Here is a 131,108-nt window from a genome sequence, read left to right as displayed (position 1 = left end):
GTTACCGGTTTCGAATTGTTATGATTCATCTTCAGACGGTTCATGCTTTCATTACGACGTTTTTTTCATAGATTAATTATCCTAAAATATAAATAATACATAATTATAAGCACTCCACACAGATGGTTGCGTTATGGATTTTCATTGGATGTGACTTACGTGAAATGTCGGTTTGGAGTGTTTGTTTTCATTACATTCGTCCAACAGATGTGAATACATTAATGGTTAGCTCTATCCACAACATTATTTATGTGATCGTTCCAATTTAGGTTATTTGTAACTGTAATCCCTAAGTATTTAGTTGAATTTACAGCCTTCAGATTTGTGTGACTTATCGCGTAATCGAAATTTAGCGGATTTCATGTGAATAACATCACACTTTTCTTTATCCACGGTCAATTTCCACTTTTCGCACCATACAGATATCTTATCTAAATCATTTTGCGATTTGTTTTGATCATATAATGACTTTACAAGACGGTAAATGACAGCATCATCTGCAAACAATCTCACACGGCAACTAAGATTGTCTCCTATGTCGTTAATATAGATCAGGAACAACAGAGGGCCTATAACACTTCCCTGGGGAACGCCGGATACTACACTCCTGGAAATGGAAAAAAGAACACATTGACACCGGTGTGTCAGACCCACCATACTTGCTCCGGACACTGCGAGAGGGCTGTACAAGCAATGATCACACGCACGGCACAGCGGACACACCAGGAACCGCGGTGTTGGCCGTCGAATGGCGCTAGCTGCGCAGCATTTGTGCACCGCCGCCGTCAGAGTCAGCCAGTTTGCCGTGGCATACGGAGCTCCATCGCAGTCTTTAACACTGGTAGCATGCGGCGACAGCGTGGACGTGAACCGTATGTGCAGTTGACGGACTTTGAGCGAGGGCGTATAGTGGGCATGCGGGAGGCCGGGTGGACGTACCGCCGAATTGCTCAATACGTGGGGCGTGAGGTCTCCACAGTACATCGATGTTGTCGCCAGTGGTCGGCGGAAGGTGCACGTACCCGTCGACCTGGGACCGGACCGCAGCGACGCACGGATGCACGCCAAGACCGTAGGATCCTACGCAGTGCCGTAGGGGACCGCACCGCCACTTCCCAGCAAATTAGGGACACTGTTGCTCCTGGGGTATCGGCGAGGACCATTCGCAACCGTCTCCATGAAGCTGGGCTACGGTCCCGCACACCGTTAGGCCGTCTTCCGCTCACGCCCCAACATCGTGCAGCCCGCCTCCAGTGGTGTCGCGACAGGCGTGAATGGAGGGACGAATGGAGACGTTTCGACTTCAGCGATGAGAGTCGCTTCTGCCTTGGTGCCAATGATGGTCGTTTGCGTGTTTGGCGCCGTGCAGGTGAGCGCCACAATCAGGACTGCATACGACCGAGGCACACAGGGCCAACACCCGGCATCATGGTGTGGGGAGCGATCTCCTACACTGGCCGTACACCACTGGTGATCGTCGAGGGGACACTGAATAGTGCACGGTACATCCAAACCGTCATAGAACCCATCGTTCTACCATTCCTAGACCGGCAAGGGAATTTGCTGTTCCAACAGGACAATGCACGTCCGCATGTATCCCGTGCCACCCAACGTGCTCTAGAAGGTGTAAGTCAACTACCCTGGCCAGCAAGATCTCCGGATCTGTCCCCCATTGAGCATGTTTGGGACTGGATGAAGCGTCGTCTCACGCGGTCTGCACGTCCAGCACGAACGCTGGTCCAACTGAGGCGCCAGGTGGAAATGGCATGGCAAGCCGTTCCACAGGACTACATCCAGCATCTCTACGATCGTCTCCATGGGAGAATAGCAGCCTGCATTGCTGCGAAAGGTGGATATACACTGTACTAGTGCCGACATTGTGCATGCTCTGTTGCCTGTGTCTATGTGCCTGTGGTTCTGTCAGTGTGATCATGTGATGTATCTGACCCCAGGAATGTGTCAATAAAGTTTCCCCTTCCTGGGACAATGAATTCACGGTGTTCTTATTTCAATTTCCAGGAGTGTATTCCTTTTTTACTCGATGACTTTCCGTCTATTACTAAGAACTGTGACCTTTCTTTCAGGAAAGCATAAATTCAGTCCCACAACTGAGGCGATATTCCATAGTCAAGCAGTTTGGTTAGAAGAGGCTTTTGAGGAACGGTGTCGAAAGGCTTCTGGAAATCTAAAAATGTGGAATCAGTTTGACATACCCTGTCGATAGCAATCATTACTTCATGAGTATAAAGAGCTACTTGTGTTTCGCAAGAACGATGTTTTCTGAAATCGTGCTTACTACGTGTCAATAAATCGTTTTCTTCGAGGTACCTCATAACGTTCGAATACAGTATATGTTCCAAAACCCTGCTGCAAATCGACGATAGTGATATGGGCCTGTAATTCAACGGATTATCCTACTTCCCTGTTTGGGTATTGGTGTGACTTGAGGAATTTTCCAATCTTTAGGTGCGGATCTTTCTTTGAGCGAGAGGTTGTATATACAGGGTGTTTCAAAAATGACCGGTATATTTGAAACGGCAATAAAAACTAAACGAGCAGCGATAGAAATACACCGTTCGTTGCAATATGCTTGGGACAACAGTACATTTTCAGGCAGACAAACTTTCGAAATTACAGTAGTTACAATTTTCAACAACAGATGGCGCTGCGGTCTGGGAAACTCTATAGTACGATATTTTCCACATATCCACCATGCGTAGCAATAATATGGCGTAGTCTCTGAATGAAATTACCCGAAACCTTTGACAACGTGTCTGGCGGAATGGCTTCACATGCAGATGAGATGTACTGCTTCAGCTGTTCAATTGTTTCTGGATTCTGGCGGTACACCTGGTCTTTCAAGTGTCCCCACAGAAAGACGTCACAGGGGTTCATGTCTGGCGAATAGGGAGGCCAATCCACGCCGCCTCCTGTATGTTTCGGATAGCCCAAAGCAATCACACGATCATCGAAATATTCATTCAGGAAATTAAAGACGTCGGCCGTGCGATGTGGCCGGGCACCATCTTGCATAAACCACGAGGTGTTCGCAGTGTCGTCTAAGGCAGTTTGTACCGCCACAAATTCACGAAGAATGTCCAGATAGCGTGATGCAGTAATCGTTTCGGACCTGAAAAATGGGCCAATGATTCCTTTGGAAGACATGGCGGCCCAGACCAGTACTTTTTGAGGATGCAGGGACGATGGGACTGCAACATGGGGCTTTTCGGTTCCCCATATGCGCCAGTTCTGTTTATTGACGAAGCCGTCCAGGTAAAAATAAGCTTCGTCAGTAAACCAAATGCTGCCCACATGCATATCGCCGTCATCAATCCTGTGCACTATATCGTTAGCGAATGTCTCTCGTGCAGCAATGGTAGCGGCGCTGAGGGGTTGCCGCGTTTGAATTTTGTATGGATAGAGGTGTAAACTCTGGCGCATGAGACGATACGTGGACGTTGGCGTCATTTGGACTGCAGCTGCAACACGGCGAACGGAAACCCGAGGCCGCTGTTGGATCACCTGCTGCACTAGCTGCGCGTTGCCCTCTGTGGTTGCCGTACGCGGTCGCCCTACCTTTCCAGCACGTTCATCCGTCACGTTCCTAGTCCGTTGAAATTTTGCAAACAGATCCTTTATTGTATCGCTTTTCGGTCCTTTGGTTACATTAAACCCCCGTTGAAAACTTCGTCTTGTTGCAACAACACTGTGTTCTAGGCGGTTGAATTCCAACACCAGAAAAATCCTCTGTTCTAAGGAATAAACCATGTTGTCTACAGCACACTTGCACGTTGTGAACAGCACACGCTTACAGCAGAAAGACGACGTACAGAATGGCGCACCCACAGACTGCGTTGTCTTCTATATCTTTCACATCACTTGCAGCGCCATCTGTTGTTGAAAATTGTAACTACTGTAATTTCGAAAGTTTGTCCGCCTAAAAATGTACTGTTGTCCCAAGCATATTGCAACAAACGGTGTATTTCTATCGCTGCTCGTTTAGTTTTTATTGCCGTTTCAAATATACCGGTCATTTTTGAAACACCCTGTAACTGCTAAATATGGAGCTATTGTATCAGCATACTCTGAAAGGAACCTGACTGGTATACAATCTGGACCGGAATCCTTGCTTTTATTAAGTTACACTCCTGGAAATTGAAATAAGAACACCGTGAATTCATTGTCCCAGGAAGGGGAAACTTTATTGACACATTCCTGGGGTCAGATACATCACATGATCACACTGACAGAACCACAGGCACATAGACACAGGCAACAGAGCATGCACAATGTCGGCACTAGTACAGTGTATATCCACCTTTCGCAGCAATGCAGGCTGCTATTCTCCCATGGAGACGATCGTAGAGATGCTGGATGTAGTCCTGTGGAACGGCTTGCCATTCCATTTCCACCTGGCGCCTCGGTTGGACCAGCGTTCGTGCTGGACGTGCAGACCGCGTGAGACGACGCTTCATCCAGTCCTAAACATGCTCAATGGGGGACAGATCCGGAGATCTTGCTGGCCAGGGTAGTTGACTTACACCTTCTAGAGCACGTTGGGTGGCACGGGATACATGCGGACGTGCATTGTCCTGTTGGAACAGCAAGTTCCCTTGCCGGTCTAGGAATGGTAGAACGATGGGTTCGATGACGGTTTGGATGTACCGTGCACTATTCAGTGTCCCCTCGACGATCACCAGTGGTGTACGGCCAGTGTAGGAGATCGCTCCCCACACCATGATGCCGGGTGTTGGCCCTGTGTGCCTCGGTCGTATGCAGTCCTGATTGTGGCGCTCACCTGCACGGCGCCAAACACGCATACGACCATCATTGGCACCAAGGCAGAAGCGACTCTCATCGCTGAAGACGACACGTCTCCATTCGTCCCTCCATTCACGCCTGTCGCGACACCACTGGAGGTGGGCTGCACGATGTTGGGGCGTGAGCCGAAGACGGCCTAACGGTGTGCGGGACCGTAGCCCAGCTTCATGGAGACGGTTGCGAATGGTCCTCGCCGATACCCCAGGAGCAACAGTGTCCCTAATTTGCTGGGAAGTGGCGGTGCGGTCCCCTACGGCACTGCGTAGGATCCTACGGTCTTGGCGTGCATCCGTGCGTCGCTGCGGTCCGGTCCCAGGTCGACGGGCACGTGCACCTTCCGCCGACCACTGGCGACAACATCGATGTACTGTGGAGACCTCACGCCCCACGTGTTGAGCAATTCGGCGGTACGTCCACCCGGCCTCCCGCATGCCCACTATACGCCCTCGCTCAAAGTCCGTCAACTGCACATACGGTTCACGTCCACGCTGTCGCCGCATGCTACCAGTGTTAAAGACTGCGATGGAGCTCCGTATGCCACGGCAAACTGGCTGACACTGACGGCGGCGGTGCACAAATGCTGCGCAGCTAGCGCCATTCGACGGCCAACACCGCTGTTCCTGGTGTGTCCGCTGTGCCGTGCGTGTGATCATTGCTTGTACAGCCCTCTCGCAGTGTCCGGAGCAAGTATGGTGGGTCTGACACACCGGTGTCAATGTGTTCTTTTTTCCATTTCCAGGAGTGTATTTAAGCTGCTTTGCGACACCAAGGATATCTATTTCAGTGTTTATCATCTTGGCAGTTGTTCTTGATTGGAATTCTGGAATATTTACTTCATCTTCTTTGCTGAAGGAGTTTCGGAAAATCGTGCTTAATAACTCTGCTTTAGTGGCACTGTCATCAATGACTTCCCCGTTGTTATCGCGCAGTGAAAGTATTGATTGCGTCTTGCCACTGGTGTGCTTTATGTACCCCCAGAATGTTATTGGGTTTTCTCCCAGATTTCGAGACAGAGTTTCGTTGTGGAAATTATTAGAAGCATCTCGCATTGAAGTACGCGCTATATTTCGAACTTCTGCAAAACTTTAATAGTCTTGGGAATTTTGCGTTCTTTTAAATTTGGCATGTTTTTTTCGCTGCTTCTGCAACAGCGATCCGACCCGTTTTGTGTACCGTGGGGGATCAGTAACATCACTTATTAATTTATGTTGTATATATCTCTCAATTGCTGTCGATACTATCTCTTTTAAATCATTCCACAACTTTTCTACGCTTACATGATCAGATCGGAAGGAGTGCAGACTGTTTCTTAAAAAGGCGTTAAGAGAACTTTTATCAGCTTTTTTAAATAGATGTACTTCGCGTTTCTTTTTGATGGTTGTAGGAGTTACGGTATTCAGCCTAGCAGCTACTGCTTTGTGGTTGCTAAGCCCTGTATTCGTCACGATACTCACTATTTGTCCAGGATTATTTTTTGCTAAGAGGTCAAGTATGCTTTCGCAACCAGTTACGCTTCGAGTGGGCCCATGAATTAATTGTTCAAAATAATTTTCTTAGAAACTATTCAGTACAGTTTCGAATGACGTTTTATGCCTGCCGCCGGTTTTAAACGTATAATTTTTCCGGCATATCGAGGGTAGACTAACGTCACAACCGACTTTAATTGTAAGAGTGGGGTACCTATTTGAGATGAGATTCAAGATTTTTTGAACTGTTCAGCAACTATATTTTCTGAGTTGGGTGGTCGGTAAAACGACCCAATTAATAGTTTAGTCCGATTGTCAAGTATAACATCTCCCATACTATTTCGCAGCAACTATCTACTTCAATTTCTCTATAAGGCAAACTACTTCTTACAGCAATAAATACTCCACCACCAATCGTACTTCATCTATCCTTTCTCAACACTGTTAGAGCATTAGAAAAATTTTTTGCTGAACTTATTTCCGGCTTTAGCTAGTTTCTGTACCTATAACTATTTGAGCTTCAGTGCTGTCTATTAGGGCTTGTAGCTCTGGTTCTTTCCCAACACAGCTACGACAAATTACAGCTACAATACCGATCGTTTCTGCAACTAACTTGCTGTGTTTTACCTGCCCCCTTTTAGACGGACGCCCTTTCTGTGGTTTCCTGAGGCCCTATAACCTAAAAAACCGCCCATTCCCTTCCACACAACCCCCGCTACGCGTGTAGTCGCTTCCTGTGTCTCGTGGACTCAAAAAAAAAAAAAAAAGTTCAAATGGCTCTGAGCACTATGGAACTTAACAGCTGAGGTCATCAGTCCCCTAGAACTTAGAACTGCTTAAACCTAACCTAACCTAAGGACATCACACACATCCATGCTCGAGGCAGGATTCGAACCTGCGACCGTAGCGGTCGCGCGGTTCCAGACTGAAGCGCCTAGAACCGCTCGGGCACTATGGCTGGCCTGTCTAGTGGACTCCAGAACTATTAAGCAGAACCCGGAAACCCACCACCCGATGGCACAAGTCAAGGAATCTGCAGCCTACACGGTCACAGAACTGCCTGAGCCTCTGATTCAGACCCTCCACTCGTCATTGCACCAAAGGACCACAGTCGGTTCTATCGACGATGCTGCAGATGGTGAGCTCCGCTTTAACCTCGCCAGCAAGACTGGAAGTCTTTACCAATTCCGCTAGCCGCCCAAAACCACAGTGGATCTCCTCCGATTCAAAGCGACTTACATAATTAGTACCGACATGAGCCACCACCTGCAGTTGGTTGCACCCTGTACTCTTCATGGCATCCGCAAGCAGCCTTTCCACATCCAGAATGACTCCCCCCAGTATGCACTTGGAATGCACACTGGCTTCCTTCCCCTCCTTGGCAGTCATGTTCCTAAAGGGTCCCATTACGCACCTAACGTTGGAGCCCCTAACTACCGGCAACCCTACCATCTGTGAATGTCCGGACCTTCCGGGCCCAGAAGCTTCTTCTGGAACAGGGTGGGCGACTGCATCCGGCTCAGAGACATCGTCAGCCACAGATAACGCCCGAAACCTGTTCATCAAACGAACCCAGGAGGTCCTATGATCGCCCTCTGAAAGCTTTTCGCTGCCTATAGTCTGTCGGTAAACTGAAGAGCGAGCGAGCGAGTCCCCACTCTGCCAACCCAGCTACGTCACAAGGCGCTTCTACAGGCTGTTTCACAACGTAGTACCGGCCCTGCCGCGGCGCGTGCTTTAAATCTGTGGCGACGCCTTGTACAGATACGTCTCGGCTGCGTTCATTTTTAGACAAATGCATTAAGACCATAAGGAATACAAAAAACGGTAGCTTCTTCCGAAACACAACATTATAGAGTAAATAATATTAAGATAAGAATGGAAGTCAGGATTATACTACAAACATAGAACCGAATTCCTGTTTATGTGAATATATTGTATGTTCCTCTATTGTTATTCGTAAAACGAACCCCATATAATGCAATCAATCTGTAGAATTTAAGACTTGTTCTTACTTTGTGTTTCTACTAAAAGGTAGAAGTTTTTATTGAAGGACTTGCAACACGAAGAGTGTTTAAAAGGTAAGCAGAAATTTATAATTTTGAGTATTGTATTAGTCTTATTTGCACTACTTTCTTGTCACTGTCTTCGTAAACATGTCTCAAAATTATGTACACAATGTTATGCATATTGGGTATTTACTCTGTTGTCAGCTGTCAAAAAGGTTACATGTGTTTTTGTAGCATCAAGGATTATTTTTTATAGGAATGGAATGAAGTGTATGAAATTTTTAGAAATGTTAAATATTGCTTTTGATGAGTCTGTATATGAGTGAACCAAGGGCACACAAGTGGTATAAACATTTCAAAGTAGGCCTTAAAGGACAGCAATTTTACAAGCATGGATGAGATTAAAAATGCACAGTTAAGAGACTTATAAACTAACCCGAAGAAACAGTTCCTAAATAATTCTTGGCGCTCAGTCCGGAACCGCGCGACTGCTACGGTCGCAGGCTCGAATCCTGCCTCGGGCATGGATGTGTGTGATGTCCTTAGTTAGGTTTAAGTAGTTCTAAGTTCTAGGGGACTGATGACCATAGCTGTTAAGTCCCATAGTGCTCAGAGCCATTTGAACCTAAATAATTTCGGGAACTGGAAAAAGCACTGGCGCAAGTGTATAGTATGTAATGGGGAATATTTTGAAGATGATAACATTGCTGTAGATTAACAAATAAAGTTCTTACCAAAAAATAAAAATTAATCTGTGAACGCACCTCGTATGTCAAGCTTTCTGCTTAGAAGTCCAGAATCGATGTACATGTTTTGAAGAAAATTTCAACAGTGTTTAGAAAAGCTATTGAGCACGTATTTCAAGCAATATGTCTCAGAAGCAGGTGAATAGTGACCGAGATAGAGATTTAGTGTCCCATAAGCATCAAAGGTGTTACGTGATTTTGAAACGGTCTATAACGATCGTTTTCCACCCAAGATTATTAGTTTTCCTTCATGGCGATTCCATTAAACTATGCGGCTTATTTTCGCGTGCGTTCCTTATGCGTCCTATTGGATGATGCTGACGTGTGCATAAATTGCAGCCCTTTGGTTGGGACTGGTAATATTAGCCAACAGTTCTTTTTGGATCGCCTCTTTAATACGCGCTGTAATAACATTAGAGACGACCGAACGCTCGTTATTCCGCAAATACCTCCTCTTCCTCGTATTCCGCACATTTTCTTGCAATGCTAGACGATTATCCATCACTTCCGGATATCGAAGTATATCATTAAGTATACAGAGTTAACTGACCGACACTGGAAACTAAGATCCCACGAACAGAAACGACGTTTATTACTGCACGCCGATCTACACCGCTAGACCGATAACGGGCAATACATTTTGGGTGTCCCTGTAGGCCGGTGGCAGCGTTCTTCCGGGAAACGCCGCTTCCCCCACCAAAAGCGCTGCTCGCTCTTGAGTTTACAGACAGACTATACCAGATTTTGTAATGATCTCCCACTTAACAACAGGTTAGGGGTCAACCTCAGTGCAGGCCGTACCCGAGGTGCCACAGCAGTGGACGAAATGGGGGACACGTGGGATGTGCTCGACGTCTCTTGCATCCACGTGTCTGACCTCCCGCAGTGATGCCCCTTGGCAGCAGCCTCAAGCTGTGTGACGGAAGCCAACACAGCCTGGAGCTGTGAGCGAAGGGTCGCCATCTCAGCTCACATCTGTACACAGCAATCACAGTTCCTATCCATTACTGCAGTCACTACCGTTTGAAGCTCTTAAAAATATACAACAAATGAATGGTGTACTCGGCTTATTAGCAGCAGGAACTCGAAGTGCTCTCTCACTAAAAGTCTAAACGACACTGAGCTACACTAATCAAAACAAACAAAAGCCTGCACGATGCATGAGTCGATAGCAATGGTAGTACTGTACACTACAGTGTTATTAAAATAAAAGTTTGTGTCTCGTAAGCACTCAAACACGCAAGAAATTACAAAAGTAATTTGGTAATTACAAAGGTATCTGTAAATAAATCGGTCGCTCCTGCTTGAAGCTCGTAAAAATATACAACAAACGAAAGGTGTACTCGCCTTCTTAGCAGCAGGAACACGAGGTGCTCTGTCACTGATGGTCTATCCGATTTGGAAATCGGCAGAAGATTGTAATGTACAATGCTGCTCTCAATGCACCCTTTGTTGGTCATCTACTGTGAACAATAGACTTGTCTGCGAAGGTTAGCATCTTCCCCCACATCTCTGTTCTAAGGCTAACAGCAACATATATTTCGACAGATGCACCTGGCGTTGGGCATGCCAGACTATCACTCTGTCTCAGAATGAAAAAGGGCGTTTTTCTAAAGATAGCACTTGCCAGCAAGTAGAGGATGTTTTCAGAAAAGGGCTTCTCCCTGTTTCACAGAAAATTTTTCCTCCCACAGCAACTGCCTGCACCAAGCCTGCTTGAAGAAGAAAAAGAAGGCGAGATTAGTGTCCTCACAGCACAGCTATAAGCTGACTAACATGTATTTCGAAGGGTGCAGCTGATATCAGTAATATCAAGCTATCTGTTTCCTTCAGAATGAACAAAGAGTGTTTTTGTAAAGCTAGCAGCTGCGTCCATTATTCCAGCCACTTGCCAGCAAACAAAGGATGGTTGTCTCAGACTCCCCCTCCGCCCGCCTCCCCCCCTCCCCCCCCCCCCCCCCCCCACACACACACACACAGATGCGATATTTTCCTCGAACACCTGCACCAAGCATGTAAGTTGATGGTATGGCACTCTGAGTTTCTATTCGTCCTCTGTAAAATAGTTGGTGGAGTCTGAAGCTATATAATGCCCAACCCCCTCCACAATCATCATCAGTCTTTGACAGTTCCTAGTTGTGTAAGTGTGATTCCTGCAACATGAAATGGTCAATCAGCAGTGATGCCAGCGGTACCGGTGGTGGGAAACGGCCAAATTTGGGTAAAAAAAATGGTTCAAATGGCTCTGAGCACTATGGGACTTAACATCTATGGTCATCAGTCCCCTAGAACTTAGAACTACTTAAACCTAACTAACCTAAGGACAGCACACAACACCCAGTCATCACGAGGCAGAGAAAATCCCTGACCCCGCCGGGAATAATTTGGGTCAGTTGCCATGTAAGTTCAAATGGTTCAAATGGCTCTGAGCACTATGGAACTTAACATCTGAGGTCATCAGTCTCCTAGAACTTAGAACTACTTAAACCTAACTAACCTAAGGACATGACACACATCCATGCTCGAGGCAGGATTCGAACCTGCGACCATAGCGGTCGCGCGGTTCCAGACTGAAGCGCCTAGAACCGCTCGGCCACACCGACCGGCTGCCATGTAAGTGTTTATAAAAAAAAATATCGGTTCAGTTTGCGACTGTTATAAAATATCGCAGCACAGTATTCAAATTTTTCGAGATTGTGATACATTTTCGTAACAAGTGGCTATAAAAGTTCTTTTTCCTTACTGTTGCAGCATTCATTCGCGAAAAGTTGGCAAAATTAGAACGCCAGCTGGAAGCCGAAAGTCTCCAGCAAGCGGAGGAGGTTGTGTTACCATCATGTACATACATCTCAAAATTCTGTGCATGATACACTATGTGATCAAAAGTATTCGAACACCCCAAGAACATACGTTTTTCACATCAGGTGCATTGTGCTGCCATCTACTGCCAGGTACTCCATATCAGCGACCTCAGTAGTCATTAGACATCGTGACAGAGCAGAATGGGGTGCTCTGCAGAACTCACGGACTGTGAATGTGGTCATGTGATTGGGTGTCACTTTTGTCATACATCTGTATGCGAGATTTCCACACTCCTAAACATCCCTAGGTCCACTGTTTCCGATATGATAGTGAAGTGGAAACGTGAAGGGACACGCACAGCACAAAAGCGTACAGGCCAACCTCCTCTGATGACTGACAGAGACCGCCGACAGTTGAAGAGGGTCTTAATGTGTAATAGGCAGACACCTATCCAGACCATCACATAGAAACTCCAATCTTCAACAGGTACCACTGCAAGTACTATGACAGTTAGGCGGCAGGTGAGAAAAATTGGATTTCATGACCAAGCAGCTACTCCTAAGTCACACATCACGCCGTTAAATGCCAAACGACGCCTCGCTTGGTGTAAGGAGCGTAATCATTGGACGATTGAACAGTGGAAAACCGTTGTGTGGAGTGGCGAATCACAGTACACAATGTGTCCTTCCTATGGAAGGGTGTGGGTATGGCGAATGCCTAGTGAACGTCATCTGCCAGCGTGTGTAGTGTCAACAGTAAAATTCGGAGGTGGTGGTGTTATGGTGTGGTCGTGTTTTTCATGGAGGGGGCTTGCACCTTTTGTTGTTTTGCGTGGCACTATCACAGCACAGGCCTACATTGATGTTTTAAGCACCCTCTTGCTTCCCACTGTTGAAGAGAAATTCGGGGATGGCAATTGTATCTTTCAACACGATCGAGCAACTGTTCATAATGCACGGCCTGTGGCGGAGTGGTTACACAACAATAACATCGCTGTAATGGACTGGCATGCACAGAGTCCTGGCCTGAATCCCACAAATCACCTTTGGGATGTTTTGGAACGCCGACTTCGTGCCAGGCCTCACCGACCTACATCAATACCTCTGCTCAGTGCAGTGAAGAATGGGCTGCCATTCCCTAAGAAACCTTCCAGAACCTGATTGAACGTATGCCTGCGAGAGTGGAAGCCGTCATCAAGGCTAAGAGTGGGCCAATACCATAATGAATTCCAGCATTATCTATGGAGGGTGCCAAGAAATTGTAAGTCATTTTCAGCCAGATGTCCGGTTACTTTTGATCACACAGTGTAGTTTACATGCCCAGAAAGCATCTCTTAAAGCATTCAGATCGTAACAAGTGCTCATAACATTTCTATTGTTGTTCTAGCATTAGAGCAGCAGCAGCTGGAGGCTGAAAGTCGCCAGTAAGCGGAAGAGCTTGTGCTACCATAACGTAAGTACATCTCCAAATTCTGTGTGATAGTTTACACGTTCAGAAAACAGCTTTTGATGCATTCAGATCGTAACAAGTGTTTATAAAACTTTTGTTCTCGCTGTTGCTGCATTAGAGCAGCAGCTGATGGTCATTGAGCTGCTGCTCTAGCATTGAATGCAGCAAGAACGTAAGTACAGTTGTAATGTATTGCCGTTATACTTGTTTTTCATTGTATACAGTTGTGCGAGGCACATGTTACTCATTGTTGTAGAAGTTGATACAGATCAAGGGAAAAATAAGATTCTAGTAGGGGTATGCGTCGAGAATAACGACCAGGAGTCATTACTTCCATCTGGTACGAACTTTTAATTTATTTATTTAATTTTTTCGTAGATATGTACAAACAATATCTCGCTGTAGTGAAATTCAGTACAAATTTTTTGTTGTTTTCGTTGTTTCTTATAATGAATATCTTGTTGTAGACGACTTCCGTGAGATGGATCAATGGCTCCACAACAACAATTGCGGCGAGGGTGGAATGTCTGAGATGGAGCATGAGATGGTGGCTGCTAAAAGGCAGTGCAATCTCTCCCTTCTGGAACAGGGGATGGAGATATTTGACAGGGTGGCAGAAGTACCAGAAAGATCGACTGAACTACTCAATCCTGCAAATGGTTCAAATGGCTCTGAGCACTATGGGACTTAACATCTGTGGTCATCAGTCCCCTAGAACTTAGAACTACTTAAACCTAACTAACCTAAGGACATCACACACATCCATGCCCGAGGCAGGTTTCGAACCTGCGACCGTAGCAGTCGCGCGGTTCCGGACTGCAGCGCCTAGAACCGCTAGACCACCGCGGCCGGCCTCAATCCTGCAAAAAGGTGCAGAGTGCAAAAGGTGATTATAATGTGACCATCATCGTTGAAGCACATAATTATTATTCTGGAATGCTGATATACTTAATTGTTGTATTTTCACAACATATATTTAAAAAATCTTGAGCATTGTGCTTAATTTTTTTCCGTTATTCGTATGTTACAGAGGTGCCACCAATACTGCCATGACAACACCATGCTGTGGTTCATGCACCTAGAGCGGTGGTTGTGGGGGCAGGTGTCAAACATGCACCCGAGTGGTGTGCCCCACCGTGCAAAGTATCGCTCGATGCTGCACGAGGCGGCCGCAGCTGGTGCAGTGCCAGCTCCCAAATCACAGCATACCCTCTGGCGCTCGTGGGTGGTTCAGTCAGAGCAACGATCCCCCACCCCCCAGGCTGGCGATAGTGAAGGATCCAGTATGCAGGAGCATCAAGAAGCCCCCTCGCCACAGCCTGGGTGTTCCCACAAGAGGTCGCCACCACCGCCTCCTCCTACACAAGCTCCGGCTGCTCACCCTCGTTGGCAACGAAAGGTACTGGTGCTTTAGCGCATACCCCTTCCTCCTAAGGGCGCCTCATCCCCAGCGCCCTCATTCGCGGTTGTCCTGTAGTTGTAATATTAATGATAATAAACCTGCGCCTAGTGGTAGTGCTCTATCCCGTCCTGATAGTGAAGAACATAACATTAGCAGCATCATGATCCCTGTAGAATACTCGCCAGTTTCTAGGGCATTTGAGAGGTGTACCTCCTTTACTAGAGTTGAGCATCCGTCCGGGGGGTATCCCGACCCAGTTAGGTTTCTAGAAGCGTGCCTCTTGGTGCTGGAGGCAGAGCTCCTCAAAGCCCTAGATGATCCGGGATATAACGCATTAAATGTAACGCAGTACTCTGCTGCGAGTTGACTCACTCACCCATACGGGCAGGGTGCTCCTGAGGAGAAAACCCTGCACTACATCTGGGGCGATAATGGCCTTATATCTCAGAGTACATCAATCGCCGAGTGGTATTGCGGATCCACCTTGGGTGCTATACTGGCCTGGTTCTCTGAGATGGAAGTAAGAGGGTCAGCTACAGCACTCAGCCAAATTCATGTCTAAGATCTATCAAATGGAGGATCAAACTACCTGAGGATATTAAGAACAAGCAGGCCTGTATTAACGTTCAAAACGGAAAGGATAGCACTTGTTTTGCATGGTCAATCCTGTCTTGCAAAAACAATTACACAAAAGATCTGCAGCGTTGATGTTATAATTTTGATGGTATTAAATTCCCCCTAAAGATTCAGGACAGACCAAAACTTGAGGCACAAAATCCTGGAATATCGGTTCATGTTTATGGACTGAAGAAGAAGCAGAAAAGCAAGGAAGATGAGCAGAACAAGCATACTATTGGTGAACCACTCCATTTTTCGAAATATGCAGGTGAGTGTGATCTTAATGTTAACATGCTGCTCTTCTCTGAAGGTGATAACCAGCATTATGTATGGATAAAAGACATGTTCCGCCTCCGTTGCAGCCAATTGTCGAAACATAAAGAAAAGAAACACATTTGCTTCAGGTGCCTAATAACGTTTCAGAAGAAATATATTTAAAAAAGGCGTCTCACGAACTGTGAATTGAAGGAACCGATACGTATTGTTATGGCGACAGAAGAATACAAGTTCATTAAATTCAAGAATGCTCATCACCAGGAACAATGTCTGTTTGTTGTGTACATAGGCTTCGAATGTCTCCTTGCCCTATCACCCGCTGTGAAGGGAACTTTTAGCCTCGCATACCACCTTCATGCAAAAACAAATACCGTATGCAGCGGTGTACCAATTTACATGTTCATATGATTTAAGTCTTAACAGCTGTGAATCTTATGTTGGGGATAATACTGCCGTTTGGCTGCTCACTGAGCTTAAAAAACTCTCATGAGATGTTGATAGGCTTTACAGCACCAACATCCCCATGATCGAATTGGAGGAGGATAAAAAATTATACGATGATGCAGTTAACTGTCATATTTGTGGACTGCCGTTAGATAGAAAAGCTGAAACTCCCAATAGAGATCATTGTCATTCTGTGGGGAAGTTCCGCGGTGCAGCTCACAACGGATTCAATTTGAAGTATCAGTTACCATGGCACATACACGTTTTCTTCAACATTTTAAGTGGGTGTGATGCTCCCTTTCTAGTTGAACAATTGGTTGGTTTCGGTTGAGAGAGCAATCAGGTCAGTGGCCTGGCTGAGAGTTTAGAGAAGTATATTTCATTCTCCAAATGAATGACACCAAAAATTACATGGCTTCCTTGACATGCTACATTTTATGCAGGCACCAGTTGACAATCTCGTTGAAACTCTACCTTTGGAGGATGTACATATCACCCAATTTGCATACCCCGATGAGGAAAAGTTTCAGCTTGTGACTAGAAAAGGAGTTTTCCGTTACGGGTTTCTGGATAGTAAACTTCATGAAACCAGGTTACACGACATATCTGTATTTATCAATACTCTCACAGGCGATGCCGTAACTAGTGGAGATTATGAGCATAATGTGAATGTCTTGTGGGAATTCAACATTCCAAATTTGGGTGAATAAGCAAGACTATACATGGACTCCAACCTATGATAGTTTGTGGATATTTTTGAAAAGTTCTGGAGTGTATGCATGGCCATGCACTCTCTGGACCCCACCTTTTATTACACGGCACCAGGGTTGTCCTGAGACGCAATGCTCAAGAGAACGAGGTGCAACATCGAACTTTTGGCTTATGCTGATATGCTTCCTTTTTTTGAGCGTGGGATCTGTGGAGGACTTTTCCAGTGTGTCCATATATATGCCAAGGCAAATGATCCACATATGGGTGTGAGGTTCGATGCATCCCTCAATTCAGGTTACAGCATATATTTGAATGCGAATAACTTATACGGGCAAACCATGATGCAGCCACTGCCGGTTGGTGAGTTTCAACAGGTGCCTGAAAACGAATTAGGGGATTAGGTGGAAAAATATTTTGTCTAGTGGCTGATTCTGATGTAGGGTAGTGTAAGAGAAACTATACCTCTGCAATGGCTGTAAACAGCATTGAAATGTAAAGTAAAAAAACTTTTTCAACCGGTACCATTACTTTTAAAACCAAGAACTGTAAATAAAAAAATTCCAAACAGTAACAAAAACTGTAAATTTAAAGTAGTAGAGTATTGTAAAAACAACAAGATTTGTGGATGTAAAGCTGTATTACTACTGTATTTATGTCTGAATAAAAAATTGTTATTCGCTGCCATGTATCTTTGTTGTTATTTCACAAATCCCTACAAATGTGTATAAAGGCTGTGCAAGATGCACAAGATATTAGTTTAAAGCATGATAGAGGTGACGTTTAAGATGGAGGAAAACAAAATATACGTAATGATTGCATGGGATTGCGTCTATCCTGCTGCACATGTAAATTTTTGGGAACAAGTGGTGCGTGATCATATCCACTTCCAAAGACATGTAGCAAACATCACTGAAATTATATCTCCTGTGTTTGAATAAAACCACAGACATAGTATCTGGTTAAAACTGCACACTTTCAAAGCGGGAACAGGGCTGAAAAAAGAACACAGAGCTTGTGAGGTAAAAATTCATTTATTTCTCATCCAACTTAAAAGTTTACATTTTCATAAGCAGATACAGTACCACTATTTTCACACATATTCTTCTTCCTGAGTAGATGGAGAGCAGGACACCTGTAGAATTCCAGGTCGTGATAGCAGCAAACTTGAAGATTCGACACATCCATGAGATCTTCTCCTTCCCCTTCACACAGATGGTGGTATCCATGTGGTCGAATAATCGAAGCGATGTCATCGTATCTTTATAAGGTATGCCAGGATCATCCCAGTGAATTCCATGGTAGAAATGTCTTTACTATTTTGCACTCTTCCGTGTTTTAGCGCATTTCACATCCTTGAAAGATCTCAGTGATACAATGTTTGCTGAGAATGTCTCTGCTAGTCCGGCATCTTATGTGTACGCTGCGAATGTAATATTTTTTAAAATGAACTGCCTATGCTCATCGTCATAGAAACCCTCAACGCCTGCAGTGACGTTCACACCTGTTCATTTATACAGCTCATTGCACAACACCAGTGAGTGGACAATAGTTGGTCACACAGTCATGTACAACTAGAGCATATGCGGCAGCGTGTTCTAGGATATTTGTCGAAGACTCAAATTCACTTCGCACATCTATAGGTCCAGATTTAATTATCTCATTCTGTTTCGAGCTGTCTATTACGACGATCGGTGATAGCTATTAATTTCCGTCGACTGAGTAGACGCCCTCCTCCTTCTTCTTCAGCATAGTACGAGTAAGAAGCACGAAACTTCACGTACATTTCATGTGTTAGTCTGTATACGTTTTCGTCCCACTGCAGGTGCAAATTGTCATATGGATAGAATTCTGAATTCAGCTACACTCTGGCGTTAGTTAACTTGCAGTTGTCGAATACGGTGGAATCATTTGCTACATTCCCTCTTCTGTCCGTCTGAAACGCAAATATGATGAATCTAGGAGTCTCTAGATGCGAAGAGGTTTTAACAGCCCATGTTTGCCTGCTTGCAGTCGGCAGCACTGGGTACTCGGAAATCTCCCACGAGCGAAATGTTAGTGATAGAAACGTATTGGAATTCAAGACTTTTAAAAGCTTCAAACGCACCTCTTCTGATACACTGATGTGAGACATTTTCCATATTACCTTGCTAACTGTGATTATATCCTCCTCTTGAGCTCCTGGAATGTATGAGTTATTATCCATCGCTCTCCATATCGGAGTGAGTTCCTTTTTAGCATTCATAATAATCTGCTTCATGTCCTCAAAGTAGCACATAAGCATTTTTAGAGGTATGCATGCAGCAAATCACTTGTACTCTGCAACTGTTCTATCCATCGGATCGTCTATGAACCATCCCACATTTTCTAAACCATTCAGATCCGTGGGTGATGCAGAGACGTATGTTTTAAGGGTTGATGTTATGCCGACATTGCATGTATGGTCGAACTCAGACCCACTGAGTTGATAGCGCAGCTATTGAAACAGGAATGCTAAAGCGTTACGTGTAAGTTGGATCCCATTGTATTGCTGCAGTCGGTTTTCTTGAATGACCCCTCCAAATATATGAAACTCTTGCGTGGAAGAGTTAGCGCATCTCGGTGCTGGATGACAATCCCAATTTCATCATTCTTGTTAAATGTGGTTGAAGCGTAAGGTTTATTCTAGAAGTATTCCTGACGCATAATTCGCTCATCGTACTCTACTGGAGTGATTATATTGAGTGAGGACGTCATTGCGAGGTTTCAAGCCAACTGATTTAAGAAATTCGCAGTTTGCACGTGTCATCACTTTGCAGTTCGGCAGTGAAGTGATATGCTATCGATTCTGTGCACTGGTTTTATACAGTATGCCCATCCTGCCTTAGATGTAATCATACAAAGATTTCCTCACCACGAAAGTCAACAAATTGATTATTCTGATCCATAATACGCTACTCCAAACAGTCCAATGTCTGAAATGTAACTGGAAGGTATATTGCATTGGTAGGACTCTCTACAATCTTGTGCCCTGTTGTAACTGAGGGGAAGAATCCGTAAATAATATGAATCAGACTGTCGTTGATATAGGGTCGTTGCAATGTTACACTAGACTCGGATAGAGCTGACGGGCAGTATGTCCACAATCCGATCTGACTTGTAAAATTTACTAGGACCCTTCTTCAAAACCTGCCCCTTTGCGAAACCCAGTGGGCGTCCTGTTGAACCTTTCTGGTTAAAGTCGATCGTTACATTTACAGTCTTTATTTCAGATTTAAGTCTACTAATGTTTACAATAGCTCGATACCTTTTCCAGACTGCTTTAAGACTTTGTTTAAATCATCAGTATCGTACACACCATGTTCTGCTTCCACAATGTCTTTTTCACCATTAATATCCAGAAGCGGTTTGTTCATTGAACCCTGTGCCAGGCACTTTATTGTGAATAGCAAAGTAATCACGTAGTAATCACGTAGTTGTTAAAGTCAAAATGTACGACACTGCATCTGAGCCACAATTGACGAAGGAATGTGTAAAGCTCCTCCTTATATATTCTGCTTCTTCTTGTTCTTCTCTGTAAGCGTAAAGAGAAATATGATGCATAGATGTCCGCACGGGTGTGTCGCGATAGCGCCGAAAATTGCAGAACACACGTCTTCTGCGAGTGAAGTATCGTTGTAATTCTCCTGGCGGTTGCAGGTCACCAAACGAGTCGAAATAGTACACGGTATGGGCATTTTTCATAACATATGACACCGAGTGGGAGCCGGGATCTCAAGCAGCATCTAAATTCACGGTGTCACATTTACCAGTTTTCCACATAGTCTTCGGTAATATATCCCGCATAAACACACCACGGAATCTTGGATGTTGAATTTTTTTCTAACAAACTTAAGAAGATCAGTATTTGTGAGTGGACGATCTGGTAGGACTGCTAATAGGCTTTTTTTTTAAATTTTTGAGTAGACCAAGCCCTTTCCTGTACGGTTTCAAGTATAGTCCTTCTCTGATGGCCGCGGCTTCCATCATGCGGTTATGTCTTCTTGCCTCTTCTAACTACGCTTGGGAATTTTGCGCGTTCTTGACTGTTCTGGCAATGGCCGCTGCACTACCAGCGAGGGATTCTACCGCCGAGAGTGCGGAGAGGGCTTGGATGAGGAACGGAAGAAAACCACAAGACGTCTTGGGTATTTCTATAACTCGAGGTGCTTTAACCGATCCTCTTCTTCTTCCCGCACATTTCTAGTTCAGAGCGTTTTTAGCTGCATACATCGCTGTCAGGACACAGTTCTACAAACAGTTCTACTTCCCGCCCTTGTCCTTCTTCTTCTTGTTTAGTGCACAACGTGCAGCATTTGTAACTCGTTTGAAATTCATCACTCCTAAACCCAACATAGTATTTTCCACGCATAATTTTATCAACTACAAATGCTGCAGTGAGGTGACCTATACCAATATTCTTTCTTCTGTGTATCGCTTTAGCCTTATCAGGTAAAATCCCATTTGCAATGTGACGACTTGGGATATCTTTATTTGCAGTATATGTAATGTCGTGTTCCATACATGCTTCGTCGAACAGATTAACCTCTTAATCACCTCGCGCCAAGCGTTTCTGAAGCTTTGTTCCAGGTCCACAGTAGTTATATCCCGGAATGTGTAATTCCATTGGCAGTTTGTCTCGAATATCACCACCTCCTCTAATGCGTCTCCTAGCAAGCATGTTATGCTGCTGTGTCGGTTGTGCTCTATGCACCCCATTATATAGCAAATAATCAGCATCAACCCAACTGTTTTGTGCTGCAGGAAAACCAAGCCATTTGACTAGTGCTCTATTTCCACCATGTCTTATGACTCTCTACACGAGAAACACATCTGGTTCCGAGTTCTGCATTTCCTCGGTGTAGAAGAAACCTGGAATTTCTTCGCCTTTACTATCCTTCAAGATGTAAGTCCTAAGATTTGTTCTTTGTACTTTGGAAACTGTAAATATATCAGTTGACCAGTTCGGTAGGTGTGGTTTCCCAAATGCTATCTTGTGTTTTGAGATACGTACCAAATCACCTACATTAAATTTCTGTTTGCGTGGATCCAGCATTTAAATGCGATACTACGCCGTATCCATGAGTCCATTATCACGAACATCGCCTGTTCTCATTTTTATTGTGCTATGTTTGGTTCGATTATACTGAGCAATTATTTCTGGGAGGATATCTGTCCATTTGTATGTACCGTGAAGATTAAAACGCATCCAAATTTGACCTTTTATTGTTCTGTTCAGACTTTCCATGATGCTCACCTTCACGTGGGTGTATGTTGAGTAGTGTTGTATACCATACCGCTGCATCACGCCTTGAAATACCTACTGTAAAACTCTCCACCGTGATCGGTTTGGAGGTTGTCCGGGCATCGATTGGTTCCTGTCTGCAGCAAACGCTCAAACACATCCGGGCACTTCTTCCCGTTTTTGTTTTAACAGACAATCCGCAGGAAACTTTATAGTATGTATCAATAACCATTAAAATGTATCTGAATCCATTATTCTCATGTGAATATTCTCTCATATCTACGAGATCAGCTTGCCATAAGCCATCCAAGGCTTTAATCATAACATGCCTAAGAGGGTATTTTTTGCGTGCTGGTTTGTGCAGTTCTCGAACTACTGTCTCCATACTTATTCGACGATAATTATCTCTGTAAGCTCCGAGATTACTGAAACAACCATATTCGAATGAGCTGTATTACCCGCAGCAGCTGAAGCCATGAGCAGCCGTAGTCGATCTAGCAGCTCGTTGGGGCCGTCATAATATACAGGGTGAAAAGTATTTAAACCGACAAACTCTGGGAGGTTGCAGGGGACATCAGAACAAATACTTTTCCCTAATGTCATTTTTTCCTATGAGGAGTATTTACACCGGTAGAGGAAGATTTCTCTGGCGGCAAACTAATTAAACCAACAGACACTTTTCATTTTTTTATGACTAAGAGACAACACATTAACACAACCCAATTTCAATTACAGTAGATTTTCAAAAATTCCTCCATTGACACGTAAACAAAGGTTACACCTTCGGATCTTGTTCTGTCTGACACGGGCAAAAACCCCAGGAGTATCCTAAATTGTTCCTGCTGCTGCTGCTACTATCCGGGCAAACAGATCCTCTTGTGATGCAACAGGAGTTACGTAAACAAGGTTGCGCGTCTCCCCCACACAAAAAAGTCCAGATGGGACATATCTGGGGATCAAGCAGGCCATGGTACAGGACCGTCTCTTTCAGTCCACGTTCCTGGGAACCGTCGGTCGAGGAACCGACGCACACGACAGTTCAAATGTGCCGGCGCCCCGACATGTTGGAACAACATGCGTTGTACTGTAGCGAGCGGGACGCCTTCCAGCAAATCTGGCAATGTTCTGGCGAGAAAATTGTAATAGTGCCGGCCATTTAATGGCCTAGGTAGCAGATACGGCCCAATTAAACAATCCCCAACAACACCGATCCACACATTAACGAAGAACCGCACTTGATGAGCGCTAGTAACTGTGGCATGTGGATTAGCCTCACTCCAAACATGCAAATTGTGCATGTTGAAGACTCCATCGCGCCAGAACGTTGCTTCATCGGTAAACAACACAGAGGATGGAAATGTAGGATGCATTTCACACTGTTCCAGGTACCACTGCGAAAACTGTGCTCTGCGTGGATAATCAACTGGTTCCAGGTTGTGGACACGATCTAAGTGAGATGGACGTTAACAATTGCTCTCGAAGGACTTCTTCTGATTCGTCCCCATGTTACGTGCAATTGCACGAGTGCTGATTGAAGGATCCCGCTCCACATGCTGCAAGACAGCTTCCTCAAATTGCACTGTTCTTACCGTGCGACGGCGTCCCTGTTCAGGTAATCTGCTAAACGACCCGGTCTCACGCAGACGTTGGTACACAGCAGCAAAGGTCGTATGATGCGGGATACGGCGATTAGGATATTGTTGTTGACAAACCCGCTGTGCAGCTCGTCCGTTGTGGTGCGCTACGTAGTACGCACCAACCATATCAGTGTACTCTTCCAGGTGTATCGCTCCATTAGTAAACAGAGACAATGCACTAGTACACTGGTCGATAGCAGTTGCCTACAACTGAAAAGCATAATACGCCCTCAAACAACTGAAGATCGTAAAACGGCCTCTAACAACTGAAGAGCGTAACACGGCCTCCACCGGTTTAAATAATCCTCATAGGAAGAAATGACATTGGGGAAAAATATTTGTTTTGATGTCCCCTACAACCTCCCAGAGTTTGTCGGTTTAAATACTTTTCACCCTATATACACTCCGGCATTCGATTGTTCACTGCTTTATGCTCAATGTTAACGCCATCGGCGCTGCTACTGTTGTTGTTTTCACCAGCATGTATCGGTTTTATAATGGTTTTATGTTTCTTGTTGTTCACGCTTTTTGCGATCTTATATAAGTCAGTCAAATATAGTATTTCACAGTACATTTCCCTATCATTAGCTGAATAATTTATGGGTTTTTCGTGGGTCTTAGGAAAATAAGACTCATTAAGGCAGCTGCCTATCACCAATCTATATTGTGTCATCAGTGACATTTATAGGCTGTGTACGCAGCATGTACGGTCTTCCCATGCTGACACCAAATGTCCTATCTATCTGGCCAGGGATGTGACGGATAATAAATTCATCAATGGCAACACCAACGTTATCGTGTGGTTTTGTTTTTTGCTGAGAGCTGCCTGAGAGATTCAGTAACGTGCTTAAAGGTCTCTCTTAGTGTTTGCTGTTGATCCATATGCCCTAACATTAGCAACCGTAATTTCTCTCTAACAGCTTTCCGTGCTTGAATGACTTTCTGCTTCGTTGAAATTTCGGTCTATACTAATCAGACGTCTCTGCAGCGTGAGCATTTATGTATCCGCTCTTTCTCCTCTTATTATGCGCCTGGTCCCCCTTCCCAACAACAAGGGCCTCTACATCTAGTTTTTTCACCCCTCAATAGCCTCGACTTTTTCGGTTAAGTCGGATACTTTCTTACCGACTTCATTAACTAACTCATTTAATTCGTCGATCATTCTCAGAAGAGTCTGGTAATAAGTCTCCAGCTCCCTGAGCATACCTCTAACTTTATGCGCGATGACCTGAATTTTCTCATCCATGTACAAGCGAATCTTCTGTCTCTGTACGCCCATTCTCTCGGGTTGAGAGCTAGACACGCGCGCGAATTTGTCCGTGGTGCCGCGTATACTGATGTACTCACCTCTCTTACCGGGTTATATAGACAGAAACTCCTGGAAGTTTCGCGAGTACCTACCATCATTCAGTTTTCTTGCTTTATCAATAACGAGAAACCCGTATTGGAAATGATTCCAGCAATCGGCACATTTCGTTACAAAACCATTGAACGACATACAGTTCCTACATGTGCTTGGTAAATGTTGTCTTCTTGCACAACGTCACAGGTCCAGTCGCTTACAACAAAGTCTTGATGCTTCACCCACCCTGCCATGGTACCTACTACGTCAGCTAATGGTGTGCAATGGGTTTTTATAGAATATAATAAATACTACGAGCTTCCATGATACCGACTGTGTCAGATACTGGCGTGCAATGGGCTTTTATGGAGAATTTAATTATGCGACATAATTTTCTGCTGTTGCATGTTTGCAGTGAAAATACTGGTGGCACTAACTTTAGTACTTGCAATACAATAGGAGGTAAGAAATTAAAAACACATACATCGTTACATGCATTTTTATTCAGTAATCACACACAGGAAGCACTACATCAACTGGTTCTTTCTTTATCTGGACGCCAGTAAAGAACATAGAAAATAAAGCCTTCTTGCAAGCACAGAACTCAGCATGTATTTCTCTGAAACTTACTGGCAGTACATTAGTTTTCGACGGCATCATACTGACCCATTACATGCGCACTGCTCATACTTAGATATTCTGCAATGTCTCTAAATACAGCTTTAATACAAGGCAGCCATCTGTTCAGTCTTTTCAAAACAATGGATAGGACCATTGGTAGATCGAAAAAGTTTTTAACTGTGGAGTGCTGTAGATAAATGAATGCGTCACCTGATTTCACATGAAGTGCAGAGTCATTGTACACTGTTGTAATCGACAGAGCAGCACAGTTAATGTCCGGATGAGGATGGCTCGGACGATAAGATACTCTGCGGCCAACTGCTGCTTGATGTGCGCTTTTGCATGAGACTGTTCATCCCATTCCAACTCCATATACCGCACTTTAACACTTCTACCTTCATTCTTGACCTCTATCACAATACGCCACTCTCTGTCTGCGGCTGCTTTTATACCAATATGTAAACGTTTCGAAACACTAGTGGTTAAATTATACACAGAGTAGTAGTGCATAGGGTTTAACTGGTAACTTCTCATCCACTACATCCACACTTTGTCCATGCAGTATCACTAGAATATTCTGCGAAGGGGTGTATGACGGAGACCAGTACCGACCTCTGTCATGCTGATTAGGACCGCCGCTGCACTTCAGCGAGTCAGTGGGTGGCTTGGCGTCTCCAACCGACAATAACAGCTGATTGCCCTGCTCCATCACGCTGACCAGGTGCGCAACACTATCCCAGGATGCTGCTATGCTATGATGAGCATCCGCTGATGAGCAATGATGAAAAACGCTTATAAGCAATGATATAAACACAAAGACTCATCTTCCTCACGCGGAGTGAACACAGAAATTAAGCAGGGGGTACTTGCTCTTCCACAGCTTCGTCTTATTCTGTTGCTGCTGCGGCTGGGCGACGCTGGATGATCTAGACTGGTGCTCCACGCTGACTGACTGACTGCAACTGAGGCTGCAGAGCTTCTGGGCCCGCCTTATATCCCTGTTGCGATTGGATGCTTTAGCATTGCCTACTGGCAATTTCAAGCGCCTGTGGTGGTATAATTGTGTTAGGGGAGTGCAGCTGGGTTCGAGTTACGGAAAGGGCACCGCCATTTTTAATTTCCAGCCAATTCTCGGGCGGGGGGCAGGATGGGACGTCAGCACAGTCCTGGAGCAAAGAAATTCCAACCAAAATTCAAAATTCTCGCAAAAATTCGAAATTTCCACCAATAGGATAGGTTAGGAGAGGGTGGGGCTAGGTGGGGGCGGAGGGGACTGCGGCCCACGTGCAGGCTGAGAAGAACATATGACGTCATTCAGGGGTGAGGGTGGGCGTGGTTGGGGGGGTGGAAATTAATTGATCAATTTAATTAAATTGCATATCAATTTGATATAAAATTGCGCTCATATCACCTTCTCCCTACTACTGACTGATGTGCAGCACGTAGACACTCTTAATAGAAAACAGTGCAGTGTTCACAAGCTTTCGATCTCTGGTTCTTTTTCTAGCAGAAAGTACAAACATTCACGTAGACACTCAGACGCACGCTACCGCAGCGACCCTTATTATTGGTTACCGATTTTTGAGAGCGGCTGCCTGGGGTGATGGATGTGGAGCGGGGTAGGAAAGGATGCACAAGGCGTGGAAAGGATAGCGGGTAATGTGAGGCAGGAGGGGGAAAGACTGATGGTTCAGCAGCTGTTCAACAAGACGAAAGGGGTTCTGATCGGGTAGTGCATAAAAGAGATGTAGAAAGATAGATGGGGGAAGAGAGTAGGGAGGAGATGCAGAGGAAGCCTGGGAGGAAAGAGAGAAGGGGAGAGGGGTATTGCCATGTGTATAATCTGAACTCATGGCAACGACAGCCTTTTCTCTTTCCTCCATCACATCAGCACCTGCTCCCAAATTCGCTTTATCTGGTCCTTCTCAACTCATCTGCCCAGGCAACTGTTCTCAGTTATTGATAATCAATAATCAGTGTCGCCGTGGCCGCCGTAGTGTGCGTTTGAGTGCTTGTGATATTGTGTGCATGGATATGTGTACATTCTACCAAAAAATGAGTCAGACCTGGAGAGTTTGCGAGCACTGTTTTCTGATACAAGTGTCTATGCATCCTCCACCAGTCTGTTATAGATGAGTCGTTGCCTTTCTCTTATTACTGCATGAAAGTATGTGCTGAGTGTCTACTTTTGAGGTATTACTTCGAATCAGATACTGTTAATATTTTTTTGTCCAATTTTCAATTTGCAAATCACTTTTATTTCAGGTCTTGTACGGCACTGCACTGCCGCTTATAAAAAAAATAAAAAAAACCAGACACACACAGCTTTCAAGGTTTAGATCTGAAAAATCATATGGATCCCAACGATTTATATTTGCAACAGTTTCCTGAATTTTATTGGTGTCTTAGCGTTGATAATATGGACAGGAGATCTGAGGGTTTTTTTTTTTTTTTTTTTTTTGGTTAAGAATGGTAACCAGAACCAAACTGTCATTTCTGCGGGTGGTTTGCCTTTGCTTAATCGTATACACATTAAAGAAATTTTCAGAATTGTTTTAAATAAGGCGGGTAGATTTCTCATCAGACTACAACTGCATCGCCATGCACACGTTTGTTGTATGTTAGCAAAGGACATTCGTAAAGTTCGTATGGCTACCGAAACACGGCTTGTAGTGCGCATATATTGCTCTTGCTCATCCTCTGTGACGCTTGAAGGGGGACACATCTTAGAGGAAGGTTCGCATGGACTTCATTAATGAATACTTTCACTAAGGGTCGAATTGCCGGCCTACATGAAGAGCACTCGAGACACAAAGCAACGTATGGCTATACAAATGCGCCGGCCAGAGTGGCCGAGCGGTTCTAGGCGCTACAGTCTGGAACCGCGCGACCGCTAGGGTCGCAGGTTCGAATCCTGCCTTGGGCATGGATATGTGTGATGTCCTTAGGTTAGTTCGGTTTAAGTAGTTCTAAGTTCTAGGGGACTGATGACCTCAGAAGTTAAGTCCCATAGTGCTCAGAGCCATTTCAACCATTTATACAAATGCTCCTAATGAACTGCTCTGAAAGCAGTCGAAGAGGGTAGGTACACACAGTCGAAGGGAAAAATGTGGAAGACTGAAACACCTCAGGGCCAGAGGGGACGTTAGGACCAGCTGAGTCACAATGGACTGTCATCATCGTTCTCACACAAACACAGAGTGATGGGATTCGTAATAAACCGTCCAATAGAAATATACCGATTCTGAAGGTACTATGACGAAAGATTACAACATCTTTCACGATTATTTTCAGTAACAGACCAATAACGAAATACAGTAATTGTGTCACATTCAAAGCTGAAGCCATAAAATCCTCTTCTGACTCAATGGGGATCACCAGTTAGTCACTCTATCCCAGCATCCCGATTTGTATCAAGTGCTTACTTTACTACCAAACAACGCACCGTTCAGAGACCGATGACAATGTATAGTGTTCGACTGAGTGCAATTCAAGGTAATTCCCGGTGTATTAAAAGCGTCCCAAAACTGATAAAATCTTGAAGCAGGTCCGTTTTGCCCGCTAGACGTATGTTTCAGCGAATAATGCCAGACTTCACATTATATCTCTATGCAGACTCTACTTGGAAATTATTTAGATGTGCCTTCTTTTCGCTACATTACATTCTGGAACTGTTTAACAATTACACCCACCAGCGATAATTACACAGGATGCTGTCTGAATCTTGTACGTGTTCATATCGCTACACACGGCGATCTTCTGATGGAATGAAGGATATAATACCTCTCAGTGAGAACGATTTCGTAACTTGTAAGTTACAATGAATATTGCATACATCTCATTCTAATTGTAATCGTTTCATGGGATGTTAACACTCGTACGTTCATTCTCAATTTTACTGTATTAGGAAGCGTCTTCTAAACACCTGAAATAGTAAGGACAATACCGGTTTCCAGAGAGATGGTGGTATTCGCAGCGCTAGAGAGAAATTATGTTTGTTTCTTTTTCGTTTCCAGTTGTGTAGATTGTAAATGACCAAGGACAACATTACTGGCAATGCACACAGGTGCCTCCAATAGTCTGCGCTAGTATATCCAAGTGTTCACACTTAGAGGCTCTGTGATCACTTACACTTTTGGTAAGAGACTTCATGTACATATGAAACGCAAATGTTTAAAACAAAGGAGATTTTGTACGTTGTTGTTGTTGTGGTCTTCAGTCCAGAGACTGGTTTGATGCAGCTCTTCATTCTACTCTATCCTGTGCAAGCTTCTTCATTTCCCAGTATCTACTGCAACCTACATCCTTCTGAATCTGCTTAGTGTATTCATCTCTTGGTCTCCCTCTAAGATTTTTACTCTCCACGCTGCCCCCCCCCCCCCCAATACTAAACTGGTGATCCCTTGCTGCCTCAGAATATGTCCTACCAACTGATCCCTTCTTCTAGTAAAGTTGTGCCACAAATTTCTCTTCTCCCCAATTCTGTTCAATACCTCATCGTTAGTTATGTGATCTACCCATCTAATCTTCAGCATTCTTCTGTAACACCACATTTCGAAAGCTTCTATTCTCTTCTTGTCTAAACTATTTATCGTTCTCGTTTCACTTCCATACATGGCTACATTCCATACAAATACTTTCAGAAACGACTTCTGACACTTAAATCTATACTCGATGTTCATAAATTTCTCTTCTTCAGAGACGTTTTCCTTGCCATTGCCAGTCTTTATATCCTCTCTACTTCGACCATTATTAGTTATTTTGCTCCCCATATAGCAAAACTCATTTACTACTTTAAGCATCTCATTTCCTAATCTAATTCCCTCAGCACCATCCGATTCAATTCGACTACATTCCATTATCCTCGTTTTGCTTTTGTTGATGTTCATCTTACATCCTCCTTTCAAGACACTGTCCATTCCGTTCAGCTGCTCTTCCAGGTCCTTTGGTGTCTCTGACAGAATTACAATGTCATCGGCGAACCTCAAAGTTTTTATTTCTTCTCTAAGGATTTTAATTCCTACTCCGAATTTTTCTTTTGTTTCCTTTATTGCTTGCTCAATATACAGATTGAATAACATCGAGGATAGGTTACAACACTGTCTCACTCCCTTCCTAACCACTGCTTCCCTTTCATGTCCCTCGACTCTTATAACTGCCATCTGTTTTCTGTACAAATTGTAAATAGACTTTCGCTCCCTGTTTTTTACCCCTGCCACCTTCAGAATTTGAAAGAGAGTACTGGTAGTCCTGTCAACATTGTCAAAAGCTTTCTCTAAGTCTGCAAATGCTAGAAACGTAGGTTTGCCTTTCCTTAACCTATTTTCTAAGATACGTCGTAGGGTCAGTATCGCCTCACGTGTTCCAATATTTCTACGGAATCCAAACTGATCTTCCCTGAGGTCGGCTTCTACCAGTTTTTCCATTCGTCTGCAAAGAATTCGCGTTAGTATTTTGCAGCCGTGGCTTATTAAACTGATAGTTCGGTAATTTTCACATCTGTCAACACCTGCTTTCTTTGGGATTGTAATTATTATATTCTTCTTGAAGTCTGAGGGTATTTCGCCTGTGTAATATATCTTGCTCACCAGATGGTAGAGTATTGTCAGGGCAGGCTCTCCCACGGCTATCTATAGTTCTATTGGAATGTTGTCTACTCCCGGGGCCTTGTCTCGACTTAGGTCTTTCAGTACTCTGTCAAAATCTTCACGGAGTATCATATCTCCCATTTAATTTTGATCTACATCCTCTTCCATTTCCGTAATATTGTCCTCAAGAACATCTCCCGGAACTGGGTTTCCATCTGAACTCTTGATATTCATGCAAGTGGTTTTCTTTTCTCCAAAGGTCTCTTTAATTTTCCTGTAGGCAATATCTATCTTACCCCTAGTGTGATATGCCTCTACATCCTTCCATTTGTCCTCTAGCCATCCCTGCTTAGCCATTTTGCACTTCCTGTCGATCTAATTTTTGAGACGTTTGTATTCCTTTTTGCCTGCTTGATTTACTGCATTTTTGTATTTTCTCCTTTCATCAATTAACTTCAATATCTCTTCTGTTACCCAAGGATTTCTGTTAGCCCTCGTCTTTTCACCTACTTTATCCTCTGCTGCCCTCACTATTTCATCTCTCAAAGCTACCCATTCTTCTTCTATTGTATTTCTTTCCTCCCTTCTTGTCAATCGTTCCTTAATGCTCTCCCTGAAACTCTCTACAACCTTTGGTTTTGTCAGTTTATCCAGGTCCCATCTCCTTAAATTCCCACGTTTTGTAAGTTATGTTACACGAACTAACACTGCACAAGCTACCATATGCACCACATCATATTTGGATCACTTGGGCGGCTTCAGAAACAAGCCGTTGAATTACCTAAGGAACGTTTCTGCTATATCGTTCAGGAACTTTTCCGATGTAGTCTTGTCTCCACCTAACAAATAAGGGAAAAGGTAAATGGACATAAATCAGCATTGTAAGGATTACTTTCACCCACTTACAGTGGAGTAATTATCACACAACAACTAAAATATGAAGTGATATCGAAGAGAGCGTCCGTCCTGGGCACACATACTCATAATCGTGGATAGATAAACTTTCAGAGAATCTGAACGTCTCTGCACAAGCCCTTCTTGAAGATTTACGTCCGTCAGACTGTTTTACCTTTTATTTTTATTTTTTCTCAGCCACAGGATTTACGATTCCTGTAACGTTCTCGTCATTTTCCCTCAAATACTGAAATATGTTTACGTCTTGACGCCAATGTTTCCTTCCCATATATATTGTGTGCGGCACTATTTTTATGCTCGTTTTGCCTGTTACAACCCTAAATTAAAATGAACTGTCTTCTTTTCGAACGTTTTAATCATCTCGTCAACTACGTCGTATGTCCCAACATTCATTGTTCGTCTGAGACCCAGGAACCATAATAGATATGTTTTCTTTCTGTTTATAGAGTGTACGTTTAGTCATGTTTAGTGATAACTCAGAAGGTTGAAGACAACAACTGGCTCCGGAAGGCACAGAAGTTCTTCGTGACTGACGAAACAGCTCATTTTATCAAGGAAGGAATGCCTCCCTGACCGCTTTTCGATCGCAGTGACGGTGTTGTCTAGGCAGGCAGCGATGATTTCGTGGTCATAGGGTCTCATATGACTCAGTTGTTTGCACTTTGGATTTAATTTTCATCTGTCTTAACCTGTTGTCTGAAAAACAGCAACATATGCTAGCGAATTATAGTTTCTTACAAAGTTGTCTTCTAGTTGTAATTCTTCCTCTTCATCAGTAAAGTCATATTTGCGATACAACTAGTCATTTCTGACCAATGACATACATGAGGACTGTGACGCCATAATTCCCCGCGTACTTAGAAAGTAGTCACTGAAATGAAAGCTAGGGACAATTTTCGTTGGTCGCTCTACTTTGTTATAAAAATTTCGTGCTATAAGGGCGCGACACAGCGAAAATATGAAAACGGTAACGTACTCTAATCGAAATATTAACTATTATTTTTTTAGATGTGACACAAAACAACACGTAACACTAAGGAAATGGTATAGGCCCTATTGTCACGGATAAAATAATGTAATGTTTATTTTAATGGTAGCAGGAGAAGAGGAAAAATGAAACCTATTAAATGGACCACTCGTTATGACTAAATACCAATGTTCTCACATAAAGTTAATAGGTAATTCCGTAAATGAGATACACTAATGCTACTGTATACCTGAAAACCGCTTGCGACACCTTCAGTCTAAAAAAGAGTAAAATCAATGATTCAGCAATCACTTTGTCACTTTCATTTAAAGAGAAAAAGTGCGGATGACAAATGATTACGATCTAGTGTTTAATCCATCTTGTTATGGACAATTACTTAAATACACTCTAAGGCAAAACAATAAAAATAAAACGACGCACCACGATGGAACTATCCGAATGCTACGGAAATCGATAGATGTGATGCACATGTACAGAAAAACAGATGTTTACAATTTTGGAAAAACTGTATGATTTATTTAAGAGAAGGAGTTTCACAAATTGAGCCACTCCATAGCGGGCTGATCCACCATTGACCCTTATGCAAGCAGTTATTCGGCTTGGAATTGATTGATATAATTGTTGGCTGTGCTCCTGAGGAATATCATGCCAAATTCTGACCAATTGGTGCATTAGATCGTCAGAATCCCATGGTGGTTGGAGGGATCTCCCCATAATGCTCCAAACTTTCTCAGTTGGGGAGAGATCCGACAACATTGTTGGCCAAGGTAGGGTACGACAAATACGAAGACAAGCAGTAGAAACTCTTGTCACATGAGAGCAGGCATTGCCGTGCTGAGATGTAAGCACAGAATGGCTTGTCATGAAATGCAACAAAACAGGGCACACAACATTGTCGACGTACAGCTGTGCTGTAAGGATACCGCGGATGGCAACCAAAGGGACCGACTGTGAAAAGAACCTTTGTTGTCGGGCCATATAGCAGGCGACACTCATGTTAGCATCCTACTGCTCTCCGAAGTGTGTCCAGACACATCTTAGGCCTGGAATCTTACTGACTGGAGTAGAACTGGTTTAGTGATGGTCTCGCTTCAAATGGAGCCCCGATGACCAGCGAAGACGTGTCTGGAAGCGCCCCCCCCCACCCCCCCCCCCCCACCCCGCCCCCTGATATACCGGGCTTGCATTTCACCAAGAAAATGCCCCCCGCACACAGTGAGAGTTTTTGCTACTTGTCTTCATGCTTGCTGAACCCTACCTCGGCAGCAACGTCGCTGAATGCTCCCCAACTGAGGACAACTGGAGCATTATGGGCGGGGCCCTCCAACCATCTCGCAATCTTGTTGGTCTAACGCGACAATTTGGCATAATTTGGCACGATATCCCTCAGGAGAACATCCATCTACTCTATAGTCAATTGTAAGCCGATAAACTGTTTGTATAAGCGCCAGAGGTGGACCAACGTGTTATTGACTTGCACAATTTATGAAACTCCTTCACCTGAAGAAATCACCCGCTTTTTCCAATTTTTTTTTAAAGAATGTTGTAAGGTGTCAGGCAAATCCAACACCTTCCATGAAAACCCTGACATGACAAGCAAATCCAGTAGTATGTCACATAGCTCCGAATAAATCGTGACATTAAATTAACCAAAGTAATACGAGTAACGAGTGAGCAAATGGAATACCACAGACTAACACAAGAATGCCTAAATGCATGTCATACCTTCCCACCGTGGGACAGACGCAGTTCCGAGGGGAGAAACGAGAACAGAAGCCGAGAGCAGAACCGTGTTAAGCTGGAAGGCCCTACGATAAGGGACGGACGGACACCCACGTCGCCAGCTAACCGCTAGAACCACACCACCCGCAAGTTTTAGCGTGAGATTTTTTCGCGTCTCTGTTACGTCAGGACGACCCCCCAGCCAATGTTAAAAGCTAGAGCCCTCCAGAAGAACAGTATAGATCTTACGATAACGCTAAAAGGACCACACCAGCTGCAAGTTTTAGCGAGAGACTTTTTCGCGTCTCTGTTACGTTGCAAACTTTAAAAACATTGCCCCACCACAAAAAGTATAACGTTTCTCATTGGATAGACAGAATTTTTGTAGGCGGAGCTTAAGGTTAACATTGAGACCCTGGTTGGTCAGATGAAAACACAGCCAGATAGTTTTTTTGAACCAACTTCGGTAAATTGTACTAAGGAGAAGTTAGAAGGGAGTTGCTTCCGAGACGGAGAGGTAAGCGGAGCTGTGGTGTCCGTCGCCCCCTGACGAACACCGACAAGGTAATGAACGCACGCGATGCCGCATAACAGCGCATAAAGCTTCACTCAGAACTGCAGAAGTCTCATCTGTTACATCCCCTTTTTGCGTAATACTAGTGTCGATCGTCAATTAAAGCTCATGCTGTTCACATTTGCCACTTGAAGTAAAAATCTGAAACGCGATGATTTTTCTGTTATGTAGTTATTGAGAAGCCGTATCAGCCACTGTAATTTACGACAAGTTAGATAAGTAATTAAAGATAATTGAGGGTCACTGTAGACCATTTTGATAGTTTGCTCTTTGGGGAAACTTAATTTAAACATAGATTGTAGATGTGATATGGCATAGGTCATCCTTCGATCCATTGTAGAACTTGGAAACACATTCAGGGAATATTCGTTCACATTTTTGTTGAACGCAGTTGGTTTTTACCATCCTGTATTAAAACATTTCCTTTTATCAATAGTGCAATTTATAAGCAATGTTTTGTGAGTAGAATAAAATTTCCAATGGTAAACTTAACTGCTTTTTCGACGTTATTTTACCAGCTAATTAAAAATAGGAAAGCCTTGAACCCCTTCCACTAAATTTAGTTAGTATTAAGATTCTTTTACAGGGAGTGCAGTGGAGCTGACGCTGAAATCATTAAGTATTTGGTTATATCATCGCTAGTCTCACTGAACTCTTCTGAATTCTACATGTCATGTGTGGTCTGGCGTCTCCTTACCAGCAACAGGTCGCAGGTTCAAACTAGTCAATTCCCTAAAAAACACGCTCAGAGCGTCGTTGCGCGGAAGTGGTAGGGAGATACGATATAGAACAAACAGACACCACGCAGAATGTTAGAATGTACTCCGCCGCAAAATTCGTCGATTTCGACTCAACATTAAAAATTTAAGTTTCTCTCTTTCTTCATTAACGTATGAATGGCTGCCAATGAAGAAATGAATGTGGGATGTGAACTACTATGCAATCTGTCTGTCATGACTGATATACTTGCAAGCAGTTTACACATAATACGAGGCGTTCAGTTCGATAGCGGTATAGGTTTCGAGTCGGTGTTGCACACATTTGTCTTGCTTGACAGTATCTGCGAGAGAGATCAGTGTGACCTAGTGTAGAGTTCTGTTTTCGTTTCTGGCATTAGTACAAAATCAGCAGCATACTGTTAAGTTCGGACTTCAAACACTGCTACACTGCATGTGTTTATTTCCGTTACTGAGCTCGCTTTCATCTCATCGGGCAGTGAGATGTGTATTGATAATAGTCGATTTTGTAGGTACAACCAACAACGAACTGTAACAAATGACGAGATGGCAGGTCACCGGAGCCATTGGTTAAAGCTAAAAGCAGGTTTCAAATACGTAAAAAAATATAGTTGGGATGAGGTATAATTGCCGAGACTTCCAGAGATTCGAAAGGTATATCACCAAGAAATTATGTAAACACAGTTTAGCTGAGATGAAATACCAGTAAACATGTGAAATTGTCGTATTATTTCATGCTGCTCTTTAAGTGTTCTGCACTTCTCCATAGGTGGTTTCACAACCATTTCTTTCTATATTGCACTTGTGCTAACGATGACTGCATGATTTCTAAAATTTTCTCAGCGTGGTTGACTGATAGTATGTTATTGGATTTCTGTACAAATGACTCCACTTTGCTCGCAATATTTCGAGAGCTTAAAATCTTCTTAAAGTGGACGCACTAGGTGTATTCACACCCGTGTCACTAGAAGTTTCTAACGACAGCTCTTCTCCGTATACGGTTACGTCTTTTGATAACAGTTCCATAGGGCCACGACGTTTCTCTTCCTTTCAGACTTCCTAATTTGTGTTCTCAGAGCGTATCTATTACACTTTCATGTAGGTTTATTGACATGTTACTATCCTAGTAGACTGTCTTTAAATTCGTTTGATAAATATTGTCATGCCTATTTGATTATGTCACCAAACCAGTGGATGTGTACTCTAGAACAGAGTAGATGTGGGAACTGTTGTCTTTGACGGCACATGATCTCATTTTCCGTCTTTTTATTTCAAGAACTTGTATTGCAAATACTTTAACGAACCTTTATATCATGACACATGAATCCAAACTCCAACAAAGATTGCAAAAGCCTCACACTCTCATAGTGAGCTGCTCTACGTTCACATGTGATCTGTCTACTCACCTGGCTGGGTGGCTGACATCATATGTGGACCCCAGCAGCCTGAAACCTTACGTTCTCGTGCAAACCTGTAATGGACGCAGCTGTACTAACGCACGCTCACGTGAGTCGCTAGACCATCACATCCCTCCTGGTGGTGGGCTACAGCATACTGAGAAGCATAGAGTAAGAAGTGTCTTTCGCCCGCCCAATAATTGGGGAGCGTTCCAGGTGATCAGAGCCCACGCAAGGTCGAGTATATAGGATTCCATATCAGTACAGTAAGAACAGTGCGCCCCATCGAAGATCAGTGCTGAGCACACCAGGGTGGCACTCGACTAGCGTACCTGAAATCCATGGTCGCAGAGTACTGTTTGTCCAAACCTCATGCAGTGGAATACGAATATACCAAGAGTTTAGCACAAACTTCGGGATACTGGGACAGCATCATTAGAGAGGTCATCCTAATATGTACGAGGGCAGTTCAATAAGTAATGCAACACATTTTTTTTCTGAAACAGGGGTTGTTTTATTCAGCATTGAAATACACCAGGTTATTCCTCAATCTTTTAGCTACACAACACTATTTTTCAACGTAATCTCCATTCAATGCTACGACCTTACGCCACCTTGAAATGAGGGCCTGTATGCCTGCACGGTACCATTCCACTGGTCGATGTCGGAGCCAACGTCGTACTGCATCAATAACTTCTTCATCATCCGCGTAGTGCCTCCCACGGATTGCGTCCTTCATTGGGCCAAACATATGGAAATCCGACGGTGCGAGATCGGGGCTGTAGGGTGCATGAGGAATAACAGTCCACTGAAGTTTTGTGAGCTCCTCTCGGGTGCGAAGACTTGTGTGAGGTCTTGCGTTGTCATGAAGAAGGAGAAGTTCGTTCAGATTTTTGTGCCTACGAACACGCTGAAGTCGTTTCTTCAATTTCTGAAGAGTAGCACAATACACTTCAGAGTTGATCGTTTGACCATGGGGAAGGACATCGAACAGAATAACCCCTTCAGCGTCCCAGAAGACTGTAACCATGACTTTACCGGCCGAGGGTATGGCTTTAAACTTTTTCTTGGTAGGGGAGTGGGTGTGGCGCCACTCCATTGATTGCCGTTTTGTTTCAGGTTCGAAGTGATGAACCCATGTTTCATCGCCTGTAACAATCTTTGACAAGAAATTGTCACCCTCAGCTACATAACGAGCAAGCAATTCCGCACAGATGGTTCTCCTTTGCTCTTTATGGTGTTCGGTTAGACAACGAGGGACCCAGCGGGAACAAACCTTTGAATATCCCAACTGGTGAACAATTGTGACAGCACTACCAACAGAGATGTCAAGTTGAGCACTGAGTTGTTTGATGGTGATCCGTCGATCATCTCGAACGAGTGTGTTCGCACGCTCCGCCATTGCAGGAGTCACAGCTGTGCACGGCCGGCCCGCACGCGGGAGATCAGTCAGTCTTGCTTGACCTTGCGGCGATGATGACACACGCTTTGCCCAACGACTCACCGTGCTTTTGTCCACTGCCAGATCACCGTAGACATTCTGCAAGCGCCTATGAATATCTGAGATGCCCTGGTTTTCCGCCAAAAGAAACTCGATCACTGCCCGTTGTTTGCAACGCACATCCGTTACAGACGCCATTTTAACAGCTCCGTACAGGGCTGCCACCTGTCTGAAGTCAATGAAACTATACGAGACGAAGCGGGAATGTTTGAAAATATTCCACAAGAAATTTCCGGTTTTTTCAACCAAAATTGGCCGAGAAAAAAAATGTGTTGCATTACTTATTGAACTGCCCTCGTACCATCAACGGGAACTGCAGATATATCTCAGCAAGGCTAGGGAACTAGTACTGGGTTTAGTTAAGAAGACTCCCAGCAAGCACTACGTTCTGGCGGCTGTGGCGGATGGATCAACTAGACCCCCAGTACCGCAACCGGGGCACCCTGCCGGGTGGCGGCAATCGCAGATGCTGACGATGTCATTTCCTTCGCCGCCATCACGTGTCCTCAGGCACAGACTGCACATAAAATGGTTCGGGGTGGAGAGGAGATATAAGTCGGCCGTGCCCTCTCTGGTTAATTCGTCAGGCCACCAGACGATGGCGAGATGTCTGATCACCGAAATATTGTGTCTGTTGGGTACTATAAACCAGCTGTACACCGCGGACTGTTCAGTCATCAAATACGCTGAGGGAAACTGGAAAATCACATCACATACGTTTATGAGGAGGAGGTGTATCGCAGCATGAAGAAATTTGACAAGCTGGGACACCGAAAATGCTGTTTGCTGAGTGACCTTACATTTCTGAAAAGATGCCGTGCCGAGCATGTTATCCTGAACTCTGCAAAGATGGCGCATCACATCGATTAAGCGGCTCCCAGGAGAGTCAAGAAGAGCCCAGCCTTGCATTGGTACACGTTACCCACCAGAGCCGGAGAACAACCCTCAGAAACTATGTAAACTACGTTTATAAGTGGCCTATCATTTTAATTCTTGGGCCAGGGACTGGATTGATAGTATTACCTGGGTGGCAGCCGAGTCTGCACATAGGAACGCTACAGAAAGTGAAACATCACAATTTTTGCTCCTCATTGACAATCCATTACTGTCATCAATCTGCCTGACATGCAGCTGAGGGGCGATGCGATTTCAATTCTGGAGATGGGGATTAACTTTGCTCCTCCCCCCCCCCCCCCCTATTTTTATACTGGTCACAGACATCATCAGTACAGAATGCGATTTTCACTCTGCAGCGGAGTGTGCGCTGATATGAAAATTCCTGGCAGATTAAAAATGTGTGCCGCACCGAGATTCGAACTCGGGACCTTTGCCTTTCGCGTACAAGTGCTCTATCAACTGAACTACCCAAGTACGACTCACACCCCGTCCTCACAGCTTTACTTCTGCAGTAGTAAACTTTACAGAATCTCTCCTGCGAACCTTGCAGAACTAGCACTCCTGCCAGGAAGTTTCATATCAGCGCACACTCCGCTGCAGAGTGAAAATCTCATTTTAGAAACATCCCCCAGGCTGTGGCTAAGCTATATCTCCGTAATATCCTTTCTTTCAGGAGTGCTAGTTCTGCAAGGTTCGCAGGAGAGCTTCTGTAAAGTCTGGAAGGTAAGAGACGATATACTGGCAGAAGTACAGCTGTGAGGACGGGGTGTGAGTCGTGCTTGGGTAGCTCAGTTGGTAGAGCAGTTGCCCGCGAAAGGCAAAGGTCCCGAGTTCGAGTCTCGGTGAGGCACACTCTTTTAATCTGCCAGGAAGTTTCGTCATCAGTACAGTTTAACAGGTCGCTCCGCAACTACCACCTGAAGCAGCCGAAGAAGTACTTCGAAAAACCTGTCGTGCTTTGACGAGAATTGAGCGTAACAAGTCAGACATTACCAGCAGAAAAAGGGCGCCACTCAGCACCTGAGAGAGTGCTCTGAGATTGCTGCATTATCTGCTGACAGAGGCGACGATACCTTTGTTCTCACCCACAAGGACAAAACCCAGAAGATACAGAGCCTGCTAGACAACGACTCCTATAGGAAGATCAATGTTGCCTCTCCAAGAAGGTGAAGATTAAGATCAGGTGCTTCCCAAGGTCTCTAATTTACCAGAGGTAGTCATCAAGAAATTGTTATCACTAGGACTTGTACCACCAAGACTGTATGGGTTCCCTGAGTTGCACAAAGGTGGAGTACCGTTGCGCCCCATTGTCAGCAACATAAGGGCTCCTACACATTTGCTGGCAAAATACATAAAAGACCTACTGAGCCGTTAAATGGGGAAATGCCCGCTTCACCGTCGCAGTTCTGTGGCATTTGTGAAGCGCCTCAAAAACTTCGGTTTCAAAGATTCAGATATTCTGGTGAGCTTTGGTGTCGTTTCGCTTTCCATCTGGATGCCTTCACGGAAGTCACCTAAATTCATTGGTCAGAGATTTTATGGGCAGACAACCGACCTTTTCAGGCACATCCTGAACTCCACATACTTTCTGTTTGATGGAGAACAGTATGAAGAAACGGAGGGAATCGCAATGGGCAGCCCACTCTCGGCTGTTATCGCGAATTTGTATACGGAATACTTCGAGAAAGAAGCCCTAAAGTCATCTAAATGAAAACCGACTTGCTTTTTCCGTTATGGGGACGACTCGTTCGTCGTCTGGCACCATGGAAAGGACAAACTCCATGACTTCCTCGCACGTCTGAACTCGATTCATCTCAAAATCACTATGGAGATCGAGGCAGAAGGAAGACTACCATCCCTGGACATCATGGTCAAGCATGGCATGATGACAACCTAGGCCGCGGTGTGTACCGGAAGAAAACGCACACTGACCTGTGCTTGAGTGCAAACAGCTGTCGCCGCCCTGTGGGGAGGAATAGGGTACTAAAAACTCTAGTACACAAGGCACACACCACCTCAGATGCAGCGAGTCATCCCTGGGAACTGCAACGCCTAAGAACTGTGTTCTGTACTCGGAATGGCAGATTAGGCGCGCTGCTCACCCCTCCGCTACAGTACAACCTGTGGAGATGGACGAAGTCATCGAGAAACTGGAAGCGATTGCCTTTTTACCGTACACCGGCGCGTATCGGGAAAAATGAGCCGCTTAGTGAAAAAGCACCAAGTAGGAACTGTCTTTTGCCCGCCTAATATTGGACAGGGATTATTGGGAACTTGTAAGGACGACCTCGATTTACACAAAGACCGGGGTATACCAAAGTGGCAACACATGTCCTGACGGAAAAAAAATCGCAACACCAAAAAGTAATTAACGTGGAGTAATGCGTTTGTCTAGGTAACATATTTAAGTGCTTAACATTGCAAGTTACAGATTAATGTAGGCGCAAGATAAGCCATTGCAAATGTGAACTGCTGGTAGATTAGTAAGAATGGAAACGTGCATGCATTGTGTTGCACAGGTGCTGCATGTCAATTTGTGGTACGGAGTTCCACGCCTGTTGCATCTGGCCGATCAATACAGGGACAGTTAATGCTGTTCATGAATGACACCGGAGTTGTCATCGAATTACGTCCCTTTATGTGCTCGATTGGAGACAAATCTAGTGATCGAGTAGGCCAAGGCTTGTCGAAACTCTGTACAGCGTGTTGTGTTACAACAGTGGGCGAGCATTATCCTGTTGGAAAACACCCCCTGGAATACTGTTCATGATTGGCAGCGCAACAGGTCGAATTACCAGACTGACGAACAAATTTGCAATCAGGGTGCGTAGGATAACCACGAGAGTGCTCCTTCTGCCAAACGAAATCGCAAAATCGCACCCCAGACCATAGCTCCAGGTGTAAGTCCACAGACAGGTTGGTTGTATAGACTGAACTAGCGTCCTTTTAACCACCACATGGCCATCACTGCCACCGAGGCAGAACCAGTTTCCATTAGAAAACACGACAGATCTCCTCCCAGCCGTCCAGAGAGCTCTCGCTTAACACCACTGAAGTCGCAAAAATGGCGGAGTTTGGGGTCAGTGGAACGCACACTACAGGGCGTCTAGCTCGGAGCTGTCTTTGAAGTAACCGATTTGTAACAGTTCATTGTGTCACTGTGGTACCAACTGCTGCTCAGGTTGCTGCTGCAGATGCAGTACGATGCGCCAGAGCCATACGCCAAACACAATGGTCTTCCCTCTTGGTAGTGCCACGTGGACATCCGGAACCTGATCTTCGATCGTACATTCTCGTGACCACCGCTGCCAGCAGTCACGCACAGTGGCTACATTCCTGCCAAATCTTTCTGCAATTTCGCAGAAGGAACGTCCAGTTTCTCGTAGCCCTATTACATGATCTCGTTCAAATCAGTGAGGTGCTGATAACCCCAGCTTTGTTGCCTTCAACACATTCTTGACTGACATCAACTCATCACGTCCATCCTCAACGGTAACTAACGCTCACGACCATTACAGGGCGTGCTTAAAGAAAAAAAAATGAAATGGCGTTTGGCATCGTTTGTCGGGAGGCCCCTATTCGGGGAAATTCGGCCGCGCCAAGTGCAAGTCTTATTTCATTCGACACCACATTGGGGGACTTGCGCGCAGGTATTGAGGAGGGAATCGTGATGAGGACAACACAACACAAAGTCCCCGAGCTGAGAAAATCTCCGACCTGGCCAGAAATCGAACCCGGGCCCCCTTGCATGGGAGGCGAGCACTTTACCATCCAGCTAAGCACGCGGACTTAAAGCAAATCTGGTTTGTATGGACTCAGTGGCACTACTAGCGCCACTCTTATGCGGCTGGCGCGAAATTTGAATTGACATAATCCTTCAGATGTAGAAACACGACTACCAACCTTCCTTTATGTCGCACAACCCCTTCTTGGTGGTGAGATTTTTTGCCGTCGGTTTTATTACAAAGGTTTGTTCTAGAAAAAATTAAAAGCTCTATCACACTTATATTTCTCTTTTTGAAACTAACAGCAGTTGCTCAATTTTCCATTTTTATTTTTGGCAGAAATATATACCAATTTAACATTTATTAGTAATGCTAATTAATGTTGTTGTTTTTAATACAGATTCTGTAGTGAATATGCTTACAAGGATCAACATTTTTTAGAAAGCTAACTGAGGAAACCTAATTTATGTTATCTTCTTCCACTGAGTCTTGAATGACACTCTGTTGCTGTATTCATTGCTTTAGAAAACAGTCTTTCGGAAGGACCAGAGAAAACTTCTGTTGCAACATATTGACGAGCCACTCTGCACAGTTCCGGATACACTGACTCATTGCAGAGGAGATGATTTGCGATTGATTACAGATTGGTGCTTCTGTATCCCGCCTGTTAGGTGGCGCGTGGATCTGCTCCTGTAAACTGAAGGGTAGGCCAAATGTAGGAAGCTAGGAGGAGCAGGTGAGGTAGAACACTTGGTACTGCAATTAAAAGTGGTTTTACTATGTACTTAACTTTGGCTGAGATGAGCACGTAGGTGCGAAGCCGTACACCAAGTTACAAGTAGAGGCTCGCCCACTATGAGATAGAAACAATGTTGCTTCGTCGTCTGCTCGGCATCGAAGAACTTGCACCTACGCCGTGGGACCGTAGCTATCGATACCACAGGCGCAATTGAGTCGAACTGCAGAGACTAAATCCTAGGTATTTACTTTTTCTACGATAGACGTCTGCTCCTGCTGTATTGAAACTAATGTCTCATGAAATCTCCACAAATCATAGTGTGCTGGAGTCGGTTAAGTACACTTGTCATTCTTCGATTTCAGCTACTTTCGGTGTCTACTTCTTTTGAACAATGGCATTTAACGTGCTAATAACTGTACTTATTGCCAGGGGATCTTTAGAATACAGCCGCTTGAAACAAGGATCTATAATCGTGCACATTACCTACAAATGGTTCAAATGGGTCTGAGCACTACAGGACTTAACATCTGAAGTCATCAGTCCCCCAGAACTTGTAACTACTTAAGCCTAACTAACCTAAGGACATCACACACATCCATGCCCAAGGCAGGATACCAACCTGCGACCGTAGCGGTCGCGCGGTTCCAGGCTGAAGTGCCTAGAACCTGTAATCAATCGCAAATCATCTCCTACAATTGGGTCTTCTCAACCTTCTGAAAGCGTCTTTGGTAGCCCGTTATCATTCTGGTGTCGCAGTATTTGTGTCCATTAACTTTCTTGAAAACAAATAAACAAATCGTATTACTTTCTTTCCTGTTACGTAATTTCCACCACTGATTTCTTCGGATACTTAGTGTAAAGGCTGCAAAAGTATGATGACTTACCGAATCAAGCTGTAGACACAAGTCAACAGTCAATAGTATCTAAAACAAGAAAGTAAAAATTGAAATAATTAATCGTAAGTATAACTGATTATGTAAAATTAACTTCCGTGAAAGAAATGTGATACATCCATAACAGATTAACAAAATAATTACTATTAATCGAGTAATTGCAATTACTCGCCCGTGTATGATCGCAGAAATATATGAACCAACAGTACACCAGAGAAAGCTATTCCCAGGTAGACAGGGCACTCTGAAGAGAAAATGGCTAGTATACGAAGATGCAGAGAAAGGAGAAGTTAATACGTCATCATTAGAGTCACATTTCAAGACTTGCATCTTCGTAGGCGATGAGATTCACAGCGAGTCGAGGGAAGTTGTCGAACACGTGACTAAACTGAGAGGTGAGAGGAAATAGGCCAGAAATAGGAGCTCACGTTGGTTTCCAGACGCCTACATCAGATGTTTAGGGAGCAAGAAATCCCCAGGTCCTGACAACGTCCGTGTCCCATACCTAATGCACCGAGCTCATTCCAGTATCACTTATCCTACCACTATTTCTAACCGGTGGCTTTCCTTAAACTACTTCCCAACCACTTGGAAAACTGACCGTGCTATAACCATACCAAAACCTAATAACACCATTCTTTCCCAAAGCTACAGACTCATTTGACTCCTGTCCTTTCTTGGGAAAGTGCTGTAGTGTCTAACCTATAGAGCACTCGCCCCGTTCCTCAAAGACAACTACATTATCACCCCTGAGCAATCTGGTTTCCATCCAGAATACAGCACAATCATTCAGTCCCTACATTTGGTGGAACGTGTATGCAGAACGAGAGACAGGAAACATAGCACAGGAGCAGTCTTCGTTGGCATCGAGACAGCATTTGATAAAGTTTGGACGCAGGGTGCAATTGCCACTCTGCAATGGAAAGACTAGCACAGGACAGCGATTACCGGCGGGCCGCATCAAACCAGTCAGGAGACTCATGACTCAATAAAAAAATAAAAAAATAAAAAAAATTGTTGCGGCAAATATAGTGAGGTGACGAACGTCATGAGATAACAATATGCACATGTAATGATGAAGGTAAATCACGTACACAATGTATGAAAGGGAAGTGCATTGACGAAGCTGTCATTTGTACTCCCGTCTCATGGCCGCACGATGGGATTACTAGATGTTCAGCGCAGCATGGTAGCTGGTGCTAAACCCATGGGATATTCCATTTCTTATATCGTTAGTGAATTCAGTATTCCGAGATCCACAGAGTCATGAATGTGCTGAAAATATAAAATTTCAAGCATTACCCCTGACTACAGACGACGCAGTGGCCGATGGCCTTCACTTAACGAGAAAGAGCAACAGTGTTACTGTAGATTTCGAGTCTCGGTCCGGCACACAGTTTTAATCTGACAGGAAGTTTCATATCAGCGCACACTCCGCTGTAGAGTGAAAATTTCACTCTGGAAATGGCTGTGTTCGGCTACTTGGAGACCATTTGCAGCCATTCACGGATTTCATGTTCGCAAAGAACTACGGAATTTTTATGGATGACAATGCACTACATCGGAACATTCTGTACAAAATATTCTATCAAATGATTTAGCCACCCAGATCACCGAACTCGAGTCCCTTCAAACATTTATGGGAGATAATCAAGAGGTCAGTCAGTGCACAAAATCCTGCACCGGCAACACTTCCACAATTATGAATGGCTATAGAGGCAGCATGGATCGATATTTCTGGAGGGGACTTCCAACAACTTGTTGAGTCCATTCCTCATTGAGCTGCTGCACTAAGCCAGGCAGTTGAGGTAAAACCTGATATTAGGAACTATCCCACGATTTTCGTCACCTTAATGTATGCTAGGATGATCAGGAATGCTATGGCTGGGGTCTCGCAGGGCTCGGTTCTGGGACCCATTGTACATCGTACACCAAGGATGTGCACATACTGGTAGGTGGTAAAATCGCACTGAATGGTGATTACACAGCAGTTTACAGGTCCAGCTGCAACCTCAGTTTCGTTATTAGGAAACTGCAACAACAACTGGACCCGATTGCCAATCGGTGTAGTGTTTGGAAGATCAAAATAAATGCAGATAAAGGCATCACAGTCATGTCCTCTAGGAAATTAACACTACCATATCGTCATACTTCTGTGGCCAGTAGTGGAATGACTCGATCATCTGTCTCAGCATTCAGCTGGATAGACGATGCACTTTTCCAAAGTAAACAAATAAGGCTGCTGCACTAAGCAAGGCAGTTGAGGTAAAACCTGATATTAGGAACTATCCCACGATTTTCGTCACCTTAATGTATGCTAGGATGATCAGGAATGCTATTGCTGGGGTCTCGCATGGCTCGGTTCTGGGACCCATTGTACATCGTACACCAAGGATGTGCACATACTGGTAGGTGGTAAAATCGCTCTGAATGGTGAATACACAGCAGTTTACAGGTCCAGCTGCAACCTCAGTTTCGTTATTAGGAAACTGCAACAACAACTGGACCCGATTGCCAATCGGTGTAGTGTTTGGAAGATCAAAATAAATGCAGATAAAGGCATCACAGTCATGTCCTCTAGGAAATTAACACTACCATATCGTCATACTTCTGTGGCCAGTAGTGGAATGACTCGATCATCTGTCTCAGCATTCAGCTGGATAGACGATGCACTTTTCCAAAGTAAACAAATAAGGCTAACAACTAGGACGAAGTTACGGCTCTACAAGTATGACATACTCCCAACAGTACTGTATAAATCAGAGGTGTGGTGCATGGCAGAAATTACTCACCTCAAAAACCTGCAGTCTCTACAGAGCAGGATTATTAATTCCATAGCTGAAGCTATCCAGTACCCACCAAACATGTGTATTATGGACTTTTGAAGCAAACCATCTATCTACACTTACATAAAAGGAAGCCAGAAAATCTCTGTGAAAAGGCTTCCACTTTGACCCTCGTACACATGCATCTGTTAGATGTACATTACAATGCCACTTCCCATACAAGGCCTTTCTTGACACTCAATAGACAATTTTGGCAATAACATATGACAGATGATAGTCATACATAAATACAGTCATTCAGATCGATGAAAGCAGCCATCTTCAATCATAATTGAAGCCGAGCTGGAAGCCAGATGGACATATCTCCCTCTTGTTTCTAGGAGTATACAGTAAGATAAGATGCTGGCACAGGGTCAGTTCATCAGTACATCTGACAATGGTGTCATGTCTGATTGCCAAAATATTGTGCTCATTGTGCACTATGAACCATTAGTGTACTCATAGACTGTTCCAAGAGAAACTGAAGAATCACATAACAAAAAGTAGCTTACAAAATACATTTTGTTCAACTTTAGCTATGCCACTCGCAATAAAAACTGTAAAGCGTGAAAGTAATGCCATAGATACATTAATATGATCAGAAGTGAAGTTTTATAAACAAACAAAGTTTTGTAGATGACATCACAGTTCAATAAGACTTTTGTATGTTTATCCCCTCTTTCTCCACATAGAGAAGAATGAATGTGGCATTTTCTTAACTATAATGGTGTTTTTTTTCTATTTACTATTCTTACCATAACTTTTAGTTTCAATGAAACATTACAGGAATGGGAATAATTTACTAGTGAATATTTTCGAGTGTCATTCCACAATTCATTCAGTACTGTAGATTTAATCAAGGGATATAATTTCAGATGGTTGAATCAATAAGTGGGGTCATATTTGTATTAATAACATAATGGTGTACTTTGCATGTACTATTGCAATATACTTACTATTTAGATATCAAAGTAATCTACCTTTAAAATACTAAGTAGATAACTACCACTTTTTTGAGGTACAATAATTTTTGCTTATTTCTTCTTAAATTTAGTTTTTGGAGAAAGTCACGTTTTTGAACTCACCAGATCAGTTATATCAAAACTGGTAGTTTCCCACCTCTTGGAAAAATTCCTGTGGACACCCATGATAGATAGAAAGATGCTGAATGAAATGTTTACTTTCAAAAGGGAAACACAGAAAACCTTGAGAGACTGCAATTTATCAAATGGTCTCTCACAAAATCCAAAGAAAATCGCATTGTCTTATATAAAGATGGCTGGTAGCGCCAAAATTAATGCCCATTCTCTTGAGGATGAAACAGGAACTGAAACTGAGGGTAGCAAAGCAAAAGCAGAAACTCTGAAATCCTTTTCCGAATGTTCTTCTACTAAACTGCCCCAGTTTACTTCTCATACCTCTGCAAAGATGAGCGATATAGATATTAGTGTCAGTGACTTGGAGAAATAGCTAAAACTGCTCAAATGAAACATGACTCCTGAGTCCAATGGAGTCCATGTCAGATTCTATACAGAATTCGTGACTCATCAGCTCCCATTTCATAGATCCCTTCAACAAAAACAGTGTGAAGTGATTTGAAAACAACACAGGTTACATCCATCGACAAGAGAGCTAGCAGATGTGATCCATAAAACTATTGTTCAGTATTACTGACATTCATTTGTAGTAGAATTCTAAAGCATATTATGAGCACAAACCTAATTAGGTATCTTAGAGAGAATGACCCCCTCAATGCCAACCAGCATAGATTCAGAAAGCATTAATGAAGTCAAACCCAACTATCATTTTCCTCACATGGCATCCTACAAGCAGTGGATAAAGGAAGCCAGATGGATGAAATGTTCCCTGATTGCCAAAACATTTGACTTGGTACAACACAAACACTAATTAACAGAATTAAGATTACATGGGGTGACTGGATTCAGGATTACTTGGTAGGGAGAATGCAACATGTTATCTTGAATGGAGAGTCTTCAGCAAAAGTAAAAATACCTTCAGACATGCCCCAGGCAAGTTTTTTGGGATGCTTGTTGTTCATGTTGTAAGTTAATGACATTGTAAACAATATTAATAGTACTGTGATCTGAAACTTTTTGCAGAACAAGCAGTTATTTGCAAAGAAGTATTTTATGAAAAAAGCTGCACAAAATACAGTCAGTTAGGGATAAGATTTCAAAGTTTTACTGAGATTGGTGACTTCCTTTAAATGTAGAGTAGTGTAAAACTGTGCACTTCAAAAAACACAGAAGAAGAGTATCCAATAACTAAGACATTAGTAAAGAACAACTGAAATCAATTAACTCATAAAAATACCTGGGTGTAGCAATTTGTAGTGATATGAAGAGGAATGATCACATTGGCTCAGTCGTAGGTAAGGCACATAGCAGATTTCAATTAATTGACAAGATACTGGGAAAACTGGTCTGTAGCCATATATGGAGGTGAAACATAGATGATAAACAGTTACAACAACAAGAGAATAGAAGCTTTTGAAATGTAGTGCTAAAGACTGCTGAAGATTAAATGAGTAGATCACATAACTAATGAGGAAGTACTGAATAGAATTGAGGGAGAAAAGAAATTTGTGCCACTACCTGATTATAGGAATGGATTGGTTGATAGGATATATTGAAAGACATTGGAGCAAAGTGTGTGTGGAGGGGGGGGGTGAAAATCATAGAGGGAAAGAAAAGATGAAAACAGTAAGCAGATTCAGAATTATGTAAGTTGCAGTAGTTATTCAAAGACGAAGAGGCTTGGACATGATAGAGCACTATGAAGAACCCCATCAAACCAGTCTTCAAACTGGAGACTACAACAAACAGAACTGGGAAAATGCAGTCTACAAAAAAATGCTTACAAGTCAATTGTGCATCCCATCTTCGAAAGTTGATCAAATGCAGATGACTAATAGGGGATATTTGATGTATACAAAGAAGTGACATACAAATGGCAATATATCTGCTTGAACCACCTAAGAATGTCACAGAAATAACAACAATCAGAGTTGGCAAGCATTCTATATAGACAGCAATTATCCTACAAAAGCCTACATACAAAATTTTGAGAATCAATATCAAGAGAAGAATCTAGAGATATTATTTATTCCCCTACATATCATTCCTGTAAAGACCATGATGACAAGATTAGAGAAATTACAGCATGCACAGGGGCATTTAAGCAGTTATTTCCATCCGATGACCCAAATCTGACTGGAATGGGAAGAAATCCTAATATGTTTTACCGCACTAAGTATCGTCTGCTGTGTGATTCAAGGTAGTTTACATAGTATGTAGATAATGAACCATTTAATTCAGAAGAGACATCCTCTTTTCTTCCAGTGTCATCTCACATACTGTAGCATATAAGGAGAGAAAGTTTTTTTTTATTTTTTTTTGCTTGCAAAATTATACATTTATTGAACTGTTCACACTGACAGATCCACATCCATTTCATTACAGAAATAATTATGAAAACTAGCATGTATTTAACAACTGTAACATACATCATACCACATGGTAACTAATTTGTGTTGTATATCTGGAAGAGATCAGCTAAGCACAAAGTGAGTTGTAAGTAGTATCGCATCCAGATGTACAAGCTGAGCAGCTTGTGCCTTTGCTGTAGACCGGCTGGCCGCCATAGTTTCCAGATGGGCCATAGTTACAGACATAATACTGATAATTCCAGTCACTTCTCCTAATAGCAGTGTAGCCACACCCAACATAATGTGTATTACCCCACACTACTTGGCTGTAGTGGCCATAATTGGTACCAAATCTGCAAGTAAATAGAACAGGATATTATTATACCAAATAGATGGAAGTATGTAAACATATGATGTGTAAAACACACACACACACACACACACAGAGAGAGAGAGAGAGAGAGAGAGAGAGAGAGAGAGAGAGGATGTTTCTATAGATCTTGGCGCAAATATAGTTCCTGCTGTGTCCATGTGTGAAACTACTGCACAGCTAATATTGCTCCTGTAAAGAAATATGCAGATGTTTCCTCCACGTTTTTGTTTAAGTGTTATAATAATAGCCTTATCCTATAAACAGTAAATATAACATCATTGAAAAAGCGATTCCTGGTCAAGTTACACTATCCAAATTACCATTTACTCTATCAAAAGGTAATTTCACTTGAGAAAACTTCAAAACTGTTGGCCAGTACTTACCTTCAAAAAGTGCATTTCAAGGTACAACAAGCTATTGTTTCTTTTAAAACTATTCATTGCTTTTTTTAGAAAGAAGAGGTTGGATAGAAGGGCATGAGATACATATTACAAGATAAGAGGGACTCGCCTGACAGTAGGTATATAATGTTTTTTACTGAAGTGTGTATAATATTTCATTGTCTTGTATTGTCTATTAAAATGTTGTAAGTAGCAAAAAAAGGGGTGAAACACTGAGTGCATTACAAGTATTCATCACATCATGAACAGCAAGTGAGAAAACAATGCAGCACTCAAAGTGAGGCCATCTAGTCTTCTGCACTGCTGTCAAGTGATTAAATATTTCATTCACCCTCACAAACTGAGAATATCCTCTACAACTGTAGTTTGTTTGCTTGTTTCGCTGTAGGGTGCAAAAACAACTAGGGTCATACATGCCCATGTCAGAACCGCAGATCTGAAGATGAAAAAGGAGTTCAAAATGACTACACATTAAGCCCAGTTGATGGAAGGAAAGAGAGTTAAAAACATAGACTTGGGGAAAGGTCCATAAAATATTCCATAGAGACAGCAGAGGTGCTGCACTAAAGATTAAATGTCCTTCACCATATTGCTACAACGGATAAAAAGTAAAACATGGTCGACAGCCCAGATGTCGTTCGTTAAAAGGCCAATAACTCAGACGGCAGACATAAATGAGAATGTAAGTGGTTAAAAAAAGGGCATTCCATCAGGAAATGGCGAACTGTCAACAGCTGAGGACAGTGAGCACAAAGTGGTGGGGGGTCACCACTTAACAAATGGCGATGGCTATAAAACAATGCCCAATATGCAAGCGGGCTAAAATGATCTCTTCATGGTGAGAGGGCCAAGAGAAGGTCGACGGAGCCACTGGGAGAGGTTCAATTCCCCAAAGCTTGTTTCCTTGAAGGGAAGACCAGCGGTGATGCCAGAGTGACACCACCTGCTGACAGGGGGCAACTCAGAGATCATCTGAGGGAATAGAAGAACTAGTGACAGAGGTTCAAGAATTGCAGCTGTGACAGCAACGTCAGTGGCCTCATTGCCCATCAGACCAGCGTGACCAGGGATCCACATAAATATCACAGTGGTTCCATCAAGAGTGAGCAAGTGAAAGCTTTCTTGGATCCACTGCATTAAGGGATGGACAGTGTACAGTACACAGAGGCTCTAAAGGGCACTGAGAGAGTCAGAGTAAATGGCACAGTTTAAAATCCTGTGTCACCGGATGTACTGTATGGCCTGATACAGAGCGAAGAGCTCTGCTTTAAGTACTGAGCAGTGTTCTGGAATCTGATACTAAAAGCATCAGTGCCAATGACAAAGGCACGCCCAACTCCATGGTTAGTCTGCGAGCCATCAGTGTACACAGAAACACTATCAAAAAGTTCCATGTGAAGGTCGAGAAACTTACAGTAATAGAGTGGATCTCAAGTAGTGTCCTTAGGAACTTAGTGAAGTCCAATGTGAACATAGGCTGGTGCACGAAGCCAAGGTGGTGAGGGTTCAACCCTTTGGGAAAGTGTAAATTAACGTGAAGTTAAACCCATGGAATAGTAGCCAAAAATGAACTCCAGGAGGTAACAGAGAGAATGGACACGCCCCATACTGGCAATCAAAGGTGGCATCAAAGAAGGAGGCATAGGATGGGTGGCCAGGCATGGCAGACAAATGGCATGCATATCTGCTGAGGAGAAAATCATGGCGGTGTGACAGCATTAGTTCGGCAGCTTCTGCTTACAGACTCTCAACCACGCTAGTGTAAAACACACCAGTGGCCAAACGGATGGCATGATGGTGGATTGTACTGAGGTGGGGTAAGATGGACAGATGTCCAGATGCATAAACGGAGCACTCATAGTCAAAGGACCAGTACAAATGGAAGAGGGTGGACCAATCTACTCACTAGGAAGTACCGCTGAGGACATCTAGGACATTGAGGGGCTGGGTGCAGTGGACAGTCAGGTAAGACATGTAGGAAGACCAAGAAAGTTTTCTATCGCGAATGAGCCCTAGTAATTTTGTAGTTTCAACAAATGAAAGATTAACAGGCCCAAGATTAAAAATGGTGGAAGAAACCAATTGCGCCACCGGAAATTCATACAAATGGTTTGGTCAGTGGAAAAGCAAAGGCCATTACTGATGCTCCATGAGCAAAGATGATCGAGACAATGCTGCAGACGCCACTCAAGGAGACAAGTCCGTGGAGGACTGCAAAAGATGGCAAAATCGTCAACGAAAGGGGAGCCGGAGATGCCTGGTGGGAGACAGGCCATAATTGGGTTAATGGTGATAGCAGAGGATGACATTCAGGACAGAACCCCGAGGCATACTGTTTTCCTGGATAAAGGTGTCCAATAAGGCAGAACCCAGACGTACCTTGAAAACTCAGTCTTTTAAAAATTCCTGAAGGACATGGAGCACACAGCCTTGGGAGCCCCATGTGTAGAGAGTACAGAGGATATCAGGCCTCCAGCAAGTGTTGTAGGCTTCCTCCAAATCCAAAAACATGGGCACAGTCTGGTATTTCCACAGAAGACCATTCATGACACGGGTTGACAAAGTGACAAGATGGTTAACTGCAGAACAGCGTGTTCAAAATCCACATTGTGCAGTGGTTAGTAAATTGCAAGACTTGAACCACCATACTAGCCTTGTATGAATCATGTGTTCCATTACCTTTCACACACAGCTGGTGAGAGAAATGGGGCAGTAGCTACAAGGAAGGTGTTTGTCCTCACTGGGCTTAGGTATGGGTATGACAGTGGTGTCACGCCAGCGTCTGGTAAATGTGCCCTCTGCCCAAATGCGATAGCACATATGAAAGAGAAAGTGTTTGTCCATGTCAGCAAAATCTGAATGTGAACACTGTCTGACCCTGAGGCGGAGGCTCAGGATGAAGTGAGAGCATGATCTGGTCCCTCATAGTAAAGGTGGCATTGTAGCACTCACGATTCTGAGGAGAGAAAGTTATCACCCAAGTCTCCTCCACTCATTTGCGATGGAAAAAGCCTGGGTGATAATGGGAGGAGCTCAAAATCTCCACAACATAGCGGCCCAAGGTGTTGAAGATAGCAATAGGGTCCACGATGACATCACCTGCTATGGTCAGGCTGGAAATTGGGGAATTGACCTCTGCCGCAGAGAGCCATCGAAGGTTAGCCCACATGCTGGAAGAGAGAGTGGAACTGTTAAAAGAACGAGTAAATGAAATCCAGCTAGTTCTCTTGCTATCCCAAAGAACACCATGACACTGCACATGCAACTGTTTATAATGAATGCAGGTTGCCATCGTATGATGATGGTTAAAATGCAGAAAGCACATTTCCATGTGTGCATTATGTCACATCATACCTTAGTCCACCAAGCGACCAGGACACGGTGGAGCAAAGATGAAGTGCAAGGAATGGAACATTCTGCAGAAGTAGGGATAATATTGATAATGTGGTCTACCTGGTCGTCACAATTGGGAAATGTCATTTGTTGAAGGTTACCAGGGAGGTGTAAACCTTCCAGTCGACCTTGGAAACCTGCGTTTTAGGTGTGCACATAGGAGGGTAGGAGTCAGTAAACGAACAGCACATGGGAAATGGTCATTCAAGTACGTGTCAGAGAGAATGAACCACTCGAGACAATGGACAAGCTGGGCAGTGCATAAGGAGAGGTCCCAATGTGAACAGGCGTGGGTGGAGTCTGAAAGGAATGTGGGTGCTCCTCTGTTAAGGCAGATGAGGTTAAGTTAATTGAGAAGGTCAGCCTAGAGGGCTCCTCTTGGACAGGTTGTGGAAGAACCCCTAATGGGATGGTGTGCATTAAAGTCACCGAGCAGCAGAAAGGGGTGAGGGAGTTGCGTAATCAGCTAGAGGAAGCCTGCCCTGGTGACACCTAATGACAGAGGGATGTGAACGGTACAAAAGAAAAAGGTGAAGTGAGGAAGGAAATTGCAGACTGCTACAGCTTGAAGTTGGGTAGTCAGGGAGATGGGTTGACTATGAACATCATCCTGGATGAGCAGCATGACTCTCCCATGAGATGGAATGTCATCCTCAGAAGGAAGATCAAAGCAGACTGGAAAGAAATGCGAGAGATCACAGCTGCCGTGACGACGCAACTTTGTTTCCTAGAGGCAGAGAACATGTAGATGCTGTGATTCCAAGAGCAGCTGTAGTTCTTCTTTTTTGGATTTAAGACCACAAATGTTCCTTTGGAGGAAAGTCATGATGAGGAAAGGGGAAGAGGCAAAAAATGAAGGAGTGTCACCTCAGCAGCTGCAGAACACCATCCTCCGAAGACTCACTGCTTCTGGTAGCACAGAAGGTGGAGGATCCTGCTCTCTGAGATCTCCAAAGGCATCAGCATTCTGCCTCTGTCAATCTGCAGAGTCCAAGACAGAAAAATGGTTGGTGGTGCGCACTGGCGACATGGAGGTTGTCCAGGTGAGGGTATCACATGGCGACACCAATGAAGAACATCTCTGAGTCAATGAAGGAGAACACCATTTGCCTCTATTTGATTTCTTGGAGCCTTTGCAGGTGGCAGATGACAGTTCAGATGTTTGTTGGCTGGAGGGACATAAGAAGCCATTGCGGGCATATTCCTTCTGACCTTTCCGGCCAACTGGTGGTGTAGCAGGTAACTTTGCCCCATGAGGCTAAAGTTGGTGGCTTGTTGATCAGCTGGAGGAGGAGACTGGCTCTGAGCACTATGGGGCTTAACATCTGAGGTCATCAGTCCCCTAGAACTTAGAACTACTTAAACCAAACTAACCTAAGGACATCACGCACATCCATGCCTGAGGCAGGATTCGAACCTGCGACCATAGTGGTCGCGCGGTTCCACAGACTGAAGCGCCTAGAAGCACTCGGCCACACCAGCCAGCAAGGAGGAGGAGACAGGGATGCTTTGAGATCGCATGTCTGCGTGGCTATGTCCTTCATGGAGCGAAATGCAGCAAGAACAGTACTGTAAGTGTCAGATGGTAAAATGCAGGGTTTTGGACTAGCCAACAGCCTTCAAGCAACAGGGCAAGGCACCTTTTTCTTCATCTGGATCTCCTGGATGGCCTGCTCTGGTTTCAGGTAGAGGCTGCATGGTCGCCATTTCAATTGATGCAGTGGGAAGAAAGAGGCAGACAGTCACCCAGCATTCCTACAACAGGTTACACATTTGGGCAGATGCCAACAGGACATTCAACTGTGATTGTAATGATGACACTGGTAGCAGTGCATCGGGTTCAGAATGTACATTTGGACTGTGATAATTTCATAGCCTGCTTTAATCTTGGAAAGAAGCGCTACTTTCTCTACTGAGAACGTCAGGAAAAGAGTATGTGTGGGCACTAAGGATGCATCTAGCTTTTTCACCACCCAATGGATTGCAGTGATGCCATGATAAGAGACATACATTTGGATTTCTGCTCAGTCAGACCCAACGATCAGACTAGTGTAAATAACACCATGTGAAGAATTCAGCACATGATGGTCCTCAACACGAACAAGATAACTGTGGAGGAGCAAAGCTGCAAGCAGTTGTTGTACTTGAAAATCAGAGGTAATCTCCCAAAGTAAAGTGCCATTGCGCAAACGAGAGCAGGATTTCACAGGGCCTGCAACTGTATCAACACCTTTTGCGAATAGCAAATAGATTTACCCCTCTGCAAACGACTAAATGTCTTCAGTACATGAAACCATGAGGAACCATGGTGCAACTGGGAGGGTCTTTGAATCGTTAGCCTCATTTCGTTTCCATTTAGTAGACGGTAGATGTAGACTGCAAAGAAGAGGATTGGCTCATTGTGAGAGAATCCACCATGATTGTCAGCACCTCCAATGGTGCACTCCTTCCAACTGGGGGTCCTCTCAGAGGGGGACACTTGGCTTTACCGAGCGAGGTGGCGCAGTGGTTAGACACTGGACTCGCATTCGGGAGGACGATGGTTCAATCCCGCGTCCGGCCATCCTAATTTAGATTTTTCGTGATTTCCCTAAATCGCTCCAGGCAAATGCCGGGATGGTTCCTTTGTAAGGGCATGGCCGACTTCCTTCCACATCCTTCCCTAACCGGATGAGACCGATGACCTCGCTGTTTGGTCTCTTCCCCAAAAACAACCAACCAACACTTGGCTTAGGTGATTGTTCATACCTCAGGTCACACCATCCAAACACCTGACAGAGGGATCAATTGGCAATTTTGGAAGGTAACAGCTCAGCAGTCACCCCTTCCTGGGCCTGGCCTGTACCGGGGGGGGAGGGGGGAGGAGGGGGTGGTACATGAAAACCCTACTTGTTGACCTGGGGCTGGTAATTATGCATTACCCAGTCACCTGTTCCATGTCATACATGCGGACCGACCTTCAGGAGCACACAGGGAGTAAGAAGAAAAGGAGGAACCTCAAACACTGAAGTGGAGGAAGACTAGGAGAAGGGGAGCGAAGAAAGAGAAGAGGAATAGAAAACAGTGGAGACACTGTTTTGACATCAGGCTACTGAAAATGCTGAATACATACCCAAAAACATCCCAGACAGGTTCCCCAAGGGAGGGGAAAAAAGAATAGCAAGAGGATAGACATGCAGCAAGGAAGGGAAATGATCCTGCAAAGACTGAGACCCCGTGGTAGCCAATCATGAACCTGTCGAAGAGTGGTGGGCCCCCTGGGGGGTCTATAAGGGTGGCATATGAAAGAAAGTTAAACTGCATTCCCAGGGTTCTCTCTCTGGAGCAATCTGCTTCTTTGGCTGTTGAGGAAGTCTGATGACAAAAAACATGCAGCTAAATTTTTAATAGTTAACTACAATCCGAAAACTGATAATCTACATCAGTTTTGACCATATTTGATGTTCCGTACCACAACTAAATTTTCAACAATGTTTTTATGGTGCCAGACTTACACTTTCTTCAGAAATTCCTCCACAGCAAATTATCCCCTACCCTGCAGTATGCTGTATATGTGTAAAACTACCGCAAAAAATTCAAAAGAAAATTTAAAACATATTGTATTAACCACTTCTACAAACTATATGTTTGTATGGAATAAAGACCAAAGATTTCTGTTATTTACAAGACAAATATTCTCACGAAAAATAGATAACTATTTCTTTTTTTAGGAATATCCATGTACTCATGTAAATATTAAGCAATAAATAGGATGCAAATAGCAACTCTCTTTTGTACTTAGCAGTTTCTTTGATAATTTTACTATGTTACATTCATCCTGTGTGTATATGATGTAAAGCAGTGTTATGAGACATTATAGTTAATACAGTGTAGAGAATTAGATTGTAGCTGCTGTTTTTCTGTGTTAATAATTTCCTTCACTTGTTAGAGAATCACCTCCATAGTGGTATCTATGGAACATACTAAATCAGTGAAGTAATGAACAATAGTTTCTGATAACTTGTTTCTTTGAAGCAAATAAATCTATGAATACATTCAGTTCTCAATCATAATTTTATCCCAGATTTTGTTAAGTTTATGTCTGTACTATAGACAATACTCCATTTTATGCAATGGGTTTGTTACTACAATATAATTTACTTTTCATTCTTTATTAACATTGCCTCATGTTGCCTTGTTCCAGATCAATAATACTCTGATTCAAAAAATGCTGCGTAGTTGGATATAAAAATAAATTACTGAATGAAGACAATACAAGACTAACAAATTGAGAATGAATGCATACTGGAGAAGTTGGAAATTTTTGGGAAGGTCTTAGGGGACTAAAAATGCATACTTTGACAAGGATCTCCAATAAGGACTCCTGTCAAACAGAATAACAAAAAAATTCTGTGAATAGTGTAGCAACTGGTAAACAAACAGAAATTCACATTTTCTAGCTTTCAGACTGAGAGATTCATCCTCTCTCTAAACAAAGGGTTCAAGTGGGCAAGACTATTCAGAAATTAAGTTTAAATTTCGCCAAGATTGCTTATAATCCAGCTTAAGGAACAGACAGCAGGACAAAATGGATCATATCAATCGTTAAATATTAATAAATTCCTGCCACAGTTGCATATATGGTCACTTAAAACAGATACCATCAGCTCTGTAGCTCATATGTACAGTTTAATAGTAATGGGCAGGAGTCTCACAAGATACAAACTACATCTACATCTTCATTTACATCTGCATATTACTCCATAAGTCACCACACCACATGTGGAGGTGGGTACCTCATACCAATACTAGCCATTCTTTTTCCTGTTCCACTCAAGAATTGAGTGAGGGAAAAATGACTGTTATATGCCTCCATATGATTATCTTCTCCTCACAGTCCTTATGCAAAATGTACATTGGTGGCAGTAAAATCATTCGGCAGTCAGACACCAATGTCAGTTCTCTAAATTTTCTCAGTACTGTTTTGTGGAAAGAACATTTTCTTCTCTCCAGAGATCCCTATTTGAGACCATAAAGCATCTTTGTAATACTCGCATGTACATCGAATCTACCAGAAACAAATCTGTCGCCATACCTACAAATTACTTCAATGTCTACGTTTAATCTGACCTAGGGGGGGGGGAGATCCCAAACACTCAATCAGTATTCAAGAATGGGTTGCACTAACGTTCTTTAAGTGGTCTTTCATACATTAACTACAGTTTCCTAAAATTCTCCTAATAAGCCTTAGCTGAAACTTCATCTTCCCTACTACTGACCTTATGTGGTCATTTTATTTCTTACTGCTCTGCATTGTTAAGCCTAGATATTTAATTGATGTGGCTCTATCAAGCAGCACACCACTAATACTGTATTTGAGCTTTAGAGGACTCTTCTTTTTTTCCAACTGTATTAATTTACATTTCCCTACAGCAAGCTGCCATTATTCATACAAAATACAAATTCCATATGTCTTCCTGCATCCTCCTACAGTCTGTCAACAGTGACACTTCCTCATACACCACAGTGTCATCAGCAAAGTGTAGCAGCCTGCTGCTCACCCTGTCCATCAGATTATTTATATACATAAAGAACAAGAGAGGTCTTACACAGTGGAGCAGTGTCTGAATGCTTAAATATTTGTAGCCTTCTTTTTCGTGGTGCCTGTCAGTGACTCATTGCCTTCCCTTTGTGGTGAACAGCAGTCTGGTCTTTCCATGTTGTTATTCCATCATGGACCTTTCATTATTTGTGTTTATGTCTTCCTTCACTTGTTAGTTGATGACCACCATGATGAGAGCTATGGAGCGAAGTGAATAAGTGAACTAATAAACAATATTTCTCTCTAACTTGTTTTTAAGCAAGTAAATCTGTGAATACACTCAGCTCTAAATCAGAATTCTCTCTCAACTTTTCTAAAGTTCAGAATTTTACTTTTTTAGTCTTTGTGAACATCACTTAATATTCCATTGTCACTTAACTATGACTCTTTGATTAAAACAATCCTGGGCAGTCAGGCATACAAATAAATAATTGAATGAAAACGATACAAAACTTACATGTGTGTGTAATGGGACAGAGAACTCCAATAAGAACTAGAATCAGAATATTTAAAAAAAGTTCTATGAATTGTGTAGTAGCTGCCAAACAAACAGAAATTCACACAGTCTGGTTTTCAGAATGAGAGGTTCTTATCTATTTCAAGAAGTGGTTTAGCTGAATAAGACTATTTAGAATTTGAGTTTCAGTTACATCCAGATCACTTATAAACCAGTTTTAGAATGAGACAGCAGGACAAAATGATAGATATCAGTTACTAAATTTTAAGAAATTCTGCCCCAGTTGTCAATATGGCCTTCTGGAACAAATACCATCAATTCTGTAGCTCATACGTACAATTTTACAGTAATGGGCAGGAGTGTCACAAGACACAAATGAAATTTATGGCTACACATGTTACTTCACAAGCCACCATATAGTGCATGGTGGAGGGTAGCTTGTACCACTGCAAGTCATTCCCTTTCCTGTTCCACTTGTAAATGGAGCAAGGCCAAAACGAATGTCTATATGCCTCTGTATGAACCTTAATTTCTCTTTTATAGTCCTTATGCAAAATGTACATTGCCAGCAGCAGAATCATTCTACAGTCAGCCCCAAAGGCTGGATCTCTAAATATTGTCAACAGTGAGTCATGAAAAGAATGTCATCTTTCTTCCATCTGAGATCACAAAGCACCTCTGAAATACTGATCAAACCTACCAGTAACAAATTTAGCAGCACAACTTTGAATTGCTTTGATGTGTTCCTTTAATCTGGCTTTGTGAGGATCCGAAATATTCAAGCAGCACCCAGGAATGGATTGCACTACTTGTTCTGTATGCGATCTCCTGTGTAGATGAACAACAGTTGCCTAAAACTCTCCCAACTAAGCTGATCATTTGCCTGCCCTAATAATGACCTTACATGCTCATTCCATTTCATATTGCTGTTACTCCTAGATATTTAGTCAAAGTGACTGTGCCAGGAGTGCCTCACTAATACTGTATTTGAACATTACAGGAATGTTTTTTCATCTGTATTTCTACATTTGCACTGGGTGAGAGATTCACTATAAATGCAAGCTAAGTAAGAGGCCAATGATGTGCTCCCCATGAAATCAAACACGGATTCCATCCACAAATTTCTCACTTGCTTCTCAACACCAGGGATGCTTATCTCTATGTCCTCCACACAGTACTCTGTGTGATGGTCAAATGATTGGATGTCTGTATGAGGGTCCTACGTGACTCATTTTTTTAAATGAGAAATTTACAACTTCAGATTTCGTTTTGCTGCTTTCTACTGCCACACCATATTTGTTGAGGACTGACTGAACAGAAGCCTTAGAGCCACTTAGTGGTTTTGGAGAGGACCAGAATTTTCTTGCGTTCTTGGCAAGATGTTTCACATAGGTATGATACTGGAAGTTGTATGCTTCGTGCATCATTCTTTCTATAGGCATTCACTCTTCAACAGAGAATGTGACCATCTCTGTTTTCTCAGCATTTTCTGAATTCTGTTATGAAAGCACAGGTGGTCTTTTTCATCGTTAATACACTTACTCATAATTTACTTCTCCAGATCATGATTTACAAACAATTTAAACTTTGCCCATAATCCCTCTGCATCCTTTACACAGCAACTAAATGATGTCCACTTATTGTCTAAGTAGGATACTAACAACTGCTTATCTGCCCTTTCGAGCAAAAAAGCTCTCCTAGCTTTCTTGAGGGATTTATTAACCTTAGAAACCATTGCCACTATGATAACATTTTGATCACTAATCCCTGTCTCTACACAGACACTGTTGATAAGGTCAGTCAGGTCTGTCCATAGCTCCAGGTCTAAAATATTTCCATTGTATGGGGCTTGTCTAACTACCTGCTTAAGATAGTTTTTGGAAAATACATTCAGTACTATGTCACAAGACTGTCTGTCTATAGCACTAGCAATGAACCCATAGATGTCCCAGGCTATAATTTGTAGGTTAAAGTTGCATCCAGCCACTATTGCATAATTAGGGTACTTCTGTGTTACTGAGAGCAAACTTTTTAAAAATGTTTCTGCAACTGTTACAGCAGAATGAGGTGGCCAGTAAAAGAATTGGATTATTAACTAGAATTCACCTAGACTTGTTAGTTTTGTACATATTACTTTGCAGACAGACTCAATTTGAGTCATTTTTGACAAAATATTTAAATTGGATAGACAAAAAATTTACTCAGCAAGCAGTGGCACAACATGCATATAAGAGAGGGTTGTAATTAGGCAAGCTTTTGGAGCCTAGTGGCTCCTTCTTTAGGCAGAACGGTTGAAGGGAAAGGAAGAGGGGTGAAGGAAATGGACTGGAGAGGTCTAGGCAAAGGGGTGGATTTCAGGAAAGTCACCCAGAACTACGGGTCAGGGGAGGCTTACTGCACAGGATGAGAAGGAAAGACTGATTGTTGGGAACTGCATTGGATGAGACTTAAAAACCTGAGAGCTTAAAGGTGGATGATAGGGTAATATGCAAGACAGAGATTACTGCTTAAACATCGTGCATGAGTTAATAAGACTGAAAAGCTAGGTTCATTGTATATAACAGAGGTGGAAAGGGTGTTAGTGAAAAATTGATGGGTAAGACAATTAAAGATGTAGAAAACTAAAATGGGGTGAAGAAAAGAGTAGTTACTGTGAAGAAATGGTGAGACAGAAGACATTAACGTAAATGAAGGACAGGTGGGTGGTGAGAACCAAGGACATGTTGTAGCACTAGTTCTCACCTGCAGAATTCTGAGAAACTGGTGTCTGGGGAAAGAATCCAGATGGTGCGTGTGGTAAGGCAGGCACTGAGGTCCCAATTGTCACGTTGTAGAGCATGCTCTGCATCAGGACATTGCATGTTGCCAGTACACATCCTCTGCCTATGCTCATTCATCCTAATTGATAATTTGGTGGTAGTCATGCCGATGTAAAAGGCTGAATGGTGTTTACATAACAGCTGGTATATGACACGGGTTGTTTCACAGGTGGCTCTGCCTTTGATAGTGTATGCTTTGCCAATTACAGGGCTGACCGATTAATACATTCCAGACCAGGATAATACTGAGTCGCCAGTGGTGTGCTCTGAAGCCGTTTTTTGGAGGGATCAGAATTACCAAGATTGGATGTGATGGCCCTGAATATTTGCTTTTGAGCTAGGCTGCTGGGATAATTACGCACAGTGAGGCTGAGGTGAGAATGGTGGTGTATTGCTGTAAAGAATCTGCATTCAAACAAATATCTTTGCCTCAAATGCCAAGGCTGTATGGCGGGGAATGTTTGACGTGGAAAGAATGGCAACTATCAAAATGTGCTGTTTGTTGGTAGGTTTAATGTGGACGGAAGTGTGTAGCTGGCCTTTGGTGAGGATGGGGTCAACATCCTTGATAGACACAATATTTTTGTCCATTGCAATGAATATCCCACTCTCCTATGGAGTCTAACCCATCTTTTCAATATACATTCCACACTTTGTGTTTTGAGCTTCACTAAACTCATGGTTCTGAGTACAAATTGAGCTTGACAACTTTCCTGGATTGTCATAGCTCAGTCACTGCAAAAAGTGAATGTGATAAACATTTAGAATTAGATATTTAGACATCCTTGATAGGAACAATAATTCAAAATGAATATGAAACATAAGGTTAAGAGATTCCATGTATGTTAATGAGGCAAAAAGTAGACATAACTTTGAAGAAAAAGGAATAGAATTATGCTAATCAGGATATGAATCCATGCTGCTTTTAGTCTTCTGACCTCAGTGTGTAAATGATCTTCTAGGAAATACATATATCAAACATGCTTTATCAATGTATATATTATACCAGTGTGGATTAACACACTTACACATAATTGTCGACATTATTTTTGTTGAAGTGTTTAACTTCATTATACCAAGACTGCACAGTATTATTCCACTGAGCTCCTTGTAGTGTTCCTGTAGTCCACGACTGATATGCATTTTGGCCTACAGCAGAAAATCGTGCTGAAACAATATAAAAGGTTATTATTAAAGAAGTCGTATGGTGCAACTGGGGCAAGAACATAAACAACAGACGAGTTACTATCTGACATGAGAAACAGGATTAACAACATAATTTTATTACTGCAGTTTAGTGGAAAAACATAAAGACCATATTTTACTCAACAGTCAGTGTTTCTAATGTCTATTATTTTATCATTTTTAATGCATCTTGATTCATTCTCAGGTGCTTCAGCTGTCAGTTTACATTTTTGTTTGCTACTGCTAAACAGACTTGGTGTTCAAGCAATACAGCATGTTACTAACTTTATTATTGATTATTGTCTTCTCTTTCAGTTTTATTATGACTTAATTGGTATTTTAGAAACGTAAGTAATGAGCAAAATCTTGTGTTACCCATTAAAAAAATTACAGATGACACTCTATGATGACAATGAGTTTATTCATTCACAGCTCTGACCTGAACAAGGAGAAATCTTACCTTACAACATTGATAATTTAATGAACGTGTACCAACAGCCAGAGATGCAGACATTCTTTGAAAGTAACAGTGGTAGCATTTGACACATGGAAAAAAACATGTGTGTATGTGTTGGGGAGGGGATACAGGGAGGGGGAGGGGGAGTGGAGTGTGGATGAGTTCATGTGTGTGAGCGAGAGAGGAGGGATTGGGGGTAGGGAGTGCATGGAGAAATCTGTAGAAAGGCATTGATACAAGACAGGACATATGCGATGCATACTCGACTAGCTGGATTTGTAACAAATGGAATTCGAGAAGGTAACAACTATAAAAGTCCAAAAGCCTAATTTAGGGATGTATTACTGTCTTCAATTAGAAAAAAATTGCCATTCAATTAAAATATTCTTGTAGTTAAAGGACTTCGTCATACAAAACAGTGCTGAGATGAAATAGTTGGCAGTTATGTGGAAAATGAAATTGTCTTGGCAATAAATTTGCAAATGTAGCATCTGACATGAAAAAACTTGCAGGAATTTATCGTGCAATTGTATCTCAGAACTGTAGCTTTTCTTATAAAATTACCATTAAAAATGTTTTTGAATTGAATGTTAATGCAATGTAGCTACTGGGTTGGTATCAGCATTTTTTTAAATATTTGAATAATAAACGATCTGACAATGTTACTTTATTTTATCTTTGCTACATACTTTTTAATGAAAAATAGAACCATATACTATCAAGCAGGAAACTAGAAATTCCCAGACATTCAAAAACAAAGTACAAGGGTTTGTTATAAGTCAAGCCTTCTACAATCTATAAAATAGTTTGTAGTCTGAGAGGAAAAATTTGGTTAACACATATTCTAATACAGGCCTATATGTTCTTAAATTTTCCTACATATAAACAGCTTACATAAAATCAGTAAAGTTATATAAATGCTGCCGGCCTGTGTGACCGAGCGGTTCTAGGCGCTACAGTCTGGAACAGCGCGACCGCTACGGTCGCAGGTTCGAAGCCTGCCTCGGGCATGGATGTGTGTGATGTCCTTAGGTTAGTTAGGTTTAAGTAGTTCTAAGTTCTAGGGGACTAATGACCTCAGATGTTAAGTCCCATAGTGCTCAGGGCCATTTGAACCATATAAATGCTTAGTATGGCGATATGGATAAAACGGGAACTGAGCAGTGGACTGTAAGGAAACCCATTGGTGTGTGCATGTGTTTCTCCGTCCGCTAGTTCTTTGCAAGAAAGTAAGGACAAAGAACATATGCATTGCTTTTGTTTGCGGCAGCAGGCAGAAGTCATGCCTTGATGGTGCTGTATATGTTTCGTGTGCCGATCTGAAGTTCTATATTCGCATGTTTTACTGTACGCATCGCTTCTGAATAATCTTTAAATCTTTCATTGACTATATCAATACCCCTTTGTATTGTGATGTATAGTGAAATTTCAAACACTTACGAGTGCCGCAATATACCTGTACTGTTAATTGTAGGCGCAGACATAATTGCGCTCTCCTAAAATTTTTGAGAACAGTAGTCCTTTACTCGTTCAAACCAATCTTTCTCTAATTCCATTGTATAATTACGTGAGAAATAGGTTTTTTGGTAGTTTTCGAACACTTAAAAACTATATTTTCGAGAGTTACCGTTACAAGTGTTTTGGATACGTAACTTACTATGTAGCAAATCAACCTTTGTGGTTCACAGCTACTGTCAAAAAATACGTCACCCCTGAATTCCATCGTATGTCACCGCAAATAAACATATTTGAGAATTTTCGGAAGCTACCACTGTCCTTTGCATGGTATAAGAGTAATTTGTAGTAAATCGGCTTTTGTGATTTAGTTACTATAGTAGATATTCTAACATAATATTGCATTACATTTAGTTTCCCCTTAAAGAGGAGTAGCCCCATATATTATCTACTTTTATTGTAAATTAACTCTGTTTTTGTGTTTGCTAACAAATATAATAAACTCTAAAATTTTAGAAAACTATCAATTTTTACCAAAGATTTTTATGTTGCCTTAATAGAAATCCCGTTTTGTGTATTTGATTCAACTTGTACAGGGAATTAGCAGCTTTTTAGCTCAATACATTAAAAGATAATCAGCAGGCTTAATTTAAAGTTATTTTTTTTCACTGCCATGTAATACATCGCTGAGTTAGTATCTCATGGAATCGGACGTACCGGTACTGTCGGTGGTCTGCGTCTTCCCAACACAATATTCCGACGTCGTAACTCGGCGTCTTCGTCAATTGTTTCCTGCGACTAGCCAATAAGCTGACCGTGTACCGAATTTATGTGTCTGGTGTTCCCTACGCCGTCCGTGCCCGCTGCGACCGTTTCTGGCGGTGCTATTTATCTCTAGGCGTTCCTTCTTCGTTCCGTTCTAGGTGCGCGGCCGCTTGGCGTGTTCCCAGCACTTTCGACACCCTGCAGGCGTTTTTTATGCTGTTGGCGACCGCTCCGGCTTTCTATCATGCCCCTGTCACTCCTTGGCTTATGGATTCGGTGCGCCCCTACAAGGTGCGCTTCCTGCCGAATCAGGCTGCTTTGGGAATTGTATATTCTGTCCGTGCATGCCGCAGCAACCTCTTGTGGTGGTGGTCGCCGTCTGGAGTTCTGTACTGTGTCTGCTTCTAGGATGTATGGTGCCTGAGGTTTCAGGTGGCTGATGTTGTTTCCTCTCTTGTCCATGACCGCCACAATTGTCTCCCAAGGAGGTAGTAGCCGCCTGGCGCTCCATAAGAGATTCGATCCCTTTCATTACGTCCCTGGTTGTCTGAGGTTCGTTGCCAGAGAAGGGAACTTTTTTCTGTTATTTCTTTAGCAATTCTAAAGCGGGATTCCACACCATACTGAGCTTATATCCTGCTTCCCAGTCGATGCGGTCCTCTGTCATCTTGATTTCAATAGATTCAGTAATCACACTACCCCAAAATCTGGGGTCTGAGCCAGGATCCTTGTTTTATCATAATGCCTGGCGTGTTCAAATTCCAGGCAATGTTCTGATACTGCTGATTTAGTGGCCTGTCGTAGCCTGATATGCCTTTGGTGTTTTTTACATCTTATTTCACCTCTTATGGTGGTCTGACCGATGCAAGACATACCACATTCACATGGTATCTGGTAGATAGCAGGTTTTTAACCCCAGATCGACTTTTACCATTTCAAGGACTGCCCTGATCTTGTTTAGTTGGAAAAGACTGGGTGAGTCCTTGACCATCTGAACTCGAGACACCCCAACATTAAGTCCCATTCCTAGATGTCCTGGTGAAAAGGAAGACAGGCGGCACATTAAGCCACAGTGTGTATAGGAAACCAACACACACCGACAAATATCTAGAGGCTTAAAGTAGCTATCATCTGACGCAGAAAAATGGGGTACTGAGAACACTTGTACACTGAGCCAAGACACTGTCCAAGTCTGACAGCTTAAAAGCGGGATCCTGAAAAAACACAAAATTAACTAATGTAGGATGTACTCTAAGAAAGAAGAGGGTGAACCTACAAGGACAATGAGTGAGATGCTGCATGTTCTCCACAGGACTCAAAGCACTCTGGCCAAGAGTCAGTGCCTGGGAGGGACTGATTTACAGGTAATCAAAGGACACCTACCAGTGAATGTGTTGATTTTTCAAAGAAAATTCTGTTGATGCTGGGAATGCTTTAACCATTCAAATCACCAGACCAGACTGAATCTTTCCAGCTGTTCTGTAACAAGCAGGAAAGGGATTAACTAGATTCCTGTGTAGACAGTTTAGGGTCAAGCTAATAGAAAGAATTACTTGTAATGCCGGGAGAACAGTGAGAGTTTTTATGATTCTGAAGCCAGGGAGAATTGGTGATATCGTGGCTTAGGATATGAGACCAATCATCTGTCCTTCTTTCTTCTGACAACATTAGAAAAACTGGTTCATGTACACATTAGGGAAAAGGTGTTAGTTGAAGTTCTTCTACATTTAAGGCAACACATACAATCAGCTATACAAATTATGTGATACAGCACTTTACTGACTTGCTTGGAAGCTGGAAAAAACTACACTTTCTGGAAATTGCTCTCTTCATCTTGCGCGATTTCAAGGAGAATTTTGGCAATACAACATAAGAATACTAGGTTAGAGCTGCAGAATAACATGGTACCGATACCACCATATGCAGGTAGGTGAAGACCATGCTGAGCAGAAGAAAGATAGAAGCCACCATGATGACTCAGAAAATGGTGATCAACACCATCATAGGGAGTGTTCAAGATGAGATTTAGTCCCCACTACTGTTGAATCTAGTAATGCTTTTTCAAACTACGTTGGTAGTGTTAGAACAATAGCACAATGTGCAGTGAACAATGTGCAAAGCTGGTGCAGGAAGCAAGATTTAAGGGTCAGTCCCAAGAAAACTGTTATAGTACCATTTAAAAGGTTCAGATGGCTCTGAGCACTATGGGATTTAACATTTGAGGTCATCAGTCCGCTAGACTTAGAACTACGTATACCAACTAACCTAAGGACATCATACACATCCATGCCCAAGGTGGGATTCGAACCTACGACTGTAGCAGCAGCGCGGTTCCAGACTGAAGTGCCTAGAGCTGCTCGGCCACAGCAGCCAGCCATTTACAAGGAAGCATATCCAGTACACAGACTGGACTATCAGGCTTCTTGACAAAATTCTACCAGTAGAAGGAGTAGTGAAATATGTAGACATAGCCATGGATTGAAACTATCATAGACCCCTCGCATAAGGAATATATGTTCCAAGGTAAAAGGTACTCTTATGAGCCCCAGAAGGGTCATAAAACCTGGGGCAAAAACCCATGAGTGGTTGATACACACCTCTGTAATAAGAGATATTGTAATTTGTGGGGCTACAATATGGTGGAATAAAGTAGAGCAGAAGGTCGCTACTAAGGGGCTCTGCAAGGTGCAGAGACTGACCAGCTTAGCCATAACAAGAGGAATTGGCAGCATGCCCACTGCTGGGGTGGAGACCATGCTGGACACACTTTAATATTTTTTGTGGGATCTGAAATTTAAAAACCTCTCTCACACTGGCCTGATTTAGCTTCACTGATGAGGATAGTAAAAAACACGTGTATATTAAGGGAATTTTCATTCACAAAGCAGGCTTATCACAGTCACACAGTTCAGTACTGTTCTATCCTGTTTAAATTGAGCTTAACTTAAATTCCATAAGGCAGTGAAGCAATTTCGAAGTCTCGGTGAGACTAAAATCGTCAGTCGATCTCTTGAAAACATTTGTAATAATTATTAACTTTCGGTGATCACATGGGGAAGACCGGAGATCTGCTGGTAAGGCCGTGTTAGCCCATTTATTGAAAGTAATAAACTGGATATCTTGAGCGTACAAAATGGCAGGTTCGTCCAGTGTAAATCAGACGTTCCCCACTGATCCCGTACAACACAGCGTAATAAGCAGACACTGTCAATAATAATCAGTTAAATAATACGCGAACACACTTACTTTAGTTTAGTTCATGTATTAAATTCCTTCTCATACAGACTCTCATCAAGATGGCGACTAGCTCAACAACACATACATATACATCTTCCTTCTTTCACGGCTAATCGGCAAGATCTGAATCCTTCTTTTCATAAGAGAAAACATAGATAGCAGAGAAGCTATTCCATGGAGTAAATGTACGCTCCAAGGAATAATAGGGCTTGAAACTACTTTGCATTGATAATCATCGTATGTTAAAGTTTAGGAATCGGTAAGATAAGAAGAGATATTTCGAGATATGTACTGAGTTATATAATTTATAAAAATTTCTGAAAATATCGCGGAGAGACCGCTGCAAGAGACATTACAACACCCTCATTACACCTTTGGGTTACAATGGAGAAAGTAGCAGTGGCATACAGAATAGAAACTGGAAATAACTGGATACCTTTAGGATATCCAGAATCCCACGCCAGTATAGTGCATGTGATAGATATAGGTTGTTGTGGAAATGTCAGCTGATCACACAATACTTTCCAGCTTCTTCAATAAACCTCCAGTGTAACAGTTGGAAGTGGAGAGCAGGGGAAGAACAAACCACAACATCACTGAGGAGACGTAGGATGGTTTACTGATGGGTCAACAACAGACGTAGGTAGCGAGGCTGTGGTGTGTGCGGAACAAACTCGACTATAAAGAGCACTTTCTGTGGGGAAGCTGACCACAGTATTCCAGGGGAGGATACCTCCTGTCAGAGAGTGCATAGAGGAGAGTTTGCGTAGGTGCTGCGAGGATCATAGCATCTGTATTTATTCAGACAGCCAAGCAGCACTGAAACCTTTATCAGCCCCTGCAACAAGATAAAAGACTGTAGGAGAATGCCATGATGTCCTTGTGAAACTATGGGATAGCAACAAGGTAAACCTGCCATGGGACCGTGGTCACTTGATAACTAGCAAGAATGAACAAGATAACAGGCTGGCCAGGACAGGTGTGAAGACTCCATTTATTGGACCAGAACCTGTCCTAACCATCACTAAGACAATGCTAAAATCAAAACTACATAGCTGGTTTAGTAGGCAGTATGTAGAATATTGGGCTAAGATCCAAAAACAAAAACATGGCAAACTTATAATGCCAAGACCATCTTTCCAGAGAAGTTCTGTAACCCTGAAGAGGATACAGATTAAAATCATGTTATTATTAATAACTGGCCATGGGAACTTTAAGAAACACCTACACACAATGGGTATAAAGAATGAAGCTCCTAAGCATAGACTAAGTGGTGAGAGGGATGAAGCCACGGCACACCTAATCTTCTAGTGCAAAGCATTGGGGGTAAAAGACACAGAATATTTGGGTTATTAAGTTTTGAAGAAATCTTGTCTAATAAGGAACTAGGAAAGAGTCTCTACTACTCTTTAATGTTACTAGTTGGCTTTATTACAGTCACTGTGAGTGCAACTGCTCAATAAATTAAGTTTCGATGCAGAAAATAGTGGGCTAAGACCTCTGTTATTTTTGTCTCTTGTGCCAATCTGCTCCTGGCACATAACACATTTCTTTGTAGACCATGATTTTGGTATTTTTTAAACAAATATAGGGTTTGTGTTTTAACTTAATATCATAACTAGACTTATATTCCAAACCAGACATATATTGCATACACCGTTGTTGAACGTACTGCACAAATCATGTATGTGTATCGTCATACGTGAGACCAATAATAATAAATATAATTAAATATACAGCCTTCCAGTGCCTGAGCTTATACACTCCTGGAAATGTAAAAAAGAACACATTGACACCGGTGTGTCAGACCCACCATACTTGCTCCGGACACTGCGAGAGGGCTGTACAAGCAATGATCACACGCACGGCACAGCGGACACACCAGGAACCGCGGTGTTGGCCGTCGAATGGCGCTAGCTGCGCAGCATTTGTGCACCGCCGCCGTCAGTGTCAGCCAGTTTGCCGTGGCATACGGAGCTCCATTGCAGTCTTTAACACTGGTAGCATGCCGCGACAGCGTGGACGTGAACCGTATGTGCAGTTGACGGACTTTGAGCGAGGGCGTATAGTGGGCATGCGGGAGGCCGGGTGGACGTACCGCCGAATTGCTCAACACGTGGGGCGTGAGGTCTCCACAGTACATCGATGTTGTCGCCAGTGGTCGGCGGAAGGTGCACGTGCCCGTCGACCTGGGACCGGACCGCAGCGACGCACGGATACACGCCAAGACCGTAGGATCCTACGCAGTGCTGTAGGGGACCGCACCGCCACTTCCCAGCAAATTAGGGACACTGTTGCTCCTGGGGTATCGGCGAGGACCATTCGCAACCGTCTCCATGAAGCTGGGCTACGGTCCCGCACACCGTTAGGCCGTCTTCCGCTCACGCCCCAACATCGTGCAGCCCGCCTCCAGTGGTGTCGCGACAGGCGTGAATGGAGGGACGAATGGAGACGTGTCGTCTTCAGCGATGAGAGTCGCTTCTGCTTTGGTGCCAATGATGGTCGTATGCGTGTTTGGCGCCGTGCAGGTGAGCGCCACAATCAGGACTGCATACGACCGAGGCACACAGGGCCAACACCCGGCATCATGGTGTGGGGAGCGATCTCCTACACTGGCCGTACACCACTGGTGATCGTCGAGGGGACACTGAATAGTGCACGGTACATCCAAACCGTCATCAAACCCATCGTTCTACCATTCCTAGACCGGCAAGGGAACTTGCTGTTCCAACAGGACAATGCACGTCCGCATGTATCCCGTGCCACCCAACGTGCTCTAGAAGGTGTAAGTCAACTACCCTGGCCAACAAGATCTCCGGATCTGTCCCCCATTGAGCATGTTTGGGACTGGATGAAGCGTCGTCTCACGCGGTCTGCACGTCCAGCACGAACGCTGGTCCAACTGAGGCGCCAGGTGGAAATGGCATGGCAAGCCGTTCCACAGGACTACATCCAGCATCTCTACGATCGTCTCCATGGGAGAATAGCAGCCTGCATTGCTGCGAAAGGTGGATATACACTGTACTAGTGCCGACATTGTGCATGCTCTGTTGCCTGTGTCTATGTGCCTGTGGTTCTGTCAGTGTGATCATGTGATGTATCTGACCCCAGGAATGTGTCAATAAAGTTTCCCCTTCCTGGGACAATGAATTCACGGTGTTCTTATTTCAATTTCCAGGAGTGTATTTATACTTACACACACGTCTGCATGTATCATGACCAGAAGTACACTGATCAGCCCACCGCTGAGCAACAGTTGCCAGTTCATTGTCCCATTCCTGAAAGTAAGGTTTTCAATTACAGTATACTATTAATTATTGTTGCCAAACTCTGCATGTATATAGTCTATAATATGCTTGTTAGGAGCATTGTGAAGCTACAGCCATGATATACAGGATGAGTCACTAACTATTGACACCTAGAATATCTCCAAAAGTATGACAGTAGCTGAAAAGTTTGTGTGACAAATGTTGCATGGGACAATGGGGGCCACAATATGACATTGGTTTTTTTGTTTCTAGGTGTGGTTGCATCAGAGATATGAAGGTCAACTTAGTTTTTTTTAAAAAAAAATTGGACCATATAGTTTGATACTTACTTTCTGATAGCGGCTATCGAGACGAATCCAATGATGTGTGACAGTAAGGTCTTTGAAGGTCAATGAAGGTCAGAAAGCTGGCATGAACGTTCATTTACAGAAGGTGTTCACAAAGTGATGGTCATAGGTATCAATGAAGTGATACAATCTTCTTATCATGGATTGAGTGGTCACTTCAGCACTTATCGAAGCACATGTCTGACAGTTCTCTCTCGTATATCATGCAAATAGTAAATATTCGCAGAATATGGCGTATCCATCTAACATGCTATTCACATGTGAACACCATTTGACAGTTTCACAAAACAACACAAATAGGAACAGTAAGACTAGAATCGTCGAATCAAGCGGATGTGAATGATGTATTCCTTCGAAGAACAAGTCGATATGCTTCTCATTTATGGAGAATGCCAATGAAATTCAGTGAGACCTAGAGACTTATACGCTGAAAGGTATCCTGAGCGTGCTCACCCTATACGTCGTACATTTAAATATGTGTATGATAAATTGAGAACAACTGGATATTTAACACGTCGGAAACATATCTCGCAAAGGAGTTACTAACGAGGAAACGGAAATTGGTACTCTTGCCACTGTGGTTTGGGATCGTTGTGTTAGTTCATGCCAGATCACAAGGGAATCTGGCATGAGCCAGACTAGTGTTGCTCGTGTTCTGCATCGCCATAAATATCATCCTTACCATTTCAATCTCCACCAAGAATTAACTGGTACGTATTGTATGTGTCGCATTGAATTTTGTTGATGGGCCCAACCTCAGATTCAGAGGGATGACACATTTACGAATTTTATTTTATTTATTGATGAGGCTACATTCACAAACCACGGAAATGTTAATTTGCATAACATGCATTATTGGGTAACTGAAAATCTATGCTGGCTGTGGCAAGTTGAACATCAAAACCCATGGTTAGTGAATGTACGGTGTGGGATTCTGGAGGACAGAATTATAGGCCCCTATTTCATCAAAGGAAATCTTAATGGTAGGAAGTACACCACATTCCTGCAAAAAACATTAGGTCTGTTATTGGAAGAAATACCTTTAAGAACAGGGAACAGAATGAAGTGTCAACATGATGGGTGTCCAGCACATTTTTCGCTGATGGCTAGAAACGAGATGCAGAGGCAATTACCAAATCATTGGATTAGACGCAGAGATGTGTCATGGGCGGATCATTCGCCAGACTTGACGCCTCTGGATTTTTTCTTGTGGGGATTCGTAAAAGACATTGTTTATAAAGACGTTCCAACTACAACTAATGATATGTGAGAGAGAATTGTCAGAGCATGTGCTTCGATAAGTGCCGATGTGATAAGGAATACCACTTAATCCATGATAAGAAGATTGCAAAACTGCGTTGATACCAATGATCATCACTTCAAACAACTTCTGTAAATGGACATTCATGCCACCTTTGTGACCTTCGTTGACCTTCACAGACATTACTGTTACACATCATTGGATTCATCTCAATATCTGCTATCAAAAAATAAGTACCAAACTATAGCATCCCATCTAGCCACAAAAAACCAACGTCAAATTATGGCCCCCATTGTCCCATGCATTGTCCCACAAACTTTTCAGCTCCTATCACACTTTCGGAATTATTCTTGGAGGCAATAGTTAGACTCACTCTGTATAACATAGCACATCATCACTTAATATGTCCACACCCTAAGCAATAAAACAGATAAATTCTCCGATTCTGGAATGTACAAAATACATGTAAAAGTTGCTCAAGCTACTACAAAGACAAAGGAATTTTCAAATTAGATACAGTGAACTTATCAACTGTTACACATATAACCAATTTACAAAATCAGCAACAGCAACATACATAAAAAACACTGGACACCCTTTTGGATGCATATAAGAGTATTGTAAGATACTCCACCACTTCCACAAACCTCACACAATGAATTTAATGGAGAAGCTCAAAACTTTTGTATACCACAAAAAGCAAGGAGAAAAAATTCTCAATGACAAACTAGATAATGAATCAGTTAATTTCTTCAAATGTTTCTCCTGCATATGATACCTGCAAAATTTTCATAGATATGTACACTGCATCATTAGAGAAAAAAAGTAATCCATAATTTAGTAGTCAGTAGTAGCAAAAATACACTTAATAATTTACAACCCTACATATGTACACAATGTAATCCAATAACATTGTAACAACTCTGACTGTGTACAAACTCTTTGTGAAGCCATAGTGTCATAGTATCTTTGTAACATGTTTTGTTAACAAACAGTGTAAGTGATGATTTGTGTGCATGCAATATTCTATATAGTGGAGGAGGCACAAGACCTGTAAGTAGTCAAGCAAAAGTACAATTTCCATCATTAACATTTAAAAACACTCACTGATTCATTTTGTCCAATTTCCTATTTGCAGTCTAATTTCAAAAAGACGCAAGAGAGGTAGAAAATCACAAATGGAAACATCACGATACATATTCATGTAAACAAATGCACATGTGCCCTTTAAAATGAGAATAAATTCTTGAAATGCATTGCGCTAAGTGTCAAAAAATATTTAAATCATAAAGGTGAACTAATGTAACCAATGTGCAAATGAAAACATACCTACTCAGCGGTTGTGAAAAAGTGTAGATAACTGCTAGTAAAGGCAGACAAATAATATACCATGTGATACCATGAGTGGAGGAACACATATGAGGTGTCAAAGTGTTACTTATCTAGTGTTTTTATTTCAGAAAAATTCAAGAGTGAATTTTTTTTTCAGAAAGGAGGAAACTTTAGCAGAGAAAACTATGAGGAAACTTGAAGCAGAAACTGTAGCTCAGAACTGCAGTGAGACCACAGTCAGACAGCAGGTGATGTCAGCTCCTGTGTCATGAGACCACGAATGCCAAAATGAAGTCAAAATCCACCATATCAGCCACATCTGGTCACCACCCATAATTGATCAGCACATCTCAACAGTAGCAAGACTTCTGTGACACCATTCTAGGTGTCAATGCCCTGGGGACAGCCTCTGAGAAGCCGGTCGGGCCTGACTGACTTCCACTTCATCGATACACACTGACGATTACACCAGACCCTTATCATTGACCTGTTCCAGATGGTTCACGGTAGCTCACAAATACAGCCCTTCCATGAATTCAGCACTGAGAATGAGCATTTAAATCCTGGTATACCTCAGTGTCGTTTTTGACACTGCAGGCCCATGCAAGGCACCTGCTGTTTGTCAGCCAGGATTCTTTGCTGTAACCTCTGCCGCCACTGGGTCTCAAGCGATGGATGTCTGCCTAGTTCAGATAGTAGACACTGCCGCAGCCACCAGACCCTGCTGTTCAGCAATCCAGAATTTGACTCTGGGCAATGCCATTGCCTTGCCAATGTGATTGTGCGACCTTCTTCATTAGAGAAGTTCTGTTGGCCACCTATAACCACAGCATGGCTGCATTCTGCCGTTTCAATTCGCCTCACACACTAGAGATGCCAGTGCAGTGCTCTGCCTTGAGAACAATGCATGCACACCACTTGCCATATATCAATGCCTGGGCAGCACAAGACAGCAGTACTGAACTAGTAAACAACTAGTAAGGAGTTGCTGTATCTTCACCAGGACTCACCTCTGCTGCTATCCACAACCCTCATCTTGAGCAGAGAACTCAGCCCCCACCCATCCTAATTTTCTCACTTTTACACCTCCATCCATGTCTAGGTCTACCACTTGACAAAGAAATTACTTTAAAGACCTGTCATCTCTGCTCCATGTATTTTCGTTTCAGCAGCCCTCCTTTTATTCAGTATTGTGTTGTATCTCAGAATACTTGTGACATGTGTGAGCCATGTCTACATGGAAGCTATGAAAATAATGTTCTTTCAGGCATCATTATTTTTATGGTGCCCATCAAAAAATAAATGCCACATTATATTAATTAACTGTATCTTAATTAAATGAGTTCAGTTCACTGATTATACTGTGAAATATAAAGATGATTACTTGGAAAATCCTTCAAAGTTAACATCAGTAAACAGATAAGAGAAACATGCAGGAATTGTCAGATTTCTCAACAGCAGAAAACAGTGTTCATAAAATTTTAAGGGACCAAGATACAGGAAGGTACTGTAAAATGAAATGGTGCTCAGCTTGTTTATCAGTAACATTTTCGATATTGTTGTTGCTTTATTATTTTTATGATAGCATCTTTCCTGGGAGTTAGACAGTACAGCCTGTTTCTAAAATCCAGGAAGCTTACACTGCTTCAATGTACTCACCAGCTTAAGCATGTTGGATGCAGCAGGCTGAGGTCCAGGAGCTCCCTGTGTCTCTCGTCCAGATGCCACGTAGTTCCTGTGTGTGTTGTGCTCTTTCAGTATGGTTTGCTGGGCTGCATCATCCACTCCCCTGGCCATCACCTGAGAGCAAGCACTGCCTATTCCCTGGAAACGGCATGTAGATAATTGATGAAAATTATTCTGCTTAATAAAGATGTTAAATTGGATCTTTGCTGCAAATAGATGAATTATTTCCATTTAAAAGCAACAGTACTTCATGCAATGTGGAACTGGAAAAGGTATAGATATACTCATTCTTTCATACATTGATTAAATTTTTCAGTTCCTTTTATGAAGGAGAGCCCAATGAGCAATGACCCAAGATAAACTCTCACAAAGAGAAGCAGCCATTAGCAACAGTCAGTAATTGTTGAGTTTTAAATGCAATAACAGTTGGCCATTCAGATGTAATACCTAACCAAACCAAAGGTTTTTCTGACTATGGTGGTCAACTGTTAACAATAAAATAACAAATTAACCTCTGGAAGAAACACATTTTAATTTCCACAGGAGAGGGTAACATTTGTTAATTGCACACTATGTTTTCCAGGTTACAAATGTTGTTCAATGTGACAACCAACTGCATCCATGACAGCCGGGAACTGCTCTCGAGACTGCTCCACTATTGCCCAAAACGTCACAGGTGCGATGTTGGCTACCTCCCTTTCTATGCTCATCTTCAACCTCCCACATGTTTTAGTGTTGTGTTGATGAAACATGTCCTTCAGGAAACCCATAGCCAGAAATCAAATGAGTTCAAATCTAGTGAACTTGGTAGCCATACAGTTTGGAATGATCGGTCATTGATTTGGATTTCTCCAAATGTGTCGTGGAGCACCAAGTGACCTCATGATGCAGTGTGTGGTGGAGTTCCATCATGCATCAAAACAGTTGAGTCCAAAGAAACTCCCTCTCACAGAGCGTGTATCGCATGTTGGTGAACCAGACCACTGTAACGTGTGCCATTTGTGCTGCATGTCCTTGGTCCTTGGGGTCCAAATTCCTCCTACACCACTGTACCAGTACTGGGACTTTACAGTACGTCATGACACAATGCAAATCCTGCAATGCTCAGTCTGAACACCATTCATATAAAACCGGGCACCCATATGGTAAACAGTTTTCCATCTATACTGGCTCAAGCACAAAGTTTAATTATAAAGACCCTGAATATTGATCAGATAGATACAGATCATAGAAGAATCATAAACAATGATTCAGCTACAGTATTTAGAAAAAATTTATTGGTGGAAAGCTATGGAAAAATGTGTAAAGCAGACAATGTAGATGAAAAATTTAACACTTTCTTAAATATATTCCTGAAGAACTTTGAGTCTTATTCTCTCTTAGAACAAGCAAGGCTCAAATCAAACGGAAGCAAATAAGGGATGGATAGCTCCTGGGACTAAACTATCTTCTACTAATAAGAGAGAACTCTACCTAATTCAGAGGAGAAACTGAGGTCAAGAGATGGAACTTTGTTATCACCAATATTGTAAAATCCTCAAGTATATTTTTAAAAAGTGAATCACATGCACTATGCTAAGAAAATCGAACAATCCAAAATAAGCCAAAAACAATTTGGAACATTATTAGACAAGAAACAAATGAATATAGTGATCCAAATAAAGCTGAGCCCCCATGAAACAGCTTTGGTAGAAATGGTGAGACTTGCAAATAATTGGCCATAAATTCAATGATTACTTTCTCACAATGGCAGCAAACATTACACCACCAATAAAGGGCCAAAAACAGATGGGTTATAATTTACTTGTGCGGAAACTAGGTAGACCACCAACATACATTAATTTCAAAAATATATCACCAAAGTAGATTACAAAATTCATCAGGCCACTAAAAACTAGTAACCTACCGACTATGATTGTGTTTTCAGTAGAATATTAAAAAAATATCCTGACTTTATATGATTGCCCTAATGCTATCTTCATAATCAATCAATGGCTCATGGCATATTTCATGACAGACTTTAAAATGCTTTAGTAATACATATCTGTAGAACTATAAATAATAATTTAATGAATAAAATAAACTAATTATGTGTACTTTTGTAATAATTAACTATCAATGAACTCCCATATATGAGTATATCATTTTTGCTTACATGGGCTAAGATGAAGGTGGTAAAAACAACAAAAGTGCTGCAAATTTCTTCAGTAGTTGAACATAGACAGTCCAATAATTTGTTGAAACCACAAGTAATAATTAAAAAAATTCATTTTCATTTTATACCAATTTCTGTTATAGGTCTTCACAAAAGTTGCTAGAAATCCTTGCAGCAAAATGCAAAGTCCCGTAAAATAACAGCACAAATCTTAATTGTGGCTCTGTTAATCAAAATTCAACTGAAATTGAATTTGTGTTACTGCAACAGATAACTTTAAGATACAATTGCATCAGGAAGTGAGAGTGAGAACCAGAAGACGTTGAAGAGGCCTCAGCAGAATGAGTGACTATCTTCTTCATGTAACATTAATACAAGACTTTTGCTGAGTAAACACTTTCTTTGCTTTAGCTGCTCTTCCCAAAAGATTGTTCCATGAAGCTAAAGGGAGTTAGATATGAAAAAAATCTTGCACATTGACTTCCAAGCTAAGACAACCAAATATACTTCTCAGCACAAAATATGTCAAATAGCTTTTTATTATTTTTCACCATAATTTACATTTTAGCTTGTTTTTAGCACATAGCATTTCGTTTTTATTGTACAAACACTCTTACAGTGCAACACCTTCAAAAAGAAATAATGTACAAGTATCAGATAAAGGCTGTCATTCACAGTGGGATCTAAAGAACATGAAGTGTGAATGCCTGAATGAATTTATGAGGCAGAATTAGTGTCCAGTAGCTACAATCAGGAGAAATATCAGTACTGATGGTAGACACATATAAAAGTATATAAACTTTCCTAATTAATAGTTCCATCCTCAGGAAAGAAAAATAAAATGTGCATATGGTATATTTGGTTGGGAATCACCTCCTGGGGAGTTCGGCTGCCTTGTGCAAATCTTTTCATTTGATGCCACTTTGGTGACTTGCATTTCAATGATGAAGAGGCCAAAACACACCTAGTACCAAGCAGAGCAAATTCCTAATCTAGCTGTGAATCAAACAATGCCATGAGTTTCTGACCCTCAGAATGGAGAGAGAAGTAGACTGGGGAAAATTGAAAAGGAGGGTCAAGTACCTCAGACATCAGGATGAGAGGGATCCACTTGCTGTGATGACAAGGGTATACTTTTTTAATTACTATTAAAAACAGTCTTGATCACGATTTATTTAACAAGGTGACCGGTTTCAACCACTACTGTGGTCATCTTCAGACCATTGAGTAGGAACCTCTTTCTGTTTCTCCAACAGAAAGAGGTTCCTACTCAATGGTCTGAAGATGACCACAGTAGTGGTTGAAACCGGTCACCATGTTAAATAAATCGTGATCAAGACTGTTTTTAATAGTAATTATTTATAAGACATTGATCACTGCTGTGCCCATAATGTATTCAAAAGTACACTTTTTTATTTTATCAAAATATTCTGTTGATGTACAGGTGTGTCCTTCTCATTCTGGGATATGAGTGAGATGCCTTTCTTTTTTACCCTTCCCCAACCTATCCTCTCCTCCCTGAAAATATTAGTTATGAAAGCTAGGATAGTGTATGTACTTTTATATGAATCTATCAGCAGCACTGACATTTCTACTAAAGGTAAATACTGGCCTGCAATTCGGGCTCATAGTTTTATACTTTTCTCAAGAGAATTTTCTTTTTGATACAATTGATTGAGTGAATGAAATGTTGCATACAACTTTATCTGTCTTACAAAATACTGTGAAAAGAAAGTGTATTTAATGGAATTAAACTAGAGCTTACCTGGTAAATGCAAAGTGTGTGGTTACTGCAAAGACTACAGTAACTAGACTGCCCTGTGGTTTTGGTTAACAAGGTGGCAATGACCACTACTGCTAGGGTGACAGCATTCAACCTGGCAACATTGAAATGTCATATAATAGATGTAGGGTGTCTACTTTACTATTTAACATTTTCACAGTGTGTTTATCTCTTGGCTTTCTTAGTGCCTCATTCTACGCTAAATAACAAAAAATTATTGTCAAACTTTCATTTATAAGAAGAGGCAATATAATTTTGATTTATTCGCTACATCCAAACTACAAGTCTTTCTATTTGTTTTACACTAAGTGACAGTCTCATATCCAATAGTTTCCATAAAAAAGACCAAAGTCACAAAAAATGATCATAATTTTGTAAATCTAAAGCAAGTGGTATGAAAGCTAAGTGTGTTGTGACAGTAGTGCAGAACATACTACCACAGACAGGCCAGCAGTGAGGAACTTACAACTTGTTCTCTGTCCACAAATGCTGGTTTGAGAAAAGTCATTATGTGTTGTAAGTGTGGCAGAAGATGTAATAATTAACATGGCATAATGGTGTCCAGGGTTACAGGGTGATTGGCACATTTCTGGCAGGTCATTCACTGTCAGGGGATGCCAGATAGCTATATTTGTTTGTTGCGATAGACTGAAATATGTAACATTTAACACCTGATTTAGTAATCACAATGTCCAGCTATGGAGAGATAAGGACATCAAATCACATCAAAGAGCAATACTTGCTACTTTGCATTTGAGGAGAAGGATCAAGGTGTCATCCCACTACTGATCTTGCCACTGCATTCTGCAGACTGTAGATGGGATGGTGTAAAGGTGGTACCTTTGGTAGAAAAAGCATATGCAGGCTGCCATCTTCTTTAGTCATTCTCTGTCTCTCTCTCTTGGACATCTTCACTGACAACTCAGAGTTTGTTAGGTAATTAGCACCAGAAGCACTGGTTCAATTTCTGCATCAGCCTGCAATCTCTGAATGTTTACTGGTCAGTTCATCTTATATTAACTGCAGTGATGACATCATGCAGTGACTGGACTCTCGTCAGATTACTTGTGTGCATTCTACGTACCTACTCAGTCTGTGAAACAGATTTCAGGTGCTGTTTTAACAGCCCAAACTTGTCTGTTGCTGCTGACTATTCTATTGTACATTTTCCTTTTCTTTTACTGAGATTCTGTGTAACATCAAGGAGTTTAATAAATGGCAGTGTACAAGGGGCGTTTGAAAAGTCTGTGCAAAGTCCGAGAGATGGCACCACTGGAGCGTATCACGGTTATGTTTAGTTTGGAAAGAACGCGCAGCAAGTCTCAGTGGTATTGGTCTATTTCTTTGTGTTTGGCATTCGTGTGAATCAAGGAAGTCGAGTGATTGTCAAAAATTGGTCGAAAAAGAATTTTGTGTGGTAATTAAACATTACTTTATGAAAAGCAGAACGCCTCAGGAGACTAAAGAGAAGCTTGATAAACATTCAGTGACTCTGCACCTTCGATTACAACAGTTTATAAGTGGTTTCAAAATTTTTGGAGTGGCCATATGGGCACAAGTGATGCTGAATATTCTGGACGCCCTGTGGAGGTTACGACTCCAGAAACCATTGATAAAATCCACAATATGGTGATGGATGAAAGAAGAGTTAAGGTGCGTGAGATTGCTAGTGCTGTGGTCATCTCGAATGAATGGGTATATAATATTTTGCATAAACATTTGGACACGAGAAAGCTATCCGCAATGGGTTCCGCGATTGCTCCCGCTTGACCAAAAACGGAATCGTGTGAGGTGTTGCAAGGATTCTTTGCAGCTGTTCGGGAAGAATCTGTAGGACTTCAAGCGTCATTTCTTCATTGTGGATGAAACATGGATACATTATTATTCTCCTGAGACAAAACAACAATCTAAACAATACGGTACCAAGAGAGAATCTGCACCAGAAAAGGCGAAGACCATTCCCTCGGCCAGAAAGGTTATGGCGAGTGTCTTTTGGGATTTGCAAGGGATAATCCTTATCGACTATCTGGAAAAGGGTAAAGCTATTAGAGGTGCATGTTATTCGTCGCTGTAGGACCGTTTGAAAACCGAGCTGCAAGAAAAACGCCTGCGATTGGACCGCAAAAAAATCCTTTTCCATCACGACAATGCACCAGCACACACCTCAGCAGTTGTGGTCGCAAAATTAATGGAAACAGGATTCCAACTCGTTTCACATCCCCCCCCCCCCTATTCTCCAGACTTGGCTCCCTCGGACTACTATTTCTTCCCCAATTTGAAGCAATGGCTGGTGGGACAAAGATTTGATTCAAATGACTGCAGCAGCTAACAGCTATTTTGCAGACTTGGACAAATGATATTATTCGGAAGGGATCAACAAATTACAACAGCGTTGGACAAAGTGCATAAGTCTAAAAGGAGACTATGTCGAAAAATAAAAAAGGTTTACCCCAAACACGTTAGTAGGTTTTATTTTTGCATGGACTTTTCAAACGACCATCGTAGTGCAGAAACCACACTGGTGCTGGGTTCATTCAAGCTACTGTAGCAAATTATTTCACATCAAGGTGAATTCAGAATGTATGGAAACAGCAAAGAATATTGCCATAAAATCATCTCCAGCAACAAAATCTCATTACCAACAACAGGATGTAGATTCTCTGAAATAGGGTAATAGGAAAAATGACCTTGAAGTATTACTCGGTTCTATCAATTTGACACCCGTTATCGATTTTCCTACTCGGGTGGTAAAGGATAGCAGCTCACTGATAGATTACTTCTTTATAGACCAAGATAAGTTTAACCAGATAAATGCTCAGCCTGTTGAGAATTGTCTTTCTGATCATGGTGCACAGCTAGTTACAATATATGACATAGCTCCATTCAGCAATACTAAACAGTCCTCCAAAGTAGTACGTTCAGTCAACGATTTAACAATTGCAAATTTCAGGGAAAGCCTACAGCAGTTAGACTGAGATGAGGTGTACCGTGAACCTGATGCCAATTTAAAATATAATTTATTTCATGACATTTTTGTAAATGCATTTGAAAACTGCTTCCCCAAGAAAATAGCTAAATATACTCGTAAGAAATCTTGTAACAAACCATGGCTTACTAAGGGTATAAAAATATCTTGTAACCGGAAAAGGAAAATGTATCTGACAGCAAGAAAGAGTAGTGACCCAGAAACTATCAAAAATTATAAAAACTACTGTGTTATATTAAGAAAAGTTATTAAAAAATCCAGAAGTATGTGTATCATGTCTGAAATCAGCAACTCTGATAATAAAATTAAAACAATTTGGAATATTATTAAAAGAGAAACAGGTCAACCAAGAGCACAGGAATACAGTATTACCATCAAATTGAATGAAAACTTTACGAACAAAAAGTCAGAAGTTGAAAATATTTTTAATAATCATTTTCTAAATGTTGTGGATATAGTAGGATCCAGGTGTTCATTAGAAGATGCTAGGCTGTTAATGGAAGAGGTCATACCTATGCAATTTGATACAATTGAAATCTCACCCACTTCTCCCTCTGACATTAGGAAAATAATAAACTTGCTTAAAAGCAAAAACTCACATGGAATTGATGGCATTTCCAGCAAAATACTAAAAGCTTGTTCTCAACAGATAAGTAAGATTCTCAGCCACCTGTGTAATAGCTCTCTGGAACCGGGCATTTTCCCTGATAGACTGAAATATGATATTGTTATACCTTTGCATGAAAAGGGGGATAGATCTGATGTCAACAATTACCGTCCAATCTCCCTTCTAACAGCTTTATCCAAAATTTTTGAGAAAGTAATGTATTCAAGAGTAGCTTCACATATCTGTAAAAATGAAGTACTAACAAAATGTCAGTTTGGTTTCCAGAAAGGTTTTTCAACAGAAAATGCCATATATGCTTTCACCAATCAAATTTTGAATGATCTGAATAACCGAACACCACCCATTGGGATTTTTTGTGATCTCTCAAAGGCTATTGATTGTGTAAATCATGAAATTCTGCTAGAGAAGCTCAAATATTGTGGCATGAGTGGGACAGTGCACAAATGGTTTAATTCGTACCTAACTGGAAGAGTGCAGAAAGTTGAAATAAGCAGTTCTCACAATATGCAAAGATCAGCACATTCCTCAAACTGGGGAACTATCAAGAATGGGGTTCCACAAGGGTCAGTCTTGGGTCCTTTGTTTTTCTTAATATACAGGGTGATTCAAAAAGAATACCACAACTTTAGGAATTTAAAACTCTGCAACGACAAAAGGCAGAGCTAAGCACTATCTGTCGGCGAATTAAGGGAGCTATAAAGTTTCATTTAGGTGTACATTTGTTCGCTTGAGGCGCTGTTGACTAGGCGTCAGCGTCAGTTGATGCTAAGATGGCGACCGCTCAACAGAAAGCTTTTTGTGTTATTGAGTACGGCAGAAGTGAATCGACGACAGTTGTTCAGCGTGCATTTCGAACGAAGTATGGTGTTAAACCTCCTGATAGGTGGTGTATTAAACGTTGGTATAAACAGTTTACAGAGAATGGGTGTTTGTGCAAAGGGAAAAGTTCTGGACGGCCGAGAACGAGTGATGAAAATGTAGCACGCATCCAGCAAGCATTTGTTCGCAGCCCAGGAAAATCGACTTGCAGAGCTAGCAGAGAGCTGCAAATTTCACAAACAACTGTATGGAGAGTCCTACGAAAAAGGTTAGTTATGAAACCTTATCGTCTGAAATTGGTTCAACTACCCAAGGCGATGGATCGGCCGCCAGGCAGCCCGTGACAGAGCACTTCATCACTGGCCTCCAAGAAGCCCTGATCTTACCCCCTGCGATTTTTTCTTATGGGGGTATGTTAAGGATATGGTGTTTCGGCCACCTCTCCCAGCCACCATTGATGATTTGAAACGAGAAATAACAGCAGCTATCCAAACTGTTACGCCTGATATGCTACAGATAGTGTGGAACGAGTTGGAGTATCGGGTTGATATTGCTCGTGTGTCTGGAGGGGGCCATATTGAACATCTCTGAACTTGTTTTTGAGTGAAAAAAAAACTTTTTAAATACTCTTTGTTATGATGTATAACAGAAGGTTATATTATGTTTCTTTCATTAAATACATATTTTTAAAGTTGTGGTATTCTTTTTGAATCACCATGTATATTAATGACTTGCCATTCTATATTCATGAAGAGGCAAAGTTAGTTCTCTTTGCTGATGATACAAGTATAGTAATCACACCTGACATACAAGAATTAACTGATGAAATTGTCAATACTGTCTTTCAGAAAATTACTAAGTGGTTCCTAGTAAACGGACTCTCACTGAATTTTGATAAGATACAGTACATACAGTTCCATACAGTAAATGGTATGACGCCATTAATAAATATAGACCTTAATCAGAAGCATATAGCTAAGGTAGAATATTCCAAATTTTTAGGTGTGTCCATTGATGAGAGATTAAATTGGAAGAAACACATTGATGGTCTGCTGAAACGTTTGAGTTCAGCTACTTATGCAATAAGGGTCATTGCAAATTTTGGTGATAAATATCTTAGTAAATTAGCTTACTACGCCTATTTTCACTCATTGCTTTCATATGGCATCATATTTTGGGGTAATTCATCACTGAGGAATAAAGTATTTATTGCACAAAAGCGTGTAATCAGAATAATAGCTGGAGTCCACCCAATATCATCCTGCAGACATTTATTTAAGGATCTAGGGATATTCACAGTAGCTTCTCAGTATATATACTCTCTTATAAAATTTGTTACTAACAACCAAACCCAATTCAAAAGTAATAGCAGTGTGCATAACTACAATACTAGGAGAAAGGATGATCTTCACTATTCAAGATTAAATCTAACTTTGGCACAGAAAGGGGTGAATTATACTGCCACTAAAGTCTTTGGTCACTTACCAAATAGTATCAAAAGTCTGACAGATAACCAACAAGTATTTAAGAAGAAATTAAAAGAATTTCTGAATGACAACTCCTTCTACTCCATAGAGGAATTTTTAGATATAAATTAAGAAAAAAAGAAAAAACAAACAAAAAAATTATAAAAAATAAAAAATATAAAAAACACAAAAAATAAAAACGTTGTTCTATTAACTTGAGTATGTTGTTAAATTAACTTAATTATGTCATGTATTGGAAAATTTGACTCGTTCCACATAGTTACGAAATATCGTATTCATGATCCATGGAACTAGTATTAATCTAATCTAATCTAATCTAGGAAACATGTCTCCAGAAGACCGATGATCTCGCAGTTTAGTCTCTTCCCTCAAAACAACCCAACCCCCATGTCTCTAGAAATTTTTGGAACAAGTAGGGCATTCTTCGGCTTTAAAAACATGGGGAATATTAAAACATTGTGCTCACTGAGCTATCCAGGCATGACTCACAAACCAATGTCACAGCTTTACTTCTGTCAGAAACTCATTCTGCTGTGTGATGAGTTGTACCTGGATACCTGCCAGTAAACGTATAGCACATAAAAGGCACATGGGTTCACTTTCTAGTCTGGCACACAGTTTTAATATGCCAGGGTGTCTCAAATCAGTATTCACTCTGCTGCAGAGTGAAAGATCCACTCTGAGATCATGGAACAGCAGCAGCGGCAGCTTCTAAATCCAAGCTGTCTCTACACAATCTGAAGTTTGTGGCAGAGAACACTTATTATTGCAATGCATGTTAAGATTCCTACCCATTCCATTCACATACGGAATGTAGGATGTTTGACAGCTTGTACGCCAATCTGCGATCCGTTATTCACCTGATTTTATTGCACAAGCCCCATACCATAGATACTGTAAGGGTTTGAAGGATAGTTCCAGTTTCTGCCTGAAAGAAGCTTCTTGAAGTTTCCTTACAGGTTATCATGAAATATATGTCGTCTTTATTCAAGTATCTACCAGTTAAAATTTTTCGCTATTCCTGTCACACTCTCTCATCAGACAAACAAGTCTGTGACCATTCCCACATTGCTTCACTGTGTACACTACATGCCCTGGTTTGTCCAACCCAATATGAGTCCCTAACACTACAGCAGTATACAGGTAAGGACAGTACAAAGGTTTAATATAAAATATCTTGTGCAAACAAACTGCAGTTACCTGGTACGCTACAAACGAATCATAGCCTTCAATTTTCATTACTTACAGCTGAGCCTATGTGTTCATTCCACTGCAAATCTCCACACTGTTACTCCCAAGTATTAGGTTGGTGCATAAGTTCGTAGTGTTTTTCCATAAGTTTAATAAACACAACAGATACATGTAACACAGACTTTAGTCATTAATAGTATATATTCTGCTTCACTACTTACAATAACCTGGCAAATCTAGGGTAACTCTTCGATTATGCAATTATAAAAATCATGTGATTTTGAGGTGCAGAACTCACTGAACCATGTTCGGAGCACATTTTCATCTGGAAAGGAAGTTTTGTGAAGGTTGTTTGATAGAGAGCAGAAAAGTCTAAAATCTGAGGGTGCAACATCAGATGAATAAGGTGAATGTGGAATGACTTCCCATAGCAACTCCTGTAAGATGACTTTTGTCAGTCTAGCAGAATGTGGGCAGGCATTATTGTGGAGTAGCATTACTTCACGCAGTCCTTCTGGTGGTTGTCCTTGGATTTTGTCTGCAAGATGCCTCAGCTGTTGACAATAAATGTCAGCAGTGATGGTTACATCTCAGAAAAGCAATTTGTAATACAACACACCGTTGCTGTTCCACAAGATGCGTAGCACTATATTTTGTGGATGTGCACAGGTTGTTGTACGCGGAGTTGCTGCATTGTTTGGGCTCAACCATTCCTTTCTTTTCCATGTGCTAGCATGAATCCACTGTTTCTCATCGCCAGTAACGATACGGGATAGGAATGGTCGCCGATGTTCACTTCACAAGCCAACTGATGATGAGTAAGCATAGATGCATATGATGATTTTTGTGATTCTGGTTTAGAGCATGTGGTACCCATGGAACAGACTTTTGAATCTTTCGCATTGCATTCAAATTTCACACGATGATGGAATGATCACAATTCGTCACGCTTGCCAATTCTCGATACACTAACGTGAATCATTGTAGGTTTATGCGTTTAAACACTCTTCAGCAAACACATACAGTCTTCCTGAATGTGGGCATCACTAATGTCAAAACGATCCTCCTTAAAATGAGAAAATCATTTTCTTACCGTGCTGTGTCCAATGACATTATCCCTGTACATGGCACAAATGCTTCTAGCTGCATCCGCTATTGAATTCAAACAGAAGAACATGTCGGAAATGTTCTGATATATTCTCTTGGCATTCCATTTTCTAGCGTTCACAGCACCACTCACTATCTCCAAATGACGAAATGATTACAATTATGTGAACTCCAATACCATCATGTAAAACAAAACCGATACAATATTAAGCACCAACCTAATATTTCAGCAGCATAATTAACTATGGTTGTGACTCATTAATCTAGTAATCAAAAGATATCACACCATTTACGCTTTGTAATGTATAACTTTGCGTTTTTCTACGTTAGGAACTAATTGTCAGCCTTTCAGAATTCTGATGTGATTTAACTGGATACGGTTTCCGTGCTATTTCTACCGGATATAATTTCTTCATAGCTCACTGCATCATGTGTAAAAAGTCTAAGATTGCAACTAGTACTGTCAACTAAATTATTAATGTATAACATGAACAACAGCAGGCATAAACTCAATGCCCGCACAGGACTCTCCATCCAGGATAAGGTGCTGCGTTCCACCTGTCAAGAAAACTTCGATCCAGTCACAAAAGCCGGCCGAAGTGGCCGTGCGGTTAAAGGCGCTGCAGTCTGGAACCGCAAGACCGCTACGGTCGCAGGTTTGAATCCTGCATCGGGCATGGATGTTTGTGATGTCCTTAAGCTTGACCTCAGCAGTAGAGTCCCATAGTGCTCAGAGCCATTTGAATTTGAACCAGTCACAAAACTGGTTACATATCCTAATAAAAGGTTTTCAGTGACATTAACCACATTTGGGCATCGAAATGAATCAATGGCAACAGGTGAAAATTTGTGCCAGACCAGGACTCGAACCTGGACCTCCCATTTAACACAAGTGGTTGTCTTAGCCACTTAAGCCATCCGAGCACATTTCCCATCCAATCCAAATTCTCACCCCGTTACAACTAATGTAGCGTCACCTACACACGACCCATCAAACACCATTTCAGATTCCCGCACGAAATCGGGCTTGGTGTGTATCCACACTGAAAGAATGGATAATCATCACATATATCTGCGTGTGTGTGTGTGTGTGTGTGTGTGTGTGTGTGTGTGTGTGTGTGAAGAGCATGAGTTGGGTTTCGTATGCTTCCTTCGCCAAAGAAGACGAAGTAAATATTCCTGGATTCAAATCAAGAACAACTGACATGATGAGAAACACAGAAGTAGATATCCTCGGCGTAGCAAAGCAGCTTAAATCATTTAGTAAATGCAAGGCCTCCTGTTCAGATTGTATACCAGTCAGATATACAATTCACAGAAAGATCCGTACCTAAAGACTGGAAAATTGTTCAAGTTACACCAATACCCAAAAAGGGAAATAGGATAATCCGCTGAATTACAGGCCCATATCAGTAACGTCGATTTAGAGTAGTGTTTTGGAACATATACTTATCGAATCTTATGAATTACCTCTAAGAAAACGATTTATTGACACATAGTCAGCACAGATTCACAAAATGTCGTTCTTGTCAAACACAGCTAGCTCTTTATACTCATGAAGTAATCAGGGCTATCGACAGGGGATGTCAAATCGATTCCATATTTTTGGATTTCCAGAAGGCTTTCGACCCCGTTCCTCACAATCGTGCCTACGGAATACCGCCTCAGTTGTGCGAATGGATTCGTGGTTTCCTATCAGAAAGGTCACAGTTCATAGTAATAGACGGTTGTTGTTGTTGTGGTCTTCAGTCCTGAGACTGGTTTGATGCAGCTCTCCATGCTACTCTATCCTGTACAAGCCTCTTCATCTCCCAGTACCTACCGCAACCTACATCCTTCTGAATCTGCTTAGCGTATTCATCTCTTGGTCTCCCTCTACGATTTTTACCCTCCACGCTACCCTACAATACTAAATTGGCGATCGCTTGATGCCTCAGAACACGTCCTACTAACCGATCCCTTCTTCTAGTCAAGTTGTGCCACAAACTTCTCTTCTCCCCAATCCTATTCAATACTTCCTCATTAGTTATGTGATCTACCCATCTAATCTTCAGCATTCTTCTGAAGCACCACATTTCAAAAGCTTCTATTCTCTTCTTGTCCAAACTATTTATCGTCCATGTTCCACTTCCATACATGGCTACACTCCATACAAATACTTTCAGAAATGACTTCCTGACACTTAAATCTATACTCAATGTTAACAAATTCCTCTTCTTCAGAAACGCTTTCCTTGCCATTGCCAGTCTACATTTTATATCCTCTCTACTTCGACCATCATCAGTTATTTTGCTCCCCAAATAGCAAAACTCCTTTACTACTTTAAGTGTCTCATTTCCTAATCTAATTTCCTCAGCATCACCAGACTTAATTCGACTACATTCCATTATCCTCGTTTTGCTTTTGTTGATGTTCATCTTATATCCTCCTTTCAAGACACTATCCATTCCGTTGAACTGCTCTTCCAAGTCCTTTGCTGTCTCTGACAGAATTACAATGTCATCGGCGAACCTCAAAGATTTTATTTCCCCTCAATGGGTTTTAATACCTACTTCGAACTATTCTTTTGTTTCCTTTACCGCTTGCTCAATATACAGATTGAATAACATCAGGGAGAGACTACAACCCTGTCTCACTCCCTTACCAACCACTGCTTCCCTTTCACGTCCCTCGACTCTTATAACTGCCATCTAGTTTCTGTACAAATTGTACATAGCCTTCCGCTCCCTGTATTTTACCCCTGCCACCTTTAGAATTTGAAAGAGAGTATTCCAGTGAACATTGTCAAAAGCTTTCTCTAAGTCTAAAACTGCTAGAAACGTAGGTTTGCCTTTCCTTAATGTAGCTTCTAAGATATGTCGTACGGTCATTATATGTTATTCAACTAAAAACAAAAACAACATTTGTATACTGCTTGTACAACTCCATCTAAAAGAATATTTCTTCAAGAACTGGTGCTACAAGATGTGTCTCGTCTACAGCCATCGGGTTTCTCTCCAACAGAGCCATGTAAAAATATCTACAACAGACTCATTCTGCTTTGCAAACGTCTCAGTGATTGCAGTGCTCCACGAATCAGCCAATCTCCTTTTCTCGCACTGCTTATAATTCAGGACTTTCTGTCTTCAGTGTGACGCTGCGCAGAATGACAGACCGATCCTGGCGCTCCCCAACTTTCTTCTCCATGGATTTTAGTGCCTACTCCGAATTTTTCTTTTTGTTTCCTTCACTGCTTGCTCAATATACAGATTGAATAACATCGGGGATAGGCTACAGCCCTGTCTCACTCCCTTCCCAACCACTGCTTCCCTTTCATCGAATAAAACAGAAGTAATACCCGGCGTTCCCCAAGGAAGTGTCATAGTCCCACTATTGTTCCTGATCTGCATTAACGACATAGGAGACAATCTGAGTATCCCTCTTAGATTGTTTGCAGATGATGCTGTCATTTACAACCTTGTAAAGTCATCAAATGACTAAAACGAATTGCAAAATGATTTAGATAAGATATCTGTACGATGCGAAAAGTGGCAATTGACCCTGAATAAAGAAAACTGTGAAGTTATTCAGATGAATACTAAAAGAAATCCGCTAAATTTCGATTGCGCGATAACTCACACAAATCTGAAGGTTGTAAATTCAACTAAATACTTAGGGGTTATAATTACAAATAACCTAAATTGTAACTGTCACATGGACAATGTTGTGGGTAGAGCAAACCAAAGACTGCGATTCATTGGCAGAACACTTAGAAGATGCAACAGGTCTACTAAAGGGACTGCTAACACCACGCTTGTCCGCCCTATTCTGGAACATTGCTGTTCGGTGTGGGATCCGCATCAGATGGGACTGACGGATGACATCGGAGAAGTTCACAGAAGGGCAGCTCGTTTTGTATTATCTCGAAATATGGGAGATAGTGTCACAGGCATGATACGTCAATTGCAGTGGCAATCATTAGAACAAAGGTGTTTTTCGTTGCGACGGGATCTTCTGATGAAATTTCTATCACCAGTTTTCTCCTACGATTTCGAAAACATCCTGTTGCCACCCACCTACATAGGGAGAAACGATCATCACAATAAAATCAGGGCTCACACAGAAAAATTTAAGTGTTCGTTTTTCCCGCGCTCCGTTCGAGAGTGGAACGGTAGAGAGACAGCAAGAAGGTGGTTCATTGAACCCTCTGCCAGGCACTTTACTGTGAATAGCAGGATAATCACATAGACGTAGACATGGTAACTTCTTTTGTACCCCTCTTCTCAATCGTGTAATTACGTGACATATCAAACCAAATGGGAGTCTCATCAGCGTTGCCTATTTGGCCCATCGACATATTCTTCTCTTTCCGAAGTGTAATAACATGCCGCTGAAATACTTAAAGCTTGTTCTCAAACTGTGGAAGATTTTGGCATATTGTTGTACGGCGTCTCATAGATAAGCCCGCTCGTTTCATAAAGCGATCAACCCATCCCCAGCTAGCCTTGAACTCTTGCTTCGGTATATTAAGAGCTGCAGCCACTTCTTTTGCTTTTTTTATTGTGGTGTTACTGGTCACAGGTTGCCCAGTCATCCTCCTTTCTCGGACGAATTCCTAAACATTTACTTCAACGTCAGGATGTCTTCCTTTGCGAGCTCTTGCGAATTTCTTTCTTGTAGCGGTAGTTGCAAATAATCCCAATTTCTGTTTCCTCCGTAAGTCAACTTCCATAAGTACGCTTCTGTTACCATGTTTTTCAGCATAATGAATTACTTTACGTTTGAAAGTAGCCTCATGCGATATTTTTCTCTGCTTGCCTACCAATTCGTGACAACCTAATGCAAACACAATGCGAATTACTGTAGTAGGCTAACAATAATGAAAAGATGTTGAGAAGTACAACAATGCGTTGTAACGTACGGGACAGTACCCTAATTTCACTGAGCAAACAAAAATAAAAAAACGACACGATCTAATTGAACCGACGACTAAAGAAAATTTCCTCTCGTGGCAGCAACGGTTTTTGTTCAGACTCCTGCGAACAGAATTCAGAGCAGGAAATATATACCAGCTCTTTTGACTCGATAACCTCTTACTGGATTTACGTCTTCCTTTATTTAATTCACAGATACCGTACCTATATTTTCTTGCTAGAGTTTAATAAATGCTTTTCCACTTCATATCACATAGGGCAAGAAATACCGGTGAACGATTGAAGTTTGTACTCGAATCTAATGCGCCATCGAATCTTATGCGCATCACAATTTTGAGTACTTCGTGTGGTAAAAGAAAGTGCGCACTAGATTCGCGTAAATGCGGTATGGCAACGAATGAACTGTGTCCTATCTACAGTAATCCAAGAGCACACAGCTGCTTTTAGGCTCAAACAAAAACTGCACAATAAGAACATGGACCATTTTAAAAACAAAAGTGACATTCATGATTATTGGCCTAATACTAGAAGAAAGGGAGACTTAAATTATCCTGTACTTAACCTATCTTTGGCATAGAGAGAGGTAAAATTTGCTGCTGTAAAACTTTTCGATGAATTACCAGACGAAATAAAATGTCTGACAGGCACCATTAATAGCTTCAAACAGAAATTGAAATCATATCTCCTTAACACCTCCTATACCATAGATGAGTTCTTGAGTAGGAATAAATAAATCTATAGGTATAACATAAGCATTTTGTGCCATTTAAGAGAATGGGGTTGGTGATAAAAATATTAAGCTTAAAAAAAAAAAAAAAAAAAAAAGAACCTTCATTCATGAGTGTATTTCTTATGCACTTGACACATTCCACACCCTAATGGATAGAGTGAGATTGATCAGTTGAAAGGTGGCTACACTGAGCCACAGCGCCAGAGATCGCTAGAGAGCATTGTTCCGCCGCCTCCACGGGCAGTCATTAGTGATATGTGCTAGAAGTCAGTGCTTGTCCAGGACTCGTAGTAGTCAGTTCGTGTTGAGATGTGCTAGTAGGGAGTGCTTGCTGAGATGTGATACTGAAAAATTCTTGTTGAGATGTTGTAATAGCGAGTCGGTGTGGAGATATATTGTAATAATTTGAGTGCTTGTCATCAATATATGAAGGTAACGAAACTTGATTTATTTTTCATTATTTCCATGTTTTAAATAATGCGTCATTACAGGTTCAGTCAACAAAGCATCTGGCTTGTGTTCTTGGATTAGAGTGTAATTGTGGTTCTCTTGAGTAATTATGGTATTTTTATTTCCTTTAATTAATTCAGTATAAATGTTATTTAAAAATTCTTGTGTTGTTGAAGAAGAACCGTGCCAGATGCGTACGTTGAGTCACACTCCCACACACAGAACAGTTACTCTTGTGCTTGTTGTTGCGTTGGTTTTATAGTTGCTGGGGACTTAATTAATTAATTGTGTTAATGAAAATTTCCATTTCATTCCTTGTTGTTGTTCTAAGCAGTCAGATAGCGTAATAATAACAGTCAGGGCCAACCGTTTACGAGACTTCGTAAACGGACAGACAGCTACTAAAGCAAAAATTTAAAATTATTTTCATTACATTTAATTAAGCCCCCATGCACGTGGCGACCACTGCTTCGGATCGTCCCTTGGAATTCTTCTGATTGTAAAAATAGTAGGCAGTAGTACTGTTGTAGTAATTTGTAGTTTAGTAATTGTAGTCTATATTGCATGTGTAGATTTGGTAATTGGCATTCTTCTAATGGTATTTTTCAAAATTTTTGTTGTTGTCTTGTCTATGGGTTTCACAATTTAGTGCAATTATTTCAATTGTTCGATTAATCGTGTTTGAGGGAAACATTTCGTGTGAATGGTATTGTTGGAGATAAAGTGTCATTGTGTGTAATTTCATATAGTGACGAGTTTTGTATGTTTTGTAAATGATTACGCGGTCGATGAAAAAGGCAAAAATGATGGACAGTGAGAATGACGAAATTGTTGACATGGCGAACTCGCCAACACAGGACAACAGTATGATGAATAATGGAGTTGAAAACAATGTAATAAGTCGGGAAAATAGTCCGGAACCATTTCAAAATTTTTCTCAATCAGAAAATTCTCAGAATACGAGATTAACGATAGAAAATTCGGGAATAGTATTGAACACAGATAGCTTTACAGCTATGACGAACGAAACTGGTTTTGCGGGAAATGTTAGGGGCGAAAGGAATTTCGAACAAGTTAATACGGAGCAGTTGATGGGTGTAATATTAAATTTGGGATCTGAATTAAAAACAGTGGTAACACGGTTAGACTCACTGGGGTCACAGTTGGGATCACAAATAGGAACAATTAAAACAGAGATGGAAACAATGGAAACACGGTTTGACTCACTGGGATCACAGTTAGGATCTGAATTAAAAACTGAGATAGGAACAATGGAAACACGATTAGACTCACGAATAGGGACATGTTTTAAAAATATGAAAGATGAATTAAAGAAAGAAATCAGAGAAGAAGTACAACCGATTTTGAATGCTCACAATAATAGATTAATTGCAGTAGAGATTAGACAAAGGGAACAGGATAGAGAACAGGAAGAGAGAGATCGCGTGATAGTACAGAAATTTTCAGAGTTAAATTTACAGTGTGCACACGATAAGGAAGAGATATTTGAGAGAATCGAGGAATCCGTACCAAATGACAGAATAAATAATCTAACACAACAATATGAACAGTTAACTACCAAATGTATCAACACTGAAACCCGAGTCGCAACACTTACGGAAGACGTAAGTAAACAGAAAGAAAAAATAGGTGACTTAACGGAAAGAGTTGAGGAGATTTCAGATAAATTGACAAGTCTTAGTTTAAATGGGGATAGAGATTCAGATGATACAGCTCCATTACCATTTGCAGAAACCGAAGAGTACCAGAACATAAATAAGCATGTTGAAAATCAGGGAAAATTTAATGAACGCGTTAAAAGGGAAGTTGAGGCATTACGAAAGCAAGTCAAACAAATTGAAGGCGAAATCGTAGGAAAAGACAGCAGAAGAAATTTAGAATCACAGATAGCAGAGGGCTTTGAAGAAGATAATTTGTTTCATTTACGGGACGCAACAAGAGAGCGCCAGGCGCGCGAACTTGACAATAATCGACATTCAAACTGGGACAGACGCGGTAGGTCTTTGTCGCCACGAGGAGAAAACTTTGACTACAAACACTTTTTAACTGTTCGGAAATTTAAGATGTTTCGCAATTCTAAGAATGACATACATCCATGTGCATGGTTAGATCAATTTATGTACGCACTCCCACCAAATTTGCCACTAAGTCACAAACTGAAATTTATGTGCAGCTATTAAAGTCCTCAGGGGATTCACTACACTAAGTGAATATGTGCCATAGCGCTCACAGGGCCCCGAGCTGTAGTGGTGCTATTTCCCTTTTAGTTTTCTGCACCGCTGCCTACTCTTTCACTATTCTTTGTATCTATAAAAACAACTCTTCTACTATCCATCTATCTAGACAGTAGGTAAAGAATAACCGGATTTGACTGTTTTACCCAAAAGTGACTTTGGAAATTACCGTTTGGACTTACTATATTTTCTGCAGCATTTATTCGTAGTATAAACGAAATTTTACCTGTTTATCTTCGTGACAATATTACTTCATATGTTGACGACATTCTTATTGCTAAACGTTCTTGGAGTGAGCATAACAAAATTTTGGATTCATTATTACGTATTTTTGCAAGAGTTGGCATTACAGTGAACTTGGAAAAATCTGAATTTGGTCGGTCTCAGGTGAAATTTCTTGGTCATATTATTTCTACAGACGGTATTCTTCCTGATCCAGAGAAGCTAGACGCTATTCGTAATTATGCTGTTCCTACCACAAAACTTGATGTTCGTAGTTTCCTTGGTGTCAGTAATTTTCTTAGACGCTTTGTTAGATTGGATGATTTGGCCACACCTCGTTTATACATTTCAGTTATGCACACTTTGGTCCCAGAAAATGCTTTCATAAATTACGAGAAAATTGTTACTTCAGTAATATGGAAAAACGTATTCGATCTGTTCTTGCCAAATGCAAATTATGTCAAAAGGCTAAGCCACCAACTGTTTCTCACAGAGCACCGTTGTTTCCTATCATTCCAGCGAAATTAAAGGACATGGCTGCAGTCGATTTGTTCGGTCCAGTGGTTCGATCTACTAATGGTTTTGCGTACATTTTTGTAGCAGTGGAATTGACATCAAAATATGTGTGTTTTACACCGTTACGCAAAGCAACAGCTCGTTCAGTATCTAATGCTTTCATCAAACATTTTCTTAAAGAAGTGGGTCATGTTGATAAGGTTATATCAGATAATGGATCACAGTTTCGCTCTAAAATTTGGCTTCGTACTCTACGGCGTCGTAAGATTAAACCAATTTTTATTTCACTTTTTCACCCTCAATCTAATGCTTCAGAGAGATGGATGAAGGAAATCAATAAATTGTGCCGTCTTTATTGTCATCAGAATCACAGAACTTGGGATCAGTATCTTCATATTTTTCAAAACATTATGAATGAACTTCCTAATGACTCAACTTCTTTACCGCCTCTATTGATATTAAAAAACAAAGCACCGTCAAATCGCATTTCTGAAATCGTTCCTTTTCCGCCTTCACGAAAACTGCGGCATTCTGAAGTTGTGAACCTGGCTCTGCAAAATATTGCATCTGCAGCTGCTAGAAGAGAGAAATCAGCTAAGCGTCCTGGTCGTTTAAAAACTTTGTCAGTTGGTCAAAAGGTATTAATTAAGTCCCATCGTTTATCTCACAAAGGAAAAGGCTTGTGTCGCAAATTTTTTCTGCTTTATAACGGTCCATATAGAGTTCGCAAAATTATTCATGATAACACTGTTGAAGTAGAAACTCTTAAATCTCGACGCTCTAAAGGAATACATCATATATCGAACGTTAAAATTTTTGTGGAATGATATAATTTTGAAACATTTTTGTGGAATGACATACTTTAGAGAAACTAACAGCTACATGTAAACATGCGGAGAGTACAAGGATACCGCGCTGTGTTTTGGCGGCGGCGCGTACTCAAAGCAACAGTCAAGTCGGCGCGCCGCACAAGGCAGTCGTTGACCGCAAACAATCACTTCTTACGTCACGCGCCTACAGCTGATCGAGCGCCCAGTGTGAATGCACTGACAGCCGTAAACAAATACACAGTCTAATTTCTCGGATTAAATTCAGTATAAAACTATAGTGATTTGGTAAATTATGTTATTAACGTTCAGTATTTTTCAGGATACGGTTGTGTAAAATATTTAAGACCTTCAGGTAAATTCTGTGCATGTCCGACGTTAAGACGACTTACTATGGAGAAAATTTCAGGAAGAATGTAATTTTGAAGAAAAAAAAGTAATAAACTAAAAAAGGGTAACTATTAATTGAGTTTATTTTTCACGTAACATAATTCCACTTAGGTACGTATTTTAGATGTAATTTGCTGCTCGCGATTACGTGATTCATACTTTGTGCTAAATTTTATGTTCTATGAATTTACTTGTGAAGCGACGTGCTTGTGTACATTTACTGATTTTGACAATTATTGATTAATGAACAGTGTTATTACTTGCATATATTATGCATCGCTTGGCTGCTATGCTTTTTCACTGACGTCATATTTTTTTTATTATGTGCCAGCTGTGCTTATTTATTTAAATTATAATTGTCACCTGATTAATTGTGCTGATGTGGTTAGATATGTAAGTTACACTTTGTGATTTATCTGCTTGCGCCTTCATGTTTACTTATTAAGATTACATATGAACATTTATTTGCTTATGTCGATGCGATGCTAATGACCTGTTTATTGTGTAAGGCATGTTTGCTGCTGTGCGTATGGATTTCACATTTACACATTTCTGTTTTGTTGTCATAACTACTCTTCAATTTAGAATATAGCAATGCTGATGTACAGTGTACGAACATAGAGTTTAGGTTACACTGTGGTATTAATTATAGATTTTTCGCTTGGCAGAGCCTCGTTATAGGGATTGTGCTGCATCCACTTGTTGACATTCTGTTCTCTACTGGTATATTTACTCGCTATTGCATGTTTTGCTTACGCTCAGTGCCTTATATTTTTAAGATAAGAAAATAAACTGCTATAATTCGACGAACGACATTAGTAAAAGAAAGTCATAGAAGTCACATGAGCTGAGGTTTTATGGAAGCTGTATAAATTTATGCTAATAGGAAGGAAGCTAACGACATGACAGACCAAAACTAGGTTTAGACCATTGACAGTATTACACTGCATTTTCGTGAGCAATTGAAATAGGAAGTGACACTTGACACAAAAAATACTCCACATGTTTGCTTCTGCTATGATTCTTGAAGTGGTGTACACACTGTGAAATATTATGATCATTCACACTCCGTAATCGTACTTAATTACTGAGAGTTATTCGAACTAAAGTCTGTTAGAGGTCATGTATGCATTTCTTTTATTTAATGATGGACAAGGAACCAAAATGTATCTTATAATTTATAATGAGTAGAAAATTTGGGTCAGATGGATTACACAGAGGTTGTGTGTGGACCCTGTGTCTTCGGATTGTATGAGATGATGAATTGAAGTTTGCACTAGAATTTTGTCTGTACTTGTTCGAGGAGACTGACTAGAGGAAAGAGTTGTTATGGAAGTAAAATGATATTGGTGCTGAGGTTTATATGTATCAACGTATTGAGGAGGTATGATTATTGGATTGGAGTTTGGTGGATAAGAGGTAAAGTAAGTGAGGAAGATTAAGTGATGATTATTAGAGTTTTCGTGGACAAGAGGTAAGGTAAATGATATTGGTGCTGAGGTTTATATGTATCAACGTATTGAAGAGGTATGATTATTGGATTGGAGTTTGGTGGATAAGAGGTAAATTAAATGAGGAGCATATTGTTTTTGTTGGTTTATATGGAACAAGGAGGATGAAGATGGCAGACTAGAACACTAAAGTGGAAGGAAGATTGTCTATACACACACTTTGTCAAATCACTAAGCAGTATATACTTTTTTTTTTTGAGAGAGGAAGCAGTTGCATAACTTGGCTCACTGACAGTTGTTCAGCAACCGTACATTTTGATCTGGCTTGGCAAACATTGGTCTTGACATGATGACTATGACGTTGACTTAACTATTATTGACTGTTATACATTGCTGCCACTACTACTTGATACACATGTCGAACATAAAATTTTGACAGAAGTACATTTACACAGTTAACACTATTTAATTACACAGTAGTACTTAATGTGGATGAAAGATGAGTGAGTGTGTTTTGTGTGTTTTCCTTTCCTAATCCTATCCACCTATCTCCTAAATATTATTTTATTTGTATGTAGTGGCTTGCACTGACACCCATAAATATTATAGGTTTACTGTTATTTGTGTATTGTAATAGTTAATAGGACAATTATCTGATATCATTTGTGTGTTTGTTATGATTTGTATGTTTAGTGTAAAAGCATTGTATGTGTTTTCAAACTATTGTTCATGCCTGAACTGTCTGGTTAGTGATGGTGCTGCACTTTTCAACATGATGTGTGACATTTAGGCATGTTTAATTTCTGCTGATGAACTGTGTGATCAGTGATTGTAAAAAAAATTATGGACTGTTACTTGTACCTTCTCTACATGATTGGTGCCACTAGGACATGTTTAATTTCTGCTTATAAACTCTGATGAACAGTGTGATCAGTGATACTAGATTTTATGGAACTGCTTCTGCTGAGAAATGTGACTTGTTGCTGTGTGTACCTACTCAACATTGCTGGGTGCCACTGATGGATTGCTTTTACTGAAATGGAGTCACCTGTTGCTGTGTGCACCTGATCAACATTGCTGGTGCCACTAATGGACTGCTTCTACTGAAATGGTGTTACTTGTTGGTGTCTGCACCTGCTCAACATTGCTGGGTGCCACTGATGGATTGCTTCTACTGAAATGAAGTCACCTGTTGCTGTGTGCACCTGATCAACATTGCTGGTGCTACTAATGGACTGCTTCTACTGAAAAGATGTCACCTGTGCTGTGTGCATCTGCTCAACATTGCTGGTACCACTGATGGACTGCTTCTGCTGAAAAGATGTCACCTGTTGATGTCTGCACCTGCTCAACATTGCTGGGTGCCACGGATGGATTGCTTCTACTGAAATGAAGTCACCTGTTGCTGTGTGCACCTGATCAACATTGCTGGTGCCACTAATGGACTGCTTCTACTGAAATGGTGTTACTTGTTGGTGTCTGCACCTATTCAACATTACTGGGTGCCACTGATGGACTGTTTCTACTAAAAAAATGTCACTTGTTGGTTTTGCACCTGTTGACCATTGCTGGGTGCTACTGCTGGAACTGTCAACTGCTTATTCTTGAGCTATGGAAAGCGTTTATGTGAATATTTGTATAAACTGATTTTTTGTGTATTACTGTTTGTGAAAAGTTATGAGACTCTTACATGCACATATTCGTCATTGCTGACGCTATTGATTGAACTGTTTAACCACATAATACTTGTGTAAACTGTTATGTAAAGTCACATGTATGAAAAAATTTGTATTGCTTACTGTATTCTATATAATAGGTTATTGAAAGGTCAGTGCAAAGCCAAAATTTTATCTAGTTATATGATATTTACGTATTAATATTATCTTTTATTTTTGTCTGTATTTTTTTGACGAATTTGGTGGTATTTTCACCACCAATGCTGGCAAAAATACCATCAAATTCTAGCCGTGGAGGAAGGGCATATGAAAGGTGGCTACACTGAGCCACAGCGCCAGAGATCGCTAGAGAGCATTGTTCCGCCGCCTCCACGGGCAGTCATTATTGATATGTGCTAGAAGTCAGTGCTTGTCCAGGACTCGTAGTAGTCAGTTCGTGTTGAGATGTGCTAGTAGGGAGTGCTTGCTGAGATGTGATACTGAAAAATTCTTGTTGAGATGTTGTAATAGCGAGTCGGTGTGGAGATATATTGTAATAATTTGAGTGCTTGTCATCAATATATGAAGGTAACGAAACTTGATTTATTTTTCATTATTTCCATGTTTTAAATAATGCGTCATTACAGGTTCAGTCAACAAAGCATCTGGCTTGTGTTCTTGGATTAGAGTGTAATTGTGGTTCTCTTGAGTAATTATGGTATTTTTATTTCCTTTAATTAATTCAGTATAAATGTTATTTAAAAATTCTTGTGTTGTTGAAGAAGAACCGTGCCAGATGCGTACGTTGAGTCACACTCCCACACACAGAACAGTTACTCTTGTGCTTGTTGTTGCGTTGGTTTTATAGTTGCTGGGGACTTAATTAATTAATTGTGTTAATGAAAATTTCCATTTCATTCCTTGTTGTTGTTCTAAGCAGTCAGATAGCGTAATAATAACAGTCAGGGCCAACCGTTTACGAGACTTCGTAAACGGACAGACAGCTACTAAAGCAAAAATTTAAAATTATTTTCATTTCATTTAATTAAGCCCCCATGCACAGTGCACACGTAACTTACTAACTATGAACTTTCAAAGGAACCATCCCGGCAGTTGCCTGTAGCGATTGGCGAAATCATGGCAAATCTAAATCTGGATGGTCGGACACGGATTTTAACAGTTTTCCTTCTGACAGTGAGTCCAGTGTGCCAACCACTGCCCCACCTCATTTGGTCCTCTGGGGCAATCTGACCGTACCTCACATAAACTTATGGAAAGAAACTGCACCTGCTAGGACATCTTGAAATATTTTTGCACAAAAAAACGATTTTACAAAAACGTTGATTTCAACAGCCACAGCCTCTTCAGTAGTTTGACACACATTTCTTGTTGAAAGTGACCTAAATCTAACACACTGAGAGCCGAAACCCATGGGAGGGCACAGGATTTTGTGTTAATAGTAAGTAGCTCCTCTGCTGCCGAAGCCTGTGCATGCTTTTATCTTCGTACAGTGCTGCTGGAGATGGGTTACAGACATTCTACATTTCATTCGACAGTAGTCAGACTCTCAGTACACCACTGACTGCCCCGTATGGCGCCCTTTCACCAAAAACTTAAGCTTGTCGAGTGCGTTGGTTTATGCTTGCGGAAACTTTGTCTCTGATCTATACTAGATACCGCTGACCTCGGGAACTTTAATTCTAGTGTGTTTTGGGCTACGCTATGACCCATGTGTCTTGCACTGATTATCTTCCCAAGTTCAGTCAGTTATAATTCGTGACGTGGTGCTATGTTGACTACACATCCATCTGTAATAGACTTCTCAGGTACTGTGGCTAGACTTGTACCACTGCCGCATCTGTGGCTAGACTTGTACCACTGCCACATCTGTGGCTAGACTTGTACCACTGCCACATCTAGCTGGAACATTCGCGAGTCATACAACGTATAACTTCTAATGAGACACCCCTTCCTTTTGCACCCTCAGTTCATACTCATATACAGGGTGGTCAGAAACAGTCAGACAAGCTTGTAAGGGTGTTGCAGAGATAGTTTTGCTGAGAAGTAATTGTCAAGAAAAAAATCGATACTTTGCGACGTTCCTGAGTTATTTAGAATTGAAGCTAGGCAATCAGATCATTAAGATCATTAAGAGCTAAAATGCGGTAATGCACAGACATCTGTGGGTCGGTGATTTACAAATTGTTTATATGCTCAGTACCACTTAAAATGTGCCTTTTTTGGCAGTGATAAATTCGAGCTAGGTGAGGGAGAACAAGCCTGGCAGGCTAATTGAATTTTTGAATGTAATAACCTGATTTGCTAACTTCAGTTGTTAATAACTTGGAAAGAGTGCAACGTATCGAATTCCTTTCTTAATAATTATTTTTCTACACAACCTCACCTGCAACAACCCTACAACCTTTTCAGATTGTTTCTAACCACCCTGTACATGCAAAAGCCATCTCTGAAACTACAGGAAGTTATTATCTTAACAATAGTCACGTCTTACGACAGGGACGGCCAAGAACTCGGCACGTGAGAATGGGTTTGGCTTGCTTGCCATATCCGTCTCGTCCAGCTTCACACTTCCCCCACTGACATTGCACACTGTCTGAGCATGAGGAAGTGGAAGAGGAGAAAACTGCGGAAGTGCCACATTTAAATGGCATTGTAGTCACACTGTGACTTGGTTTCAAATTTCTCAACAACACAGATCACAAAGAAAACAAATTTTCAGTATTAATCAGTCATTTTTGGCGCAATGAAGACATAATATAATTTTTATGTTTTAGAAACCTGTCAGCATACAGACAGATGGAGACAATTTCACCGATTTTCACACTCCGGTTGCCACACAATCGTGACTTTTCTGTTTCATAAACAAAAAGCTCCTTGCGCACATATGTTGATCGAAATATTTTATTGTGTTTGCAGTCTCATTACGGAGATATGTCGAACAATATAGACCTCTTTGGCAATTTTAGCGTAAAAGAATTTTTCCTTTAAACGGGAAATACACTGAAGATCGATCAGTTCCATCTGCACGTGCCCCAGGGGCACTTTGAACTGAAACAGCAAACGGTCTCGAAAACGGCACGTAAACAGATGCAAGATTGTCAATGTCTTCAGAACGTTTGGAAAACTATGTTTGTAATTCTTTCAAGGCAACAATCAATTCTACAAACATCGTGTTTCCTTTATCAACAGATAGCTTAGAAAAGTAGACGGTGTTTCCTGTCAGAATTTTTGCCCCTTCCACAATGCGATTTCCTTTTTAAATATATCCCCATCAAATTAGAAATAAGCTGTTTCTCACCTTGCAGTGTCTTACTGTGAGCAGTGTGCAATCAAGCCAGTTAAAATACAATGTCTGCAACCCATTCTGGATCCCCAAATTTTCGTTTCTGCTCTCCTTTTCTATCAAAAATTCAACAATAACGGGTTTTAGAGTGTGTGTGTGTGTGTGTGAAATCTTATGGGACTTAGCTGCTAAGGTCATCAGTCCCTACGCCTACACACTTCTTAACCTAAATTATCCTAAGGACAAACACACACACCCATGCCCGAGGGAGGATTCGAACCTCCGCCGGGACCAGCCACACAGTCCATCACTGCAGCGCCTGAGACCGCTCGGCTAATCCCGCGCGGCAACGGGTTTTAAATCGACAGATCGTTCTAGGCATGCCTCTTGATTTAACCAACGTACTTTGCAATGAAGTATAAAATCTGCATACTCTTCGTTCAGTTCCATGGAAAACTGTTGCAACCGACAGAGGAAAAATTTTACTACTCGTACCACCAATTTCATCACCTGTTCCATGCCTACAAATTCATGCCTTGATGAATCCCATCTGTCACCCGTTGTAATTTGTTTCTGTTTCATCATTAACTAAATCTTTAAATTCTTTCTGCGTGGTGTTATAGAGTTTTATAAAGTCGTTGCATAGAAATTTGTGGCACCAATGGATTATGCTACTCTATAGCGCATAACAGGTACTGAGAATTTTTATCCTTCTCCTCTGCCATGCCCATTCATTTTGAAAGGGTTATGACGATAGATCGCTAGACTGCCTCTTTTTGTACAGACAGCCAATGGACCTGTATGTGAACTTCTCTTATATCACGAACAAATGGCGAAGGTGAACAGCGCTGACACCACGGTTCCGCCGAACTGCAGAAAGTCGTGCTGACCGAAAAAATGCTAAATGAAATGTTGCGCTCTACCGAGCCGATATGAGACAGGCAGAGCCTCGGCCCACATTGCGCTCGCCTGCAGTCTGGCACGCCGTAGCCGACCCTGTCTTACAAAGAAACATCACCAACCTGACCTCATACTTTAAGGAGAAAGAAAGTACATTTGTAAGATGTCTGTCCCAGCAGTCTATCCCGCGTGAAAATTTGGACACAATTCCGATAGTACGTAGTTATGACATGCTCAATGTATAGCTTTTAAATTTCGCACGCACTGGTTGTTTGTCGCTTTGTCCGCCACACTGCAACCACCATGCACGAGACCGAAGAACTGAACAGCGGAGTGACAACCAGAGCCCTCCTGCCCACAGCATGTTGAAAGTGACTCTGCTGAATGGGTTGTGAAATCTTATTTCAGACAGACGTTACTCCACGCAAAAAATAGGTAAGTAATATTGTAAGTAGGCTGTTTAGGTTTTTATGTTGGTAACGCCATGTAGCGCTCTATATGAAAATCACTGACTGTGCTGTGTGCAGTCTGTGGATGGTTTGCATTGTTGGAATTTGCTATTGTAGTGTTGGGCAGTTGGCTGTGAACAGCGTGTAGCGTTGCGCAGTTGTAGGTGAGCCGCCAGCAGTGGTGGATGTGGGGATAGAGACGGCAGAATTTTGAGAGCGGACGATCTGGACGTGTGTCCATCAGAGACAGTAAATTTGTAAGATGTGATGTCATGAACTGGTATATATATTATGACTTTTGAACACTATTCAGGTAAAAATTTATTTTTAGAGAACAAACAATGTATTTACTTAATAGTGTTCAAAAGTCATTATATATATATATAAATTCATGACTTCCAGTCTTACAAATTTACTGTCTCTGATGGACACACGTCCAGATCGTCCGCTCTCAAAATTCTGCCATCTCCATCCCCGCATCCACCACTGCTGACGGGTCACCTCCAACCGCGCAACGCTACACGCTGTTCACAGCCAACTGCCCAACACTACAATAGAAATTCCAACAATGCAAACCATCCACAGACTGCACACAGCACAGTCAGTGGTTTTCATATAGAGCGCTACATGGCGTTACCAACATAAAAACCTAAACACCCTACTTACAATATGAGTATGTAATATGTCAACAACCAGGCGCAAATACGTTCACTATTATTTTAACAGTATTCTCGTATTGATGTTCTGCAGTTATGCATGCCTCAGACTCAAAATGAGTAAATCTAAGCAACTGAAGAACTGTTATGAAATGTTTTACGATTTATAGTTTAATCGTGCTAATCACGGTGAAGAACAGCGCATCTCCTTCAAAGGAAACGTTAGCGACAGCCCCAGACATTTGTACAAGCCCCACCCATTTACCCCCCTCCACACCTATCCCTCGCCACACCAACCAAGAACAATATGATCTTTGGTAGTCCTCGTCGCTGTCGTGTTTTTGTTCGTCGTTTTTTGTTTTACCGCGGTTGTCCATACTAGCAGTGTTGTGCTGTCAGTACTTCTTAGCAGTTTGTGTAATACTGTCAAAATGAAACATAGATATGCACTCTCAATAAAGTTATCATACACAAGGTACCTAATCTTGACTGCTGTGGCCAACTGCTGTCAAAACTGATATCTAACAGACATTAAAGTACGATAAGATGTGTTAGGATGACACTGACGAAATTATGTACATATGTTTAACAATAGGCAGCTCTAAAGCTCTCAAACACTGAAGAAGAACTCAAAGTAATCTCTTGTCTGCTATAAGCAAGCAGTCATAAGAGTTCACAAGTAAAAATTCACCCATTGCACAGGCAAATAAATATTAATGAAGAATGTCACTGTATAAATATATGCCTGCTTGCATTACGCATTTTACATTATCCCACCCTTATATTCTTCAGTCTTAATGAGGTAATCAGAAACAAACCAAGACATCGACTTTGCCTTGTTTATGCACAACATTGACTTCAGACAATCGAGGTAATGGACAGCATCCTTGGCGATACTACCAATTAATATTTCCCAACAGAATTTCTTACTGTACGCTAGGTGACGGAAATTTGCGCTCACTGCAGTTAACAAATATCAGATTTTTTGATATAGTGCAGATGAAAGCTCATGAAATAAAAAAGACAGTGTGGATACTATTTTTATTTTTCTTTCATATTGATGATTTTTCAACTCGCATATTCAATGAACATATTTCTAATTCTTTTCACAATGGTACCGGAAAAACTGTATTTCGTACTAACTACTGATTTTCTCCCTTGTTATGACTGTCATATCTGTGATACGAATAACTTTGATGTTGGAACATGCAGACCATGGGCGGAGCTTAGGATATGGATTGGTGTGGAGGGGAGTGATTGGGCGGGACTTGTGCACCGTCTGGGGCTGTCGCTAACGTTACGCCTCCTTCAAGGATAGCGTACTTCACGTAACATTGTCAGTTTTAAAATCCAAAGAAAATAACGCAGAACTGCGATGTTAATAATGAAATAGCACTCCGCTACTTCTTTAACGACAAACTACATACACATCTACATAGGTACTCCACAAGCCACCGCTCGGTGCGTGGCGGAGAGTACCATGTACCACTACTAGTCATTCACTCCCCTGTTACACTCGCAATAGAGCTAGAAAACGACTATCTGTATACCCTAATTTGTCGTATCTTATCTTCGCGGTCCTTTCGCGTAATGTATGTTGGCGGCAGTACAATCGTTCGGCAGTCGGCTTCAAATGCCAGTTACCTAAATTTTCTCAATAATATTCCTCGAAAAGAATGACACCTTCCCTCCAGGGATTCCCATTTGAGTTCCCGAAGCATCTCTGTAACACTTACGTGTTGTTCGAACCTACCAGTAACAAATCTAGTAGCCCTCGATGTCCTCCCTCAAGCCGACCTGGTATGGGTCCAGAATACTCGAGCAGTACTCAAGAATTGGTTGCACCAGCGTCCTAATGCGATCTCCTTTACATGTGAACCACACTTCCCTAAAATGCTCCCAATAAACTGAGGTCGACCATTCGTCTTCCCTAACACAATTCTCACATATTCGTTCCATGTCGTATCGCTTTGCTACGTTACGTCCAGATATTTAAATGACTTCACTGTGTCAAACAGAACACTACTAATACTGTATCCAAACATCACAGGTTTCTTCTTCCCACCCATCCGCATGAACATTTTTTCACATTTAGAGCTAGCTGCCAGTCGTCACACCAACTATAAATTTTGTGTAAGTCGTATTTTCCTAGAGTCACTCATCTTTGGCACCTTACCGTATGCCACAGCAAACAACCGCAGGTTGCTGCTCATCCTGTTCATCAAATCAGTTATGCATATAGATAACAGCAGCAGGTTTATCGCACTTCCCTGGGGCACTCCTGACGAGACCCTAGTCGCTGATGAACCCCTCGCCGTCGAGGACAACATACTGGGTTCCACTACGTAAGAAGTCTTCGAGCCAGTCACATAACTTTGAACTTACTTGCTTACTTACTGTATATGCTCGTACCTTCGTTAATAGTCTGCAATGAGGCACCGTGTCAAATGATTTCGGAATTCTAATAATATGGAATCAGCTTGTGGCCCTTCATCCATAGTTCTCAGTGTATCATAAAAGGGCATGAGTGATGCTTTCTAAAACCATTCTGATTCGTCGATGTAAGCTTCTCGGACTCAAGAAAGGTTATTATATTCGAACTGAGAATATGTTGAAGGATTCTGCAGCAAACCGAAGTCAGGGATATTGCTTTGTAATTTTTCAGATCCGTTCTTTTAACCTTCTTATATACAGGAGTCATCCGCGCTTTTTTCCAGTCGCTTCGAACTTTGTAACTTTGTGCTGGGCGACAGATTCACAATAAATGCAAGCTAGCTCAACACTCTTTGTAAAACCGAACTGGGAATTCCATCTGGACCTGGTGATTTATTTGCTTTAAAATCTGTCAGCTGTTTCTGTAGACCAGGGATGCTTATTAGTATGTCGTCCATACTCATTCGTTTCACTCATTTACACTGCATTTGAGATTGTCAACATAAAAATATTCAAAGCAGAGAGATCTCAGACAGAATTTACAGGTTAGAAACCGTGCATTTGCACATGAACAAATCATGATAACCATATCAAAACAGTATTTAAGAAATCCCTTACTCACTCCACTGTACAGTACTTCGCACTCGGGCATTAGGCGGCTGCAGTGAAACGGAGCGAGTGACAAATACACGGTGCGACGCGCGTATGTTTAAAAGCTGTACATTCATAATGTCGTAACTACGTACTGCCAGAATTATTACCCATATTTTCGCGTGGGACCGATTGCTGGGGCTGATATCTTGCACGTGCGTTTTGTCATCCTTAAAGTATGAAGTCAGGTTGGTGATGATTCTTTGTTCGAACCGATAGAATGCAATGTCTTTCTACATGGTTTGAAGCGTTTACACTTCTGTAACATAAGAAGGTATTCAAAATGTTAACTCGTGAAAAAAAGCGTTGAGTACAAAATCGGTGTTTTACGATGTATTTAATCCATCCGCGGACATTACGAATTTGTATAGACGTTCATTTATGTTACAATTATGCCGCCATAACCTGAACAGTATTTATATCATCGGACCAGGAGGAAATGCCTCGTACAAATAATGAATACTACGTTAAGTACCCAAAGATAGGTCTTCAGAGCTCTAAATGAATAATGCCCTGTAATGAAAATCACTATTTTTCACTGCAGGCGACTATTCTCACTTTACATTTTAGCAATGTAAATCAGTCACAGTGTCAACAACAACTCACCAAAAACCTGAACCAGAATGGTCGTTGGGCGTATGAACCCAGTGCCTTTATGTGTCTCAATCACTGAGCCACTCAGCTCGGTGATCGCTTTAATAAGCAGCGTATCTGCCATCTTTGAAAAAAGCAGAAAATAATGTTGGCGTGCCGCGCGGGGCAGCCGTGCGGTCTTGGGCGTCTTCTCACGGCTCGCGTGGCTTACTCCCGTCGGAGGTTCGATTCCTCCCTCGTGCATGTGTGAGTGTCTGTTGTCCTTAGCATAAGTTAGTTCAACTTAGCATAAGTTAGTTCAACTTAGATTAAGTAGTGTGTAAGCTTCGGGACCGATGACCTCTGTAGTTTGGTCCCATAAGACCTTACCACAAATTTCAAAACTCAAATGTTGGCATGCGTGCTCTGAACACAGTCCGCGCTTACCCACCTGATAGTGGAAGCCATTTTGGTGACGACCGCCGGATCCTCGACAATATGTTTCTGAACCGGTGAACAACGTGTGACCGCCTTGTGTTCGGTATAGGAGCTGCACGAATATATATCCCTATCTTCATGGTGATAAATCATTTGTCCTTGCAGTATTTCAAGGTCGCTGCGTCACTTCCACTCACGCCATTTGCTGACAAGGTACTGATACAGTACAATAAAGATAGGCAAGTCTTCAATTGCCGGTTTTATACCTAGAAAAATGTTCAAGGCGATATGAACAAGGTAATTATTGACCCGGAAACGACGACACGACGCCAGCCAGGCTGTGTGCAAACTTTTTTCCGTTTGTAAAGTGCAGAACAGAAGTGAAACACAAGGAAACAGATTATATAACACAGTACAAGGCGTTTTCGATGGAGTTACTCGTTTAACACAGTCAGCACGCCAGCGCTACAGCGGTACTCAGTTTTGAGACGATGGTATAACAGCTGAACACAAGACTACGTGAGTTTCTACAGTAATTTTCACAAATATACAAAAGAAAACTCGTAATGAATGGTGATCCCTCGGGACGCAATAGCAACTGACGGTAACGCCAAATATGTTGTTACAACAGTGCTTTTAACAAAATTACAATATATAAACTAATGTTGCAGCACTCGGCTTGAGTCACTTTGTAAGCAATTCAAGGTACCGAAGCCTCTATATTCACGTTAAGTGCTTCGCATACTGCTGCACAGGCTCCACTTGAGGGTACTTTGTACCAATATTCCCACGTCCTATTCTATTCCTTTCGTATACGAAGCCAAGGAAAATGACTGTCTGTATTCTTCGGTATCTTGTTTCATTCTCAATGTCTCTATGAGAAATGTGCTATGGAGATATCAGAAATATTGTGCGGCATTCCTCGAATGCCAGGTCTCTAATCAAACCCAACGGGGTTTCGCAGTGAAACGACGTACTTTCTTCCAAAGATTCCACTTTTATAAAATAAAACATTGTCCACTGTGCGCTGTAATTAAAAATTCATTATTTACAGCGTACAGCGGATCATGTTTTCTTTTATAAAGTGTTTAGAGGCTGTGTATCTTCCCAGGAACAAAATTTTAATGGCCATTTTAATAGCCTGAACATCTCCCTTACATTTTCGTTGGAGTGTTATAACCTGGAATAACACAATAAATTTACTACTTAATATAAAAATGAAAAATCTGGCATACTATGCTTACTTTCATTCCATAATGTCATATGAGATTATTTTTTGGGGCAATTCATCAAGCAAAGCTAAAGTTTTCCGGGCACAAAAACGTGCAATAAGAGTTATATGTGGTGTGAACTCAAGAACATCCAGCAGAAGCCTGTTTAGGGAACTAGAGATACTAACTACTGCTACCCAATATATTTATTCCTTAATGAAATTTGTCATTAAAAATATATCACTTTTTCAAACCAACAGCTCAATTCATGGAATCAATACTAGAAATAAGAATAATCTTCACAAGGATTTAAAGTCACTTAGTCTTGTACAAAAAGGTATGCATTATTCAGGAACACACATTTTCAATAACTTGCCAGCAGCCATAAAAAGCTTAACAACAAATGAAATTCAGTTTAAGAGAAGCCTAAAGGATTTATTGGTGGCCAACTCCTTCTACTCCATTGATGAATTTCTCAGTAAAACCAACTGATATATATATTGTAGTTTTGGGCAGCTGGATGTTAACAGCGCGTAGCGTTGCGCAGTTGGAGGTGAGCCGCCAGCAGTGGTGGATGTGGGGAGAGAGGTGGCGGAGTTTTGAAATTTGTAAGACTGGTTGTCATGAACTGCTATGTATATTATGATTTTTCAACACTATTAAGGTAAATACATTGTTTGTTCTCTATTAAAATCTTTCATTTGCTAACTATGCCTATCAGTAGTTAGTGCCTTCCGTAGTTTGAATCTTTTATTTAGCTGGCAGTAGTGGCGCTCGCTGTATTGCAGTAGTTCGAGTAACGAAGATTTTTGTGAGGTAAGTGATTTGCGAAAGGTATAGGTTAATGTTAGTCAGGACCATTCTTTTGTAGGGATTATTGAAAGACAGATTGCGTTGCGCTAAAAATATTGTGTGTCAGTAATTTTTATAAGGGGACGTTTCATATGTCGACCCTTAGCCGAGGATACCTCACTGGAATCTTCTGATTTTTTCTTGTAGTTTGTGTAATTAGTGTAGCTTTTGTTTATTGCTAGCGCTTAATTGTAGAGAGAATTTCCTTTGTAGTTGTAGTTTTTCATTCTTGTACAGTAAAACAGTTGTGGCATACATGTAGATTTGCACCAAGTATTTCGCAGCTGCGCTTGCAATTAACGAGATATCATTTTCAATGCTATGTTAATGTGTTTTCTTATTTTGCTCTTCAAATTGTGCTTTTCTGTGTTGTCGTGTGAAATATTGTGACAATAATGGCGTGTGAAAAACGTAATACTAAGCTCCAAAGAAACTGAGAAATGACAGTGAAGACGAAAGCAGTGAGTTAGCGCCACCGAGTAATGAATTAACTAATGTTCAAAGTAGTAATTTGGTAATTGTGCATAGGGAAATGGAGCGGGTGGCAAACAATGGTGTAGACAGTGAAACAATTAGTGAACAGGGAAGCATTATCGATCGATCGGTCGGCAACAGCCCGCCTCAGGAATCGGGAATGACAGGACACAATTTTGCAAATACTGCAGATTCAGGTTTTGGGTCCTCACCGTTTTCTCAAATAAGTCAAGATACATTTTCTGCTTGTCAAAATGTGAATATTGACGGTGCAACTTCACTGCCGAAAAGTACTGAGGAACATGTTTCAGACACCAGTGCATTGTTATTACAGTTAATGCAACAAATGGGACAAAGGCTACAAAAGTTAGACACAATGGAACAAAATCTTCAAAAGTTAGACACAACACTTGAACAATATCAGAAACAAATGGGACAAAATCTTCAAAAGTTAGACACAATGGAACAAAATCTTCAAAAGTTAGACACCACACTTGAGCAAACACGTGAAGATTTAACTACTGAGTTACATAAAATCGAATCGAAATGTCAAAAAGTCTGTAATGACGTAAAAACACAAATTTGTGAGCATTTCCAACCTATTTTTTCGCGTCATGAAAATGCATTACAGAATCACGAAGCAGCCATAAAGGAACTGCAAACTATAGTTCATGAAAATCACGACACCTTGCAAGCTAAAATTGACTCAGTTGCATCTACCGATTCGGTTACGCAACTTGCAAAAACTCAGGAAAACTTAAAGGACACAGTAGATACTCTGAAAATTGGTTCAGAAAGACACATGGAGGAAATTAGTTCATTATCAGAGAAAGTAGTTGAACTTTCGGATCAGTTAAATAATTTATCTACGAAGGTAGATGATAATCTGAATGACACAAAACTGGTAGCTTTAATGACACAGAAGAGTGCGAATAAATTAGGAAATTCAAACAAAGTCAGAATCAAATTAATACGCAACACCAAAGAGAAATCCGGGAAGTACAAGATCAGTTGACACAGGTAATAAAGGAATTACATATTTTAGAGGCGACTCGTGCTCCAATATGGGAAGAGGGACATAGAAATACGGAACAGCCACAAAATAATAACTCAGGGCACTTCGGAAATTATGAAAGAAATTGGCAAGGTACACCGAATTATGAGATGGAACCGCCGAAACGACGTAACAATGACCGACATGCGACTCGCCGACATGATGATTTTGACTATAAGCTGTTCATTACTACAGGTAAATTCAAAACATTTAAGAATTCTGGCAACGACATTCATCCACAAGCATGGCTCCATCAATTCTCTCATTGTTTTCCTCCCAACTGGTCATTAGAGCACAGATTAGAATTTATGTGTGGCTATTTAGAGAATGAACCAGCTGTAAGAATGCGATCGGTCATTCACGATTGTCACAGTGAAGGAGAATTTTATCATTCCTTCTTCTCAGCATATTGGTATCAAGCTACACAAGACCGAGTAAAACATAGCATCATAATGATGAAATATTTCGAACAATCTGAATTCTCCAGTCTTGTGAAATATTTTGAAGACATGTCGCACAAGAATCAGTACCTGTCAAACCCATACAGCCCCTCAGAACTCATCCGCATTTGCTTAATCAAATTACCTGAACATTTACGACATATTATTTTGGTGGGACGTTGCAAAGACGACATTGAAGCTTTTCAGGGACTCTTACAAGAATTAGAAATTGACACTGATAATCGCGGAACGCGAAAACAGGAACACAACAATTACAGGTCACATCCGTCGCAAATCCGCGATGAAAGAAATAATAACTGGACACGACAAGGCTATTCTCACAACACAAATCGTGACCAAAACAGACACCACCCGTATGACAACCGTTGGCAGAGTAGTAATAACTACAGGGAAAGATCACCTCTCCGCAGTAATGACTATCACAGAGACAATCAGAGAAACAGACAATATGGGAACCAAAATAAATATTATCAAGGGAGACAGAATAACTTTAGACGCAACGGACCAGCGCCAGTTACGATTCAGGGAGAAGTTCTCCACCACGTGACCGACAAGAAAGTAACTATGGAATCTACCGACATGACGACAGACGATATGATCGTAACGACAGACCTGGATTGCATCAGAACTGGCGGGATTCAAACAGAGCAGGGCCCTTTCGACAAAGTGAATTTGTAGAAGTTAGACCTCCAAATCCCAATAACGACGCGCACCAACAAAGAAACAGACAATGACTCGCACCGCAGGCAGCCACGTGCGCCGGCTGGCTCAGCGAAAAATAACATAGACGCTAACCTTGAGAAAAATTTTAGCATTCCTTACCGACGTATACCACATGATAACTGTGTTGAAGTTGAAACTCTGCGTACTAGGAAGAGTAAAGGTTTACACCACATTTCACATGTAAAACCGTTTATTGAAAGATAATCTGCTTTTTAACTTTGTCTTTGCCATAAAACATTTCACTTCACATTTCTAGTATGCTTTGTCAGACTTAAAAAACTGTTACCATGCAACAATGTTTGAAGTTAAATATCCAGTGAAGAACCTGGGCAACTTATTTAGACAGTAATTACGAATGCATTGTTATAGTGAACAGACGACACAGTGTTATACATTCTTGCAACAAGTTGCGCGATTACGTAACGACTATCAGGCTTACATACTTAGAACTTATACTGCTAATGAGATTTTAATGCAACATTTTGGTTTACTTGAAAAGATACTCTTTATTTCAAGTACATTCGGTGAGATTAAAGATGACTTAGCATTTGATTTCTTTGATAGCTACACGATTATATCACGATGCTATTAATATGTGACACAATTTACATTGTTGCTTTTGCGGTGTATCTGTTTTATATCTGCACAGTTTTTCTGTATTACTCTGAAAAGTAAAACATGTTTTAGTAGTAACTTTTGTGGTATAGCTACAATGAGACAGCCTTTTTCGTAGCACATTATAGTACTTTCTTGATCACGGTAAGGTACATAATAACTACGACATATATACGCAAAGCATTTCACTTTCGTTTATGATGAGGTAAGTACATTGACTTCAGCAGAACTTTGCTTACAGAGGACGATAACTACGACACTTCTACTGAATTATCTTACAGCAAGAGGCACATTTAGCACTACAGGACATGCATTTGAGTGATTAATTTTGTACTTAAACCATTTATTTTTTAAGATTTTTGAATTACAAAGAAAGTTTTCCGTGATACATTTCATTCCATTGCTGTAATTTGTAACACCTGAGGGTATAATTACATTAATCCTCAGGGGGGTGCACGCTTACTTTGTGTACCATGTGTGTGGCAAGCACAAGGAGCCCTAGCTAATATGGTATTTCCTTATACAACTTTACACATCGGTACCATATTTCTCCAACACAGAATTACACAGCTATCTGATTATTTAACAGAGAAACAAAATTTTTTTTTTATGTCAGTGACACATGTTTACGCAATTACACAGTTGGATAATTTCACACTTATGAAATTGTATTTTGTCTGTACTTTGTGAACTGTTCGTATTTTTTCGGAACCATTGTGATAATATGAGAGCTTAGAATGAGGTATTTGGTAAGGGATCATGATTTTTGAAGTACGTTTGTGGTAGATGACTTTATTGAAGGTCTTGAAATTATTGAAAGAAGCTGCGACGATTCTGAGATGTGATTGATCTGTTATGATGTTACTATTGCGATGACGATGTGTATTATGCTGTTGAGGTACGTTTATGATCAATAAGCTGAGAATCGTACTTTAAAGAGTTATGAAATGTGTGTACATGCGTGAATGTATCACAATTCCGCCGAAAATTTTTTGGACACTGTTATATTTACAGGATTTTGTTTCTACACATTTGTAACGTAAATTTTCGACCTGTGAAATTTTCATATGAGACTGTCACTGTAGCGGAAACTGGTGTCATAAATATTTCGGTAAGAAAGTTAAGTGACCACCTGCACGTAATGCATCGTGGGCACCCAGCTGAGCGACAGTCGCCTGGAAAAAAGCCAATAGTGTGTGCCTTTCAGAGGCACAGGTGGAGAAAAAAAAGGGAGGCCATTATCCTCGCTATTGACATTCCTTTGTAGAAAGCATCGCAAATACGACACGCTCAAACTTGAAAACATATGATTATACTGTGGAGCTCTTAATTTATGATATTTACTAAAATGCCTAATGAAACGATGAGAAACATTTCACGGCTATTGTCTTGCTAGCTGAGAGAAATGCCATATGGCTTGCTTTATGTATTTATTTACTCAATTTGTTTAATATCTAGTTTCTAGCTGCACTGCAGCATTAAAATAAAATTTAATAGATGTACTAATATAGTTATTTTATGCCTACAGATCCAGTCAATGAGAAATTTATGATCTACTTCCACGAAAACGAGGGCACATAAATAGACATTTCCCTTCACAGGAATTGCATAAATAATTTTTTTACGATTTGGTAACTTATCTGCTAGTGTAAGTTCTCGTGATGCATCACTCTAGTGTTAAGATGTGACATAGGTATTAAACATGGCCATTTTTACTGTGATATTTTTTCTGTTTGAGCTTTGTCATGTTTAGATATAAGTTATTGCATTTGCTGCTGCTGTTTGCCAGGCGTAATGTTACTGAATTTGACTTTGTATTACTCTGTTAAGCTAGTTTTACTACTGATTTATTTTTCTTGTTTGCTGTGCATTGCCTTATATTAGTTGTAATATTGCATTTGCTTTGCTAATTTATGCTGCTTGCTCTGCCATTTGTATTTTTTATCATTGCTGTTTCTGTTAATTGTTTTGTGCTGCTGCATTGCCTCGTCCCTTAGTTTAGCATCTGAGCTCAGTAGATTTAAGTTAGCTTAAGATGGGGTAGGCTATATAAGAGAACGAGTTGTGATGAATTGGAAGAAATGCACTGAGAAACTATAAGAAAATGGTTTGGCCAAAAAAGTATTTTGAAAGAGGATATGAACAAAAAAGTAGAGTTTAAGGACAACAGGTTTAGGTAGGAATTTCTTGGAAATAAATGATGAGGTAAGATAATGGAAAATAAATAATGAGGTAAGAAATATGTGAACATATAAATACAGAAAGCAAGCTTGGATTGGATTTTTTTGGTGGAAACAAATGTTGAAATAAGACGACAGATCTATGGAATGAAGTTTTGGGTTGGACTGCAGTACCAAATGTTACACTGAAAATACATTCCTTTTGTATTATTCTGCTATGTGTTTGTGTACTCTTGTGTATTTGTGTTTTTCCTGTCTTTATGTGTTTAGCTAATACGATTTATGTTGTAGAATGTTTCTAGTACTAAGGTACATTCACTATGATGAGGAATACTGTTATCCTCAAATATAATTTGCATTAATAATATGTTACTTACTTTGTAAAGATGTTTAGACATTATTTATTCTGTTTTGTTTTAATGCTCATGTGTGAAGTTGATGTTTCGAAAGTTATTCTGATCTTTTATGTATGAACTTATGTCATAATTCCTGTAACACTGATGTATATGTTATTTCGATTCTTTTGTAAAGCCTGTACTACAAATGTTAACTGTATTGTTATGTTCTTTAATGATGTATTTTGTACCTTTGTAATTGTATTCTTATGTTATAAAATTGTAATTGACACCAGTTCATCAAATTAAGTAACTTGTAAGTTCCATTTCACTGCACACGTTTCTGTTGGTCATAGTATATGGACAATATGTGAGAAGTAGGGACTGTTAGTGTTTGCATGTGTGTTAAAAATTCAGCAAGGGACTGGATAACAGCATTGCTGGTTCTAAGGACAATTCCAAAAACTTTGTGAGTGCACAAGTGGTGGTTATGGACTTGCTATATTGTCTGCAAGACTCTTCGATGGTGATTGTGCACCTGCACAGTCGCAGCAGATGGCTGCTGGCCATCTCTACAAGGACTACAGTGGGTCTACGCCTTTGCTGACTCACCAGTACCATTATTTCTACAAGGACTGCAGTGGGTCTGTACCTCTTGTGGCCCACCAATACCACAATCTCTACCAGGACTACAGTGGTTCTGCACCTCTGGTGGCCCACCAATACCATAATCTCTACCAGGACTACAGTGGGTCTACTCTGTGATGACCTACCTACCAATATTCTTCAAAACTTCGACTGACTCTGCGGTGGATTTGCTCTGTTGTGGCCCATTACCTGTCTGCATGTCAAGAGTCAGCACTGTCTTTCCGTTGGAAGGACAACACTACTTCTTCAAGACTGCATGGAAATCCACTACTTCCGTGTACATTTTCTTTTACTGCTCAGACTTTGAGAAAAACACTGCAATTTTACTGTGATGAACGATCAGGACTGTCTTTATGGACTGTGAGAAAATTTTAGCTTTTGACCAACATTGTATCAATGAGTGTGTGCATTTGATTTCTTTGTTACTGTAATTATGAAAATTTTTATTAAATCATTATTGGCCACTGCCCAAAACAATTTCTAAAATTTTTTGTGGGGAGCATGGGGGCTGTGTAAGTAGGCTGTTTACGTTTTCTTATTGGCAACGTTACGTAGCGCCCTGTATGAAAATCACTGGCTGCGCTGTGTGCAGTCTGTGGCTAGTTTGCATTGTTGTCTGCCATTGTAGTGTTGGGCAGCTGGATGTTAACAGCGCGTAGCGTTGCGCAGTTGGAGGTGAGCCGCCAGCAGTGGTGGATGTGAGGAGAGAGGTGGCGGAGTTTTGAAATTTGTAAGACTGGTTGTCATGAACTGCTATGTATATTATGATTTTTCAACACTATTAAGGTAAATACATTGTTTGTTCTCTATTAAAATCTTTCATTTGCTAACTATGCCTATCAGTAGTTAGTGCCTTCTGTAGTTTGAATCTTTTATTTAGCTGGCAGTAGTGGCGCTCGCTGTATTGCAGTAGTTCGAGTAACGAAGATTTTTGTGAGGTAAGTGATTTGTGAAAGGTATAGGTTAATGTTAGTCAGGACCATTCTTTTGTAGGGATTATTGAAAGTCAGACTGCGTTGCGCTAAAAATATTGTGTGTCAGTAATTTTTCTCGGGGGACGTTTTAATAAATAAATAAATAAATAAATATATATATATATATATATATATATATATATATATATATATATAATGCAGTACAGTACAGTAATGTGTTCATTGTAAATAAGTATTATAGTAGTTTTATTACACGTTTATTACCTTATAAATAAATAAATAAACCTTTTTATCTTAAATTCAGTGCATTAGTATTTGCAAAATGACTCTTTCATGTAGTGTTCATTAAAAATGACGATCATTCCACTTGGAACCTGTGGAATGGTACATTAACTTATTTGTTTTAGTTGTAAATATTTGTCATGTATTGTTGTTGATGTGTCGGCAGCTGGGCCAACACCTTGTAGATCGAAGTGGCTTAATGCACGCTAAACTAACGCAGACGGGCATGAAGTACTGGAACAGGATAAGTAATTAATGCTATGAAGAAAAGAACGGAGCTGGAATAATACTTAACTTTTAATGGCTTGTTCTTGTACATCTCTTGGTAATATAAGTGAATATCTCTCTCCAGATATGGATTAACTGCGCCTTGCTAGGTCGTAGCTATGGACTAAGCTGAAGGCTATTCTATCTGTCTCTCGGCAAATGAGAGGAAGGCTTCGTACGTCTAGTCGCTAGCAATGTCGTCCGTACAACTGGGGCGAGTTCTAGTCAGTGTCTCGAGACCTGCCTTGTGGTGGCGCTAGGTTTGCGATCACACAGTGGCGACACGCGGGTCCGACATGTACTAAGGACCGCATCCGATTTAAGCTACCACCTAGCAAGTGTGGTGTCTAGCTGTGACACCACATTCCTCCCCCGCAAATCGGCGAACGGTCGTGAGATAAGGCTTCTGCCCGCCGTGGGGAGGACCCCATGTTGACGTATGCGATGAGGTGGGGAGCCTAACAACAGGCGAGGCTGTGCCACCCGCACCCGGCCATTCGGTCCGAGGGGAGCTAGGAAACGCCTGAAAACCTAGTCCAGGGTGCACGTCAACATGCGGTGTATGCGCACGTAATGAGACAGGAGGGGCCGAAGGGTCGACCTCCATTGCGTCGGGGAATCCGACGCGCGATGACGACATCTGGTCCGGAGCGGGCAAGAGGGCCATGGCGGAGGACGGCTGGTCACGGGAAGCGAGCGGCGGTGCGTGACCCAGGGAGGCGCCATGCGGTTGCAGCGAAGCGTCCACTGCGGGCGGCGCCGGCGGCGGCTGCGGCAGCTGCGGCGGCGGCGCGACGCCATGAGGCAAAATGGAAGGCAGGGTCGGTAACACCTGGGGATGAGGCGAGCCAGTAGATAGGTCCCCAAGGCGCTGACCGGACGGCACCATCGCTGAAAGCAGACGGGGAGCGGCAGAACCCAGGCGACGACAGAGGCGCAGCTGATTGAGATGCCGACGCACCTCACCAGAGGCCCCCAAAACCAAATACATTGCGCGGCCGAGGCAGCGAAGAATGCGCCCTGCGAGCCAACGCCGTGAACCGCGATAGTTGCGATAATAGACAACGTCGCCAGGAGCAAAAGCAGGAGTCTGCCGCTGCACAGGAACCTGATGCGGCGGATGCAGCAAAGACATCAAGGTTCGATGAGAACGACCATGAAGCAACTCAGCCGGCGAGCGACCATCGCGGGGCTGAGAGCGATACGAAGACAAAAAGAGCAACAAAGCGTCCTCCCGAGAATGCGACTCTTTCAATTTCAACATCTGTGACTTGAAAGTCCGGACCAATCGTTCCGCAGCACCGTTTGACTGAGACAAAAACGGCGCGGATGTCAGATGTTGAATACCATTGGCCGTGCAGAATGACTGAAATTCTGCGGACATGAATTGTGGGCCATTGTCGGAAACAATAGTCTGCGGAAGACCTTCAATGCAAAAGATAGCAGACAAGGCTTGGATTGTGGCAGAAGACGTCGTGGAAGACATCCGGACAACAAAAGGAAAATTACTGAAAGCATCAACCACAACCAACCATCGAGCATTCCAGAATGGACCAGCAAAATCGATATGTAAGCGTTGCCAAGGGGAAGTGGCTTTCGGCCATGCAAAGAATTTCCGCGGCGGTGCGGATTGTTGTTCGGCACACGCCACGCAAGAGGAGCACATATCCGTAATCGCAGCATCGATTCCAAACCAAGTACAGTGCTGACGAGCAAGTTGTTTCGTTCGCACTATACCCCAATGTCCTTGGTGAAGAAGCTGTAAGACAGAGGACTGTAACGAACGTGGGACCACGACTCTGGACTGATCATTATCGGAACGCAACAACAAAACACCACGTCATACAAAAAGTCTCTCCTTGTGAGCAAAAAAACGACGAACCAAAGGATCCTCGATCTGTGACTTTGACAAGGGCCATTGCGTAGTAACAAAACGCAAAACAGGAGCAAGGACAGGGTCAGCAGCTGTGGCTGTAGCGACACGACGAAAATCAATCGGAAACGATTCGACCACGTCATCGGTTTCCGAATCAATGAACATGCAAGCAAGTTCGGAAGAATCGAATGCTTTATCCTCAGCAACAGGCAAACGGGACAACGCATCAGCGTTTCCGTGCTGAGCAGTGGACCGATACAAGATAGCGTAGCGGTACTGCGAGAGAAAAAGTGACCAGCGAATGAATTTCTGCGCTGTACGTGGAGGTACAGGCTTGTTCGGATGAAAAAGCGATGTCAAAGGTTTGTGGTCCGTGATGATGGTAAAGTGACGACCATACAAGAAATCATGAAACTTTGTAACACCAAACACGAGAGCTAAAGCTTCTTTCTCTATCTGTGAATAATTTCTTTGCGCAGATGAGAGCAATTTGGACGCAAAGGCAATAGGGCGATCATGCGATCCATCTTTGTGCGCAAGCACAGCACCGATCCCGAAATCCGATGCATCTACCATCAACAAAAGGGGTTTCTGGGGATCGAATGGCGTAAGGCAAGTATTTGCAAGTAACGCCGATTTCAACTGGCGAAAGGCGCGTTCGCATTCCGTCGTCCAGACGAACGGAACACCTTTACGGCGTAAGCGATGAAGCGGAGCTGAAATGGAAGAAGCATTGCGCAAAAATTTATGATAATAATTTATTTTACCCAGCACACTCTATAGCTGTTTCAAGTTCTGCGGTGCAGGTAAATCCTGTATGGCACGGAGGTGCTCTGGACTCGGATGTATACCTTGGGCATTTATGACATGCCCCAGGTAGGGTAAGTCCCGAGCAAAAAACACACATTTGTCCTTCCTCAAACGAAGACCATTCTGACGCAAGACCTGAAATAATGTTCGGAGATTTTGCAAATGTTCGGCTTCTGTCTTTCCTGAGATCACAATATCGTCCAGATAGTTCGCAGCAGTAGGGACCGACGCACAAACAGTTTGTAAATATTGCTGAAACAAAGCAGGGGCGGATGCACACCCGAATGGCAGTCTTTTGAAGCGATGCAAGCCAAGATGCGTGTTAACCACCAAGACGCGCTGGGATTCTTCGTCCACAGGTATTTGCAAGTACGCATCTGCTAGGTCCAATTGCGAAAAATATTTTCCCGGGCACAGTTTGTCAAAAAGATCTTCCGGGCGGGGCAAAGGAAAAGTGGCAGTCACAAGTTGTGGATTCACAGTTGCCTTGAAGTCCACACAAAGTCTCAATTTTCCGGAAGGTTTTTGCAAAATTACTAAGGGTGAGGCCCAGAGAGAAGCCTGCACACGTTCAATTACACCTTGAGATTCTAAATCATGTAATGTTCTGGCGACCTCATCACGCAATGCGTGGGGAACATTGCGCGCTCTGAAGAACTTCGGTTGCGCGGTTTCTTTCAGTTCCAAATGCGCTTCATAGTTCTTAGCGCAACCAAGGCCCGGTGCAAAAATGTCTGCAAATTCTTCACAAAGACGAGAAACACTGGCGGAAGGCACCGTCTGATTCACTGATAGGACCTGATTTACTATAGACAAATTAAACAATTGAAACAAATCTAAACCAAACAAGTTCACTGCAGTAGAAGAACGAAGAACGTAAAATGATACAAGTTTCGTTTGTCCCTTGTATGTTGCAAGAAGGCTGCACTGTCCTAACACAGGTATATGCTGTCCTGAGTATCTATGTAACTTAACATTTGCGGCACGCAACAGAGGTGCGCCCAGTTGTTTGTACGTGGTGTAATTGAGCAATGAAACTGCAGCTCCGGTATCGAGCTGGAATGGGATCACTTTGCCTTCAAAGTCTAAGTCAACAAAAAGTTTATTGTCCTGCTGACGACAAGAGCGACTGTCACGTGCAATTGGAACTGATACAGGTACAGAAGCACTTGCGACTTTACGGGATTTCCGGCGACGTCGACGCACACTTTTGGTGGGACGAACACAGTCACCGTTAGCTAAAGTGTCACTGGACGGGTTGGAATGAACGACATGAATGTCCATGGGCGAAGGTCCACGAGCCTGATTGTCCTGGGTTCGATTCCGGCGCGAAGCAAAGGGCCTGGAATTATTGTGATTGTCTGAGCTAAGCTTTTTCTGGCAAACACTTTGAACATGTCCTTTCTTTTGACAGTAAAAGCAAATAGCTTGGCGTGACGGGCAATTTTCACGCGAATGTCTAGTTGCACACCGCGGGCATGATTTCACTGCAGTTGCTTGCTTACGCGGCGCACGTGTTTGCAAGGTAGGCTGCCGCTGCGCCGACGGGCGCGAGGGCCGCCTAGCGTCCCGTGCAGCGGGCCCGGCGGGCCGGTTAATGTGACACACTGCTGGCGAAGTTTCAAATGATGCCTGAGCAAAGTCAAATGTGTCTTGCCTGTCCAATATGTCTATCACTTGTTGAAGGGAGGGATTAACGAGTTTCAAAATCTGTTCCCATATGCGAACATCAGAAACGTTCTGTGCTATTACATCACGCACCATAGTATCTGAATAAGGAAGTCCACAGTCACATTCAAAGGCACACTCCCTAGTAAGTCCTTGCAATGTTGCAACCCACTCCCTATTAGTCTGACCGGCCGTACGTTTTGTACGAAAGAACGTATACCGTTTTGCAACTACATTTACTGTTTCTTTGAAATAGGCATCTAAAGCAGACAAAATTTCTTCGTAGGACAGAGTTGCTACGTCGCGTCGGGGAAACAATTTCACTATCACACGGTAGGTAGACACACCGACACAAGAAAGCAAAAACGGCTGCCGCTCTTTACCTTGAATGCTGTAGGCTGCTAGATGAAAGTTGAACTGGCGAGACCACTCTTGCCATGTCTCGTAGTTTGAATCAAAGGGTCTAAATTGCGGTGCAACAGCATGTTGTGGCTGCGGTAGCGATGAAGCGGCGGCTGCCGCATCGTTTTGCAGCGCACGTTGACCCTGGACCAGCTGTCCAAGGGCGTCCAATAACGCCTGTGTCTGTTGATTCTGCAAGCGAAAAAATTCGGACAGTACATCTGGAGATTGTGGCGAAGCCATGACACAAGCAAATCAGAGCACAACAAGGGAAAAAAAGGGCAATTCAGTCCAAAGCAGAAAAAACACTTTCTCTCGTCGCCATGTGATGTGTCGGCAGCTGGGCCAACACCTTGTAGATCGAAGTGGCTTAATGCACGCTAAACTAACGCAGACGGGCGTGAAGTACTGGAACAGGATAAGTAATTAATGCTATGAAGAAAAGAACGGAGCTGGAATAATACTTAACTTTTAATGGCTTGTTCTTGTACATCTCTTGGTAATATAAGTGAATATCTCTCTCCAGATATGGATTAACTGCGCCTTGCTAGGTCGTAGCTATGGACTAAGCTGAAGGCTATTCTATCTGTCTCTCGGCAAATGAGAGGAAGGCTTCGTACGTCTAGTCGCTAGCAATGTCGTCCGTACAACTGGGGCGAGTTCTAGTCAGTGTCTCGAGACCTGCCTTGTGGTGGCGCTAGGTTTGCGATCACACAGTGGCGACACGCGGGTCCGACATGTACTAAGGACCGCGGCCGATTTAAGCTACCACCTAGCAAGTGTGGTGTCTAGCTGTGACACCACAGTTGTTTTTCTGACATGTTCTACATCCTGGAGGACCTCCTCACTACGGATTACTTGGAATGAAAGTAAATCTAATCTAATCTGATCTACAACCGTTTTTCGATCTATTGACACAGCACCAATACTAATAATTCTGTTACCAAACAGCCAGTTGTAGATGAACACTTCATGGGAAATTGTATTAATTGATGGTGGTTGTACCAGTTTCCAGGAAGTGCAAGTGAAATACAGGATTCGGCGGAAATTATAATTTCGTTGATATACTAAGCCTAGTGGACGTTGAAGACCAAATTCCAGTTCAGCATTCGGATTCTAAGCCCAGAGCGCAGCCAAATCACAGTCGAACAGCGCGTCCACCACAGCGTGGCACTTTCGAGTTGTGGAGTAGAAACATAGCACGATGAGAACTGGCTTGCAGACGTCAGGAGCGGCGTTAAATAAGGTTCCATGGTTAATGGAGCGGGCAGCTGGGGTCGCTGTATATTCTGGGCGCCCAGTCGCTCAGTGTAATGAGTGACCAATCGCTGTGTTTTGAAGCGCGCGCGAATGCGGCCTGCGCACGGGGAAGTGTGGCCAACGATGCATTTCGCGGCCGCGAGTAATGGAGCGCTCCGCTGTTGGATGCGGAGATTTAATAGTGGTGGATACCACAAGAGGCTTTTCTGATCTATTAAGATTGCACAGCGCATCTCTGAATTCGTCCGAAATCTGGGACTCGGAGCACTATAGCAACATTTTAGAAAGAAAGAAGGTTAGCGTTTAATGTCCCTTCGAAGACTAGGTCTTTAGAGACGGAACAGAAGCTCTGACTGGGGAAGTATGTGGGTGTAATTCGGCCGCGTCCTTTTCGAAGGATCCATTCCTCCATGTGCCTTAAGCGATATAGGAAAACCACAGAAAACGTAACTCTAGCTGACTGGACGAGGATTTGAACTAACGCCCTCCCGGATCCGTGTCTAGCGTCTTGTCAT

General features: G+C 41.8%; 1 protein-coding gene across 1 annotated transcript; it reads right to left on the bottom strand.

Moving 5' to 3' along the window:
- Positions 1–51,531: 51,531 nt before the first annotated feature.
- On the bottom strand, positions 51,532–114,625 carry LOC126259780 (venom allergen 5-like). The gene is made up of 6 exons (XM_049956787.1): positions 114,554–114,625; positions 83,492–83,603; positions 79,545–79,709; positions 74,873–74,954; positions 65,606–65,744; positions 51,532–51,906 (listed from the first exon to the last, which is right to left on the bottom strand). The coding sequence occupies exons 1-6, from the start codon at positions 114,568–114,570 to the stop codon at positions 51,681–51,683; spliced, it is 741 nt and encodes a 246-aa protein (XP_049812744.1). The 5' UTR covers positions 114,571–114,625; the 3' UTR covers positions 51,532–51,680.
- Between the last annotated feature and the right edge of the window lie 16,483 nt (positions 114,626–131,108).

This window comes from Schistocerca nitens, chromosome 5 (assembly GCF_023898315.1).
Source record: "Schistocerca nitens isolate TAMUIC-IGC-003100 chromosome 5, iqSchNite1.1, whole genome shotgun sequence".
NCBI lineage: Eukaryota > Metazoa > Arthropoda > Insecta > Orthoptera > Acrididae > Schistocerca > Schistocerca nitens.
The sequence above is the reverse complement of the archived record's forward strand: the minus strand, read 5'-3'. Positions and strand labels throughout refer to the sequence as shown.

What these genes read in the sequence shown, in the direction of transcription:
- LOC126259780 (XM_049956787.1), bottom strand. An exon ending in ACACACTTTGCATTTACCAG is followed by an intron (nt 79,710 to 83,491) that starts GTAAGCTCTAGT and finishes TGCCGTTTCCAG; the next exon opens with GGAATAGGCAGTGCTTGCTC. An exon ending in TGATACATGCAGACGTGTGT is followed by an intron (nt 65,745 to 74,872) that starts GTAAGTATAAAT and finishes ATATTGTTTCAG; the next exon opens with CACGATTTTCTGCTGTAGGC.